Genomic DNA, 144179 nt, shown 5'->3' with positions numbered 1-144179 from the left:
TTGCAGAACGAGCTGTAGAACAACGGCCAGTCCTGCGGATCGCCAGCGAAGTTTGGCAACTCCCGTGGCATCACTTGCCTCGCCGCCATTTGTTCACTAGATGGCCCATTTCGGACTGGAGTAACGGATTGTTGCTGAGTCCCAAACTGGGGAAAAGTTACACTGGATGTAGGTGGCATCGATACATTGGTGAGTCCTGGAACTTCGCCGACACTGTTCAGAATCAACCTTCCCTGCGATGAAACCGGAATGTGCTTCATGGGGTCCGACTCTATTCCACCGTTCGTCCCAGCGACGCTCGTACTGGTAATATTCGCGTTACTCCACGTTGGTTGACATCCGAAATTCAGCATAGATCGAGAAATTCCCATCGTTATTGATGAAGCAGGATTTTGTGAACTTACTGGATACCCGTTTGCCAAGCATCCAGCGCCCCCATTGAGAAACGACATTGTTGGATTAGTAGCGACGATGTTGTGGAAGTTTTGCATCAAACTGTTTGTGTTATAATTCTGACCCAGACTTGGATTGGAAGTTGAGAACATAGGGTTACAACTGGGCATAGGTATGTGACTGGGCCCATAGTAGAAGGGAAAAACTTCTGGTACACTTTTCTCTACTAATCTATCGTGTAACATTGGCCCTACACTAGTCGAAGACGCGATCACATTATCACATCCCGATGACCTCATATTTATTTGATTATTATTTTCTGGTAGACGATTGCGACCAGCTACAGAAGAAAAGTCGACAATCGAAGGTGGAGCACTTTTATTTAGTGGAGCCCTTTCTTCATCCATTGGCCCGCGGGAGTTGATCCCGATAGAAGAGAAGCATCTAGTCATCGACGGACTTACTTGCGATCGAGGGGTAGTTTCGATGTGTTGTCTTGACATCACCGGAGTTTGCACTTGAGGAACGATTGTTCCATCAGCACACTCGACGCTCCTGGAAACGTCCATCGAAATTGGCGTAGAATTTGACGCTGGGACAGAAGTTGCCGAAACAGGGATGTTCGACACGATGGGACTTGAAGTAGCAGGAACAGGAACGATAGACTGCTGAGCTGCTTCTGAGACTACGACCGTTGGCATGATGCTACTGGATGGCACTACTTCCACTTTATGTGTTGTGCCGACTTCCTGGTTGCTCAGCCACGATTGGACCCTCTCCCGACTAGCTCGACTGCTCAGTCTCGATCTCCTACTGGCTCCATCTTCCGAATCCTCCGTCTCTGCTAGAAGAATCTCATACTTCTTCTTGAGAAACTCCTCCTCCTCCACAGCTAACTTCTTCCTTGTAGCAGCCCGAGCTGCTTCTTCTTCCAGAATTCTCCTCATTCGCATGGCCTTTTGTTCCTCCATCATCCTCAGGTTGAGGTCTACCCTGGACGAGCGCTTGCTCGAGGTGGAACGAGTAACCGACCCTTGTGGTTGGATTATGGAATGCTCTGCACGACATTGATCGCATTTCCAACTGCGATTGACGATCGAATCGCTCACTTGTGCACATCCGAAGTGTACCCACGTCTCGCATGTATCGCACCCGACTAAGTTGTCGGCCGAGTCCGGTCGGTCACACTTAGCGCAATGACTCACGATCTGCATTTCTGGATTCATAGCACCAGAAAATCTTTGAAGAATGTTCGGATGGGGTAAGAAAAACGTCCAGATAGCAGCTAACTCGCAGCTTCAAAGCTGTAATGTATTCGTTTAAATTCATGGTTCACAATATACAAAGTTTTCACTTACATTTTCGTTTTGTTCTTCGTTTTATCCGAACACCTCTTTTATAAATCCTCTTGATTAGTGACTACTAAATGACCGTACTATTAGTTATAAGTCTAGCTAAGTTTATAAATTCATTTACCTTTAAGTTCACTCTTGATTATAGAAATAGGTTAAGATTTGTTGTAGGAATGTAAATGTAAATAGCGTAGGATATAGATATATTAGGAAAAGGTTTTTATTCTAGGATAACTAATTATTTTTCTTCTCAACTCGTTTGCCACTCTTTTGCCGTATCACGTGAGATTGTTTTGTTTTTGCTACTGTGTTTTGCTGTCTGACGTTTCTCGTTATTTATTTGTTGTTTTTACGTTGGCTGCTACGGACGGGCTGAGCTCACCCTCCTACTGCACGAAACTGCCCTGTGGTTTCGTAACATGTAATTTACTGAACAACATGTCACAAGCTGGATGGGAAGAAATTTTCCAACTGTGAAAGCTGTGGCGAGTGGCAAACGCAATAGCTAAACAGGAAGGTTTAACCGAACAAGATGGGAATATCGAGTGATAACAAAAACACAACACCAAAGGTTCTTTTCAGAACCATCAACATATTCATAAAGAGTAAACAGTAAACTAATCCATTTTTCAGGTAGATAGGTAGGTATTCACGTAGAAGAAGAAAATAAAACAATATATTTAAAATATATATTTAACAAAAGCTGTCCCCTTTGTATAGTCCTACGTCACTCCGGTTATGTCACCGACATTACCCTCCCGTCTTTTTTATAAAAGTCCCCTATTGATCCGCAGGGACCAACGTGAGTCAGACGAAAAGTTAATCTTTGGTCCCCTAACTCTGTCAGGGCTCAACGTGTTAAATAAGCCGGAATAACTAGTGTATACGGAACAGGAAGAGACAGGGTTGTTTGATGAAGTATCGTGAGTGAAACGCTTGGCGGCCTTACGGAAGTTGGCCGGAACCTCAACCATGGTCCATGAAAAGATGTATGTCAGCGTGTTCTTTTACCTTTTCGTGGCTTTGGTGGTAGGCTGTCTCTCCATTTTGTCCATTCGCCCAAAAGTTTTTTTAGTTATTTTTTTTCATCTCCTTCCGAAATTAGTCCATTTTTTTAATACATACGTTAACACTAAAATCGATGAAAAATAGATTGGAGTTTTCGAGCGTTCGATTCGATAATTGGAAGAAAATTGTAGAATTTCAATCGTGCTTGCCATACCTAAATGCTCTGATCGAGTGAGAGATTTTCAGGCGTAAACAAAATCTAAACCACCGAAAAATCACAACTGAGTGGTAAACTATGGTTTATGTTCACATAACGTATATACATAACGTTTTGTTTTTTGTGTCCCGCGTTAGATCTCTGACCATCTGGTCACTTTATCCATACACCACACATTGCATGCATAACGGATAGGGAGTGGATTAGATGGGATAAGGATAGGGATGGACATGGAATTCACATGGGAAATGGAAAATGGGACAATTGCTCATCATTCGCGCTGTCGGTCGCGAACATACTCCCCCCGGGCTTATTTGTGTTATTTGTGATAATGTTGAAAATTGGACGATGGTACAAATCGATTGATGATCATCTACTCTAATAGTGGATTCTATTCATGGACATACTTGAGCTTATGAGCTGCCTAGTATCCACAACGGGATCATGAAGGGAAATAGAACTCCAAGTAACCTCTCGTGGTGGATAGAAATCATTCAGAATGTTTCTCATTTCATCATCCGTTTTGGCAACGGATGTGGTAAAAACATCTCGCATTTCGAGCAGGTTGCTAACAGGTTGTAGCAGTCTCGTGTGTGGCACCAGAGCTGGTGTCCATTCTGAAAAATTATCATGTGGAATTTGATCAAGTGCAATCGATACTAGATGAGCTTGGAACGAATAATCTGAATAAGAACGGTCTGGCTGGAATTTAGTTTCATCGTTTAGAACATTAACGACAGTTGTCATTGGAAGGTTAAAATAAAGACAGGGAGTTTCGGTAACAGAGCAAATGATGGCAAGAGGGGAAATACGAATAACATCATAGGAAATGGAAAAAGGATTGGTAACAGGAATAGTTGGCAAGAAATTTGGGGATTTATCACAATGCAATTGACGAATTTACGTTGGATTTACAACCAGATGGCGCAGCGAGTAAAATGAGGATGTTTTGTTTTTTTGGTATGAAATTCGTTCAAATTTTCTAGACAAATCAGAATTTATCTTCAAATTTCCCGGTTCCATGTATTCTTTCCACGCTGAAAAGGTTAGAAAATCATCATTTTACAATGTGATATGTATATTACGAGGAATGGCTTGTTATAAGTATTGTGACTTTAATTTTTTTCAACTAAGTAAACGATGAATAGGATGTTTTGCGCTAAAAATCCTTCTCGTATCGACCACTACATAATCAATGATATCAGCCAATTTGTTATGATATCGATTTCATCGCAATTAACCTTAATATCAATAACCGGTATGCATCATCAAACTTAAAATTTTCGAAGATTATCTATGACTTTGGTCAAATCGCGTGTTGAAACCATCGTAAATATACAAAACTCCAACTTTCTTACCATATACTGACGACAAATGGCTGTAATGAATCTTAATTGAAATAAAATCAATAATCATCACCGAATCTTGCTTTTCAGTGCGTATAATAAACAAACACCCTCACTTTTGTGGTTCTGAGCTCTAATATAGATGTCGCATGAGCTGATTCAGCTTTGCGTAAATTCGTCAATTGGCGATCTATCGTACAAATCTACACCTAGGCGGCGCTGCGGTGAAAGTGATGATGGTTTTAAATTTTGCCATGTGAGCTTATGGAAGGTTTGTAGTTTGAGAACTACCTTGGAAAGCCCGGAAGTAAAATATACATGATTTGTTTTTGACTTTTAGGTTACATTAGCATCATTTTCTTAGTTCAAAAACAAAATCCAGATGTCTCACCGATCGGTAACGTTTTGCGTTAGATCGCCAATAGTGTGTGGTGCTTACTTTTAGTGATCCCCGATTTTTGAAATTAATCGTTCATCAGCTAATCGAATAGTTTTCAGCAGTTTGTTATTCGATACGATCAATCGCCCCAAATAATCGATTAATCGATTTATCGTCACACTGAGAGAAATAATTAGTTAGACTAATATTTCTCATTTGCTAGAAAGCCATATGGAATCAAAAAAGTGTTCGTTCCGCCTGAAAATCAATTATTATCTTTTACGCTCCCCTAAAGTCGTAAACGGAGCTTAATTCGCGTTAACGCCATTGAGTATCGTTATGAACTTAGGGGAGCATCAAAGATAAAGATTGATTTTCAGGATAAAACTTCAGCGGCCGTCCTTTTTTTTCTCTCTGGGTTTGGATCGATTAATCGACGTAAATTATTCGTTCGCTTCGATTATTAGTTGTGCAGTATTCGTTCGATTAATAATCGATTTCTGTAGGAAGTATTCGATTAATCGATTAATCGAACGATTATGGGGGATCACTACTTACTTTGGCAGAATCCGAATGAGTTGCAGCAGCTGCTATGATGTCTTTTGGGCTGGCAGTTGTGCCTAGTGATCCCCGATTTTTGAAATTAATCGTTCATCAACTAATCGAATACTTTTCAGCAGTTTGTTATTCGATACGATTAATCGCCCCAAATAATCGATTAATCGATTAATCGTCATACTGAAAGCAATAATAAGTTAGACTAATATTTCAAATTTGTTAGAAAGCCATCTGGAATCAAAAACGTATTCATTCCGCCTGAAAAACAATTATTATCTTTTACGCTCCCCTAAACTCGTAAAGGAAGGTCAATTCGCGTTGACGGCATTGAGCTTCGTTTACGAGTTAAGGGGAGCGCCGTCATTGGTTGATTTTCAGGATAAAACTGCAGTGGCCGTACTTTTTTTGACGTAGGACTACGTCTTTCATTTCTATACCGGGGTGTAAAATCAAAGTTTCGAAAACGAAAGCGTTACGCCGGAGACCGAGATTTTGAGCGTTAATAGCTCCTAAACAACTGAACGAAATGGTATGATAAACACTTCATTCGAAAGATAAAATGTCTACGCGTTCTATACTTGTTACTTTTTGATCCAAAAACTTGTTTCAATAGTCTTAAAATTGCTTTCAAAACAGGCTATTGAAATCACCAATCGGTATATAAGCGAGCGCCACTCGGAAATCCACTCAGTTCTAATTGAACAGCGATTGGAGCATGTTGTCGCTGTTGTGGTGAAACTCTTCGTTTATCATGAAAGCGCGGATGAACGGTGTCACCAAGAGCCTGTTTGTGCACCCTAGGCCAGAAGGGAATCCATCAGGAGGAGAGTGATGCCACAAACGGTTCCCCGGGAAGACATCGCTACACACACATACACGCGCAGAATTCTTTCCGTTTGGATGCCATTCAGCATCGAGAAAGTTCCAGAAAGATCTAATCATTTCTGGAAAATAATCTGCCAGTTCCTCTGGGAATTTAAAAATACATTCATGTGAAAGAGTTTATTTTAATGTTTTTTAACCATATAACACAGCGATGAAATACATTTGATTTTGTAATTTTTCAACCAAGTGTAATTCGCAGGAAAGCTTCTGAAGATTATTCTTCCCCATCAGTAGGATATTTCCGTATCCAATATTGTATGCGTACGCAATCGATTATTGCTCAGTCGCCGAAAGTTTCGAGCTCAGAGAGTTCATTCCCCTCTAGTTTGCCTTCCAAATTGCCATCGTAAACCACGCCTTCTCTCGATTCAATCACGCACAAAAAGCATACTTAAGCGATATTCTGGTGGTGAGACGCATTCATTTTTCGTGAGGACATCGACAAGACAACATTGTTGCTGAGGGTGCTGTACAGCGAAGGATCGAGATCTGCCCTGAAACGCAAACAGTTTGTTTGAAACTGTGAGGGAGCACAGAGAAGCCGATCCTTCAGGAGAAGAGAAGATGACCATCGAAGCAGCCGCTACACACACACATACACGCACGGAATTCTTTCCGTTTGGATGCTATTCAGCATCGAGAAAGATCCGGAAAATAATCGATCAGTTCCTCTGGGAATTTAAAAATACATTCATGTGAAAGGGTTTATTTGAATGTTTTCTATCCATGTAACACTGTGACCAAATATGTTTCAACCAAGTGCTATTAACAGGTGGTTATCGAATTAGCATTAACCACTGGTGGGCTTCCAGTATCGAGGAAAATTTGGAAATATCTAATCGTTGCTGGAAAATAATCTGCCAGTTCCCCTTGGAATTGAAAATTACATTCAAGCGAAAGAGTTTATTTTAATGTTTTCTATCCATAAAATATCCATATAATACATTTGGGTTTGTGATTTGTTAATCAAGTATAGTTAGCAGGAAAGCTGGTAAAGATTATTCTTCAGAACAAGGTTTTTCGTATCCTATATTGGATGCATAACACCTTGTGCCTCCAACGTAACGCTCTCGTTTTCTCATCCCCCAAATATTCATTTATTGATTCATTCAGAATGGATTTAGATTCAACTTCAAACAAATGATCTCTAAATCAACTATAGTCTAACGTCACCCTTGCGGTTATACCATAGATATAACCCACTTCCTGTTTTTTGCTCTGGGCTTGGATCGATTAATCGACGTAAACTATTCGTTCGCTTCGATTATTGGTTGTTCAGTATTCGTTCGATTAATAATCGATTTCTGTATGAAGTATTCGATTAATCGATTAATCGAACGATTATCGGGGATCACTAGTTGTGACAGCATCTCTGCTCTCGGACTTCGGATGTACGTTGATGAATGGATAACGCACGAAAATCATCATATTTAATGTTGGGGAGTGCACCAGCACATACTTCACGGGTTGGTCTTTTTTCTTCTGTGACAGTACACAACTCGGTATGTGCACTTTTCATCACTTTTCATGCTAATGAGTCTCCCGAATGGATCCGAGGTTTCTTCGTCGATGAGTTCTCGCAGCTCCGTTGGATTACTCGCGGGGTTATCGATTGGTGGCATTTTGACTCGTTGAGGATGAAAACGGTAGTTGAACACGACGATTGCATCATTCGCTCGACCAAGATACATGTCTCATTGTAATGGTCTTCATAATCCATGTACCATTGGCCTTGATCGTCGATATCTTCATCGAGGCACATAGCGATGACTTAGTGGTGTAAGCTCACACATTCTTGGTAGCAAGGCGCCTCTATATAAACCAGGTGAAACAATCATATGAAATGCATTTTCAACCATATTGGAGTTGCTTTCGGTATTGTTCACAACCAGCTGCCGGCGGCTCTTTACAAACTGCTATGACGCTTATTCGAACGATGCCTACTAAAGTCTTGTCCAGTTAGAATCCGTACGGAAGAAATCATTTATATCTCGGAGATAGAATGACATACAAAAAAGAGTGATCAACCAAAAGAAAGATATATTCTTGCACTTTTACAAAAAAATGTCCTTAAAATTATTTTTCTTCATTTCTGATGAAACTTCTCACTTTTCTGGTGATTCCTCCCATCAAACGTTGCACAGCGGCAGTGTCGACCTCTGTGGCCAGTTTTTTCCAGAATCTGGTCATCCCTGCAGCGTCCCGAGCCATTTTTCCGGTCTTCTTTAGCTTCCGCTTCATAATCGCCCAATATTTTTCAATTGGGCGGAATTGGGGGCAGTTTGGTGGGTTGAACTCCTTCTCGATAAAATCCACCCCGTTGTCGCGGTACCACTGGAGAACCTCCCGGCTATAGTGGCAACTCGCTAAGTCAGGCCAAAACTTAACGGGACCATTGTGTGCCTTTATGAAAGGCAACACACGCTCCTTCAGGCACTCTTCCTTGTACAATTTCGAATCCATGGTCTTTGTAGTGATGAAAACCGGCGTCTTCGCACCACAGGTGCATATACCCTGCCAGATCATCATCTTCTTGGCAAATTTGTCCATGAACATGAACTTGAATTTGGCGGGGACATCGCCTCGTGCCGTGGAAAGATAAAATTTTTGTCCCGGAAGTTGGCCGAAGTCCATTTTTACATAAGTTTCGTCATCCTGGAGCAGGCATCCATGGTACTTCGTTAGTACCTGATAATACAACTTACGAGCGCGAGTTTTCGTCACTAGACTCTGCTTCATCGTCCTATTTGGTTGCTTGATTGCTTTGTAGGAATGAAGTCCAGCTCGGTGAATGATTCGTCGAACGGTACTACGAGCGGCACCGTATTTCTGAGCGATATCATGTTCGGACAGTCCAGGGTTTGCTCTGACGGTTCTCAACACCTTCCAATTCAGCTGACGATCGTAGGTTCCGCTTCGACGCTTCTTTTGAACCGCCCGGTCCACGCTGTTCCGCTCGCGGAATCGTCTGAGCACATCACATACGGTAGTTTTAGCGATATCCAACTGTTTCGCGATCTTCGCACCCAACCACGTTGGATTGTCAACGTGGGTGTGCAAGATTAATTTTCTTCTTCTGTCTTCCATGTGGAATAACTCCGGACTTACGGCACGAAAAAATTTGAAACTTTTACCACCAGAAGAGGAAACATTTGTAAACAAACCGCTGTAAAAACTTTCTTGCAGCGGCCACTGACTGTGCCGCTGTAAAATGTGCAACGCGTACGGATTCTAACTGGACAAGACTTTATGTTCGGCTTTCGCGAATTTATTTGAAAAAGAAGGGATGATTTTGTAGAATTTCATTCTCATCCAGTTCATCCACTACTCTCGCATGTGAAAATGCAAAAACGGCGTATCCTAGCAATAACAAAACAAACAACCCCCGCTCCACAAACCGTAATCCCCTTCTTATTGAAGTGATGATGTTACTCTCGCATGTGAAAATGCAAAAACGGCGTATCCTAGCAATAACAAAACAAACAACCCCCGCTCCACAAACCGTAATCCCCATCTTATTGAAGTGATGATGTTGCTTCACCTGTTATACATTTATATAAGCGCCTTGCTTGGTAGTGGTTTCTTAAATTTCTCGAATACATTTACAATCGCCGCCCCAGTGGCATCATCGATGGTTTTCCGTATACGTGTTACTTTTTGTTTCGCTCGCTCACGCAACAGGATTAGCGCTTCAAAGTTTGGTATCATTATTTCTGTTGCGAACTTTACTCTATCCCTTTTCAAACTTTATTTCGAGAATCTATTCTCGCTCCCTGGTCTTTTTGTCGGACTAAATTGGCGATCTAACGCAAAACGTAAACGATCGGTGAGACATCTGGATTTTGTTTTTGAACTAAGAAAATGATGCTAATGTAACCTAAAACTCAAAAACAAATCACGTATATTTTACTTCCGGGCTTTCCAAGGTAGTTCTCACATGCAGGAATCGTACATTTTTCTACTTGTGTTTGATTTCCTTCTTTAATTCAACCATTGTCAACATTTTTACAGTTTTCACTACTGAAAGAGGTAAATAAATAACATGTTATATATACAATTGCGCAGAATTAAATTTCTTACAAACTCATCGCAATCAAATAATCTTTTATGATTATAACATTGTAATTTATGGAAAGAACTACAAACCTTCCATAAGCTCACATGGCAAAATTTAAAACCATCATCACTTTCACCGCAGCGCCGCCTAGGTGTAGATTTGTACGTTAGATCGCCAATAAAATTTACGATGTGTGTCGTACGAGAGTTTATTCCAATATGAGCAATGGTTTCTGGTTCATGGTTTTACAACAGCTTTTTACAATAACTTCAAGGGTATTTCAATACAAGGTAAGTTTAAAATTATGGTAATTTATAGGAGGGTGTGTATGTGAGTATGACTTTGAAAGGTAAGTATAAATTCATTTCTTTAATTCTTAATTTTCTTTTTTGTTTCTTTTCAGGTTTTATTCATCGCGAACATGCCGGCCACCGTTGAAACCGTTGTTTCAACCATCATCTAATTTGCATTCACGTTGTTCGCGTCACATTCAATTGGTAGAATTGCGATTTCGGTGATTGCTCTGCGATATTTCCCATTCGTTGTTTGCACGATCACTACTCGAACATGACCATCCTTTCCAGGAATCGTTTGTATGATGCGTGCCAATGGCCATTGGAGCGGTGGTACGTTGTCCTGCTTCATACGGACCAATTGACCATTTTGAACGTCTGTGAGGGTTGTTTTCCATTTGCTTCGCTGTTGGAGTTGACTGACGTAGTCTCTGGACCAGCAACGCCAGAGATCTTGGACCGATCTTCTTATTTCCTGGAAGCGGGATAGGCGATTAATATTTATATTGCCTAAATCGGGTTCGGGGATGGAAAATAGGGGTTCGCCAACAAAAAAATGACCCGGAGTTAATGCAGAGATGTCTTCAGGATTATCCGACATTGGACACAAAGGGCGTGAGTCAAGTATCGCTTCTATCTGAGCAACGACGGTGTGGAACTGATCCATGTTAAATGATCTGCAACCGATGATACGACGAAAGTGGTATTTAAAGGACTTAATCCCTGCCTCCCAAAGCCCACCAAAATGCGGAGAACGGGCTGGGATGAAACGAAATTGGATTCCTTCACTCAAACAGTAACTAGACCATTCAGTGGAACGAAACTGCTTCAAATAATCCCTTCTCAGAGTTTGAAATTCCCGATCAGCACCCACGAACGCAGTCGCATTGTCGCAATATATTTCGAACATGCGTCCCCGCCGCGAAACGAACCTTTTTACCGCGTTAATGCAAGCGACGGTCGACAAGTCGGCGACAATTTCGAGGTGCACGGCCTTTACTGCCAAGCAAACGAATAACGCGACGTATTTTTTGACCGAAGCTCCTCTTCTACTCAACGGACGAACGAGAAACGGCCCACAGTAGTCCAACCCAGATCGAGAAAACACTCTAGCAGGATTCAAACGAGCCGATGGTAATGGTGCCATTAATTGTTGCGTTGTTTTGGGATTTATCCTAAAGCACGTGATGCATTGGCGCACTATCTTGCGAGCTAACTGCCGTCCACGAAGCGGCCAGAATCGCTGTCGTACTGTCGCCAGAACGAGTGATGGTCCAGCGTGAAGAGTCCTTACATGGAAGGATCTCATAATTAACCAGCTAATTTTGTGGTTTGCCGGTAGAAGAAAACCGGAGGAACCTAGTGCTTTGTGGCTCGCTAATGACGAGTAGGCAAGGGCGTTGATCGGTTTGGCACTGGAAGACAGCCAGTTGATTCATGTTATGTAAACGACTACGTCGAAGGAGATGTGGGATGCTCTGAAAGGCTATCACGAGCGGTCATCTCTTTCTAGCAAAATCCACGTTATGCGGCAGATGTTTGCTACTCGAATGCCGGAGGGTGGTAATATAGGAGAACACCTGAAGCAGCTCACGTCATTACGGCTTCGATTAATTGCACTTGGTGAAGAAATGAAAGATACCTCATTTGTAGCTTTTATGTTGTCGAGTCTTCCTAAATCGTATGATGGGTTGATCGTAGCATTAGAGAGCCGGCCGGATGCAGATCTTACGGTTGATTTTGTGAAGGGGAAACTGCTGGATGAAAATCGGCGGCGACGAGTGCAAGAAATCGGTGAAGAAGAAAAAGTTCTGGTGTCTTGTGGAACAAGTGAAAAGTTCAGAAATAACTTTGAAAAGAAAAGTGACAAGAAGAAGGACAAGCAATGTCACTATTGTAAGAAAGTTGGCAATCTCGCCGGAAATGGGCGGCCGATAGAAAAGAGAAGGAAGCTAGTGAAAAAGCTAACGTCGCTGTCGAATCAGAAGATAGCATGGATCTGTGTTTGTTTTTTGGAAGAGCTGAAGAAGCCGGTTTGTGGTATTTTGACTCCGGTGCTACTTCTCACATGACGAACGATTTATCCATTCTTGAAAAACTAGACAAATCGAAGCAATCAACAATCTCTTTGGCCGACGGTAAATGCATCAAATCAGCTGGTGTTGGAAGTAGTAAACTTGTAGCTGTAAACAGCAATGGTGGTCGCATGAATGTGATGTTGGACAATGTGTGGCATGTGCCTTCTCTTCAAGCGAATCTACTATCGGTTAGCAAAATCACAGATTTGGGATTTGAAGTATCATTCGATAAGGATGGGTGTAGAGTCCTGAAAGACAAAAATGTTGTGCTTGTGGGCCAGCGTCAGGGTGGTCTGTATAATTTGAAACGTTTTAACGAGCAAGCTATGCTGACGGATTTAAAACACGGCGTTTCCTGTTTGCATTTGTGGCATCGTCGATTTGGTCATCGTGACACGCAAGCTGTAATGAAGATAGTACGTGAAAATTTCGGACACGGCATGAAGCTGAATCAGTGTGATTTGAAATCAATTTGCGGACCGTGTTGTGAAGGTAAGCAAACTCGTGAGTTTTTTCCGAAAGTGTCGGATTCAAAGACGACAGCCGTCGGTGATTTGGTACATACTGATCTATGTGGGCCAATGGAAGAGTCAACGGCGAGGGGGTTTCGGTTTTTCATGACATTGGTGGACGATTACAGCCACTATACCATCGTTTATTTGCTGTAGACGAAATCTGAGGCAGAGGTGCGCATTCGAGAGTACTGTAGCTTGGTGAAAAACCAGTTTGGGCGCTACCCCACCATCATTAGATCGGATGGAGGTGGTGAGTACTCCAGTGAAAGTTTGCGGAAGTTTTTCGTTGATTGTGGAATAGTGCATCAGCGTACGGTTCCATATTCCCCGCAACAAAACGGGGTTGCCGAACGGAAAAACTGTTATTTAGTTGAAATGACACGGTGCATGTTAGCAGATTCAGGGCTAGAAAAGCTATTCTGGGGTGAAGCGATTAGTACTGCAACGTACTTGCAGAATCGTTTGCCTTCGTCGTCGGTAATATCTACGCCATACGAACTTTGGTACAAAAAGAAACCTACGTATGGGCATCTACGCGTGTTTGGTTCGGAAGCTTTCGTTCATATCCCAAAAGAGAAACGTCAGAAGCTGGATAGAAAGGCTCAAAAATTAGTGTTTGTCGGTTACGCTGTGGGGCAGAAAGCCTATCGTTTCGTAAACTTGGAAACGAAAAGAATTACAATCAGCAGGGATGCAAAGTTCGAAGAACATTTTAATGTTGAGAATATTTCCAAACAGAAGACTGTGACTTCAGAAGGAGTGGTTACATTTCCACTTGCACCTTCTGCAGGGTCCGAAAATTTGTTAGGCGATGAGGATCTTGATGTAACGCAATACGACAGTGCGTCCGATGGGGAACCTTCGTTCCACGGTTTTTCACTGGACGAGACCGCGCGCAGATCAAAACGCAACAACAAAGGAATTGCACCAGTTCGGTTGGTTGAGGAGGCTTACGCTACTGTGGAAGCATGTGAACCCAAGAATTTGAGGGAAGCTTTTGACTGTGAAGAAAATGCAGAATGGAAAGAAGCAATGCTGGATGAGTTGGAATCACACTCGGAAAACGGTACATGGGAGTTAGTCGAGTTACCTGCAGGACGGAAGGTGATTGGTTGTCGCTGGGTTTATAAATTGAAGCGAAACGCAGCTGGAAAAGTCATCAAGTACAAGGCACGTCTGGTAGCTCAGGGCTATTCGCAACGGTTCGGAGAGCATTATGATGAAGTTTTCGCTCCCGTCACGAGTCATACAACTCTTCGTGTATTGCTTGCTCTTGCTTCGAAGAAAAACATGACACTTAAGCATTTCGACGTCAAGACAGCCTACTTGTACGGTGAGCTCGACCAAGAATTATTTATGAGACAGCCACCTGGATACGAAGAAAAAGGCAAAGAGCACTTTGTTTGCAGATTGAGGAAAAGTATATACGGACTCAAACAGTCCGCACGTTGCTGGAACCAAAAGCTACACGATGTACTTCTGAAAAATGATTTCAAACAAAGCAGTGCTGATAAGTGCTTGTACATGAAAGTGGAAAATGAGAAAAGAGTGTTTTTGCTAGTGTATGTGGATGATATAATGGTCAGCTGTGAGGATCAACGAATGATTGAATCAACGTATCAGTCATTGAAGAAATATTTTGAGATCACGGATCTCGGAGATTTGAATTATTTCTTGGGACTAGAGATAAAACGTGAAAATGGTTGTTACAGTGTTAGTCTCGAAGGTTATATACAAAAAGTCATCGATAAATTTGGATTGAGTGATGCGAAAAATGCGAAGACACCAATGGATGAAGGTTTCCTGAAAACAGAAGATGCAAGTCCTACTTTCACTGATGGAACATTGTATAGAAGTCTTGTTGGTGCTCTTCTCTATAATGCGGTATGTGCTAGACAGGATATTGCCGTTAGTGCGGCGATCCTTGGCAGAAAGGTGAGTGCACCTACGGAGGCGTGCTGGATGGCAGCAAAACGAGTGGTTCGCTTTCTGAACGCGACAAAACTGGTGAGGCTGGCGTACAACAGAAATGGTGATGGTCTGATAGGGTACACTGATGCAGATTGGGCTGAGGACATAAGCTCGAGAAAATCAACAACTGGGTTTGTTTTCTGCTACGCGAATGGAGCTGTTTCATGGACCAGTCGTAAACAGTCTTGTGTTACTTTGTCATCCATGGAATCGGAGTATGTTGCTTTAAGCGAGGCTACTCAGGAATTGGTATGGCTCCGAGGATTGCTGAACGAGATGGGCGAACATGACAATGAACCTACAAAGATGATGGAAGACAATCAAAGCTGTATTAGTTTTGTGAATTCTGAGAGGACCAATCGTCGATCCAAACATATAGAAACCAGAGAGCAATTCGTCAAACAGCTGTGTGAGCAAGGTCTCTTGAAGCTAGAGTACTGTCCCACTGAATATATGGCTTTCGATATGTTCGATGAAGCAACATGGGAAGCAGTGAGGCGTGGCTTTATGCTTTTCATTTCTGATTGGCTATTTGCAGTATGGGAGAGCTTGACTGTTTGTATTATTCGAGATCGTTTGTGAATAAATTCCAATAGTTGTTTATAAGATGGTCGATTTGTTTCGGATACATGCGTTTCCCATTCACGAAGCGAAATGCATCTAGACAACTGCTTAATTTTTCGACGAGGAACGAATTCCAGTGTTCATCGGTTCTCTCGAGTTTGTCTAGTAACTGAACGTGGCGATCGAAATCATCAGCCAGTTCAGCAAGTCCAGATGCGGACTCTTTACGAAGCAATGTTAGCTTTAACAAGCTGGATATATGTCTTTTTATTTGTAAATTTGGGTTTTCATAGCGATCTCTCAATAGATTCCATGCGACTTGGTAGTTGATACCAGAAATTTTAAGCGAGTCGATAATTCGAGCTGCTTCACCAGTGAGCGTTACTCGCAAATAATGCATCTTCTGCACTGTCGTAAGTTGTGGGTTAGAGTTTATGAGCGATAGGAAGAGATCTCGAAAAGATACCCATTCATCAATATTTCCAGAAAAAAATTTTAATTTAATTTCCGGAAGTCGTATATTTGATACAATCATACCAGATGTGAATGATGCTGGTCGATCCAGAACAGATGACGGAGTACTACGTGAAGGAATTTTAGCTTGTAGCGATGCTTTTAATTTATAATACATATCCTGAAAATCTCTCCTCTCTTCACTGAACTGCTCGTCTGCATCCTCCAACAATTCAATTTCATCTTGTATGACTTCGAAATCATGCCACAAGTCATCAAGACGTTGTACTCGAACCATAACTTGATCACTATGCGTCGGATCATACTCATCATTAAACAATTTGATTAAATTGGCTGATCCCAATACGTTTGTCCGCCGACGGTACAACGCTTTCAGTTTGGTCACTTTGCCTGCCTTCTTATGTGGAGCCATTTTGAACAATAGAGTACAATGAATGTGAAAGGGTTACCTGTTGTTTCAGCTTAAGACAAAGGGCCAACTTAACCTCACTGCCGATGCTTGCGTTGCGGATTGCTGTCTGCTGAGAATAAGAATATATTTTGAATACTGGACTCTTGCTGGATCCTTTCACCGCTCAGGATACTCTGATTTGCGCGTGGAATAAGATGATATCCTCAATATGAAGTTGAACACGTGGTGATGATACACAGGTTGAGCTTAACCTGTCCGATGTCGGTGTTGTAGAATGCTGGTTACTCACGAAAAATGCTGCTTGTAGTTCTGCTACGGCTGCAGGAAGATTCTCTCTTATGCTTGCATTCTTCGATTTCCGCTGGGGATGATGATGAATCCGGAAGAACGTTTCTCTGATCACGTGGTGATGTTGGAGTTTGGAGGTTATCTCCGATGAATAGAGGTGAACTCTTGAACCGTTGAAACCGGTTAACTGGAACCGTCGACGATATTTTTTGCAACACAAGTCCCGGGTTTCGGCACCAAAACTTATGTTGCGAACTTCACTCTATCCCTTTTCAAACTTTATTTCGAGAATCTATTCTCGCTCCCTGGTCTTTTTGTCGGACTAAATAAAACTTACGATGTGTGTCGTACGAGAGTTTATTCCAATATGAGCAATGGTTTCTGGTTCATGGTTTTACAACAGCTTTTTACAATAACTTCAAGGGTATTTCAATACAAGGTAAGTTTAACATTATGGTAAATTATAGGAGGGTGTGTATGTGGTAAGTATGACTTTGAAAGGTAAGTATAAATTCATTTCTTCAATTCTTAATTTTCTTTTTTGTTTCTTTTCAGGTTTTAATCATCACGAACAATTTCAGTATGCATTGTGTGTGTTGAAATGACAGTAAATCAAAACACATTCAGTTTTGACGTAGAACTACGTCTTTCATTAAGGGTGCCAAATCAGAAAACAGGTAACGTTTTCATGAAATAAAGAAATAAATATTTTGGCGAATTACATACTAAACGAATCGAAAATTCCGTAAGATTTGTTTAATATGCTATACATTAGAATCCCCTGGTTTGTAAATGGTAAAATTCATGAAAACTTTAAGCGTTTCCATTTTCCCATACATTTGTTCTGTCCATTTGTGTGCTTTCCCGAACAGAGCTGTCAATAACGAGCAACTTATCGACGACCAACGGAGGGGAAATCGTATGATTTAATGTCTCCATGAACAAAAGAAAAGGAGAAGAATGAAGGGGAATGCTTGCCTAGAGTATAAACAGTGGATCTCGCTGAGGCAAACTTTCCCATTCTATGTATGTCATTCGTACCGACAACACGTGATTTTTTACCGCTCTCGCTTTTAGCTATAGTCAGTTAGTTTTCTATTTTTGTTTTTTTTTCATTCTTTTTTTACCCGCGCTGGAAGTGGATTCGGCGTCACACGCTTCAGCGTGCTTGGTCCATATCGCCAAGGAATTCAACATGGGTCGTGGACGTACGACCGAACCAGCTACTGGTGCCCCGAAGAAGAAGGCCCGCACTCAAACCAACGCCCCAACGGATGAAACAATGAATCGTCTCCTCCAGGGCAACTTGTACTCGGTGCTGCCGGAAAACTCTGAAGGTGCTACAATCATGAAGAAGGAGCGGTACCTCCAGGAAAGATGTCAACAACCTCAAAACCGAGGTCACTCAACCGAACCACCAGCCACGTTTCAAACTGTGCATCGTAGGAACTAAAATCGTGTGCTCTAGCATGCAGGAGTACACTAAGGTCAGTTCCTTTTTAAAATCGGAAGGAGTTGAATTCTCCACGCACGATTTGCCGTCGGCTAAACCACTGAAGGTGGTACTACGAGGACTACCACCATCCGAAGCAACTGACGTTCAGTCTGAACTAATGCAGCGCGGACTGAAACCAATGGCCAATGACTAGACGAGAGTCAACCAATCAGAGCTGCCGGGATCAGCTGTTTCTGGTCCATTTCGTTAAGGGTTCCACTACCATTGGTGCTCTAAAGGAAATCCAGGATATGTTCCAAGTCATCATCACTTGGGAGCGTTATCGACCGCAGCATCGTGACGTGACACAGTGCCTGAACTGCCTTTGGTTTGGTCATGGTACAAAAATCTGCCATATGAAACTGCGCTGCGATCTAGTGCGCGCTCTGGTGGTCATCTCACTGGGTCCTGTGGTCAAGCAGATGACATCGATCTGAAATGCGCGAACTGTGGCGAGAATCACCGTGCCACAACCCGCACCTGTTCCAAGCGAGCAGAATTCATCGACATCCGTCACAAGTCAACGATAGGAAATCAGCCTGGTCGTCAACGCAGTGCTCGTCTTCCTCCAGCGAACACTGAATCACACTATCCAGCGCTTCAGCCCCGTCGAGTGGTTCCGAACTTGGAACCGCTTCCTTTAAATAATCATCAAGCTTCCGCTCAGATCTCTTCAAACAAGCAAGCGGTTAATCCTGGCCACTCAGCTCAAATTCGCCTCAGCATAGCAGCAACTCAACCAAACCAAGGATCGGCCCGTGTTCCAGGATTGTCGTATGCTGGTGCGGCTGCCAGTGCGCTTAATGACGATTCACCGTTTACAGCAGAGGAACTGGTCGAAATCATGTCTGAGGTGATGACTATCATGCGCACCTGTCGTACCAGAACACAACAGCTTCAAGCCGTTACATCGTTCATCAACAAATATGGACCGTGAATTTATCAAAGTCGCCAACTGGAACGCTTGTTCGATTTCCGAACGAAAATTATCGAAGCCATTGGAGTAGAAGTAGAGTCATCTGTCGGTCCTATCAACATCTTTGCTGCCTACTGTCCTAAGCAGATCAATCAACGGGATGGTTCAGCAAATGACTATCGAAACGACATTATCAAGCTGACACGGCGGCAGACGAGGTACATTATCGGCTGTGACCTTAATGCTAAACACGAAGCTTGGGGCAACAGCAGACGTAACCGGAACGGGATCATCTTGGGAAACGATCTTCAGGAGGGTCACTACAATATCTTGAGCCCTGACTCCCCAACTCGGCTGTCGCGATCTGGGACCCATGTGACCATCGATTATTTCATCACCAACATGGGAAGCAACGTCTCTCAACCGGAGGTTTTCCAAGAGTTGAACTCTGACCATTTTTCGGTGGTCCTAGAGATCGGTTTCGGCGTGAGCAGACACCAAAACACTCGAAGGGATTATCACCGAGTAAACTGGGATAGATTTAAACGGTGTGTGGACGAGAACATCGACTTCAATCGAGTCCCTGACGACTGAAGACATCGACCGATCGCTGGAAGAGATCGAATCGGCAATTGCACAGGCACAGCACGTTCGGATCATTCCCCAGGTGAGCAACCCCTTAATCATTGATTCTACTACCAAATACAATATTAAAATTCGTAACACCGAAGGTGCAGTATCAGAGGACTGGTTTTCGGTTCTTCAGAACAAATTCAAACAATCTTTCCAAAATTATTCAAGCCAGGCTCGTGGAGCTCCGTAATAGTAACTTCTCAAGCTTGCTTCAGTCTCTTCCAGATTGTTCTCGTCCATTTTGGAAACTAGCCAAAGTTTTGAAAAGCAAACCTAGACCAATTCCTCCGTTTACCCCTTTTATTTCGGTTAGCAGCACAACAGATCGTTTGGTAACACCTGCAGAGAAGGCCAATGAGATAGGACAGCTCTTCGTCAACTCCCACAATCTTGGGCTGAACATCATTAGTCCCTTTGAGATTTCCGTTTCAGATACAAATCACTTCATTGATCAAAGTCAATTTATTGTTCCAATCAATCAAGATATCACAGCTGACGAACTGTTGGCCTCTCTGAAAAATTCGAAGAATATGAAGGCCCCAGGTTTCGACAATACTTTCAATCTGGAAGTCAAAAAACAGAGTGACAGATTCTACCATCATTTAGCATTTTTATTTAATCAATGTCTCCGACTTGGTTACTTTCCCTCGAGCTGGAAGATAGCCAAAGTCATACCAATCCTTAAACCTGGGAAGGATCCTTCTAGGCTTTCTAGCTATCGTCCCATAAGTCTACTGTCAGCTATTTCTAAACTTTTTGAAAAAGCTATTCTTTCTAGACTGCTCACCATAGCTGAGGAGAACAATGTTTCTCTTGAAGAACAATTTGAATTCCGGAAGGGACGATCCACTGTTCACCAACTGACAAGAGTTTGTAACATTATCAGACGAAACAAGTCGGTTGCAAAAACATCTGCTATGGCATTGTTGGACGTTGAAAAAGCTTTCGACAATGTCTGGCATTAAGGCCTGATGTACAAGCTGCACAGATACAATTTTCCGATTTTCCTAGTGAAAATAATCAAAAATTATCTTTCCAACAGAATATTCCGGGTCTTTCTGAATGGCACGAACTTAGATTCATTTAACATTAACGACGGAGTACCCCAAGGAAGTATTCTTGGGCCAATACTCTTCAACATCTTCACATCAGACCTTCCTCCCCTTCCGGATGATGGTGTTCAGTCGCTGTTCGCAGATGACACCGCAATCATTTACAAGGGTAGAGTGACTAGAGCTCTCGCTGCCAAACTTCAGAGAGGCTTGGACGTCCTTTCAGAATATTTCAACAAATGGAAAATTTGTATCAACGCGGCGAAGACCCAGATCATACATTTCCCATCCCCGACTTGTGCCGGCTGATGATGTCAAAGTTAGACTAAGTGGTACTGCGGTGGAATGGTCCAGTGAGGTCACTTACCTCGGCCTCACCATGGACAGCAAGCTGCTCTTTGGCACGCATGTTGATAAAATTAACACCAAGTGCAATGCACTGATAAGATCATTGTACCCCTTAATAAAGTCTGCTTCATTTAATATTGGAACAAATTCTTTTGCTCATTGTGGCGCTCCTAGTGGACGGATTTGGAAACTTTTTTCACCCACGTGTCGGAAAATTCATTACCTTTCACCATGTATTTATGTCATAACACCAAACGATAGCATTTTGTAAACAACCGCCATGGAAGCCGAACGGAGAGATAAAATTGTGCACACTTTTCTTGAAAATCCATTGTTGTCGGCATCTAAGCTAGCTAAACAGCTTATAATGCCCAGAAATACCGTATGGCGTGTTATCAAGCAGTACAAGGAAACATTGACGACGGCTCGGAAGCCGCATTCGAAGCGTCGGAGTGGAACTGTCGACCGGAAACTGCGTGGGAAAGTCATCAAGGCCGTCAAGAGGAATCCCAATCTTTCAGACCGCGATTTGGCCAATAAGTTCCAGGCCGCTCACAGTACGGTGCGACGAATTCGTCTCCGGGAAGGAATAAGGTCATTCCGAGCCAGCAAACAGCCAAATCGGACGCTGAAGCAGAACAATGTGGCCAGAATCCGTGCTCGAAAGCTGTACGACCAAGTGCTGACCAAGTTCGACGGATGTATTCTGATGGACGATGAGACCTACGTGAAGGCGGACTTTGGGCAAATCCCAGGTCAAAAATTTTATTTGGCGACGGCTCGGGGGGATGTACCTGCAAAATTTAAGTTCGTGTTTGCGGATAAATTCGCCCGCAAGTACATGATTTGGCAGGGGATATGCAGTTGTGGACAGAAAACCAAAGTCTTTCTCACTGACAAGACAATGACATCAGAAGTCTACAAAAAAGAGTGCCTACAGAAACGGATTCTGCCGTTTATTCGTGCCCACGACCGTCCAGTAATGTTTTGGCCGGACCTCGCAAGCTGCCATTACAGCAAAACGGTTATGGAATGGTACGCAACGAACGGGGTCAGCGTAATACCGAAGGACCTCAACCCCCCAAACTGCCCCCAGTTCCGGCCGATAGAGAAATACTGGGCAATCACGAAGCGGAGGCTTAAGGCAAAGGGAAAACTTGTTAGGAACATGACTCAAATGAAGAACTGGTGGAGTCAAATCGCCAAAACGGTGGACGAAAAGGGTGTGCGCCGCCTAATGTGCCGTATTACGGGAAAAGTACGAGAATTTCTTCGAAACAGCAATGAATAATTTTTTTAATTTTTTTTTTATGAAAGAGTAAAGAAAATGCTACATTTGTATGAAAAACAAATTATGAATTCGTTAATAAATGACTGAACTACACGCAATTGTTTGTGTTCCAATATTAAATGAAGCAGACTTTAAATCGCAACTCGACTCTGTCACTGAAGAACAAGCTTGCTTGCTAAGTGTCCCAAACTTGCATATGCTGACGATTTTAAATTGTTCTACACTATGAATAGTGTCGATGATGCGATATTCCTACAGCAACAACTCGATATTTTCTCTGATTGGTACGAAACCAATAGAATGGTTTTAAATCCAGCAAAGTGTTCAGTCATATCGTTCACGCGGAAACGATTGCCTGTAACATTTTCGTATAAAATACGCAATATCTCTTTGAAACGTGTTGTAACTATCAAGGATCTTGGTATCGTCTTAGACTCAAAGCTAACGTTCAGCGACCATATCTCATACATCACCACCAAGGCATCTAGGATGTTAGGTTTCTTTTTTCGCATCACAAATCAATGCAAAGACCCACATTGTATCAAAGCTCTTTATTGTGCTTTAGTGCGCTCTCATCTTGCATATGCGTGCATAGTACGGTGTCCCTACTACCAAAATAGTGTCCAGCGAATTGAGGTGATCCAGCGGAAATTCGTCCGTTTTGTCCTACGCAACTTGCCCTGGAGCAATCCTTCGAACTTACCCAGCTATGAGGATCGTTGTAAATTGATCGGACTCGATTTGTTGAGCTTACGTAGAGTTGTAGCGAAGGCAACTTTTATATCCGATCTAATTTCCTCGAAAATCGATTGTGCTGATCTTCTTCAGTCGATCGATTTTAATATACGCCCTCGTAACCTGCGTTCACATACATTTCTCTGCCTTCCTCACTCTCGCACAAACTACGGTTACAACGAACCCGTATCGAGTATGTCTCGTGTATTTAACCGCTGTTACTTATTCGATGGCTTTCACTTATCTCGCGCCTGTTTAAGAAAGGCATTCTTGACCGCTCTTTCCAGTTAGGCATATTTTTAAATAGATTAAGTATTTTAAGTTATTAATTTATTATGTATCATTAGGGCACTCATGTTCAGGCCTGTTGATAGTAATGAAGAAACAAATATAAACAAATATCTACAAACAAATCATCTTTTCAGTGATTGTATATGGTGTGCCAACCTGGAAGAGCTGTGCAAAAAGTCATAAACTAAGATTACAGAGAATTTAAAACAAGATCCTTCGTATGATCTTAAAGAGTCCACCTAGGACACGAAACACTGAGATACACGAGTTGGCTCATATCCTGCCGTTGGGATGAAAAAATTGAACTGTTGGTAGAAAGATTCAGAGGTTGCTGTTAAGCCTCCAACAATCAAATAATACGAAATCTGTACAGCTAGATTATGGTTTAGGTTAAAATTAGTTTAAGTAGGTAGGATTATATTTTAATAATTAAAATATACAAAACGTATTGAAACGTTAAAAATAAAAATAGGATGAGTCAAAACTCATCATTAACAATAATAAATATATAAAAAAAATAAATTAAATCAAAATCCATGGAAAAAAAGGCAAACTTTCCCCACCAGTGGTAATCCAACTTGGATATCGTCGTTTGGTTTTTCTGTTCGTTTTTCGCATTATTCGTATCGTGTGTTTTTCTTTCCGCGTCATAAACTGAATACTTCGCGTAGTGTGTGATAAGTGAGAAGAAAAGGAAGGCAGGCTCGAGTCCTGCAAAAAACGAACGCATTGCCACGGCAATAAAATTTCGAGACAAGCGTCGTCTAATGATGCACGCGATGTTGGTGCAGTGAAAAGCGCTCGCACTGAACCGAGCCTTTGCGAGTGTGACACCGCATCGAACAACAGCGAAGTAGGTGATTTCGGCGCGTCGGTCGAAAATGTAAACGCCGTTACCCAGACAGCAACCAAAATCAAGCTACCCCGCTGGTGGTGAAGGCGGTCGCTCTTGACAAACTCATCAGCGAATTCGCATCGATGGGTGTTACAGCAGAGAACAAGCTGTGTGGCATAATTCAGTCTTTTTCCAAGCAGTTAACATTGTTTGTTTTCCGTCATCATAAGGGCTTCGTTGGTGCCTTTGAGAATGCATTAATGCATTAAACTGACGTTATGGCGAAGCAGGCGTTAAGGTTGTGCGCCAAAAAATTATTTGGGAGATACCAAGTATCCTGAATGACTCACTGGAATGTTATAAGTTATCTGGGTTCGCATGCCAGTCGCAAAACTGCCTTCAACTAGTATTGCATTTGCGCTAATATTGATCATAATGAAGCATTGCTACTGTTTTCTAGGTTGTTATTAACAAAAAGAGTTTATTTCGCTGCTGTGGAGTCGATCTGGCGTAGTGGTCCATGCCTCTCACGCTAAAGGTCACGAGTTCAATTCTCACTCCCGACATTCTTCCAAAAATGGAAGTAAAATGTGACGAACCAGCCAAATGAGTTGAAAATCACTATTTTTTTTTTTTATCCAAAATATATATTTTTATTAAGGCTCATATGGCGTCAACCTGACGGGGCCGGAGTTCAATATTTCGACAATGTTTGCCTTATAACTATGTTAGTAATATGTAACCGATTACTCGCGGTTGGCTCGAGGTTAGTATTACAAGTGTTTTCGTAATTGTGATGTTGCTGTCTCCAATGCTCTGTACCTGTGCCCGACACGGGATACTTCCTTTTGGGATGCAGCTGACCATTAATCAGCAACGCCCCCTAGTCTGTACCCCATATCTAGCGTGGTGCGTCTTCTCGACTCGAGGAATCCAGGATAGGATGGTCACTAGCCGGCGCAAACATCAGCTCGTGTAGAGTTGTCATGAGCGATACAACCTTTGGCTCTTGTTGAATGATCAGTGGACTGCACAACCTTTGGCCCGTGTATCTGTAAAGAGTGTGTGTATGTATTGCCGCGACTAAGTAAAAGTTTATAGATCGGATAGGAGGGATATGAAACAGGGACACAACGAAGGAAACATCATTAAACGTTGACATCGGCGTTTCTGAGGAACAGGTATAGCTGAAGCAGAAGATCAGGATCACGGCTACCTAAGATATCCCGGACGGGGATAGCCGATTGTCTGCCTTTTGCTCTCAGTGCTCTAGAGAGCTGAGAGCGAGCAGCCTGGAACCGGATACACGACCAGACAACATGCTCGATGTCGTGGTAGCCATCGCCACAATCACAAAGATTGTTTGCTGCGAGCCCAATGCGATAGAGATGCGCGTTTAGGTTGTAGTGATTGGACATAAGCCGAGATATCACGCGAATGAAATCACGACCTACATTCAATCCCTTAAACCAAGCTTTCGTCGAAACCTTAGGAATAATCGTGTGTAACCAGCGACCGAACTCATCTTCACTCCACATGCGCTGCCAACTAACGAGTGTGTCCTGACGAGGAATGTGAAAAAATTCATTATAGGCAATTTGCCTTTCAAAAAGTGTGCCTTCTGAAGCGCCCACCTTAGCTAGCGAGTCCGCTTTCTCATTCCCCGGAATCGAGCAATGAGAGGGAACCCATGCTAAGGTAATCTTGAATAATTTTTCGACCAAAACACTCAATAGATGTCTTATTCTTGTTAGGAAATAAGATGAGCGTTTATCAACTTTCATTGAACGAATTGCCTCTATTGAGCTGAGACTGTCTGAAAAAATAAAATAATGGTCGATGGGCAGTGTTTCAATGATCCCTAGTGCGTAGTATATCGCACCCAGTTCAGCGACATACACGGAACAAGGATCTTTGAGTTTGAAAGAGGCACTGGAATTTTCATTGAAGATGCCGAAGCCAGTGGACCCGTTTATGAATGAACCGTCAGTAAAGAACATTTTATCAGATCTAACTTTCCCATATTCTGCCGAAAATATCGGCGGAATAGAATCGGAGCGTAGATGATCTGGGATTCCATGGATTTTTTGTCGCATAGACAGATCAAAATTGACAGAGGAATTGCAAAAGTATGGGAAGCAAACTTGGTTGGAGATGCCCGGTGAAGGGTGCACTTCATGGGTAAGGAAATCATGGTACAAAGACATAAAACTTGACTGAGGAGTCAGTTGGAGTAGATTTTCGAAGTTATCAATCACCAATGGATTCATGATCTTGCAACGGATGAGAAATCTGTAGGATAATTCTGTGAATCGAAAAGTAAGCGGGGGTACTCCTGCCAAAACTTCGAGACTCATCGTATGTGTCGAATGCAAACACCCCATGGCTATACGCAAGCAACGATATTGTATTCTCTCCAGCTTGAGAATATGAATCCTGGCAGCTGATCGGAAGCAAAAACTGCCATATTCTAACACTGATAATATCGTTGTTTTGTACAACTGAATGAGGTCTCCTGGATGGGCACCCCACCATGTTCCGGTTATTGTTTGGAGAAAATTGATTCTTTGCTGGCATTTCTGTTTCAAATACGCAATGTGTATTCCCCAGGTACATTTAAAGTCAAAATATACTCCAAGGTATTTGAAAAACATCGAGTGCTTGATCGTTTTGCCGGATAGGTGAAGCTGGAATTGGGCGGGTTCGTGCTTCCTAGAAAAAACGACCATTTCGGTTTTCTCCGTAGAGAATTCGATACCCAGCTTGAGAGCCCACGTGAACAGGTTGTTCAGGGTATCTTGCAAGGATTTTTGCAGAACGGCGGGATTAGTACCGGTGATGGAAATAACTCCATCGTCTGCAAGTTGTCTCAGCGTGCAATCTCTAGTTAGACAATCATCTATATCATTGACGTAAAAACTATACAAGAGGGGGCTTAGGCAGGAGCCTTGTGGTAGGCCCATAAAACTGTATCGAGAAGATTTCAAGCTGCCATGATTGAAAAACATGTGCTTTTCGGAGAGTAAATTGTACAGGAAATTATTCAGAATTGGCGAAAGTCCACGATTATGAAGTTTCTCTGAGAGAATTTCCATGGAAACTGAATCAAATGCCCCTTTGATATCGAGAAAAACGGAAGCCATTTGTTCTTTACGAGCAAATGCGATTTGGATTTCAGAAGATAGCAGCGCGAGACAATCGTTCGTCCCTTTACCTCGGCGGAAGCCAAACTGCGTATTTGACAGCAAATTGTTCGCTTCAACCCACTTGTCCAAACGAAGTAGAATCATTTTCTCTAACAATTTACGAATACAGGATAACATTGCAATCGGCCTATACGAGTTGTGATCGCAAGCCGGCTTGTTGGGTTTTCGTATGGCTATCACTCTCACTTGTCTCCAGTCATGCGGGACAATATTCAGCTCCAGAAACTTGTTGAACAAGTTCAGCAAACGATGTTTCGCCAAGTCGGGAAGATTCTTCAATAAGTTGAATTTAATCTTGTCCGACCCCGGAGCTGAATTGTTACATGAGAGGAGGGCAATTGAGAATTCTACCATCGAAAAATTCTCATAGTCGCATTGGAGCGGAATGTCGCGTACGACGTTTTGTGCAGGAACGGAATCGGGACAAACCTTTCTTGCAAATTTGAAAATCCAACGGTCAGAGTATTCCTCACTTTCATTTGTATGGTTCCAGCCACGCATTCTCCTAGCCGTATTCCAAAGAGTGCTCATAGCTGTCTCCCTTGACAAACCATTGACGAATTTCTGCCAATATCCACGCTTTTTTGCTTTAATCAGACCTTTTAGTTTGGCTTCTAGAGCTTGGTACTTTCGAAACCATTCCACTAATCCAGTTTTCCTGAATTTTTTGAAAGCGGATGATTTTTCAAGGTAGACCTTTGAACACTCCTTGTCCCACCAAAGTGATGGAGGACGACGTCGGAAAGTGGTAGCAGGAACACGTTTCTTTTGAGCTTGAAGTGCGCTTTCGTAAATCAAACTCGATATAAAGTTATACTCTTCGAGTGGAGGAAGTTCATGCATTGAAACAAGTGCTTCAGATATTGTTTCTGTAAATTTTATCCAGTCAATATTTTTCGTGAGGTCATACGCAATATCGACTGACTCACGAGAACCTGATTCATTGGCGATCGATAAAATTATTGGCAGGTGATCACTACCGTGGGGATCTTGGATTACCTTCCACGTGCAATCCAGGGATAATGAAGAAGAGCAAAGTGATATGTCTAGCATACTTGCCCGTGCAGGAGGGTTGGCTATCCTAGTTGCTTCCCCTGTATTTAAAACTGTCATGTTGAAGTTGTCGCACAGATCATAAATCAACGTGGCACGGCTGTCATCATAGTGTGACCCCCATGCTGTTCCATGGGAGTTGAGGTCACCTAAGATTAGCCGCGGCTCCGGCAATGCCTCGATGATATCAAAAAACTGATGGCGGCCGACCATGGTTCTTGGAGGAATATATATCGAGGCAATGCAGAAGTCTTTGCCTTTGATTTGTGTCTGGCAAGCGACAACTGCAATGCCTGTCATCGATGGGAGAGTGACTCTATAGAAGGAGTGACATTTTTTGATCCCCAATAGTACGCCACCAAACGAGTCATTTCGATCGAGGCGAATAATGTTGAAATCGTGGAAATTCAGCTCGTCGGCTGAAGAAAGCCATGTTTCACAGAGGGAAAATACATCACAGTTAGAACTATGAACTAAAAATTTAAATTGATCTAGTTTAGGGATGATGCTTCTGCAATTCCACTGTATTACAGTGGTCAAATCCTTGACCTCTTGCACTGAATCAGGCATCGAGGGAAATGAACGCTGCCAAAAAACCACATTTTTCTTTCAAAAATGTTCTTACAATCGGAAGCAAACATAATACTATGCTTTTAAGAGGGTCATTTATATTTAAAGCATTTAAAATGTTGTCCACCAGGTCAGAAAGCGCAAGCAAACCAGATTGTGGCTGTTGCCTCGACCGCGAAAATGGAACAGACGGGGTGGGTGCTGTTCCGGGAAGTGCTGAGGACCCCTGGTGCGTAGAAGAACCGCTTAAACCAGGAGGTACTTGCTTCGGTCTATTCTCAGCACGTTCAATTCGAGTTTTCATTCCAACTTGGGAAGTTTCGGTCGTCTTTCTGGGGAGTGATGGAAAAGAAGTAATTTTTCTTTTCCTGACGGCACCCTGCGATGTACCGGAACTTCCTGCATTGGGAGCGTCAGCAACAGGCTCGTCGTTCTGCAGAATGGAGTAGGGATTGTCCTGATTCGTTGGTACGGAATTCTTAAGCATTTCTGCATAAGTCCGCTTGGAACGTTCCTTTAAGGAACGCTTGATTTTCTCCCCTCGTTGTTTGTACACCGGGCATTGGATAAGATCATGAGGGGTCCCGCCGCAATGAAGACACTTGTGCTCTTTCGCGCAAGGATTCTCATCATGGCTGTCTCCACAATCTGCGCAACATTTTTTATTGCAACAATAGGCGGCCGTGTGACCGAGTTGCCTACATTTGTTGCATTTCATTACCCGGGGTACAAACAACCGAACAGGTAAACGAAGTGCACCTATTGCAACGTAGTTTGGAAGGGCGGAACCCTCAAAAGTCACACGAAAAGAGTTTGTCCGATTGAGAACCCTTTTGTCATTTTTGTCATTTTGTGACACAGATTTCAGTCGATCGCATGCAAGAATCTTCACAGTTTTTAGTGAAGAGTTCTTGAAGCGACCGACACCATCGATAATCTCTTTTCGAGTCAAACCCTTTTCGGTTATTACGCCGTCTATTTCGACGTTGCAACAGGGCACGTATACGCGATACTCAATCGCAAAGAGGTCGCAGCGCGTGATTTCGTTCGCTTGGGTCCTGCTTGAGACGACAACTCGTAGTTTGTCTGGCCCCATCCGTGTAATCTCGGTAACTGCAGAAAACTTCTGAGTAAGTTCCTTCGAGATACGAATGACATTGAGAGGTTTGGATTTTCGTCTAAAGTATACAATGAATGGGCCTTTGGAGCCTTCATGGTATTCTTTTGGACGAAAATCCTGTTTTTCGTCAATGTCCTCATCTTCGGAACTTCCAACTTCATATACAGAAGTTACTTCTGCTTCATCTTCCTGCTCTTCAGGAGGAGGATCGGTATCGGAAATATTCAATGGCGTCGATGGGGGATCCTTCCCGCCCTCAGCCATATAAAAAAAAATAGGTCAACTGTTCGATATGAACAGAATATAATGATTCAAAATAAATAAATGAGTGAAAAAAAAAAATATTTTTTTATAAGGTTATGATTTATTTTATGTCAAATAAAATGCTAAAATGAAAAAAAGTTCCAATAAAAATTCAACGGTATATAAGAAATAATGATCACCCCTAATGCCAACGTTTGCCGATTTGGTTAACACAAAGTTGAACAATGGTGTATATCGTGCACAGAAGGAAGAAGGAATGATAGGGAAACAAAAGAAAAATAAATTTCTACTTGCCGCGGCTGTGTGGCGTGTGTGATGAATGTGTCTGATTTGGATCCTCAGCGCGCACCACTTTAAGTTTCGCTACACTCGCAAGCGCAACCGATGAAAAAGCACACTATTATTCGATGTGAAAAAAACACCTTTGTTGGATCGATTAATAACTTGTCCGATCTGCTTGCGAGTTGTCGAACCAATCATAATACACTATAATACAGATATAAAAAAAAAAAAGTTTATTTCGCTTGTTTAGTCACCAAAAAAATGAATGTCATTCTGGAATTTTCTATGTGATTAGGTATGGCTTGCCAAGAGCAAAACTTCCTCCACTAAAGGTGACAGCTGCGCTTCTCTCGAGCGTGAGAAAGTAATGCAACTTTTTTCGAGGCCAGTAATATTAACAGAAGCGTTTCTTTTGAGAATAGCGCAAAATGATGAGAAGTGTTTATATTCCTAGTAGTTTCAAGCCACCAATGTATGGCTCTGTATGCATGCTTTGGCGAATGCTTGTTTGGTGCTTGGTTTTTGTTGTACGAACGATGCCTAGAGGTGCGATTCCTTTGAGGCAATACTAAATAACATGTAGCATGATATTTGATACTTGCAAGTGTTGTCATTGTTGTTGTTTCCATGCGGTGCCTGTGTGGGATACGACATAACTACGGTATGTCACCCTGCATTATATACTGCATATGCCGATGTGTAGTAGGAGATTGCACACAGCTCCGCAGTGAGAGTCTAACAGCCAAACTTACACATTTGGCGACCGTTGCAGGTTTTGCTTCGGATAACTTGCAGCATTTAAATTAAGCACATATATTGGATATTCATGAAATCCCCCATTGCGAATCGATTTGATGTGCCTTGTGAAAACAAAAAACTAGAAGTGGGTTATATCTTTGATATAACCGCAAGGTGGACGTAGAACTAACGTTGACTTAGCAATCAATAAGTAACAAGCATATAAATCTTAGACGTTTCATCTTTCGAATAAAGTGATAATCATATCACTTCGTTTAGCTGGAAAAGAATTATTAACGTTCAAAGGGGGAATCGATTCCTCCTCGGAAATACCCAGTGCTAATAGTACCCACTCTCCAAACCCCGACAACTGGATTCATCGTTGATCCGGAGCAGGATTATTAACGCTTGAGAAGGAATGGATTCCTCCTCGGAATTATCCGCTGCTTGCATCTAATTTGCTATGCCAATTTCCCCAGGCTCCATGATTTTAAAGTCTGTGTTAGGGAAACATCCATCCAATCCAGCGATCGTACTTCAATCGTTGCGCAATTATAACTGAGTGGATTTCCGAGCAGCACTCGCTTATACACCGATTGGTGTGATTTCAGTAGCCTGTTTTGAAAGCATTTTTAGAGCTATTGAAACAAATTTTTGGGTCAAAAAGTAACAATCATATAACGCGTAGACATTTTATCTTTCGAATGAAGTGTTTATCATACTATTTCGTTCAGTTGTTTAGGAGATATTGACGCTCAAAATCTCGTTCTCCGGTGTAACGCTTTCGTTTTCAAAAGATTGAACTTACACCCCAGTATAGAAATGAAAGACATAGTTCTACGTCAAAAGTGAGGGAGAGAAAAGGTTGCGCGTTGAGAGAACCGCAGAGGAAAGAAATAGTTTGTCTCGAATCAGGGTTATGCGCGTTGAGAGGACAGCATAGAAAAAAGGTAAAAAAAATGTGTGCATGAGGAAAGCTCACAAAGCGTGTTGAGAGGACCGCATGCCCTAAATTTCTGTAAATGCGCGTTAAGAGTACCGCATAACAAAATGTTAGAGAGATGTGTGCTTGAGAAGAACACAAAAAGCGTGTTGAGAGGACCGCATAAAAATTACCTTAAATTTCTGTAAATGCGCGTTGAGAGTACTGCATAACAAAAGGTTAGATGTGTGCTTGAGAAGAAAAACAAAGCGTGTTGGGAGAACCGCAAAGATAACAAAATTTGGCTGAAATTTTGTAAATGCGTGTTGAGAGAACCGCATAACAAAAGGTTAGAAAAATTTGTGCGCGAGGAGAGCCCACAAAGCGCGTTGAGAGAACCACATACCAAAGTATTAGGAAAATGAACTGTGTGCGTGAGAAGAGCCCAACGTAAACACATGGCAAGTTGAGAGTACCGCTGAAGTGATGTACTATCTGCAGTAGGAAGAAAAGAACAGCAAGCACGGAGTCATTAGACGATCCATTTGGTTCATTTGTTAGTGTTTGTGTAATGTAATGTTCATGAAGGCATGTTGCATATCATTAGAAGGGATATGGAACTGATACAAATGAACTACGGCCGTTTGTAATGGTGTTGAATAAGATATACATATACGTATTGCGGTTGCCTTGTAACAGTTTGTGTAATGGCTTAATGATACAAGCATAATGTGTAAATTATTTTCAGCGAGTCCCCATTACACAGAGCCATGAACAGGGCTAGGTGGAGCAGATGGAAGAGTTTGCGAACGTAGGGTGCGTGATAGCACGCGCTGCCATAGCTACTTTTTACATCGTGACGTCAATTATTATATTTCTTGTTAGCTCATGCTTAAGTTGATTCGGCGTGATAGCATATAGAACAGTAGGAAATAGACTATCACTGAAAAAAAACAAATTTATTTTCTATTACTCGGAACGTCACATCCGAACGAAAAAATCAACATGTCCAGTGCGGAAAAGTATGCCCAAAACCAGCGGGAGGCTTTGGACACAGTGTGGGCAGAATTACCCTTACTTTTTTAATAAATCGCGTAAAGAGCTGAAACGAGCATTGACAAGAGCTGATGGATGGGCTCTACGCCTCAGCCTCAACTATGACATTGAGTACATAAAAGGGATAGACAATATAGTGGACCCTTCGTCGCGGAGATGATGACGCATTCAATGAAGAGGCCAGTCCATGGGAAATTTGTCACTTAGAACCGTTTGAGAGTGAATTCCTCACTGAGGAGGAAATCCGTGAGTACACAGAGCAAGACGAAACTGTGACAGATGTAATCCGTGCCACGTGTCAGAGACGAACGATCTTGTCTTTTTCGGAGGATTCATAACGAAGGGTGTGCTGTTATTCCTTCAGCATTTCATGAAAAAGCACTGAAGGCAGCTCATGTGGGACATCCACTTGAAGCTAAGATGAAAAGCATTCTTCGTAAGCGTGTATGGTGGCCTAGGATGAGTGCTGATGGGGAAAAATGGGGAAAATCTTGCGCCATTTGCTATGTAAACGGACGATCAATGCGACTACCTCCCATGCAAAGAACATTTGCCCCAAAAGTCGTATAGAGAACTGCTGCTCTTGATTTCAACAGACCATACATAAAACTAGGGGAATATCCATTTAGGTTATCATAGATCTCAGATCCAGGTACGCAATAGAGCGACCTGTGTTGTCAGTAAAATTTGAGCATACGAGAGTAGTGTTGCATTAAATTTTGACGTAGGACTACGTCTTTCATTTCTATACCGGGGTGTAAAATCAAAGTTTCGAAGACGAAAGCGTTACACCGGAGACCGAGATTTTGAGCGTTAATAGCTTCTAAACAACTGAACGAAATGGTATGATAAACAATTCATTTGAAAGATGAAATGTCTACGCGTTATATACTTGTTACTCCTTGATCCAAAAACTTGTTTCAATAGCCTTAAAATTGCTTTCAAAACAGGCTAATGATATCACCAATCGGTATATAAGCGAGCGCCGCTCGGAAATCCACTCAGTTATAATCGAACAACGATTGGAGCATGTTGTCGCTGTTGTGGTGAAGCTAACTTCGTTCATCATGAAAGCACTGATGAACGGTGTCACCGAGAGCCTGTTCGTGCATCTTAGGCCAGAAGGGAATCCATCAGGAGGAGAGTGATGCCACTGAAAAGGCGACCAAGAGAGTATCAGCATCGAAAAACGGTTCCGCTTGAGGCATCGGAGCAGTCGCCACACACACACATACACGTGCGGAATTTTCATTTGGTTGCTATCCAGCATCGAAAAGATTCCGGAAAGATGTAATCGATGCTGAAAAATAATCTGCCAGTTCCCCTTGGAATTGAAAAATACATTCAAGCGAAAGAGTTTATTTTGAAGTTTTCTATCCATAAAACACTGCGACCAAATACATTTAGTTTTGTGATTTTTCAATCAAGTGCGATCAACGTAAGACCAAGTCTTTCGGCAATTTATTAGAGGTGCAATGAATCTTAAAAAGGAATTCCCGCTCTACGCGCACTAGCAAACGATGTTTACTCAACAAATTTCTCAAACGAGAAATGGGTGTTGTGAGAAAGGATAAGGGAACGCAAAAACTATGTAGACTGATTTGATGCAATGTCTATTGGAAATGGAATACAAATCATATCACAATACAAACAATGTATTATATATTATACAACTTTTGTGTGATTGTTCCTTTTGCCTCCAACTTAACGCTCTCGTTTTCGAAGTCCCCCAAATATTCATTTATTTATTCATTCCGAATTGATTCAGATGCAACCAGAAACAAATGCTCACTAAATCAACGATAGTCCTACGTCCCCCTTGCAGTTATACCACAGATATAACCCACTTCCTGTTTTTTGACAGGGAGGGTTTCCCAAGGGCGATGAAGTCGAATAACGAACCGCAATTCAATGGCGAAGATTACGTTAAATATTGCTCGGAGCGTGACGTTTAAACCATATTTTCGACACAATTCTCCCTCCAGCAGAATGGGTTGGTAGAAATGTTTACCGTATTTCCAACAAAAAAAAACTATCAGAAAGAATTGCAAGCTGCCGTTCAGTCTTATAATGCGGCAGATCACAGTGTAACCAAAATATCTCCGGAAATATTAAGTGGTCGCAAAACCAAGCGTTGGTTGCCACTTTTAAGTTATGGTAAATCGGAACACGATGAACGGCTACTGGATGCAAGAGATCGTGAGACTAAACTCATTTTGAAACAACGGGAGGATATTCGCCGTGGTGTGAAGGCGAGTAAGGTTAAACCAGGAGACCTAGGTTGGACCCCCTTTCCGAGATAAAGGTGCAAGTAGGTTCAGTGCGATGTATTTTACTATGATGCATGAACGAAACGGCAGCTTGATCCTTTGTAATTCTGGGGGTCATCACGTGAGGCGCCATGCTACGCAGACCAAGAAGGTCCATGTCCAGAATGTTCTAATTCCTTAGGTTCAGCCAGGGATGGTTTCCTTGAGCGCCAAAATTTTTCATCAGGGTGGAAACTATCGGTTTGTATCGTCAGCATAAATTTTCAATACAGACTTTGATTTCTCCTAATGATTTCACTTTGCAATGTAATATGCATAACGATTTTTTTTTCTTTCACATTGTTCTATTTTTTCTAGAGAAAAGGGGGATGTGTGGGATACGACATAACTACGGTATGTCACCCTGCATTATATACTGCACATGCCGATGTGTAGTAGGAGATTGCACACAGCTCCGCAGTGAGAGTCTAACAGCCAAACTGGTGAGACATGTGGATTCCAGAAAGTGAATGGCGTAATGGGGGATTTCCTAATGGAGTTTGATGTTACACAGTACCAAAGATATATTGATGTAGTTATCTAATATATATATATATAAGCGACCGTAGCCGAGTCTATGTCAATTGCGAAAAAGGCCACCGAAATAGCGTTCGAGGTAAATTTTCAATGCATTGACATGAAATAAATTGCGACATACGATCAGATAGTGTATTGTTTTGCGAGGACAAGAAAGAATCATCAATCAATTATCGTAAACTGATTCTACAATGAAAAAACCATTCCAGAGATTATTCTACTAAGCAGTTGCTTCTAAAATTTCACAGTATTATAGAATAATATCCGAAGGTATAAATAAGCGACTTATATAAAATAACAGCGTAGTTCTACGTCAACAATGCGGTCGTATCTTGGACACAACCTCCTGTGATTTTTTTTTTTGGCTTTCGGAGTGTTTTTAACATAATTCACAAACTAGATGCTGTCCTTCTGAATAAATAAAAGAACTGTGTATATATTAAATATACCACTCTTTGTAGTCTTATTGTGATCACTAGTGTGTTGGTAAAAGGTTTTAATTTAAAATAAACACATACAAAACACTTACAAAATAGAATAATGAAAATTTGGTACCATCTTGCAACAAACTAGATTGGTTTCAGATTAGTTTTTGTTTTCTTTCAGTTTTATTGTTTTTAAATTAAACATTTGTGGGAGCATCCATTGCACATATGATTGTTTTCATAACAGCTGCAGCGGCAAGTGATGCATAATTCTGCCATTTTTTAGAAGTGGTCCCATCCTTGTAGTCAGATACGCCTTTGACCAAAATGAAACTGTCCCTACAGTTGCCAACTATACTATCGAGTACCGAGTTCATTTCTACGTCGGTTGCCACCAATCCATACTCTTTAGAGAACTGACTCCTCAGGCTATCAGATTTGATGATGTCATACCCCGAGCCAATCGGACCGAAATGCAAACGAGTTTGAGGAGCTGCGTCAACTTCATCGTCCTGTGATAGAGGGTGGGCAACCTCGATGACGTCTTTGTTACCAATGTTCATATACAACTTGTCCGTATTGGGTGCCGGTCGCGTGAAATCAGTATCACTTTTGGATCTTAGACTCAACAAACCTTCCTTGATATACATTTCCCATGGCTTTTTGCCGTCATCGTTCAGTTGGAGTGCCTTCCCGATTGCCTGCAATCCATCATTCACCGGGTAGTAGGTTTTAGTCTCTCCCTGATTGCTGTAAACGTAGCAGAACGGTTTGGTGGCGCCTTCCATTCGTCTGGCGAATGAAGCAACAGCTACATCACCGAGGCGAACGTGTTTCTTGTAGTCGGTGTAATGAGGAATACCTCCGGCAAGTCCCACGATGAAAACGTAATCCACCTTCTGGAAGGTTCCCAGCAAACGGGTGGTTGTATTCCCCGCGGCTGTCATAGCTTCCCGGGAGCTACCAATGGAGGGTAGTTTCGTGCTCACGATACGATGCGCTCCAATGTTGCCAAGGGTGTACACATTCGATTCGCCTGGTAAATTGGAATTGAATTGGAGAGTTGAATAGATGTGCAATTTTAAGTAATACACAATTTAGTGAATAGAGTAATTAAATGTTATGGTACAAATGAGTGATACACATCGCTTTATAGATGGTGTTGCATTTGATCAAAATAGGAGAATGAATGTTTCAGGACAATTTTAAAATTCATTGAAGAACACCATCACCACATGTGTCTCGTTGTTCAAGTTACAGTATCAGCTAATCCAATACGGATAAACGACCGGACTAAACGAGCCATCGGTACTTAGCGAACCGCCAGGCATAAAACAGACCCCATCGTGGTCCTTAGCTTCTTGTCCAGTGACTCCTCTCCCTATCACCCCGCGGTCCCGACTGTAGTACGAGTAACCCTAGTGGAAATCGGGTAACCAACCCCCGTGGGATCTCGGGCATATGCTGACAGCGAAGGGGCGACTTGAAACAGCGTATGTTCCCCATGTGAAGGGCGGCTGATCATTGTCCTCGTGCCAGCGTGGGACTCTTAACAGAGCTATGCACGATGATTCTCCAGCGAGACAGGGGTTTGGTGCAGGCTCTGCAAGCCATCCGTGAAAAGAAACGCAGAGAAAAATTCTCAAAAAAAGAGACAAGACAATCGGACTAGATCCACGCAAAGAACACGGATGAGAGATTGGAAACTCGGAATATGGAACTGCAAGTCTCTCAACTTTCTTGCGAGTACCCGAATTCGGAAATATTGAGAGCCTGCAATTTATATATCGTAACGCTGCAGGAGGTGTGCAGGAAAATGTATATAACGACAACGAAAACGGCATCGATGGTTTGAACGCTCAGGCCGGCCAAGAGGAGGAGTTCAAGAGGGTAATTGGTAGGTTCAGCGCTCATCCGCGAACCGACGAAAACGGCCTAAGACTTATCGACTTCGCTGCCTCCAACAACATGGTTATACGTAGCACCTTTTTCCAACACAGCCTCCAATACCGTCACATTTGGAGTTCACCTCAGCAAACGGAAACACAAATTGACCACGTTTTGATCGATGGTCGACACATCTCTGATATCATCGACGTTAAAACCTATCGAGGCGCTAACATTGATTCACTACCTGGTGATGGTCAAACTGCGTTCTAAACTGTCAGTCGTCAATAACATAAAGCATCAGCGCTCACCTTTCTCCAAACAAAACAAAATTGTGTGAAGTTTACTTCAGTGCTTTCTCATTCATGGCTGTAGATTATACACGATGGAATGCAAAAAGCACACAACAAAACCCCCTTAAAATCAGCGCTCACCACGGTACCATCTACGACTATATCGTTTTCCCGACTCGCGGAAGTTCTTCAAAGAACTAAACCCCACGCACAAAGCAATCGTACCGCGGGCCGAAATGTGCAGGAACAGAGAAGGAGGCATCTTGACGAACAAACGCGAAGTGATCGGAAGGTAAACAAATTTGTGCGGCAGATCCTCGAAAAGTGCCGCGAGTATTTTCGTCGACTTCAAAGCCGTATATGATACAATCGAACGACGACAGCTATATAGAATCATAGACGAACACGGCTTCGCTTGAGACTCACAGGGGACTTCGACAAGGCGGTAGACTCTCCTTTCTAGCTTTTAACAAGGCGCTGGAAGGTGCTATGCGGGGCGCAATTTTCAACAAGTCTATTCAGTTTATCTGCTTCGCCGACGACGTGGACATAATCGGAAGAACAGATGCGACAGTAGCGGACTTGCATACCCCACTGGAACATGACGCAGGGCTGATTTTGTTTGTGATCAATGTGTCTAAGACTGAATACATGCTAGCAGGAGGGACTGATCGAAGCAGGATTCTTCTTGATATTAATGTTGTGATCGACGGTGACGAGCTCGAGGTTATTGAGAAATTTGTCTACCTTGGCTCGTTGATAACAACTGACAACAACAACATTCATTAAATTTGAAGACGCATAGTCAATAGAAGTCGGGTTCCTCAAAACATTAAGGTCCAACAAACTCCGACCCCGTACAAAGTGTGCCAAGTACAAATCATTGATTCGACCGGTTGTTCTCTGTGGGCACGAAGCATGGAGGATGCACTTGGTGTTTTCGGAAACCGAGTGCTCAGAACAATATAAGGCGGTGTACAGGAAAATGGATTATGGAGAAGGAAGTTGAACCACTGAGCTGGCGCAAGACGTCAAGACTGGACGAGTGCGGTGGGCAGGGCATGTTGCAAGATTGCCGGACAGCAGCCCTGCAAGGATAATGTTTGCATCAAATCCAGTAGGAATAAGATGAAGATGAGCTCACCGGGCGAGATGATTGCATCAGATGAAACAGAACTTGGTAAGAATCAGTGCGGCCGGGAAATGGAGAACTGCAGCTATGAACCGAGTTCATTGGTGCAACAATGTTGCGAATAAGATTCAATCTCTTCTTGGGATGTAGCATCGTTTAAAATAAATGAATGATCTTTATGATGTTCTCTGCAAAACGGCCTGCAAAGACTGTATGACGAATATCTGGTCTAGGCCAACTTTAAAATCGTAGATGTTACCATTGGAAATCTTTTAGACAAGTGTTGGTTTTATATATACTATCAAAAGCCATGAATATGGGAGGGTATTTTAGGATTTTTTTCAAGTTTATAAATCGCTCGTAGAAGATCTTGAGAGAGTGGAATGTTGTGCACCCATCTATAACACGATTCTCTAATTGAACCGCCTATCTTTTGGGCAATTCCAAATGAAACCGACAAATGACAATGCCGTACAAATGAAACACAAATTTCTGCATTACTCGAGAATTATTCAAGCAAATGAAATTATATTAGGCATTTGAAGGTTTAAGGGTGCAATAAATGTTTCTATGGTGGTTAGACACTCCGCAGAACGCAGAACGCGTTGTGTCCTGTCACGTTCCGCGTGTTGTGTGTGAACTTTTCCAAATACATCATAAAAATTCGATGAAAAAATAAAAAAAAATTAAAAAATATGTATTTAAATATTGCAAATTAAAGGTTTTTTTTTGTAAATAAAAAAAAGAGTACTATTTTTTTCTCAGTGTATATTTTTTTCACGTGTAAACATTAATACTCTATAACTCTTTCTAAGACACTATTTCGATACGACTCATAGTTTTTGAGATAAAAATTAATAAAGATTTCTCTTACTAAAATCGATACGCTCTTTTCAAAAGTTACACTGCCGTTCTACGCATAGTTGCCCCATGTTACTTTTTGGCGATTTTCACTTTTCTTCATAAAACGTTGTTTTTAAGCAAATCTTACGGAAAAACACAAAAAACCATATAGTTTATTCCAACTTTCAAAAAAACAACATCAAGCTCAATTAACCCATGTTGATATTCTATTCATAACTGTCCCACCATGTTTTTTTGTAGATCCATATCGAATAAGTCGGTACAAGTACAAGAATTTCATGTCACACTTTCAGCAGGCCTAATGCACTCTTTTCTGGTTTGGAAGAACGAACTAATTCTCAAACAAATAAGAAAAAGTTTAACAGAACACGTGTACACCTTGTTAGCCAATGCCTAAGAACAATGAGATTTATATTCTGCGAAGGTGTTGCAGATCACTCATTTCTTCATAAAACGATGTTTCTATGCATAATCTTTCGGAAAAACACAAAAAAATGTATATCAAAAAACAACATCAAGTTCATGTTGTTCCATGTTGATATTCTAGGCATAACAGTCCCACCATGAATTTTTGAACCCGTAATCAATCTTGATTGATTCAGTGAGGGGATCTCATCACATTTCATTAAACAATAGTATAGTGCTCATAAAAAACCCGGTGTATTGCTAAATTGAAATGCTTAAAGCTTTTGGTGCTGGGGGTCTCCGTAGCCACATTGGTTGCGCGTTCGCTTAGTAAGCGATCGATCGTGAGTTCAAAACTCAGGACCCTCATTGACCATCTTTGTGTTGTTACAGAATAGCTACGTCCACGCAACAATCATCAGCGATGGAGATCGATCCACGGTCGAAATTAGATCGATTCATCCATACAACTGCTCTGCTTTGCAAGACACATCGGGCTGCTGTTCTATAAATAGCTCAACAATGATCAATCAACTTTCTCCGCTGTCCGGTGGTCTAACTGGATAATGGAAGAAAAATACAATACAGAATACTCTTACGCCTAAATGGCTACTGTGTAAATGTACCATATGCAATGGTATAGAAGGAATACTGGCGAATGGCAACTGTGTAATGTAATGTGCTATAATTATAGATATGATAACCATGTGACATGTACACGATTAAAATTCGGCTCTGTTACAGCTGAAATGCTAATGAGCCTGAAATAAATAAATGGGATAAAAAAAAAGCTTTTGGTGCTTTAAAGCTTTTTGTGCTCCCTTGGCCGAGTGGTTAGCGTCATAACTAACATGCCGGGTGTTCGGGTTCGATTCCCGTTCTGGTCGGGGGAATTTTTCGTCAAAGAAATTTCCTCCGACTTGCACGCGTATTCTAGAGCTTGCCACTCAGAATGCATTCAAGGCGTGTTATTTCGCATAGAAATCTCAACTAAGTACTAATAAAAATGACGCAAGTAATACTACGTTGAGACGGCGAAGTTCCTCTAGGAACGTTAGTGCCATTGAAGAAGAAAAAGAAGAAAGCTTTTGGTAGACGAATATGCGAGAAAACTGTGATTGCGTTTTTCTCAGTTGCTGATTTTGAAACATGGGACAACTATGCGTAGAACGGCAGTACACTTGAGTCAACAATTTCATTGGGTGATTAAAACTACTGTAAATCATGAAAAATACATTTATATGTATGTTTTATAACACTTGAATACTTGTTTTGACACAGGTGCGCTGAATTCTGAAATGTGGACAAACCATGATTATATTTTCGACTGGACAAACAAACATCATTCACCATACCATACGAAGAATCCGTATGCGAAAAGGTTATCGAAATTGCCGTGCCTGCAAGCAATCAAACAGGATGCTGAAGCAAAATATGGTAGCCAAAAGACGCTAATGCATGCTGATGATAGATGACGTACGTGAAGATACATTTTGGACAGCTCCCGGGCCTGAAATTTTATAAGGCCACTGCCAAAAGAGATGTCACCGGCAAATTTAAGTTCATTCTCACTGATAAATTTGTCTGGAGGTTCTCGATTTGGCAAGGGATTTTCAGCTGTGAACAGAAAACCAAAATTCTCGTCACAAACAAAACAATGGACTCGAAAATGTATAGCGAAGAGTGCCTACCGAAACATCTCCTTCCGTTTATGAGGGCTCACAAAGGTCCGGTGAAGTTTTGATCTGATTTGGCAAGCTGCCACCTGCGGTCAAGTAGTGCTTCAGTGGTACCGTGACAATGGAGTCTATTACATTGAAAAGGACCTCAATGTTCCCAATTGTCCCGAATTCTGCCCAATCGAAAAATATTGGGCAATTGTTAAGCGAAAACTGAAGAAAGGTGCCAAAATGACTCGGGATGCTGCAGACATGGAGAGATCGTGGAATAAAATGGCCGCTGAGATTGACCAACAGAGAGTCCAAGTTTTGATGGAGGGTATCCAAAGAAAAGTTCGAATCAAACTGTACGGAATGTTTTTTTCAATATTTTTTTTTTTTTGAAAAGAACAATGAGTTATCTGCATTTTAAATTTTCAATGTATAAAAGTATTTTTTGTACCTTTAACCAATCCCGATATAAAAATGTGATTCCGGATTCTAAATGATTTAAGCTTTATTTGCTGTACAATCTAATGAATGTAAAATCTGTAGAAAAGTCTCCTAAAAATGGTTCTTGGACCGTTCTTGTACGATCTAATTCCCTACTAAATGGTGAATTCCATGTTTCCTCTCTATCTGTTTTTTGGAAAAAAAAATTTAACATTGTCCCTAACAACTCCAGGTCGCATCAGATAAGCCGAAATTGTTCCGATTTGCTTCATTAGACACATGACATCGCCCACGTTACTCTAAATACAAACCGAGTTTGTTTGTTATCGTAAGTTAATAAACTTGTGTAATTTTGATTATTGGCGTTACAGAACCCCAATCTTCAAGAATTATTTTTTTCGTTCTTCCGTTTTCCGGAAAATGACAAAAAATCAAAGAAGCGCCAAACAAAAACATTGGCCAAAACCTACATTTTTGTTCTTGTAGGAGGTTCAATACAAAGGTTTTTTTCCAAATTTGGATGAAATCAATAGTATGGTTGCTTTTCAAGGCCATGAAAATTTATTGCAGTTGCTGTTCGATTTTTCGAACACTTGGCATAAAACGGGTTAACTGTTGATTGATTAACTATTGATTGATTTAGTGCCGAGATGGAATGTTTTCAGGTTATCTAGCAAATGTGATGGAATTGGGTTGATGGTTTATCCTGTGTGTGAATTATGTACAGCATAGAATTGATCGGATGTTTGTTATTTTGAATAAATATAAAGTTGTTTAACATGAACTTGTTTGCCTCAAATAACTTCAACCCGAGCGGTGTACTGATAGAGTTAAAGATGGTGCATTGATGAATACGTTAGATACGTTAGAATGGAGTTACACTACCAAAAAATTAGCTGATACAGTTTGCTCAAAGCTCTTACCAAAACGACTCCTATTCTTTCTACTCCTTTGCAAGGTATTAGCCGGTGATTCTGGATTTGTTCCTGTGTCAGTATTAATGGGTTAGTGTTACTATCGCTCTCACGATATTTTACCATACAATCTATTTAATTACCACAACATGATCTACTGTAACATGCTGTTATCTTGAATCGCTAAGAAATTGAATATTAACAAAAAAAAACATTATCTCACCTACGGTAGTATACCGAACAAAAGTTTCTTTGTTTTCCAACATCGCGTCCACAGCTAGTTTTTCGCAATACTGTGCAGTAATAATGGCAATCGTTGGCTGCTTGTTTGATGCAATTGTTGGCATTTGCTTGACGATCTTTATCTCGTTGTCATCATGGTGGAGCCGAGTAAAGGAGTTGAACTCCATCGATTTTATGAGGCCACGTTCCTTCAGCAGTAACATGATTTGAAGCACTTCCTCTTCCTCCCAACCATTGTCCCTGAAAGGTTGAATAATTGTTAATTATTGATATTACTCTATGGGAATGAAAACCCTAATTTGCTCACTTGGCCAAGTCTTCGGGTGTTATTGGGTTGGGATATGCTTGTTCGATCATTTCCAAGATTTTCTCCGGTGTTAGTGGAATTATTTCAAATTGCGAGTCCTCAAACGACACTGAAATCAAAATGAAACATTTAAATGTTGAAGTTTTTTTCAATGAAGCAATTCTCTAGTAGGGCTCGAGCATCCTTGCTTGACACATAACCTCATGCATATTGACATAACTTTGGGGGTATCAAAATGGTGGTGCAGAAAGGGGGCAACCGAATTGCTGCATTCGAAGGGAAGAAATATGCTTTCTACGTGTTTTAGTAAAGCCGAATAACTGCTGTGCTTAGGGAATAACAAGTAATGTAATCGGCAAGATAAATTTAGGGATTTTCGAAACTAAGAAATGAGGATGATTTTTCATTTGTTCCTTTCCTTTTTTAATTTTTGATTTATTCATTTGAGTTGTCCCTGACCGTGAGAGTGAATTTGTGAGGCCCCGGTTTAACGGGCACTCCTCTTCTGTTACTCAGTCGATAGTGACAGAGTTTCAAGATGGTGATGTGACTTTAGGGTTAAAATCACAGACAGCCAGATCCGGTGTATACGGCTGCTCCAGACTGGAATGTCGTTTTGCTTTGCTTTTTCGTGTGCTGAAGGTTGAAATGCACAAATAAAAGCACCAAATGCGTGGGAATATTACACCACATAAAATAGATGGATTTAACCCACAGCAAATTCACCCGAAAATAGATGTAAACGGGTGAGGATATATACAATACACTTCTTCAAGGTATATATTTATAGAGTGTATAGAACACATTCAGGCATATGTAAACGCTGGTCAATTTCTCACTGGTTAGAAATCACTAAAGTTGGATGCAGTTCTACTTCAGGTGAATAAATTCACCGAAAATTAATATATTCATAATATTGGGTTGGGGAAAAAGAAATGTCGTATTTTGTCAATATATGGCAACACTTAAACATATCTTGTGTTGTACTTATCGCATCGGGTCATACTATACGGCTATTTGAAGACGACAATCTGTGCTAAAAGTGTCTTTTTGACAGTGTTGTGATTGTCCTTTTCAGTCTCTAGTTATAGCGCGTCAAAGATGGAGTCCACCAAGCAAGAAATTCGCCATATTTTACGTTTTTACTACCTGCGAGGTAAAACTGCAACGAAGGCAGCCGAAAAAATTCGTGTAGTTTATGGACCCGATACTGTAACGATTCGCACAGCACAGCGTTGGTTTAATCGACTTCGTTCTGGTGTAGTGGCTGTCAAAGATACACCCCGTACTGGTAGGCCAATCATCGTGGAAACCGACAAAATCGTTGAAATCATCCAAGTAGACCGGCATGTCAGCACTCGCTCGATTGTCCAGGAACTGGGTATAGACCATAAAACCGTTTGGAACCATTTGCAGAAGATTGGATTCCAAAAAACAGGAAGTGGGTTAAATCTATGGTATAACCGCAAGGGTGACGTAGGACTATCGTCAATTTAGAGATCATTTGTTTGAAGTTGAATCTAAATCCATCCTGAATGAATGAATAAATAAATATTTGGGTGACTTCAAAAACGAGAGTGTTACTTTGAAGACTCAAGGTTTTATGCATCCAATATTGGATACAAAAAATCTTGTTCTGAAGAATAATATTCAGAAGCTTTCCTGTTAACTGCACTTGATTGACAAATCACAAAACCAAATGTATGTGGTCGCAGTATTATATGGATAGAAAACATTAAAATAAACTCGCTTGAATGTAATTTTCAATTCCAAGGGGAACTGGCAGATTATTTTCCAGCAACGATCATTTCTTTCTATGTTTCCTCTCCAGCAAACGAAAAGAGTTGCGCGCGTGTATGTGTGTGTGTGTGTGGCGGCTGCTTCTATGTCTTCCCGAGGAACCGTATTTCGATGCTGATACTCTCTTGGTCACCTTCTCTTCTCCTTCTGATCGATCGGCTTTTCTGCGCTTCCTCACAGTTAAAACAAACTGATTGCATTTCAGGTCAGGTCAAGCCAGGTAATGAATACCTCGATCCCTCGCCGTTCAGCTCGTTCAGTAACGATGTTGTCTTGTCGATGTCCTCAGGCGTCGTGCACAAATTACGTAACGCAAAAATCCGAATTTTGAACCTCCCCCCCCTTTCGTAACGCAATTTCCTATCTAAAATAAACAGAAAGTAACGCAACATCTAACCCCTCCCCCCTTATCGCGTTACGTAATTTGTGCACGACGCCTCACGAAAAATGAATGGGTTTCACCACCAGAATATCATTTCAGTATGCTTTTCGTGCGTGATTGAATCGAGAGAAGGTGTGGTTTACGATGGCAATTTGGAAGGCAAACTAGAGGAGAATGAACTTTCTGAGTATGAAAATTTCGGCGACTGAGCAATAATCGATTGAAAATTATATAATTTTGGCGATACGAAACATTTTCCGTTTTTCATGTTATACATCCATTATTGGATACGAAAATATCCTACTAATGGGAAAGAATAATCTTCAGAAGCCTTCCAGCTAATTACACTTGATTGAAAAATTACGAAATCAAATGTATTTGGTCGCTGTGTTCGCCATATAATTAAAAAACATTAAAATAAACTCTTTCGCATGGATGTATTCTTCAATTCCCAGGGAACTGACAGATTATTTTTCAGCAACGATTAGATCTTTCCGGAATTTTCTCGATGCTGTATGGCATCCAAACGAAAATTCTCGTTTCAGTTTGGCCTGCAAAAAACTTTTCTGAACTCTAATCCATCAAATTTGGAGCCCTGAAAAGGGCCGTTGATTATATGCTAAGCTAATATAGCACCCTCTTCTTGGATTCGACGGGCCAGCTGAATGTCCTTGGGCATGATGTGACGCGTTTTACGTGGATAGCACACAAATTTGTATCTTCGAATAAGTCTCCTGCAGCGTCATAACCGCGGAACTTTGGAAGCGCAAGTCGGTTTTGAAGTCCTGAGCAATTCCACGATCCAAAAGCTGCAAAGGTAGCTTGCGGATCAGCAATTCGGTCGACTTCCGATAGTGATGAATTTCACGCAAAGTTCCCGGTCGATAGCGATGTGGCTTCTCCACCTATCCTGCGGCTGGTGCGCTTATCCGAGCTGCTTTCGTGTGCCTTATCACTGAAAGACTAACCTGCTATCTGCTTGGTCCCAAACAAACGAGTCGTCACGGTGCGAGAGTAGAGTAAGAAATGAACGAAAGCAAAGGAAGCGTCATTTTATAACCTGTTTTCGAAGCTATCATTAAGCTATTGAAACAATTTTCCGACTCAATAAATAGCAATCATATAACTCTTGGACATTTTATCTTTTGTATGAAATGATTATCACTGTTCCGTTGATCCGAAGCAGAATGAATCACGCTTAAAGAAGGAATGGATTTTTTCTTGGAATTTACTCAGCAAAAATAATGCCCTTTCCCAACACTTAAAAACGACAAACGGTAAACAGTTTCATTAAAGTGATTTCTTCGATATGGGGATATATTCACAACATCATGTCATGTATTTCATATTCTTCATTATGAAATCCATATCCACGGCACCTATCGGTATCGAATTATCATCGACACCACGATTTTCGCTAAATGCTCCTTTCAGTTCGGCCTGTAAAAAACTTTTCTGAACTCTAATCCATCAAATTTGGAGCCCTGAAAAGGGCTGTTGATTATATGCTAAACTAATATAGCACGCTCTTCTCGGATACGATGGGCCAGCTGGATGTCCTTGGGCATGATGTGACGCGTTTTGCATGGATAGCACACAAATTGGTATCTTCGAATAAGCCTCCTGCAGCGTCATAACCGCGGAACTTTGGAAGCGCAAGTTGGTTTTGAAGTCCTGAGCAATTCCACGAACCAAATGCTGCAAAGTTAGCTTGCGGATCAGCAATTCGGTCGACTTCTGATAGCGACGAATTTCATGCGAAGTTCCCGGTCGATAGCGATGTGGCTTCTTCACGCTTCCTGCGGCTGGTGCGCTTATCCGATCTGCTTTCGTGGTGCCTTACCACCGAAGGACTAACGAGCTGTCTGCTTAGTCCCGATGAAACGAGTCCTCACGGTGCGAGAGTAGAGTAAGAAATGAACGAAAGGGAAGTGTCATTTTATAAAACATAAAAGAATCGAATGTAAACCCCACCCTCTTTATTATATAAGCTTACTGTATACTCACGAATATAATAAGGGTGGGATTTAGATTCTATACTTTTATGGTTTATAAAATGACGCTTCCTTTGCTTTCGTTCATTTCTTACTCTACTCTCGCACCGTGAGGACTCGAGCTCGTTAGTCTTTCGCAGACAGCTCGTTAGTCATTCGGTGGTAAGGCACACGAAGTCAGCTCGGATAAGCGCACCAGTAGCAGGATAGGTGGAAAAGCCACATCGCTATCGACCGGGAACTTTGCGTGAAATTCATCGCTATCAGAAGTCGACCGAATTGCTAATCCGCAGCTACCTTTGCAGCATTTGGATCGTGGAATTGCTCAGGACTTCAAAACCGACTTGCGCTTCCAAAGTTCCGCGGCTATGACGCTGCAGGAGGCTTATTCGAAGATACCAATTTGTGTGCTATCCATGCAAAACGCGTCACATCATGCCCAAGGACATCCAGCTGGCCCATCGTATCGGAGGAGAGCGTGCTATATTAGCTTAGCATATAATCAACGGCCCTTTTCAGGGCTCCAAATTTGATGGATTAGAGTACAGAAAGGTTTTTTACAGGCCGAACTGAAAGGAGCATTTAGCGAAAATCGTGGTTTCGATAATAATTCGTTACCGATAGGTGCCATGGATATGGATTTCTTAATGAAGAATATGAAATACATGACATGATGTAGTGAATATATCCGAAGAAATCACTTTGGTGAAACTGCATTATAAAATTATTTGTGTACGAATGCCGCAATCGATAGTCGACTCTAATTTGCGCTGGGTAATTTCCTCGGAGGACTCGATTCCTCCTTTGAACATTAATAATCTCTTTCTGGCAAAACGATGTGGTATGAATCACATTATTTGAATGATAGAATGAAGAAGTTTTCTGCCAATTTCCTTCAACCTCCAAACGTATCTTTCTCCCGTTTGTCGTTTTCGCGTTCGCTAATCCTTTCTCACAACACCCATTTCTCGTTTGAGAAATTGTTGAGTAAACATTGTTTGCCAGTGCGCGTAGAGCGGGAATTCCTAAAGATTCATTGCACCTCTAATAAATTGCTGAAAGACGTGGTCTTACGTTGATCGCACTTGATTGAAAAAATCCAAAACGAAATGTATTTGGTCGCAGCATTATATGAGTAGAAAGCAAATAATCGCTCGAAAATGACTTGATTTTCGCGATGTGAAACATTTTCCGTTTTTCATGTTATGCATCCAATATTGGATACGAAAATTTCCACTGATGGGGAAAAAAATATTCAGAAGCTTTCCTGTTAATTGCGATTGATTGAAAAATAACAAAACCAAATGTATTTGGTTGCAGTGTTATATGGATAGAAAACATTAAAATAAACTCTTTCGCATGAATGTATGTTTCAATTCCCAGGGGAACTGGCAGATTATTTTTCAGCAACGATGATAGCAACGAGAATTCCACGCGTGTATGTGTGTGTGTGTGTGTGTGTGTGTGGCGGCTGCTCCGATGTTTCAAGCGGAACCGTGGCATCACTCTCCTCCTGATGAATTCCCTTTTGGCCTTAGGTGTACAAACAGGCTCTTGGTGACACCGTTCATCAGCGTTTTCATGATAAACGAAATTAGCTTCACAACAATAGCGACAACATGCTCCAATCGCTGTTCAATCATAACTGAGTGGGTTTACGAGCCGCGCTCGCTTATATACCGATTGGTGATTTCAATAGCCTGTTTTGAAAGCAATTTTAAGACTATTGAAACAAGTTTTTGGATGAAAAAGTAACAAGTATATGACGCGTAGACATTTTATCTTTCAAATGAAGTGTTTATCATACCATTTCGTTCAGTTGTTTAAGAGCTATTAACGCTCAAAATCTCGGTCTCCAGCGTAACGCTTTCGTTCTCGAAACTTTGGTTTTACACCCCGGTATAGAAATGAAAGACGTAGTCCTACGTCAAAAAGCTGGATGTATGGGTGCCACACGAGTTGACGCAAAAAATTTTTTAGACCAAATCAACGCCTGCGATGCACTGCTGAAACGGAACGAACTCGACCCATTTTTGAAGAAGATGGTGACTGGTGATGAAAAGTGGATCACGTACGACAACCTAAAGCGAAAAAAGTCGTGGGCGAAGCGAGGTGAGCCGGCCCAAACCATCGCCAAGCCCGGATTGACGGCAAGGAAGGTTTTGCCGTGTGTTTGGTGGGATTGGAAGGGAATCATCCACTATGAGCTACTCAACTATGGCCAGACCCTCAACTCGGTTCTCTACTGTGAGCAGCTTGAACGTTTGAAGCAGGCAATTGACCAGAAGCGGCCAGAAATGATCAAATGAATCAAATGAATGGTGTTGTTTTCCACCAGGACAACGCTCGGCCTCACACATCTTTTATGACCCGCCAGAAGCTACGGGAGCTCGGATGGGATGTCCTATTGCACCCACCGTATAGTCCGGACCTGGCTCCAAGTGATTATCATCTCTTCCGGTCCATGCAAAACGCTCTTGGTGATACTAAGTTGGCCTCAAAAGAGGCTTGCGAAAACTGGCTGTTTGAGTTTTTTTGCAAATAAGGAGGGGGGTTTTATAAGGGGGGGATAATGAAATTGCCTTCTAAATGGCAACAAGTTTGTGAACAAAACGGCGCATATTTAACTTAAATTTGATAATTTTAAGTATGTTAAATAAAGCGTCAAATTTCGATCAGAAATACGACATTTCTTTTTCCCCAATCCTATATAAGTTCGCGCTAGTGTAAACGGTTGATGCGATTTCTATAAATCTCATCATATTTCTTCACACGAATATATCACTAGTCTAAACCCACCCTTATATTGTTATGGCGTCTAGAAGTATATCCTAAGGTGAGCCCGTTTCGTCACTAAGTTGGTTAGGGGAGCGGTATTTGAAAACAGTACGGAAGAAAGCAGAAGGGGAATTATTCGCTTGAAGCGTGAAAGAGACAAACTGAAGATTGTTTACAAACAAGACACAGTAGACTTCCAAGATGGCTGAAGAGTGCTTTTAGCAAGTTGGCCCACCTTAGGATATACTTCTTGGCGCCTTGGCATATATATTATAACAACTCGCCCCTCGGTATATACATATATATTATAACAACTCGCCCCTCGGTATATATATTATAACAACTCGCCCCTCGGTAATGCGGTACCAGTATGGGAGGGTAGCACAATTTTGTTATTTTCACGCTAATCAGGATGTCAAAAGATGTGCTAAAAATTAATTTTGGTTAAAAAAAATTAAATTTGGGTAAAAAAGCAGTAATAATCAATATAAAGGCACAACATTATTGTTCGTAAGAATAATCGAACAAGCTTTCTCAACATCGGTGAAAAAAAATTGAAAAATTGAGTATCATGGTAGAACAGCCTCGGGCAAGCAAGAAATAGAAAACGACCATAGAAAATAATTGTTTTTATATTTATTTCACGTCGCCCTTCCTGGTCGCTTCTGGTAATGACTGTAATGCCTGTGCGAACCACATAATCAGTTTGTTTTCAGAAGTTTGGACGTTTAACTGCAAGCCCCGCGGCAATAGTAGCGTTTTACTCCAGGACCAGGATGTGGAAACAAAAAAAAATGAAGAAAGTCTCTTCAACCAAAAACGATACGATTATTTACTTCTTCCTGAGAACTCTAATTAACAATAGAGAATAGTTGCCCCAATTCAGATCAGTAATCAGTCCCCTATAACCGTGCGGTGACTGACGTGAGATTGCAAAGTTTACTGTTTTATTCTGGAAGCCACCTAACTTTTTAGCTCCTATTTGACGCTCGAGTCGATAATAAATGAGGACACGACTTCAAATCTCACCTAGTCACGCCATTCGCCTACGGGAATGCAGTCACTTGAGCCATCTCACTTCATTCGCCGCGTGGAATAAGGGGGAGTAATCAGGATTGGCTCGACACACAGTATTCCCGTAGGCGAGTAGCGTGACTGCAGTTTGTCATTAGACTAGATTTGCAGGCAACTTTCTGAATATAGCATTGTCATCTCAAGTCAGTCACGGTACAGAATAAGGAAGAATGTTACGTGACAAAAACGCGACAGTCCTAATAGAGACTTAATAGGGGCGAATGAACTGCAAAGTTTAAAGACTCTTAAAAACAAAGAACCTCAACCTCAGCTTAACACCCGACGACACCAACAATATTTGCTCCAGCCAAATTGCTTCTCAACCAAAGATTATTGCTTCTCACCAAAGATTAGTTAGTGACCCTTCGAACATTAATTCGCCATGTTGAAAGAGATTATCAATATTATTCTTGTTTTCGGACGAATAGAAAACGTTAGAAAGTATGCCCTATTTGTATTCTTATTTTCGTACGAATCGAATCCATCCATTATTTCGAAAAATTTCGGAAATTAAACAATTCGAACGAAACGCCTATTCTAGTTTTTGTACGAATGTGTTTTTTCACATGCCTACCAAACGTTACTTATTTCTTGCGAATCCCATTCGTTTGTTAAATTAGTGTTCACGTTTGTCGGATAATTCGAGCTTAAGTCGTACTGGTTCTAATGCTCAATATAATATAGAAAGAATTGAGTTATTGAAAATTATGAATATGAGCCATGAAGATAATTAACACTTCATTTCGTTTCATTTTATTGATGCGATGTAATGCCAGTAATGCTCAGTAAGTCTTCGCATGATAGTCGCTGCCAGCCTCCTAGTATTGATTTCATTTTTCGTTGTACAATTGCCCATGTTGCCGCAATCCGGAAGACACTTGCTTAACAAATACGTCGCAAAGCAAAGCAGTTATGCATCAATAATAAACGTCATCTTTAATTTGAATTCTTGCTTTTTCTGATTTTCAGTCCAGTTAGCGAGTAAAATCCAATAATTGGGTTGATTTTACGTCCTAATTAACAAACAATCACTGTACTGCCGTGATTTCGAAAAGTGACGCAAGCGTAGTTTTACAGAAATGTGAAAAAATGACCCCATAAAAGCTTTAAAACGGAGTGGCGTAAGCACCATTTCCGGATTGGGTAATCGTAAGATATAATTATCAAACAATTCTTAGAGGATTTCCAATTCGTTTGGTTCGCAGCAAAAGTAGTTATTAATTTTATTTTGCTTACATCAGCCTATTTTTGATCGTCATCTTTTCGAGCTTCTACAGGTTTGGAATAGTTCCATCGAAAATGTCCCATTCGTCAATAGTCTTCTTCTTCATTTCCTGCTTTTCGAAATTCACCATAACAATTTTTATTCGCGTCCAAATCCTCAACGCGCCACTAAAATAAACCTCTAGTATTTTCGGTTTTCAGGTTGTAGACTCCTTGATCAGGCGAACAAATGTTCCAACGGTTCCATTTCGGTAATTGTTATGTTGCCCGATCAGTTATCGAATGTGTCGATGAAATGAAAAAATCCGTCGAGTGCAACCGCACGTTCCGATTGCCCAGCAGCTTAATATTGTACAAAAAAAAAGTTTGAACAGGGTCGAATACAAGAAGAAATTTATGGATTATATGACAAAATGCAAATTCTGCGGATCCGCTGGCACAAGAAGAAGAAAATTCCTGTCAAGTAAACTGCAACTTGAGAAAAGCGAAATGTTGATGGGGGCTAGTGATAGAGCAAAAAAAAAATTGCAATCAAATTTATAGGTAGTATTCTACCTAGAATCAAGAAATTAGACTTCATTTCACCGGTATTGGACAAAACATCTCTCGTCTAATTTAAATTCTAGTTTACATTAATTTTTTTTTCGATCGATGCGTGCGCGAAAAAAATACATTAGTTTCGAGCAAATCGTGTGAAAAAAAATCACATAAAAAAAGTCGCGTAAAATCGCGAATCTAGTATATTCAGAAAACCAATCTACAGTGATTAGCAAAAAAGTACCCAATTTTTTTTCATTTCTCTCATATTTCTGGTTAAAATATAAAGTAAACACATCGTACATTTTATTTATTATGTTCTTTCGTTCAGTGAATATAAAATACCCAGTGAAGACGAAAAAAGGGAGAAGGCAGTTTAAAAAAAAGGATTATCGGTCGAGATGTCGAGAACGACGAATCGCACCGGGCGGTTGCCAAGAAGTACATCAAGTACATCAGCAAGGCAGCGGTCGGAAAGTTCTTAAGAAGTTGAAATCTTTCGCATCGGCGGTTGTGGATCGCCCAGGCAGAGGAAGGCAACCCAAAAAAGATGCCAGAACAGACAAGAAGATCATCCGGAAAGTGAGGAAAATCCGAAAACTACCACCTGGGCCAGATTCAGAAAGAGCTCCAGCTTTCGGTTTCGTATCGGACTGTCCGGCGTCACATAGAAGCGGTTCAGCAGCGGATGGATTTGGATTCGCCAAAAATCACGCCGATAATCCGTTGAAATACTGGAAAACGGTGCTGTGGACAGATGAATCCAAATTCGAGCTTTTCAATCGAAAGAGTTCGGGTGTGGCGAAGGTCGGTAAAGAGTTGCAGGAGCGTCACTTCCAAGGGACGGTCAAGCACGGAGTGGGCAACGTGATGATGTGGGGGTACTTTTCATTGGGTGAGGTAAGCAGCATGATGTAGATTGGCGGAATCATGACGACAGAGTCGTACTGCAACATCCCGCGTGAAAATCTCAAGGTTTCCCTCATCAAAAAGAGCTTTGAAAAGCGTTTCGTTTTTCAGCAGGATAACGATCCGAAGCACACGGTCAAGGTAACAACGCCATTCTTCCGGTCGTGTCGTATCAAACCCCTTGAATGCCCCCACATAGCTCGGGTCTTAAGCCTATTGAAAACCTATGGGCCATCCTCGACTCTAGGATCACCAATAAAAACAATAATTTTGAAACTCTGGAGCGCGCGTGGAAGTACTCGACCCACAACACCTGAAAAACTTTGTGGTGAGCATGCCGAAACGTTTACAGAATTTTTTTTCAGTGAAACATGAATGAAATTCATAACATCTATATATATCAAAATGGATTTTTGGCTGTCTGTCTGATTCTTATGGACTCGGAGACTACTGAACCGATCGACATGAAAATTGGTATGTAGGGGTCTTTGGGGTCGGGGAAGGTTCTAATGATGCTGCCATACAAATGAAACACAAATTTCTGCAAACTCAAAAACTAATCAAGCAAATGTAACCAAATTTGGCATGTGAAGGTTTTTATGGGGCAAGAAACGTTTGTATGGTGAAAAGACACTCCTCACCCTCTCTAAGACGGGGGGGGGGGGGGGTGTTGCTGCCATACAAATGAAGCATAAATTTCTGCATAAATCAAGAACTAATCCAGAAAATGGGATCAAACTTGGGTAAAGAGATTTTAGGGATCGATAAACGATTCTATGGTGGTTCGACACTCCTCCCCCCCTCTCTTAGGGGAGGCTGCCATACAAATGAAAAACAAATCTGCATAACTCGAGAACTAATCAAGCAAATCGAGCCAAATTTGGCATGTGGAGGATTCTATGAATTAACAATCCTCCCCTCTCTCTAAGGGGGAAGGGGGCTACCATACAGATGAAGCACAAGTTTCTGAATAACTCAATAACTAATCAAGCTAATGGGACCGATTTCGGAATATGGAGGTTGTAGGGGGCAATAAATATTTCTATGGTGGTTTGACACTCCTCCCCCTCCCTAATAGGGGGACTGCATTACTCGAGAATCAATCAAGCAAATGTAACCAAATTTGGGATTTGAGGGTTTTTGGGTACGAGAAATGTTTCTATGATGGTATGATACCCCTCCCTCCTCTGGAGTTTCCTATAAAAATAATACACATATTTCAATAAAACATATTCCAACCAAACATAGGGGGTCTCCGTAGCCACATTGGTTGCGCGTTCGCTTAGTAAGCGATCGGTCGTGAGTTCAAAACTCAGGGCCCTCATTGACCATCTTTGTGTTGTTACAGAATAACTACGTCCACGCAACAATCATCAGCGATGGAGATCGATCCACGGTCGAAATATGATCGGTTCATCCATACAACTGCTCTGCTCTGCAAGACACATCGGTCTGCTGTTCTAAAAATAACTCAACAATGATCAATCAACTGTCTCCGCTGTCCGGTCTAACTGGATAATGGAAGAACAGAAAGAAAACTCCTACGCCTAAATGGCTACTGTGTGAATATGTACCATATGGTACAGAATGGGAATACTCTAAAGTCGAGAAATGGCAACTGTGTAATGTGCTAATTATAGATATGATAAACATGTGACATGTACACGATTAAAATTCGGCTCTGTTACAGCTAAAATGCTAATGAGCCTAAAATAAACAAAAGGGATAAAAAACCAAACATGACAATTTAAAATTTTCGGAAAACTCTAAGAAAATGGGAAAGTTTGCGAAAATTCAATTCCCATATGTTCTACAATTTCATAGTGACAAGCGTCGTTAGTTCATTTGATGTTTGTCCAAATTGATCTTTGTTCGGAAGTGGGAATGTTTTTTAATGTGATAAAACTCACTCCTATAGCTTCTTCTATCTACATAAATGAAAAAGGATTGCCGAATGTGTTGATAAGAGCAAAACTCGAGAAAGGAATTGTCCGATTTAGGGCTGTCTTTTTTCTATCATATTTTCTGTATCAAACATTTATTCCATGTACCGGAGAAACATGTTATTCGCAAGTGGTTGAAAAATCTTGAACGAAAATTGTGTCTTAAAATAATCTAATATTATAATGAGTTTTGGTAGAAGTACTAGGAATTTTATAGTAAAAGGTAATTTTGAAGGGTAGATTAGAAGATCAATCAATGAACAGTTCTGCGATTGGACCCATGAACGTGCGCTTAGTAAGAAAACCTGAATGTGATAACGAAAAATAAATTTTAGGAATAATTACCATTGAATGACCATTTATTTTGCCAATCACTGTATATGTTGGTTGACGAAAAACAAAAAGAAAAAGCTCGAGAACCATAAGGTAAAATTACACCGAAAATAACTTTTAACTGTTAATCATAACTAACAGGATTTGTGGAATAAAATAATAATGCTAAGCTTGATCGATCAGAAAGAACAAAAATGAATATTAAAAAATATTCAATAAAATAATGAAAAAAATATATTCCAAGAAATTTGGGTTCGAGTTTTGAATGAAAGCCACCATTAACGTTCATTTATTTGTATTTTCGTTTCGTTTACAGGGTTCTCATTACAATTTGTGACTCATAAAAAATCACTATTGTTTTTCGGTAATCCCATCCGAACAAAAGACTAAACTCCAATGCTTTCTGAGCCTCTCTGTCGTTTCCGGAAAGTGATAACACGACTCTTGACGCTGTGGGTCATTAGCTGTAAACCATGTTTCACGCGGATGTTAAACAAACAAACAAACAAAACACGGACCACAAATGGGATTAGTTTGTCGGATCGTGAAACAATCAATGATGGTAGGATTTCGTTAGGATCGCACACAAACAATATCACGCTAGACGTTGGTTAAATCATTGTTATACATCTCTAACCAAAGGTTCTTCATCATAACCTCACCAGTTGGGACAATCGGTTCGACTGCTGGGGGCTGTTGGATCGGAGAGGGATGTAAGCTACCCGTGCGGTTAACACCACCACCGCCACCACCACCATCATCAGCAGCGTTACAAACCATCGTTTTACTATTTTGATTATTATTATTGGAATCGAGATTTGTGTTACAATTTCCGTAGCAATATATAACGTGGCCGGAACGAGCTTAATTTTTGGAAAATTTAGATTTTAGAAAGAATTGATAGAATGAATACTAAATGAGCATTATTGAGGAAAATAAAATCTTACGTGGTCGAGATGGAGGGGCTGAAGTTTTCTCTAGTATCCGAAGTTCCACTTCGATGGCTTGTATTTCATTGTATCCTTTCTGAAGCTGCTTCATTATTTTCTTGATAAATCCAACATAATCTGCACAGATTTGATTAGAGATTATTATTCTCTCTTTTTTTTTTTCATATTCTGAGTTGCAATGTACCTCGGGGAAACTCCTTTGGGCTGACAAGTTCTCGGAAGAAATCCTGGGCCACATGGGCTTGTGTGTCTCCGTCTTGGAGCCATTCACGGAACCAGAAACGGAGTTTTCGCGACTCTTGTGAATGCTGACCTGTATTGGCGCTGACTAGGAACACACGAAACTCAAGACTCAGCTGTGGTATACTACGCTCAGGTTTTTGATCTAGAAAAATATAATTGATTAAACAATATTCATCGATTGATCCAGTGTTAGGTAATTCACGAATTCTCACCCGTAACAGTATCCTTGTTGATAATAATACCACGATGATCTCCTCCGGCCACGTGTGTTCTCTCGCCAACGTGGTCCACCAGCTTACGCTCGATGAGAAGCACTGTAGAGTTGGCCGTTTTTCCGCGCGGTGTCATCACTACTTGTTCATCCTCGGGTAGCAGCGAAGGATTACTGGCACTGGGGGACGTTGTGTGACTTCTTTTACCGTCGTTCTCGTACAATACATTGTTGTTGTTGTAGTTGATATGTCCTCTGTCAGTTCCATTCAGTATCGGCGACTTGTGTGGTTTTGGTGGGGGCGGAGGTGGCATGTTCCTTGCAGTCATAGTAGAATCCATTGCATGTGATGGGTGACTCCGAGGGGTGATGTTTAATCTATATATCTGCAAAGAAGTTGGGGAAAAGGGATATTAAAAATGAATTACATGCTTAGTTCGGAAGTTTGCTCGTTAAGCACGAATGGTTTTGGTGGATAGGTAAACTGCTTGCTATCGAATGACAATCTAGGAGCGAGCGATGCAAGCCAGACACCGAAAATGCTATACACGAACAAGATCTTTCATTCATAGTAGGATGGGGAAAATCGATGCCTTTTGGTAGAATTTCGTGATTTTCATCCATAAATTTTCTGTTTCACGTCAGGGAAAGGTATGTTATGAATGGAGATAACCTTCAATTTCCTCGGAAGATTATTTTGGTGTTGAAAAGCGGTGCATGTTGTTTCACAGCACGCCATTGGAAGGAAAAAAAAATGGGTAACAAGCGTTCGAATCGAATTCGCTGTTAATCTATTTGTTTTACATATGTCAGATCCAGTGAGAAAGTGAATGGTTTGTAGCGTGGAATGTGGAATGAAACATTTCGTTAGACTTGTTAATACATCAATAGTTTTGTCAGCTGTGACGAAACTGTGATGAGTGAATTACTATTCGATTTCTATCTCAATAAGTAACCAATAAATGAATATAAGAAGTTCAAACCCGACAACAAAAAATAACTGAAAATTGGTATAAAATATGTTTCCATCATATGGTCGGTATTCAGTCATACCGGTCTACTTAGACCAAATGATCCAAACCAAATTATGATTTCGAGTGCACTCAAAGTTTGAAGCTGTGTAATTTTAGAAGCTTTCCATCAATTCTCCCCAATTGTTTTTATACAGCTCTTAGTTACTCAGAGTTACTGCCATAGAAATGAAACACAATTTTCTGCACAACTCGAGAACGAATCAAGCAAAAGGGACCAAATTTGGTATATGGAGGTTTTAGGAGGCAATAAATGTTTCTATGGTGGTTCGACACACCTACCCCGTCTCTAAGGGCATGGATCAATCAATGAATGTGATAACGAAAATTAAATTTGGGCGGGACGAAGTTTGCCGGGTCAGCTAGTAAAAATATAAAACATGAGTAGTTGCTTCTGTCCGTACATGAAACCAATAACCTCTCTTTGATTTTCGCAAAATTGGAACACCCAACATCACATTACACTAATACCCCTTTGGTTTTTCCGCTACGGATGCCTGGGCGCCCCATCATGCTATGCGATGTTATACATTCATTGCTTGAACTGCATTATAAGAACGCATACTTCCATATAATGTCTGTGTAAATGATATCCCGAAAAAACTGAAGTAAGTTGCATTAAAAATAGCTGACTGTCGTTGTTATTTCAGTTCCAATATTTCAGCAGTCCAACTACACGTTGGAGTGTACTTGTTGAGTCTTTGGGAGTTTCGTTGAAAGGGCATTCCAATACAAGATGGCCATCAAAATGGCAAGCGGTATTTTAGCGTTGAAAAGGTCCATTTGTTCCGTCTTTTTCGTTCTCACTGATTTAAGGGAGTATTCTGGTGTAGAGGCACGAATTCGAACGTTTCTTCGAGCTCCGAAATAAAATAAAACAAAGGAAACCGTAATCCACTGTTATTCTGGTTGCTCCTTTTGTTTGGTACTATTTGAGAAGCACAAATTAGAAATCAAATGCTTGATATTTCACAATAATTCAATTGTTTATCTCAAGAAAGTAAAATGTAATCCATAATAGATGTGATAGATGCGTAAAAATATTACCCATCAGTTGATGCAAACATCATTGCAATCTATTAAAAAATGCTCGATTTATAAACATTCAAAATCTGTCATTTTCCCTTACATGTTCAGTGTTTAGGTTTTTTTTCAATTTGCCCTCAATGGGAGAGTCACTATCCAATTCTATAAAATTTTGTGATACACGAAAGTTGAACTCAATCTTATAATGAAACTGTAATATTTCAATTCTTCTTCTTCTTCATGGATGGCACTAACGTTCCCAGTAGACCTTTTGCCTTCTCAGCGTAGGTATTACTTGCGTCATTTTCATTAGTAGTACTTAGTACTTAGTGGTCCCCATGGCCTAGTGGTAAGTGTTGCGCTTGCCAAGATGAGGGCTTCGGGTTCGATTCCCGTTCGGGTCAGAAATTCTATCGTCATAGATCGTTTTTCTGGCTTGCACTGGTAAAGGGGAACTGTCTAGGGTCTGGTGGGATGAGCATTGGGCATTGCCAGTCCCCAAGAAAAGCAACAAAAACCCGGAAACAGCTCCTCTAAGCGAATGGACGCCGCTATAAACGTTTTCGCCCAGTCCTGGCGGTACTCGGGACGTAAAGCAGCAGTATCACGATGGTCCTCCTGCGAGATAGTGGGGTTGGTCGCAGGCTTTGTAAGCCGCACCATTAAAACACGAAGTAACGAACGATACACAAGAAAAATTGTGAATCAAGCCATGTTGTAAAGACATTAAGCCAAAATAAATAAATAAACTTGGAAAAAGTTGAAATAATCTAGGATACGCGTGGCCACAGTGCTCTGACGCGTGACCACGGTGCAGTGAAATACTCTAGGATACGCGTGGCCACTTGCCGAAAAATCTCCCGGCCAGAGCGGGAATCGAACCTGAACCCCTGGCATGATAATGTGGGACGCTAACTACTCGGCCACGGGAGCACTAAAATATTCCAATTACGTTCATCAAATATTTCATAAAAATGATAAAAAAAGACGCAAGTAATACTACGTTGTGGCGACGAAGTTAGGAACGTTAGTCCCATTTAATAAGAAGAAGTTCTTCCTAGAAAGTACAAGATTCTCCAGAAAAATATTCAATTTAGAGGTCGGAATCACCACTACTACATTTTGAAAATGTTTGTTTTCCGTAATTTGCATAGAAGATTAACAATTTTCAATAATGTGTTTAGTCAGAATGAGCAGAGTACAATTCTTGATTTTTTAAAGAAAAATATATTTCAACGTTAGGTTAGAGTGATTTTGAAATAGAGTACTTGTAGTCAATGAAGGACCACGTTTGAATTTGAAATCGATCAGTTTAGTATCGTCGATGGGGGTGAGAATGGATCATGGGGGTGGGAATGGACGGTACTGTAAACCGGGGGCAAATTGATCACGATTTTCAGAAAAATGTAAATATTCTTGAAATGATTAAAAATTATTAATTTAGACACAATTATTTAGCTTGGAAAATTTTTAGCGTAAATTTCAAAACATACGTTTAGGATGAAATTGATCAATCTATTTTTTCTTCTATATTTCCTGGTGTAATATGCACGAAAATGTATGAAAACATGGTAACATAAATAAAAATCAAGGGTTGAGAATACCAAATCTGATTTCATCCACCTAAGGGGGTAGTCGTGCCTTTCTAATACCCCGATTTAAAGTTTTATCCGGGTTACATCAATGAGGTCGGATTCATCACAGCTAGTTTAAAAAACTAGTTTTTAAAAATCATGAAGTTTGCTACTCCAAAGGCAGGTTTGTTTTCATTAGAACGTTTAATCAATTTCACCTCGGTGTTCAATTTGCCCCCGGATGACGGTAATTTGTAACGAATTGTCTGAAAAGCACATACATTGTGTTTCAAAACGAGTTACTCTTCCGTGGTTCTTGGAGGACGAAGAGAAGAACCTTCTGTTGTGGAGAAATCCAACATTTCAGTTGAAAATCCTTCCATTTTCTGGTTGTCGGAAAAACGTGGCTCAAGTCGGTATGATCTAATGTACTTGATCCACTCAAACTGCATACTATTATTAGTTTTTGCTGATCATTCAAAAAAAAATGCCATAAATCTTGCTATCTGATAAAAGTAGAATGTGGGCAAAGAAATTATCGATTGTTTGCTACTATTAACTTATTTTTTTTTATTTGTTACTTAGTCCGGTCTGACTTAACACCGACCATATGCAGAGTTATAAAATATGTTCTTAATTTTGAACAAATTCAGAACAAAAATCAACATTCAGGCATAGCAGCCATATAATTAATAATGTTTGATATTAATTTTTCAAAATAATAATAATATAATTAATTTTTTTTTCCATTATAATGTTAATTTGACGTGTAGCTGTAAAAATCGTTGAAAATGAAGTAGAATTAATTATAAAACGTCTGAATCCGGAATTTGAGCTGATCAACCTCTGGATTGGCGTGCAATCCCTCCACATTACCAAATGGATACGAATGTTCCCATCGAGAGATATAACTGTCTCCTGACACCTGCGGCTTCTGGAACATGTGGTCAATTGCAAGAACATGTTAAATATATCATGCACAAATCTCATGTGTATATCGCTGCTTATATTAATAGCATACTATCAAATCTTGTGAAGTTCAACCACAAACTTTGCTGTGAAATATACGGTGGTTACATGTCTGACAATACACCAATCGTGACTGATTTTATTTCCCGCCCCAACTAGTGGGATGCGGTTGCGCACCAACTGGCACACAATGCGTTCAAAAGCACAGCGCCTCACTCATTTCCAGCGGAAAATCAACTCAGGGCCTTATGGATTGTTTTAAAAATAGAAAAACCAACTTCTACATCACGGGTGTTGTTTTGACACAACAATGTACGTGAGAAATCTGCTGAAATTTGATTTACTGCAGTGGCGATTTACTTCTAATAAAACATTTTATCGTTATTTCATTGGGTTTCAGATTTTCAGCACCAAACAATAACTATTGTGACCCTGAATATATTCTCGCTGGTTTTCCACCAGATGACATTACGTGAATTTCGTGCGTGAACGAAGAGTTTTGTAGTAGGATTCATAGTCTCTACCAATCGTAGTCATAAAATTTCAATTACTTCTGCATAGGAAGAAATTAAATATTTGAGGCAGAATTTGAATAAATAAATGCTGATTTTCTTAGCCACATGTTATTCAGACGCGTGGCACGATTTACTGGCAGTGCCACAGTGACATCGTCGGTATGCAAACCTCACATCCGTAGCACTGACCCTATAATAGACACTAATCATGTTCTGTGCCATCATAAATTGCTAGTTATTTTTTCATTACAAGGTGGTTTCAATTTTTCTATGCCTTCGTTTCATCCCGCATGATGAAACTACATAGAACGAGTGTACTTTACGTCATCGTCTCCAGAGTTCATCACACTTTGAAATGAATAGTTGCAAAGTGTGATTTACCGTGGCGCGTACACTTCTTTATCTAGACTACAGTCTCCATTCACAAGCTACTAGCCGCTTCGGACCGAAGAACCTTTATTTGCCCTACTTTTGTGTGATATTCCTACTAAATTATACACACCGCAGATGGAAAAGTAATGAAACAGAGGCTTAATTTTATGGCATACGAAATTTCATGTGAAGGGAGCGTTTCTTGAATTTTTCCAGAACGATTGTTTACATTTTCACACGTTTATGAAATTATTAGGTGTTCAATAAGTTTTGTCGTTCAATAAGAGACGCGCAATTGGCGTTGACGACATTGACGGTTCGTCTTTCAATTAGTGAGGCAAAAATGGTAAAGGCTTTTCGTATGGAAAGAATAAACATTCAATATAAATAATATGAATGGATTTTTTCTTTGTATCAAATATGTATTTTTCTGTTAACCTATCATTAACAGTTTTTTTTTGCAATTATTGAAAAATATTGAATGAAAATTGTGTCTGAAATTTTGTTGTTGTTTGTTTTATTGCTGTATTATAGTGAGCCTTTTGGCTGGTGTAGGATCAACGGTTTTATTCCGTTGGAACAATGTCGGGAGTGATAATTGAACTCGTGACCTTTAGGGTGAGAGGTATGAATGTTAACCATTACGCCAGATCGCATCTCATGTGTCTGATAATGATTTTATATTATCGTGAAGAGTTTTGAGTAAAAATATCGGAAAACGTATAAATAAATATTTAAATAGGAGTCAGGAATATGGGATTTTCATTCAAGCATGAACATAACTATCATCAAGCCTTCTAATCTGATAGAGATTAATCTTTCGAGTTTGGGATCCAAATTATGGTTCCGAACTTGAAAGTCGCCACCATCTATCCATCGTTCCATTTTGTTAAGAATGGTAAGGTACACCGGGGCAAGTTGAAACAATTTTTTTTCGAAATTCAACTTGAAAGTTATTTCAAAAAATCACAAAATTACTAAATTTAAATTTGTTTGCAGCAAATACAAGATATGACAAATAACTTTCGATGAAAAAAAAGAGATTCGCACTGGATGTTCGGAAAATTATCAATAATTAAAATTTTTAGTTCTCATATGCACAGAACTATCATGCGTTTAAGGTACGGTTTTGCTTCTGAAACTGTTTACAGCTGATTTATGGAACACTAAATTGAAGGAACTACATAAAACTATTAGAAAAAGGGGTTTTGGTACTCATGAGATTTGAGGGAGGACTCTGATACACACAAAATGGACACTACATACATACTTGGAATTAATTAACTCAGAAAGGGGTTGCCTTGTGGAATCCGGTTTAAAATTAAATCCAAATAAGTCAAAAACAGTTTCATGCAAATGACCACTTGCTAGGTCTTAAGTAAGGAAGAGCGAGTATTGGCGTTACAAAAACTCCAATTTTCAAGAATTATTTGTTTCGTTCTTCCGTTTTTCGGAAAATGACAAAAAAACGATAAATCGCCAAACAAAAACATTGGCCGAAACCTAGATTTTTGTTCCTGTGGGAGGTTCAATCCAAGGGTTTTTTCCTACATCACAATGTGTGATCTTTTATCGAAGTAATACTATGGAAAAGTTAACATATTTGAGTTTTATAAGGTTATGTTTTTTATTAGCTAATGTGAGGTTTTATGTACTTTCAGCACATAGTTGCTTTAAATCGAATTTATTGCCCAATAATGAATAAATTGATAATAAGTCGTAGTTAATAGACTAAGCTATCATTTGATGCTAAAACCTTACCGTATGGTTGCTTTCCATAGCCATAAAAAATATTAAAATTAAAGTTGCTGTTCGAAGTTGCTTGGCATAAAATGGGTTAAAGTAGCTTGCTAAAATTAAAAACGATCACACAGGTTTTGAATACACCCAAACCAGCGTTGGCTGAAAACATTTCATCTTTGGCAGAAATGATGCCATTTCGAGTGCTGGATGGTCAAATGTGCAAATAATGAGCTGTTTTAAAAGCTTCAAAATGGTTTGTATCTATTCGAGCAGACATCTCTTTCCGTTTTCTTTTCTCATTTTATTTGGAATTGTGCCAAAAAAAAGTCCATACGACGTTGATGGGGATCGAACCAAGGCCGGCTGGAATGTAAAGCTATTTCACACAACCACGCTATCCATATAGCTGCCAGCGCTGTTATATAGAAGCGTGATAATATTACACCTAATCATAAAATAAAGTTGGAAAGTGTTTTCTAAAAGGATAAAGAAGAACATGAACGAGAATATATCTTTCTCTGTCAGTATTTGGCAAACTATACGAAAAGCTTTTATATGCTTTCATTTAAGTGTGACAGTAGAAAAACTAAACCACAAAGGATGAGAGCTGAGCTAATCTAGACCGACAATATTAACAGAAAATGTGTCTGTTGAGAAGAGCGCAAAACGGAGATAAGTGCGTGTACATTTAGTTGCTTCAAGCCATCGATATATGGACATTCGCGTGCGTACGTGCGTGCTTCATAACCCGTACGTAAAAATAGTGCATTTTCGCTACGCTGAAACCCCATTTGTATCTGCTCCCGTGTGCATTGGCACAATGCAATAATCGACTAATTTTGTTGTTGCTATGATTGACGATTGTTGCAAATGTGATGCAAATTATGCTGCCGTAATGATAAATATAAACTAGGGAGGAGATAGGGGAGATTTCATTTGCGCTAATCTTTATCATAATGAAGTAATGCTACTCTTTTCGTGGTTGTTGAGACTAACAGAAAGAGTTTATTTCGTTTATTCAGTCACCAAGGAAGTAAATGTTCTGGAATTTTATATGTGATTTGGTTTCGCTTGCCAGTTGTAAGGGGGATCCTGCTCGGGTCTGCGAAATCTCCGACTTTCGCGCCAGAGGACGAAGGCCCTCTGTCGGGATTCAAATATATAGTTGCTCGGACTAGCGCCTTTGCTTGGTCACGCGACAGTATCCACCTTCAATTGACCCTCTCCACCAACTTATCGGAACCGATCCGAAGTTTCCGATTTCCGACCAAAACCAAACCCAACTACCAAATTATTTGAATTAAATTAATAACTAAGAAAAAATTAAAACTGAAAAATCAAACTAATTCAGAAACTTTCTTTCAAATCGTCTATTTTTCCAACAAATTCTACCTCCTAACAATAACGTCACTCTTAACCCTACTCAATGTGTATCCTACTGTATAAATGTTTTCCCTACTTTGGAGGGGTTTGTGTGCACACAAGTTTCAGGGTACTCACGAATCGATGACGTTGCAGCTCCGGTAATAGAACGGTGGAGCAGCCTGATGGTCGATGAAGCGCTCACACACCGTTCTTTTCACCGACGTGAGTTCTTCGGGAATCTCGCTGGCGTTGGCGGACTTTTCCCTTGACTGAGGCAAACCACGGTGGAGTATTGCCGCTTATAGCGTACGGCAGCCGTGGGACCGAACTTGACCAACGCACTCCAGAATGACCTATAATGGTACGCAACCACGAGGCGATAGGCCACTCCGGGGGATTCACCCGATGCACTGACTTCAACTTGCGGATTGGAATGTAATCCGGACGCGGAGTCACAAGGCTACACTAATTAATGATGTCATTAATGCCATGTTTTTCTTCTACAAAAATATGTATATTTTTGCGTTTAAATTTACCTCCGTTTTCTTGGTGCACAAATAACTGCTGCAACCTATGCTTTGTACGAACTAGCAAGAACTATCCTATTGTCAAAATTAAAAAAAAAACAATTACACAAAAGCTTTTTGTTTTCAATTAAAATAAACTCACTTTAATTGTTCTTTAACTTTCGCACCAACTCACGAGTTTTATTTTTTTTTAAACTTCGTAAATTTCTGGAAAAGACAATTTAGTTAATTCACTACAAAGCTTTTCTTGTGCCCTTATCGTCTCAGCAAAACAACTATTGAAATATTACACCAAAATCAACTGATTCGCTCGGCGCCTCAGAAGGATCATATCGAGTCGGTTTTGTTTCGTGAATTCGAAACCTATCGAATATTCTAGAACTGTTTGTCCTTTTTTTCCTACTTCCGGACGACCATATTCGTGACTTAATCCCCGCCGCGTTATATTTGAAATATGGTGTCTTCGTCGATTTATTGCTTAAGTCTCCATATAGGTTGTCTACTACTAGGCGTTAAATCTACTTAAATCTATTTGATACGACTATGCTCGTTTCACAGTAGCAAAACTTTCTCCACTGAGGATGACAGCTGCGGAGCAATTTTTTTCAAGGCAGTACTATTAACAGAAGCGTTTCTTTCGAGAATAGTGCAAAATGATGAATAGTGTTTATATTCCTAGTAGCTTCAAGCCACCAATGTATAGCACTGTATGCATGCTATAGAGAACGCTTGTTTGGCGCTTGGTTTACGTTGTACGAACCAGTGCGATTCCACTGAGGCAATACTAAATAACATGTAGCATTGGACACAACCTTCTATACTTTTTTCAGTTTCAGACACCAGCGCTCATCACGGTACCACCTACGACGATTGCAGGAGCCGAACGTTGCTGCAACATACCTTCAGCGTATTGATGCTGCGTTACCGGGGGTAGACAAACTGGATGCTGCCCCCCTCGATAAATGCTAGACCATCCTAAAAGCAGCAATCAGCAGCACAGGACCGCAGCTGTGCTGCATCAAACGATTCGACAAAACGTGAAACGACACAGACTGAAGCGAAGGCAGCAAACACATCTCTTTCAGTAAGAGAAAAAGTGTGAGGAGATGAAGCTGCCTTATCGTTCTCGAGAATCGCGAAAGTTCTTCAAGAAACTAAACACCTCGCACAAAGGCTTTGTGCCGCGAGCCGAAATGTGCAGAAACAAGAAAGGAGGCATCGAACGAACGCGAGATGATCGCAAGGTGGAGGCAGCACTATGATGAACACCTGAACAGTGAGGACAGAAGACCAAGACGGCGTTGATGAGGACTACACCGGTGCAGTGAACAACGACGACGTACCATCCCCGACGATGAGTGAAGTTAAGCAGGCTGGGAAATTTTAGAAACAACTGCTTAGTAGAATAATCTCTGAAATGTTTTTTTCATTGTAGAATCAGTTGACGATAATTGATTGATGATTCATTCTTGCCCTCGCAAAACAATACACTAGCTGATCGTATGTCGCAATTTATTTCATGTCAATGTATTGAAAATTTACCTCGAACGCTATTCCGGTGGTCTTTTTCGCAATTGAAATAGACTCGGCTACAGTCGATTATATACATATTGCATAACTACATCAATATATCTTTGGCACCGCATGGAAACAACAACAATGACAACACTTGCAAGTATCAAATTGCCTCAAAAGAATCGCACCTCTAGGCATCGTTCGTACAACATAAACCAAGCACCAAACAAGCGTTCGCCATAGCATGCATACAGAGCCATACATTGGTGGCTTGAAACTACTAGGAATATAAACACTTCTCATCATATTGCGCTATTCTCAAAAGAAACGCTTCTGTTAATATTACTGGCCTCGAAAAAAGTTGCATTACTTTCTCATGCTCGAGAGAAGCGCAGCTGTCACCCTTAGTGGAGGAAGTTTTGCTATTGGCAAGCGAAACCTAATCACATACAAAATTCCAGAACGACATTTACTTTCTTGGTGACTAAACAAGCGAAATAAACTCTTTTTGTTAATAACAACCTCGAAAACAGTAGCAATGCTTCATTATGATCAATATTAGCGCAAATGCAGTTTTGCAACTGGCACGCGAACCCAAATAACTTAAAAAACTTATAACATTCCACTAAGACATTCAAGATGCTTGGTATTCCCCTAATTTTTTGGCGCACAACCTCAACGTCTGCTTCGTCATAACGTCAGTTCAATGCATTCCCAAAGGCACCAACGAAGCCCTTATGATGACGGAAAGCAAACAATGTTCTCTAAGATATGATATACATTAGAATTCCCTAGTCCCTAGACAATCTACAGATTGTTTAAATTGTTGAAAATTAGAAGCATTCTCATTTGTGTACTTTCCTACTCGTACGTCAATAAGGAGCAACTAGTCAAATGCAAATTGGCCGCTCAAGATGCAGAAATCGTTAGCTTCTTTTATAAAGTATTTAAACTTCTGCAGTTCACTCGCATCTAGCCTTGAAAAAGGCGCTTTCGGAAAACTAGTGCTAAACTCTAGCGGCTTTGAGAATGGCCATTTGGGAGCTTCGTCACCACCGTCCGGTCGCTAGCTGGATGACTGATGAATCTTGAATGCTGAACCCGATGGCAACTTGTTCACACAGCCAGAGTATGAAAGCAAGGAATTTGTAATTTCGATTCACCAGTCTTGCTCATGGCAGCGAGCGTATTGACAAAGAAATCGTAGTGCGATTTGGTTCGCAACATCAAATGTGGTACTTGATGAAATAATACTGTTAAGGAATCAGATTAATATTGTACCTCATTGTGAACATATAACAAGAGTAGAATATCTCAGTTCATTTAAAGCAACCTATGAACCACTGAAAATAGCATAATCACAGCAAACGCTGATTGAAAATTGTAACGAGAAAAAAATGTTAAACTATACCCAGTCGTTAATATAGAGTTGATGAAGACGGTCAAATAAATGTTCAGTAGCCGTTCAAACCCCTGTTTCACCGCGTAGTGATAGTCGCAAATTCGAACATAAAAATTGGTCCTTCGAACCGGATCACTTACGCGCGTGAATATTTCGTGAACGGTTTAAAAGAACAGTTAAATCGTGATCGTGAAAGCGTGAAAAAAAAAATCACTCGAATCAATCGTAAAATTGATCCGAAATATAAACTCGAACTGTTTTTGAGTGGAAAACTCACAGTGCTACGAATGAAAGTTCTCGAAAGACGTGAAAATTTAAAAGTGATTCCGCATAGTTCGGAAAAAATGTAAATTTTTACGAGATAGAATTGGCAGTTTTCTACGTGAAAATTAGATTCGTACGAGCCCTTCGCACACCGTCCATTTCGTTGGCTTGGAAACGCTATTGTTGACTTGAGTTGGCTTGGAAACACTATTGTTGACTTGAGTTGGCTTGGAAACGCTATTGATGACTTGAGTTGGGTCATCGTTCTTCTGGCTTGCTTAGGTTGCTTTTGACGGGCTGGACAAAGGAGGTAGGAACAACTAAATCGAGACTCTAGACGCACTGTAAGTACGCATGCATGATAGCAGCATGGATGCTGTGGATTTTTACTGATCAAATAAAATTGAAATATCGAGTGACGACTTCCATACTGTAAATTGAGCAGTGAGTTTATAACACCGGTTTGGGCTCAGTCTCGGCGTATTGGAATAAATTTGTTCATCGTAGGCGAAGTGGTGGTGGTGCAACATTTTGACGAGAATTTCGTTTGCGAGTTAGTTTCGTCGGTCGATTCTGAGGATTTTCGTAATATTTCATATCCATCAAGATGGCACCAAATTTGCGTACTCTGTCTCGTCAAGAACGTTTTTGCTTTGATACGATGAACAACCTTCTAACCATGATTACTAACTACGATGAACGAAGAGATAAATTATTTCTTGATGGATGGATGCAGCGTTTGGAGAGAAACTTTGCTGATTTCCAGTCGAATCGATTGCAGATGGAGTTGCTCGAGGACCAGGAGGAAGATGCTGCCGCAGCTGTATGTGATGAGGAAGGGTATAGAAGAATCCGAAGTGAATTCGAGAGAAATTACATGACGGTGTATGGGTTTATCGCATCTAAACTTAAACCAGAACCTACTGCATCTTCTTCAGGTCAAATCTGCGTGGAACCCAAATTTACAGTAACTGATTCATCATTCGCTCGAATAAGGTTACCAGAAGTGAAGCTTCCCACATTTGATGGTACTCTAGCAAATTGGCTTACCTTTCGTGATTCATTTGTGAGCCTGATCGATTCCAACCCTCAACTGAAACCGATTGATAAATTTTCTTACCTGGTCTCCTCTCTCTCTAAGGAAGCAAAACGGGTGATTGAATCCATTGAAATCACCGCAGTGAATTACTCAGTAGCTTGGGGGCTACTTGAGAAGAGGTTTGACAACAAAAAACTTATTGTGCGGACATACATTGAGTCTTTGCTTTCGATCGAACAAATGCGTAAGGAAAGTTATGAATCATTAGCGCATATCATCGATGAATTTGAAAGAAATTTGAACATGATTCAGAAGATGGATGTGAAAACCGAAGGGTGGAGTGTTTTACTCGCGCATATGCTTGCGCGCGCTTGGATAGCGCAACGCTGAAACAGTGGGAACAATATCACAACTCTACCGAAGTACCAAAATACGAGATTGTTATCGAGTTTTTACGCGGACACTGTTCTATTCTGCAGTCTTTGTCGTCGTCGAAGCCCCGTACCGTAGACCAACCCAAATCAGAACCAGTTCGGTCTCCGAAGCCGAAGTTTATCCATGCGGTCATCACTAATTCCTCATCGAAAAGTTGTCCGTTCTGCTCACAGTCGCCGCATTCGCCTTTCCACTGCGAGACTTTCCGAAAACTTCCCGTTTCCCAACGATTCGAAATTGTGAAGAAAAATTCGCTTTGCATAAATTGCTTCTCGTCCTCCCACCTCGTTAGACAATGCCAGTCCAGTTGCTGTAGAGTGTGTGGACAAAAACATCATACTATGTTGCACCAAAATGCCACACTTCGTTCGTCGGATGCCACTCCGAATCTGAAATCACCAACAACACCCAACCAATATCGTCCACTCGCAATAGTACAAGTGCTCCGCTCCAGTCCGCCCCGCCCCAATCTTTGCAACCACCAAACGTTGTGATTTCGCCAAATTGTAACCCATCAACCAGCCATGTGTCGACTACTCTCCTCGGTAGCGTTCGTACTGTTCCGCTGACTGTTCTACTGCAAACCGCAATGGTGGAGATCGCTGATAGCAACGGCTATGCTGTGTGGGCTCGTGCTTTATTAGATCCTGCGTCGCAGCTGAACTTAATGACAGCAGAGCAGCTGTCGCAGAAACGACGTATCAAAACATATCAAGAAATCGGAGGTGTGGGAAATGCCACTGTCGTTTCTTCGTACCCTGTTGACGCTCGCATAAAATCACATTGTTCTAATTTCCTCACGGATATCTCATTCAACGTACTACCGGGCATAACTCGCGAACTTCCTGCGAATGCATTGTGTACCCAAGCGTGGAATATACCAGTCAACGTCGTTCTCGCAGATCCTACCTTCCATCAACCTGGACCTATCGATATGATTCTAGGGATGGAAGTCTACTACGAACTCGTCGAATAAGGTTTGATTCGTCTTGGTCCGAATCTACCGGTGCTGCAAAAAAACCGTACTCGGATGGGTTGTTTCCGGCAAGGTTGGCGCATCATCTTCACCCACAATTAGTTTCTTCCACGTCTGCAGTATCAATTCACTTGAAGAGCAGTTGTTACGCTTTTGGGAACTAGAGTCGTGTCAATCTCATAGCACTTTATCGGTAGAAGAAACGCTTTGCGAAGCACATTTTGCTGCGACAACTACTCGGAATGATTCGGGACGATTTATAACCCAGCTTCCAAAAAGGTCGACCGTCCTCTCGAAACTCGGAAATTCTAAGGAAATCGCCAAACGACGTTTCCTCGCTTTAGAGCGACGTCTTAACGCTAATCCACAATTGAAGAAAGCCTATTCAGACTTCATCGAGGAGTATTATCTGCAAGGTCATATGGAGGAGATAGCCGAATCGGAAGACCTGGACCCCGAAGTTCCATCGTATTATATGCCGCATCACTGTGTCGTCAGACCTGACAGCTTGACTACCAAACTACGGGTAGTATTCGATGCTTCATGTGCTACAGACAGCGGAGTATCCCTCAACGACGGATTGATGATTGGTCCCGTCATCCAAGACGATCTGGTATCCCTTACTCTACGTTTTAGGATCCCCAGATACGCGATTGTGTCGGACATTGAGAAGATGTACCGGCAAAGCCACATACCCAGAAGCATCCAAAGTCATATCCAGAGATTTTTATATGGACGACCTACTAACCGGCATTGATGACATCCAGGAAGGCCAGCAGCTGTGTTCCCAGTTGTTGTATTTGCTTCAGTCTGCGGGATTCTGTCTCCGAAAATGGTCTTCGAACTGTCCACAAGTTCTCGAACACTTCCCAGCAGATTTACGTGACGAACGAACAGTTTTCAACTTGGATTCCTCCTCCGCTCCGATAAAAACGCTAGGATTGAAATGGCAGACTACCACTGATGAATTCCTCTTCGACGTACCCAAATGGAACGATACAGCTTTAATCACAAAACGGATCGCGCTGTCGGATGCTGCCAAATTATTCGATCCGCTTGGGCTTGTCGGTCCGGTAATCGTACAGGCAAAAATCTACCTCCAGGACTTGTGGCGAAGTCAGAAGCAATGGGACGAACCTCTTGACAACGAACTACAACAGCGATGGCTCGAATTCCGGAAAAATCTCGACGCTCTCCGAAACCTTTCTGTTCCTCGATGGGTTGTACCAGTCGCCAAACCGGTGTCGATCGAAATGCATGGATTCTGCGATGCATCGGAAAAGGCATACGGTGCGTGCATCTACCTCCGTGTCCTAGCTGAAGATGGATCAGTCTACGTAAACCTTCTCACTGCAAAATCTAAAATAGCTCCTCTGGGAGACTCGCGGAAGCAGAAACGTGTCTGCTTACCTCGGTTGGAGCTTTCGGCAGCACTGCTCCTCGCACACTTGTATCAAAAAGTGCAGAATGCAATCACAATCGTGACGAAGGCATTCTTCTGGTCGGACTCAACAATTGTCCTTCATTGGTTGTCAGGTACTCCGTCCCGCTGGAAAACCTTCATCGCAAACCGGGTCTCGGAGATACAGCACGCAACGGCAGGTGGCTTATGGGCTCATGTTTCAGGCTCTGAGAATCCTGCAGATATCAACACAGAATTGGTGGCACGGACCCGACTGGCTAATTAATCCTTCTCGCTTTTGGCCTGCTTTCATACGTACATCGGACGCAGACTTCGTTTCAGAAGACCTCGAAGAAAGATCTGTTGCTCTGGCCGTCCAAACAATTCCACCAAATCCCATATTCGCTCTACGTTCATCGTACACAGCCCTCCACCGTTTAGTTGCGTGGGTTCGAAGATGTACATTCAATGCGAAGCCTACTAACCGTACACATCGTCGATTAGAGCTTCTCAACGCAGCAGAACTCGAAGAAGCGTGCAAGTGTCTAGTTCGAATTGCACAACAAGAAGACTTTCGAGAAGAATTCACTTCGTTGGAAAACACGGGCGAGGTGAAACCAACGTCCAAACTGAATGCGCTTACACCGTTTATCGAAGAAGGTATCCTGCGAGTTGGTGGCCGGCTGCGGCACGCAAGAGTTTCTCCAGCCCGCAAACATCCTATGATTCTGCCATCAAAACACCCGTTTTCAGAACTAGTTGCTCGATACTACCACCAGGAAATGCTGCATGCAGGACCGCAATTACTAATCGCATGTCTCAGGGAGAAATTCTGGCCTTTGCGTGCTCGGAATCTCGCGCGCAGGATTGTACATTCCTGTATCAACTGCTTTCGCTGTCGTCCAAAGCACCAACAGCAAATCATGGGCGATCTTCCGACTGAACGTGTTTCTCCCACGTTGCCATTCCTGCGCACAGGTGTCGATTTGTGTGGGCCTATATATTTCCGCTATCCTCAACGGAATTCGCGTCCCATCAAAGGTTATGTGGCAGTATTCGTCTGCCTTTCTATCAAGGCAGTTCATATCGAACTCGTTGGAGACCTTTCAACGGCATCGTTCCTTGCTGCTCTCAGACGATTTATCGCACGTCGAGGAAAACCAAGGCTTATCGAGTGCGACAATGCACGAAATTTCCGAGGTGCTTCTCGGGAGGTGGCAGAATTGGTCAAGAAGCTCATTGACCAGCAGTTGCAGAATGAAGTCATCCGTTCGTGTTCCGACGACGGCATCGATTTTAAGTTTATTCCTCCTCGTTCCCCGAACTTTGGTGGACTGTGGGAAGCAGCCATCAAGTCATTCAAAACCCACCTTAAATCCACCCTCGGAAACACTATCCTGACGGCCGAACAGCTGACGACGCTACTAGCTCAAATCGAGAGCTGCATGAACTCTCGACCCCTCACCCAGTTATCGGCTGACCCTGATGACCTCGAAGTCCTGACCCCAGGACACTTCCTAATCCATCGTCCACTCGCAGCGCTTGCTGAACCGTCATATGAAGAGCTACCTTTCGAAAGATTGGACCGCTGGCAGCAAGTTCAAGAGTTCTTCGTCGACTTTGGAAGCGCTGGGCGACGGAATATCTTTCCGGACTCCAGCCAAAAACGAAATGGACCCGCAAGAAGGACAACATCAGCATCGGAACCTTAGTTCTGGTGAAGGACGACGGATTACCACCGCTCAAATGGCGTTATGGCAGAGTAACCCATATATTCCTGGGTGACGACGGCAACATCCGTGTCGTCGTAGTGAAGACCAAAAACGGAGAGTATAGGCGCGCAATCTCCAAAATTTGTGTGCTGCCCATCGACCAGTCAACACCACCTGCCGCGAACGAAGCTGCGGGTGACCTCTGAAGCTCATCGTATTTTCCATCGCAGTGTTTCCACTGCGCACCGACCGGAGGCCCACGGGCCTCCGGATGTTGTAAGTAAGTTTGTTAATGAATTTTCAAAAAACTCAAGAATTTTTTTTTCTCCCACCATGACTGACTGACGGATCCGTGCTCAAACGCGGGAGCACAAGCGCTACGACCCACAACCACTGCGCAGGCGATTCGATCGACAGATGACGTAACAGGCATGATCGATCGGGATCGTCAACTACCACAGCCCAGATGAACCACCTCGGGCGTAAACAAGAGAGCGAAGGGTCACGTGGTTGGAGACAAAGTAGTCTGAAAGAATTTACTTATCGTTAGTAATGAAATAGAGTAGATAGGTTAAAAACGAAGTTTTTAACGGCGGCCGGCATATGTTAAGGAATCAGATTAATATTGTACCTCACTGTGAACATATAACAAGAGTAGAATATCTCAGTTCATTTAAAGCAACCTATGAACCACTGAAAATAGCATAATCACAGCAAACGCTGATTGAAAATTGTAACGAGAAAAAAATGTTAAACTATACCCAGTCGTTAATATAGAGTTGATGAAGACGGTCAAATAAATGTTCAGTAGCCGTTCAAACCCCTGTTTCACCGCGTAGTGATAGTCGCAAATTCGAACAAATACCAAACTTCGATTTTCATGGCATCTGGCGGAGAGATTACTGCATCTTATGTTGTCAAATGTAAATTCAAATAATTACAATTGACCGGTTTTAACGTATTCTTTATCAGAAATGTGGAATAATTGTAGTGTTGGATCAAACATAGAATCAACTGGGAACTGACAACCGCTGCTGCAATTGTTATAGCTATAACACCAAGAAGAAAAAAATAACGCCTGTGATATATGATCATTGCTTCACCAACTCGTCTATTATTCTCGCGAGGGAAAGAATGAACAATGAATCAACCTTCTTTGGTTGATCCTACAAAACCACGTCCACAGACTGGTCAGCATAGACCGGATTCATTGAAAGATCTGGCTCAGGTGTTTCCAACATATCCGTTCTTGGTGGTCTGTGTTGCACTTTAAAGCTCCGCCTGTGTGTTCTTTTTCAGTATCACTGTCTGGCTTCTGGAATCAGTTGCATGAGAGTAAAAGTTTAAAGCCTATCTGACCGTTTCACTTCGAACAGCATGCAAGAGTATAAATTAAATAGCATTTCCAATTTTTTTCCGAAATTCCATTGCGTATTACCAAATTATTATTCTTCTGAAGGGAAACATAACTGCATCACACAGTAAACGAAAAATTATTATTTCAGTGTAAACAAATATTAAAACGTGAGTGAAAAACCAACAGCTACTTGCTATTTAGGGTTTTTCTTAGTTTACACTAGCGTTCCCACCTGGTAAAGTTTATTACGATTTGATGCCATAAGTTGACAAGTCAGGAAGAGGAGAATGGGACTACAAGAAAACTCAAGGAACTTTTCTAGATAAAACACCTGTCCAAATCACAACAAACTACCCTAACATGTATATATATTTCTATTCCGCAAGCCCACTAAATACATGGCATAATCTTGTGTAATGAAATAGTCCAGTTTCAACTCACCCATGCTTTTTTGCGTTTCGGATTTTCGGTTTGTATATTGTAATATTGTCATATTGTATTTCAAACAATAAATTGTCATTTATTGAAAATGATAAACAATAAATTTATCATTTTCATTTCCAGTGAATTATTATTGTGTAAATTTGAAGCAGCATTTCGCTGATAGCGGGCCTGATTCTCGAATACATTTCACGGTGGAAACGAAATGAAATATATCCGCAATGACAACGGTAAGGTGTCGACATCTGGATACGAAATTAGTTTCCCACACAAACTTATCACAATAATATCAAATTATCTTCAGACAAAATTTTTGTATGAGATTATTTTATCACATGAAGGAAACAAAGTTTCCCATTCACATTGAATACTAATTTGATACGGAGAAGTTAATTTTCATTGATGATTTTTATTGGAAAAGCGCTCATTCTGCCTGAAAACCCATTATTATCTTTGACACTTCACTAACTCGTCAAACGTAGTCCAGTGGCGTGCCGTTCGTTTCGTTTCCATCGTGAAGTGTATTCGAGAATCAGGCCCAGCGTTTCTGATTTTCATCCATGTGGAACTCAAGTGCTTGCAATTGCTCGAAAAAATTTTGCGGCATTCAAAAATTGCTGTTGATTCTGATTGTGTTTGGCCACAATCTTCAGTCAATAATTGTTATCATTCTTCTTCTTCCAAATTTCTGGCTGGTCATACAACTCATTAATGTTTTTGTCATTTATAAACCGTCGAAAGTAGCACTCTTTACAAGTTGTGTTTGATGAATGTATGTAAATCGTATATATCTACAACAAATGATATTCACTACCCACAAACATATTTTGAATACAACTCGACAATTTCAATGCGTCACATGTCACACAATGTATTTGACCGCAAAACACAAAACACCAACGAATTTGAGTTTGTATGTTTCTTATTCCGTTATTCTTATCAGTTCTTATCGATTATCTAGCAGTAACATGCGGAATGGCATACAAAATGACCCAATCGCCCATTGATTTAATAAACGATGCAACACACCAACCGCCGTCAAGTGAGCCATCACTATCAAAATGGTCCAACATGGTTGGATGCGGTGGTAATTGGCGGAATCAAATCAACTCTAATTGCTCGCTGTGCAAAAGAACAAAAAAAACTAGCCGCCACGAAGAAAAATAATTTGTAATTTATATCAGCTCTGATTACAGTATCTCGGACCGACCCACCTCGGGGACTGATACGGTATTATTGAAATTGAGTGTGCGACACTTCAGAGGAACTGCAATCAGGTTACCGATTTCGAATACTGGCGTGATGATGTCATCCTGAACGAAATGAAAATCAGAACAAAAGGTGGGGCAACTGGTGCACAAAACATCGTCTGCGATGGAATTAATTCTATTGTCAACTAATAGTAGTCCAACCCAAGGCTACAAAAGATAATTAAACATTCACAATCTAGCACATATGGCAATACCAGCATACCGAGGTGCGTAAAATAACCCGATCCAACGAGAAATAATAGCTAAAATTATATAATTCATCCATCCAGCCATTGTCGCGACACAGTTTACGTTCTCTGCTTATTCATTCAACCAATTCCACCCGATGGTTATTCCATGAAGCGTGATTTACATTTAATCGTGGTGCCTATATAAAGAGAATTCGTCATCAACCTGTTCATGAAATACTGACATCACCGTTCGCATAAAATACCGACTGACTTCGTAACTGCCCGTAGTAAACAAACGGAGAATAAACGATATCAAATGTTCGAGTTTCAGGAAGCTGCCTTCACTGTTTCTTTTTTTTTATTGTTCAAATGAGTCACCTGCTCGTGGTGGACCAACTTTATATTATGCATGATCGGATCCAACACAATAAAATGTAATGATGCATTCAGTAGAGCCCGATCAGTTTACTCGCTGCCATATTGAACGCGAACGCTGAGGCGTATGCTAAAGTGCGCGAAAAAGTAGACGAAGGGCAACCGGTATTGAGATAGAAGTTCAGGGTTGCTCATTGCTACGAGATTGCATTTCCATAGCAACATGATGAGTTGAGCGGTGATTGTCATCAGAGTCGTATTGAATTTATTCAACATCTTAATTCAATTTTCAAATTTTGAGGACCACTAGGAAATTATGCTGATAATCTTAAAACTACTCGTGCATAATTGAATTACTTCCAAATTGCTTAGAAAACAAACCAGTGTTTTTCCTTATTTAGAATTACTAGTAATGTAAAAACAATTCATCTTCCATTGACAGCTGGTGGCACACGACTTTACAAAAAAAAATTTATTGACATTCCGAAGAATATAATATAATACGTTCAACTATAGAGAATATACCATTTATACCAATGGTTGACTATTGGTTTTATCCATTATTTCAAATCGCCCTAAAATAAATTTCCATATTCAGTCAGCTACTACGTATGAGCATCAATTCGATTTTGGCAACAAGTCCAAAATTCACACAATTGAACTATGCCAAAAACTTTTTTTTATTATTTTATTAATATTAATATTGAACGGTAACCTAATATAACAAAAGAGCACCAGTCGCTTCTAAAGCATGACAGGATGTTTCCATCACGTGTCGTCTTATAGTATCTATCTTCCGAAACTAGACTTTTATAATGATTTATAATGATAATGGGGAAGGTGGCTCGGCTCGACCTCCTAAATTGCAACGGACATTCATCACATAAAAATCTCGTTTTCTGGAGGCTTCGGCGTTGAAATGAATATGAATATGAATAATGTGTTTTTTTACTTGTCGGCGTGGTTCATGAGTGCTAAAAAGGGTGAAAAAGGGGAAATCGGAAGTCCCTTTATTCGACACCTTCAAAAATGGTGGTCCTTAACCAAACCTTTGAACGCTCAACGCTCAATACTCAACGCTAAATGCTCAACGTTCACCGCTCAACGCTCAATTCTAAACGCTAAACGCTCAATGCTCAACGCACAACGCTCAACGCTCAAAACTTAACGCTGAACGCTTATCGCTCAATTCTAAACGCTCACCACTAAATGTTCAACGCTCAATTTCAAACATTCATCGCTCTAGACAAAACACTCAAAGCTCAAAGCTCAACGCGCAAACACAAACGCCCACACACAGAGCAATAACAAAGGATCGATTCAGGACCACCCTGACTTTTTTCAATTACCGGTATGTTAACAGGTATATTTAATTTATAGGGGAAATCAGGGAAAAAACCGACACCCTTTGATTTTTTCAGTTAGAAGCAATTTTATGAAAATTTTGCGATGTCCCCTGTACATACTTGTCATTTCTTACGTTTCGAGTCACCCCACAGGAAGCCGCTTTGCTGTCAAAACAAACAACAAAACAGAACCGGTTAGCAAAAAGGAAACAGTCCATGTAAAATTTCGCTCGTGGAATTTAAGTGTTTAAGCCGGAAAATTTTGAAAAATCGATACTTTTATAAGTATCGTAGATTATTGTTCAGTGTAGTTTGTGAGACGGTAGGTGGCGTTGTTGCTCATCAATGCTCGAAAACATTGTTTTGAAATTTGGAGCCATTCGGGGTAACCTTCAATCAGGGTAAAACCGACACCTGTTTCACAGACAGGAAAAATGTGTTCTTACTTGTTGTAGATGCCTCGTGTTCATATTCGAAAGACGAAACGGTTGAGCTGAACTGATAAAACAGCCAAAACCAATGTTAAATCGGGCATGTCAACAAAAAAGCCTGGAAGAGCGCATGGAATCATTTCGTTCAACGTTCATCGACACATTTCACGTGGATGTTCACCTAAGCTGGGATCTTAAAGTGTCCACATACACATGGTAGATCTTAGGATTATGTGGAAATCCTTAGGGTGTCAGTTTCACTCTGATTTTCCCTATAGCTTGTTTTGATGAACAGACCATAAGCGCTCGAATGAAGGGGGCAAGAAAAAGGTCACCATACAATCAAATTGTCGGTGTTGTGACACTTTTCATTTGACACTATTAAAAATTCGGTGGGTAGCGTCACTACCGAGATCCAAGGGGTGGTCGATTCATAGCCACCGCTCGGATTAGGGCAACCTTCCCTCGATGCGTTATTTGAACTTCGTGATCAAAAAAGGAGCCGGAGTGGATGCTCTGCCATTCTTTCTAGTGAAAAATATTGCTGCAAATTTAGTGGTTTATTGGACGATACTTCTTAACAGTTCTACAGATAAATACGGCAGTTTGAACAATGTTATCAACTATCGATTGATTTCGATTCTTTGTTGTTTGGGAAAGGTTCTGGAATTTCTAATGCATAATTTCACGGCATATATTGCGCTCGTAGGATATGTTCCGCATATGTTTATTGTTTATTGCGTCGTATCTCCCACAACCTGTTCGAGCCATTCAACGCACTGTGCTAGTCTCCGTAGGGTGCCATCTGAAGTGTTGTGGGGAACCGTTCTGACGCCCATCGCAACCTTCCCAATTTTTCATTGTTTACAACGGATGGTTCTCCAAAAAACTATTGTAGTTAAATATTCTAACGTTTTCTCCATACCCCGTTCGATGTCTAAACGCCAAGTGCTCGCTGGTACTTTACAAGTGTTGTCTACGTTTCGTACCCGTAGAGGACAATCGGTGTTATCAGCGTCTTGTACAGAGTCAGTTTACGGCGATGCGCTCGATTCGGTTGTAGGGTTCTGCGGAGTCCGAAGAAAATACGATTTCCTGCTAAGATGCGGGAATCATACTCATGTACCATTGCATGCATAACTGTTCTCGACCCACTGACAGCTGACAGTTTTGCAGTGTGTTGGAGCGTGAATATCTGATCCGTGGTCCGCGACCCCCATGAATCTTGCTTGACCAACGTCAAATAAGCGGCGGCAGAGGATCTGAGAGAGTACCTTCTAGGTGGGGTTGATAAGGGTGTAGTTGATGCAGTCGAATTTATCGCCATTTTTGAAGATCTGGCACACAATATCCTGCATCCAATGCACCTACCGGTAATATTCCACAGTTGCAATAGCTGGAGCAGAGTCCAGATAACGTTTATCAAGCCATGCTTTGGTTTGTACTGTATTTTTTCCATCAAAAAGCAATGCTTTATCAATACATGAAATTCGTATTTTTCCATTTTATTCACAATAACAAAAGTTGCTTCACTCCCAATGCTGTCAGTCACGAACCAATCGACCGATTGCTGTCATTTTTGACACGTATCCATTGAAAGATGATGCTTTGTGATAGTGAAGTAGATTTTTGCAAAAGGCGCCATCTAGACGTCATCCTTATGAACTTCTCAGCCGAACTGTTGATTGATTTTACATGCAGATATAGATAAACAATTAAAAAATTTTACATCACAAGAATATCAACACATTCAAACTTTGACCTCTTCACCCTGGTCGTTTGGCGATGGATGACGTTATTGTTGTTTCGACGAGTTTCTTGCTGGAAACTGAAAATGGAAGCACGTACCTCGAAATAAACTTCTTGCATGCCTTTGGAACCGTCCGTGTATGGAGTTTCATAATGGCGGAATTTTCCTGAGACAAGTTCGACAAAGATTTTTACAGGCCCACAAAAGCTCTCCTCAGCTCGGAAGTTGTTCCGTATGGTATTATTCACTCGGACTACCGACTAAGGTGTTTAGCTATCGGTGAGAGGTTGGAGTTTGATACGTCTCCTCACCTCCAAGTCCACTAAAATGTCAAACTAAGGTTCCCCTACTTCTGCGCACACCGCAGCTGCTGGTGTTGATGGTAGCAGGCCAGAGATGAATCCGCAGTGCATTGTTGTAGATCGGTGATAGAGTTTTAACACATTGCGGACCGCTCACGAGATTTCTCGTGTTTCGCGTTCCGTCTGTTACGGATGGATCACGAAATAACCCGTGTTTTCTACACTTGAAGGCTCAGTCCTTGGTTCGCCAAGAATCTAACAAGGCCTACCGATGGCTCGCCTTCTTCTCATCCACATCGGAGGAAACGGTCTCATTCATGGAATCCGAACAAATGGAACGTTCAAGTTTGTCCCAAAACGTGCGGTCCTTAATGTGTTAAGAGTTGGCCAAGCACGTCAATTCGAGACCGTATGTGAGGTTTGGAGATGGTTTTAAATATTTTATTTTTCTTTGTAATATCTCTTCAAATAATAAATGGATTTTGATTTCGGAACATACAGTTACTCAAACTCGTAATCGTACTCCACCATGCAGATCTCTTTTCCCTACTTTTGAAAGTCGAAAACAAGCGGACACAAAGTGTCTCAGGATGTCTAACTCCTTTGCTGTGGGGTGAAGCTGATAGTATGAAAAAAACATGAAGTTGCTTGACAGTGCTGCTGCTGCTTATCAACAGCCTTGAATAATTTTTGTTGTAGGCTTAATAAACGTAATATTTAAGGAAAATTTGTTCCATTAGATTATTTTTTGTAGTTTTTTTTTCATCGCCATACGAAAATAGTACAATTTTTTAATGCATACGTTAACACTAAACTGGATGAAAAATGGATTGAAATTTTCGAGTATTCCATTCGGTAATTTGAAGAAAATTGTTGAATTTGAATCGTGCTTGCCAGGCTTTAACGCTCTAACTGAACGAGTGATTTCCAGGCGTAAACAAAATCTAAACCACCGAAAAATCACAACTGAATGACGATACTTAGAAAGAAATAATACAGATCAGGTTTAATTGCAAGGACACATGTTAAGTGTTTCACGAATAAATGAGACTCGCTAAACTATAGTTTATTTTCACATAACGTATATACATAACGATTTGTTTTTTGTGTCCCGCGTTAGACCTTTGCCTATCTGGTCACTTTATATTTGGAAAAAGTCACAGTGTCATATGAGTTAAAAGGTTTGCTATCTGTTTTCAGAATAATGGTTTTTATTTCTCTAAAAATGGCGAATGTATGTGCTAATGTATGAAAATTGACTCAAACTCATATTCGTACGCGATGAACAATTTCCGAATTCCATCATTAGTACGGTATACCTTGTTCATTGCAACTGCAGACCCCGTTCGATTTTGGCACGGTTCGTATGCCGCCTTCAAACAATAAGGATCCGTGAATTCTCGGGAGATCCTCAAGATGAATCAAAGTTGACGGTAGGCCTTGGAAGCTAACGTCCAGCGATGTATGCTGAAAGTATGTTTCGGATCCAGTATCACACCGAGGACGTTCACCTGGTTGACACGGGCCAGCACATAGTTTTCCAGAGAGTAGTCAAAGGATATTGGTTCCTTCTTGCGATGAAATGTCATGATCACACATTTGGCAATGCTTACTGTCATTTTGTTCAATTGACACCACTCTCAGAAGCTGTTGAGCAAGCTTTGTAACTGACGGCAATCCTCAATGCATTTTACAGTGAGAAAAATTTACAAATCATCTGCGTAGATGAGAGCACATCCTGGTTTCAAAAATGTGGTGACGTCATTGTAAAAAATGGCAAATAATAGAGGTCCCAAGTTACTGCCTTGAGGAAATCCGGAAGCGGCGGTGAACGGTGTTGAAAAATAGCTTCCAAGCTTCACTCGAAGTGATCTCCCGGAAAGATACGACGACAACCACGAAACAAAACGGCCTGAAGCACCCAGGTGACACATTTTTCCAAGTAGAATCTGATGGTCGATGCAATCAAATGCGGCTTTTATGTCAGTGTACACTGCATCAACCTGAACCTTGTTCTCCAACTGATTGATGCACGTAGAGGTAAATTCCAACAAGTTTGTTGTAACAGAGCGCCCGGGAATAAAGCCGTGCTGTGCTGGCGATATGTAATGTTTAACGTGGAAGAATACTGCATCCTTTACGATCATCTCAAAAATTTTCGAAGCTGCAGATAGGCTAGTTATTTCACGATAGTTAGTTACATTGCGGTTGTCTCCTTTCTTGTATACGGAAACATAAATGAATGTTTCCAGTTCACTGGAAAGGCACCGTTTCCCAGCGAAGTGGTAAATATTCGCGATAGCGGTACTGCAAAACTAGTCGCACAACGGCGAAACACTAGCGCCGGAATCAGGACCAGGAGAAGTGGAGCATTTGAAATTGGTAATTGCGTTTTCGACCATCAGCGGGCTGACAACAAAGGTGCGCAGATCAATCAAATCCTGAGGAACGTGTGCCAATATAAATGGCTGGAATCGGTCAACTGGTTCCGAAACATATTCCGATAATATAATGGACATGATCAAAGTAGTACTTAGAATCGTACTATGCCCATCATGTGACACCTTTAATTATTCGGGATTTAAAAACTAGCCTATTGGTGGTCATATCTAGTGTCTAGGTCGTCATGGGCCAGATGCGGACCCGTTCCTGTTGCGTTCCAAATACTCCCGGGTGGCTAATCTATATTAAAACTCTAACAACTTGGAATCCAATTGGTGAACATAACAGGTGCATACGACATTTCTGGCCTCAACTGTATGTGCCCCCAACCCCTTGGAAATCCGTTGTTTCCCCCCTTGGTATCATTGGAATGTTTCTTTCTTAAGGTTAAGGTCGATGGAAACCACAAAGGGCTGGTTCTGCAGTTTTTCATCCTGCCACCCCGCATTTATCGAGGTACACATCTCAACAAATACGAACGTCTCGTACCTGAAATTGTTAATCTAAAGGATGTGTCACATCAAATTGCATCACGGAAAAAACGCTGTAGAAATTAAATTTTTAGGAATTATATCTTCAGCTTTCGCTTATAATCAGATAAGAGTGTATAGATCACGTTGGCCATGCTTCACTGTCAATTTTTCGTAAATTTGGAAAAATGTCGTCGAACGAAAAAGAACGTCGTGAATTAATCCTGTGCACTCATTTCGAGAATCCGGAGTTGTCACATCGGGACATCGGTAAGATGCTGGGAATCGTCCAATCCACGGTCAGCAGAGTACTAAAACGTTACTTCGAGAACCTAACCATCGACCGGAAGGTGAAGAACGGCAAAAATGGATGCTCCGTCAGTGAAAAAGATCACAAGCGCGTAGTTAATCAGTTTAGACGTGATCCGAGAAGTTCGGTCCGGGATGTCGCCAATAAGCTGAATTTGTCAAGTTCATTCGTCCAGCGGACCAAGCAGCGGGAGGGCCTGCGTACATACAAGGTTCAGAAGGCTCCTAACAGCGACGAAAGGCAAAACATGGTGGGGAAGACGTGAGCCCGGAAGCTGTACACCGAAATGCTGACGAAGCCGCATTGCCTGGTAATGGACGACGAAACCTACGTCAAAGCGGACTTTCGTCAGCTGCCGGGCCTGTTGTTCTTCTCCGCAGAAATTCAGCGTTCCGGAGGAGATTCGCAAGCAGAAACTATCCAAGTTTGCCAAAAAGTACATGGTGTGGCAAGCGATCTGCTCTTGCGAAAAGCGGAGCGCCCCCTTCGTGATGACCGGCACGGTAAACGGGCAGGTTTACCTGAAGGAGTGCCTACAGAAGCGCTTACTACCACTATTGAAGCAGCACGAGGGCCCGACCATCTTTTGGCCGGATCTCGCTTCGTGCCACTATTCAAAGGACGTGTTGGAGTGGTACGAAGCCAACGGAGTCACCTTCGTGCCAAAGGAAATGAACCCGCCCAACGCGCCGGAGCTTTGCCCAATAGAGAAATATGGGGGGATTATGAAGCAGGCCCTCCGGAAGAACCCAAAAGTTGTCAAATCGGAGGCGGACTTCAAGAGAAAATGGACTTCTGTTCAAAAAAAACTACAACCTGACGTTGTACAGAACCTTATGGACAGGGTAAAGAGGAAGGTGCGAGCATACGGGCTTGGGCTCGAAGTATGAATAAAAAGAAAATGCCAAAAGTTGTTTAATAGTTTTTATTTTACTGTCTAAAATTTTCAAAAAGATCGGTCTACTGGGCGAATTTCTACAGCGTTTTTTCCGTGATGCAATTTGATGTGACACACCCTTCATGTATGCAGCACTGCAGCAAGATATGAGAAGTACGAGTTCGTTAAAAATCAAATCTTCGTCTTCTTGTTTATCCAAAAAAAATGTTCGTAATCTCCTTGTTCCTTCATGCCGTCGCAGCCTTTGTAGTCCTTATTCAGTACCAGAGCGATAATTTTCGCGTCTGAGTATTCATGAACGAAAAATTCTTCCTCGGGGTATTCCGTTGTTTCAAATTTTCAATGTCCATCTGGGAATTGAACAATATACGCAAAGGAACGTCGTCTTCGTGCAGCAGTTTCAACTATCCATCCTATATTATTAAGATCGTTGAATCATTGAAATCATGCTTAATGCAGGCAAAAAGAAACGTCTTTAAGATTGATTTTCTTAATCCGTTGCTTAAAGTCAAACTCATTGGCGATTTCAAGATGTAATTTGTATCAGTATCTTGTTTTGGTAATTTTGAATGACCTGTTGGTCCATGGGATGTAGTAAAGGGTCATGTTTGGCGGTAGAAACTTTACCTCTATCAAGCCGTCATCTGAAATCAGCTCATGTTGGAAATGATGAGCCGTATAATTGTCAAGAAGGAGAACGTCCATTTGTTCGATTCCCACTCGACAGGAAAATTTTCGAATATTTGGTACGAAAGACTCGTGAAACGTCGTCCATGCATTTTTCGAAGTGGCATCTTCAACAAAAATTATAACGTTTTTGAAAACCCTATGGGTTCTTAGTGTTTCCAATTATAAACATCGACAATTTGTATTTGCGCATGGCATGAAGGTTATTCTATATTTTGCCATTTTCAACCCCGGAGCAGTAGACTCTTCAGTGTATACCATAGTGTACCCGAGGAGAGCAAAAATTGAAATATTCGGGTAATGGAATTGTTCATTGATTCCTAAATATTTTTAATCACTAAAAATTTAAAAAAAAAAGGTATGAAAAAAACCGTTCTTTTTTTGGCAACACAAAATATTCGGGCGTGTTGCCAAAATCGAACGGGGTTCGTATCTTTAGCTGTCTTTAGCCTACGATTTTTTTTGGTATATTCGGAAGGAATATTTATCAATTTTTTCATCAAGTGGTTTTTATGATCGATATTTTTAGAAATTTTCTAAATTTTCTACAAATAAAACTTCCTTAGTTTTTCTACTGGGATTGTTGTCGGGAAATTGTGGAGGAATATCAATAATTTTTGAGCAATTGTGATGTAACCATGTGCGAACTTTATATGTCTTGAGCTATAGGTCATTGTCTTGGCAAAGCTTGAATCTTCGATTCCATCCCATTTTGTGGACATTTTGCTTCATATTTTCCTTGTGAACACTTTTAAAATGCCCAAGAAAAGGCAATATTCTGAAGAAAGCCTAAGTTATGAATAGATCAATATGATGACAGTAAACTCAAACAATGATAAATGCAAAATCTACTTGAAAATTCGAATTCAAAAATACATACGTGTCCCGTTTTTATTCCTAAACTTGTTGGTCAGCCAAACATTTAGACAACTCATTTCCTATCTGTTGTTATTTACGTTAATATTTGTGTATGCTGACTAAATGTTATTAAGAAAATTCGAAAAAGGAATCAATGGCTAGAACTGCTTACTATCAAACGCGTGTGGGCGGATAGTCCTAATATTATGCAACTATCTACGTGTTACGTTTAAATACATTCGCAATATCAATAAGTTATATCGTATAAAATTTCCATAACAATGAAATATGAGTTTTGCTTGAGAATTTCGCATAATGTATGAGCAAATACTCACCGATTGTTATTAAATGTTCAGAATATTTACGTTGTCAGCGCTCAAATTGCACACACTTATCGAACGCATGAATATAAATACCGAAACGACAAAAAAACACCGTTGTATATATTTCGCACTTTCTTTATCACAATTCAAACAGCATGCTTCACACAAACTGCGGAAGGATCACTGATAGCAACTTTCAAGCGCCAGTGGTCTGAATTGAACCAACGATTCCTATGCAGAACTTTGTGCGCGATTCAAACCACACACAATCACCGTATTCACTTGGCTCAGATTAAGTTTCCAAAGAACTAACACCGCACACTTTGTTAAAAATAAACTTCCTCTAGCCTACATATACCCGCCGTTCAAACGCAAACCTCTAAAACGGGCAAAATCCAATCGAAACGCTTGTTGATTTCGGAGGGTGACACAATCATCAGTCTTGCAAACGATAACAATAACAGTTTTTGCTCCCTAAATTCGAGAGAGAGATATATTGTTTCGTTGTGTTGTTTCCGGGAAGCAATAATGGAAAGCCGGGAAACAAGTTGCAATGTTTTCACTGGTAGTAAAATGGGCTCAATAATTACTAGCAAGCGAGGATTAATTATTGGCGAAACGAACTTCAACCGCGTACGTACCACGCGACGTTTCTCGATTAACTAATGCCCGAGTTTCAGCTGTGCAACGGTGAGCGCGGCATTCAAAAACATGGACTCGAGGGAACGTTACTTGCGCTTTATACGTTTGTGCATCGAAAAGTATCGCATTCAGTCAGTTTTGTTTAACAACTCGTATCGAAAATATGGAACTTACCGCGGAGTTCTAACAATTCATCTGAAGAAAAATGATATACTGATTTCATCTAACTCATATTTTCATGTTTTGTTTTTATTCATTGAACTGTTCAAGCGTTAGTAGGAAGATCGATCAGAGGAAAGTCCTACACATACATCCACCAGCCGATGGCGATTTCGCGTATGCTAACGATGACGCATCTTTCTTTCCGTCAATGAAATACGTTCATACGATTTAAATAAAACCATTACGTCATGACGCTGAGCATCACTCACTTGTACGGTATTGGTTGTAACTATCGTTAGTTTCGTCATGAAACAGTGTTTGTTAAGCGAACAACGTAGAATGTCTAGAGAAGTGGCGTAATATCATTAACGGGCGAGACGGGATTTGTAACCCCTCCGATTGTGTGTAAAAAACCCCTGGGATTAAATTAAATTTGATACGATTTTTTCTCCGTCGCGCTAATGTTTATCAACACTTCGTCCGTCCACGAGTTAGTGCAGACGTTGTACAAGCGTATAGCGTAACTTGCTTGTTTCATTGGTATACACTGATGGTAAAATGCATGCAGTTGATAGTGCTTGACTTGATGCTGATTGATTGACTCGACTTGAACAGTAAAGATTTTTTAATCGATGTTTTTAGAAACTTGCAGGATAGTATGACATTCTAGAGGAATTTTTCCGGGTCAACGAAGAGATACTTATGAAAGTTTTGAGTGTCAAGTCCCGGAATACGGTAAACAAACTCTAAGTTTTCAGTATGATACGACTTATGTATACGATTATTGGTCAATTATATTTTCCTTTGATGGAACTAACATTCCTAGAGGAATGTAGTCTTCTCAGTGGCGTAGGATGACCGGGTAACACCCGGGGTGGATGTCTTGGGTGTCCAACCGAGAAACTTATTACTTATTTATTATTATTGAACTAAGATGCCATAGAAACGCTAACGTATATTAATTTATTTTGCAAACCCATTTATCCAATGCAGTCCAATGATTGGCATCATCCAGAATAATTTCAGCAGCCTTCAAATGTCTACCGAAACTTAGTATCTGGGATATCCTGCAATCTCCAATTCATCTCACTCCAACCCTATTCACCAAAAACAAATCCTCTTTGAAGTTCACTATCCTTTTCGCTTGTTTACACACTCCATGTAATATACGCAGAACTGGATAAATACTCTGAACAGGATGCCACATCCTCCCCCAAACAAATTAAATAAAACTTTATATGTGTCAAGGCACTCGGCCAAGGGGTGCTCTCTTGGCCGAGTGGTTAGCGTCATAACTAACATGCCGGGTGTTCTGGTTCGATTCCCTTTGTGGTCGGGGGAATTTTTCGTCGAAGAAATTTCCTCCGACTTGCACTGTGATCACGCGTATTCTAGAGCTTGCCACTCAGAATGCATTCAAGGCGTGTTATTTGGCATAGAAATCTCAACTAAGTACTAATAAAAATGACGCAAGTAATACTACGTTGAGACGGCGAAGTTCCTCTAGGAACGTTAGTGCCATTGAAGAAGAAGATGTGTCAAGGCAATTGAGGAAGATTATAAGTTTTCTGCATGGTTACGGTCTTTCAATTCTTCTTGCTGTTCGCCTATTCGAGATTTGTTCACCATAATTTTGATCTTGGGCTTCAACCGTTTAATCTTAAACTCTAATTTTTGTTTGAATCTGCAGTCCACACCCTAACAAGCTCGTCAATTTACCCTCTGATAGCTGTTCTCCTGCTCCTCTACCAACCAAAATATACACAATAGTCTTCTTAGAAATATCTATTTATGGACATCTTCGAGTGTTGTGAGAATACATTTCATTCTGTATATTACGCTATCAATTTTAAGGCCGGAAAAACTTATTCATAACTATCAAACCCATATTAAATTTATCTTCCTTCATAGTTTCATAATGATAATCTATAATTTATTCTGGCAATATAAAAATCTCACTATAAATAAAATCGCTGAAAAATAAAGCGCGGTCATCGTTGAGAATTGAGAGCAGAGAGTTGGTAGCCGCTCGAATTTGGTTTGTTGCATACAAGCTTGCATCGGGTTTTTGGCATACAATTGAGTTACATGGTATTTCTTTCTTTGTGTTATGGCGGGTTTACATTAGGGAGATCTATAGCTATAGAGGGATTTATTCACGTGAAAATAGATATAAACGGGTGAGAATAAATATGATACACTTATTCGATATATAACTTAAATAAATTCAGCATATGTAAACGCTTGTGAATTTCTCACTGGTGAGAAATCACTAAAGTTGGATGCAGTTCTACTTTAGGTGAATAAATTCACCGAAAATATGAATATATTCATTATAGATGTTCACACTAGTGTAAACGGTTGATGCGATTTCTATAAATCTCATCATATTTCTTCACATGAATATATCACTAGTCTAAACCCACCCTTAGAGAACCGGGTCACTTTTGAACTTGCATGCATTTCTGCACATCGGAATGTGATTCCATAACATGGACTACAATTCGGAAGGCCTGACGAAATCATCGAATCATAAGATTTGAAGTCTCCGTAAACGAACGAAAAGAAATGACGAGCTTAAAGGGAAGTTGGGGTAAGTAACAGGATCGATTCTATCTTCATCGACTCCCTCTTTTGGTCAAAACTTAGGCTGGTGCTACACGATGATACAAACACCCCCGAATGTTGGACGCTCGATGGTTCGACACATCGTGTAGTCGATGGACTAGCTAAGACCCTCTAACGTCGAGCGTCAAATACTCGCGTTGGAAGGTAATCCGTCCGTTGTAGGTTTTTTGGCACGAGTCAAGGTATTTTTATCATTTGCTCGATTGGACACTCGATGACATTCGATACACTGCTACATAATTCGTCCGAATCTATCTTTGACAGATTGATTTGTTTACAAGTTGTAGATGAAAGAACTATGAAATTGAAATGAGTTTCTGAAGTAACATTAACCGTCAAATTTCTATCAGAATTGTAGGACTGCTATAAACAATCAAGTTCCACGTAGGTTCACCACATATGGCAGTTTTGACGTAGGACTACGTCTTTCATTTCTATACCGAGGTGTAAAATCAAAGTTTCGAAAACGAAAGCGTTACGCCGGAGACCGAGATTTTGAGTGTTAATAGCTCCTCAACAACTGAACGAAATGGTATGATAAACACTTCATTCGAAAGATAAAATGTCTACGCGTCATATACTTGTTACTTTTTGATCCAAAAACTTGTTTCAATAGTCTTAAATTTGCTTTCAAAACAGGCTATTGAAATCACCAATCGGTATATAAGCGAGCGCCGCTCGGAAATCCACTCAGTTCTAATTGAACAGCGATTGGAGCATGTTGTCGCTGTTGTGGTGAAGCTCTTCATTTATCATAAGCGCGGATGAACGGTGTCACCAAGAGCCTGTTTGTGCACCTTAGGCCAGAAGAGAATCCATCAGGAGGAGAGTGATGCCACAAACGGTTCCCCGGGAAGATCTCGAAGCAGCAGCTACACACACACACACACACATATACACGCGCGGAATTCTTTCCGTTTGGATGCCATTCAGCATCGAGAAAGATCCGGAAAATAATTTGCCAGTTCCTCTAGGAATTTAAAAATACATTCATGTGAAAGAGTTTATTTGAATGTTTTCTATCCATGTAACACTGTGACCAAATATGTTTCAATCAAGTGCTATTAACAGGTGGTTATCGAGTTAGCATAAACCACTGGTGGGCTTCCAGTATCTAGGAAAATGTGGAAATATCCAATCGTTACTGAAAATAATCTGCCAGTTCCTCTGGGAATTTAAAATTACATTCATGTGAAAGAGTTTATTTTAATGTTTTCTATCCATGTAACACTGTGACCAAATACATTTGGTTTTATGATTTTTCAATCAAGCGCAATCAACAGAATAGCTTCTGAAGATTATTCTTCCCCATCAGTAGGATATTTCCGTATCCAATATTGGATGCATAAAACCTTGTGCCTCCAACGTAACGCTCTCGTTTTCGAAGTTCTCCAAATAGACAAATGATCTCTGAATCAACGATAGTCCTACGTCACCCTTGCGGTTATACCATAGATATAACCCACTTCCTGTTTTTGCGTTTTCGATTTTGGGCCGATATCTCTCTACCAATAAATTAAAGCTCAAAGTTTCGGACTCCGATCATGCCTCAGGGGTGTACATATACATCGAGCCGAACACAGTGATGGACAATGAAAATCAAGTGATTGACTGGGTGTTTGACGGTGACACACTCCACAATACGTCCTGTTGGTAGATGCTGTTCTGTTGACGGCACAGAACAAACGTACAATGGAGCTCAACTAAATTATTATGAATAAGTGGTCATGAGCACGTGAACCCGGTTTTTGCTGTGTCGCAGCCAGAACACATGGCTCATTGATTACCTAACGGGTTTCTTCCCACAAAGCTGATTATCAAAAAATGGCCGGTCGCTGCGGATGCTGCTAAGAAATTTGGATGTTACCAACGGGCTATGCAACGGTATCCGGTTACTATTTAAAGAAGTTCCTCTTACGATGCGGACGCATCAGTCAAGTGTTTGATTCAGATGAAGACGTATTGATTCTTCAAATTGATTTTAGCTATGAGAATGAAGACGGTCTGGAGTCATTTAAACGGCGTCAGTTTCCTGTGAGTCTGGCTTTCAGCATGACTATGAATAAGTCGCAAGGGCAAACATTCCGGAAAGTTGACTTTGTTCTGTACGAGCCTGTGTTTTCTCCTGGCCAACTATATGTGACTTAATCGCGCGTGCAAAACTTAAACTCATTGCGTATTGCCACTCCTGGTTTCAAAGCTTTTGAACACATCCAATCACGCACACATGAACTGGACCACGTGAACAAACGGGGACGGGGACGCTAGTATTTGAAAAAAATCACCCGAACTTTTTGTATCTTGAAGCATCTATATGCTATAAAATTTTTATAGCATCCTCTTTTATAGCGACTGAAATAAACTGAATCCCATCTTTGTTTATTTTTACAGTTCGTTATTAAATCCTCTGTTTGTTTCGATCCAATCGAAGCAACAATGATATACAGTGCATTCATCCTTTGCTGCTTTTGCAATTTCGCAAAAACTGGGCTTTTCCTGGCTCAAACTTTTCCAACGGCCCAATTTTCAACATTTTTTGTCATGGTCTTTCACCTGTTAAACCTTTTTTTCATCGTTGGCCATGGTCTTTCACCGACTCAACTTATGTTTAAATTGTTGGCCATAGTCTTCCACCGGCTCATATTTTTGTTTACATTGTTGGCCATGGTCTTCCATCAGCTCAATTTTAATATTGTTGGCCATGGTCTTTCACCTGCTCAACTTTTCATTTTAGTCCCGAGTATAGCCCGACTTTATTTCTCTCAACTTCTATCTCACTTCGCACAATGAAATCAAAACAAATGTATGTTCCTTACCTCAAGCATCTCCGATATCTGGCAGGATCGACAATTTGATATGCTGCAATCTACAATTCAACTCACTCCAAAACTATTTACCAAAACAAACCCTCTTTGACGTTCACTATCCTTCACTAACAAGCGAATAGTTTACACTCCTTGTACTCCTTGTAATATACGCAGAACTGGAGAAATACTCTGATCAGGATGCCACAGTATCTACAGAGTACTCAATAAGTTCGAATACAACTTTTCATCGTTGTGCGCACCATGTGTATCCTGTGTATTAGTGTTGGAGTCAACTTTAGCCTCGTATAGGGCTCTTGCTACACATACATGCAGAGCATGTGTTGGGCACACTATCGTTTGTTTCCATTCGTAGTTTCTATGCAGCAGAAGCGGATTCATTGGCCCCTATTATAGAAATCGAGGCGATAAGAATTTTGCTCGTTAGCTTTGTTTTACTATTATAGAAATCGAGCAATTCGATAGCACCGAGCGAGTGATAGCTATCGATGCAAGTGTCAGAACTTTTCGAGTTGTTTGGTTCGCTTGTTGTATATCTTCAGAGAATTATTTTGTTTTGGTTTGCGTCCCTGATATTTCCCTTTGGGAAACATTTCAGAAATGCTTAGATATATGCAATTTCTAACACATGTTCGTTTGTTTTGATCAGTATTTGTTTTACGGTGCTGCCAGAATAGTCTATACAAGGTAAGTGTACAATCCAGTATTATTTATATGAATCTTGTCACAATTTACAATGCAGAACTTACTTCCAGCGTATATTTCAGTGGCTGAAAATGAATGGACAGACAAATCACCAGCAGTTTGAAGGACTCGTTGAACCAATAAAAGCGAATGTAATCATTGCTCGAGGTTTTTGTGAAGGCAGTTCAAATAGAATCCCGGTTAAGGAAAAGTGGGAGAACTTCAGTGAGGAGCTTAATGCATTGAGACTATCAATGCGTCTTGGTTCAGAATGGCAGAAAGTAAGCGTTTCTTATACGATACATATGATTTCGTGAGTAAATTTAATCATATTTGTCGTGTTTCCGTTTTGGAATCGTTAAAATTAAGCGACCGTTTCTTTTAACTTTACTCTAGAGACTGACGTTCAATCGAACTAGTGATACGCATCAGCCAAAGAGATATCCGGTTATTGCTCATTCTTCGTATACTCTTTCGGACCAATGGTGCCAATGTTTCCCAATTTTCTTATTTATACTTCTCATGCATCTGGATTATTGTAAAAGACATTTGGCAACGCTGGTTCTTTTCACTCTTATATTATTTTCCTCTCCTTGTTTGTGGAGGAATATTCTCACGTCTTGCTCGTGTGTATGCGTAGTCCATGATTTAACTTTCACACAGAGCCAAAACTTTACCATAGACCATGAGCAGATGAAACACAAGGATTTTATAATCGATTTATATTTACATATACATATACCTATTTTAATTATTTAAGAATTTCTTCTCTTATCCTTATCTCATCTCGTACAATATTCTTTGAATTACTATCAACCGAATTTCCTACCTAAAAATTGCTTATTCCTGCTAGTGTACATTATTACGTGTTACTCCTGTCAGAAATTTTCTTTTTTATTGCTATACTATACCAAACTTTCTATACCATATGCTAAAGCTGAAATGTCTTGCAAAACAATGATTTTTTTTAAATTACAGATTTGGATTGACATGATGTGAAGGGTAAAGGGAACACTAGCACACAATAAGCGAGAATTTAGTGCCACAGGTGAGAGAGAATTACATGCAAATAAATAGTTTTGCTAAAAAAGTGGAATTCATGTGTGACTCCTTATGAAATTCCATAGATTGCAGTTGTGAGAATACATGAAAAAAATCATTTTCTAATAATTGTATTTTTTGTAAAGAAAATTGTTCCATGATGTCGTTTTTATTACACATCCATGTATGCATTACGCCTAGTAAGCTTCATTCGTTAAGGGAATATCAGTTTTCGACAAAACATAACCATATTAACACTTTTGGAAATATAGATATTTACAATTTTCATAGCAGATGTCACAAAAAATGATTTGGAATCCTTTCTATAGTGCTTTGTGAAACATTTCAAACTCGTTTCGAAATATTTCACCGGCACTGACATTCGAGCAGAGTAACGAATCGAGCTGTTTTCCTCGATTTCTATAGTTCCAGATTTTACTCGGTATGAATCGAGGATTCGATACAATCACTAGCACGATTGTATCGAATCCTCGATTCGATTTCTATAATAGGGTCCATTACCAATCGGCGTTCTTATAGATAATTTAAATATAGTTGCGGTCTCTCTACTAGCGCGAAATTTTTCATAGAACTAACATGAATTTTGTGAAACAGTTAGGCAAGCTGTTTCATGAACAAGAGTTTTTGTGTGACGAATATTATTTAATTTACTAGCACCTATTTCGCGATGTTCATTGAGCGAATTCCCCACTAGATTTGAATCGAAAAATTGGCAGAGAAGGATTATCAACATTTTCACACCTAGATCAAAATCACAGAGGCGCTCGAGCTCACGTTCGAATGCTTCCTTGTATTTTCCATGAATTGGCTAAGCGATGGATTTTCTCCGTTCCGAATCAATTTTCTTATAAACATATTGAACTTCTCCGCAGAGCATTCAGGTACCCGGAAATCTTATCTGAAAGTTGGTTGATCTTTCTGGCAAAATATGTCCTTCATTTCAACATAATCAACTGCTTTTTTTTTGTACAGCGCGGTTCGCGCTCAAACGAAACCCATCCCAGATTCCACTATTCGTCGAAGGCCTTCCAATCCATGGTGGGATAGCCAATGTTCCAAGCTTTATCAGGATAAATCAAATGCATTTAAAGCTTTTCGAAAACGTGGAACCCCTGAAAATTTTCAGAATCAGTTAAAAAATTTGATCAAAAGGAAAAAACGTGCTAATTGGCGAAATTTCGTGGGAGGTTTGTCACGAGAAACGTCAATGAAAAAATTATGGAAAGTGGCTCGAAACATGAGAAATCGCTCTTCAACGAATGAAAGCGAGGAATATTCACATCTATGGATTTTGAATTTTGCATGGAAGGTTTGTCCCGATTCCGTTCCCGTACAAAAAAATGTTCGAGATATTTCACAAGCTAGGTGCGATCTTGATTCCGAGTTTTCGATGGTAGAATTCTCTCTTGCCCTCCTTTCATGTAACAATTCTGCTCCGGGATCGGATAGAATTAAGTTCAACTTGCTGAAAAACCTCCCTGATGTGGCGAAACATCGCTTGTTGGATTTATTCAATCGGTTCCTGGAACATAATATTGTTCCAGATGATTGGAGACAAGTACGAGTTATAGCTATTCAAAAACCCGGAAAACCCGCGTCCGACTTCAATTCGTACCGCCCAATAGCAATGCTGTCTTGTATACGGAAATTATTGGAGAAAATGATCTTGTTTCGCCTTGATCGATGGGTTGAAACGAATGGCCTACTCTCAGATACACAATATGGGTCCCGCAGGGGCAAGGGGACGAATGATTGTCTTGCGTTGCTTTCTTCAGAAATTCAAATGGCTTACGCCGAAAAAAAACAAATGGCTTCAGTATTCTTGGACATAAAGGGGGCCTTTGATTCTGTTTCAATAGAGGTTTTGTCAGACAAATTACACTCTCGGGGTCTGCCGCCTCTATTGAATAATATGTTATATAACTTGCTTTGTGAGAAACATTTGAACTTTTCTCACGGAGATTCGGCAGTAAGTCGGTTCTCTTACATGGGCCTCCCCCAGGGCTCATGTTTAAGCCCCCTTTTGTACAACTTCTATGTAAGCGACATCGACAATTGCCTTACACAAAATTGCAGCCTAAGACAACTTGCAGATGATGGAGTGGTGTCTGTCGTAGGATCTAACGAATCCGACCTTCAAGGACCCTTACAAGATACTTTGAACAATTTTTCAACCTGGGCCATTGGGCTAGGGATCGAATTCTCCACGGAGAAAACAGAGATGGTGGTTTTTTCTAGGAAGCATAGACCAGCAAAACCAAAGCTTCAACTTTTGGGTAAACCGATCACTCATGCTATGTCATTCAAGTATCTTGGGGTCTGGTTCGACTCCAAATGTACTTCTTCTTCTTCTTCAATGGCACTAACGTTCCTAGAGGAACTTCGCCGTCTCAACGTAGTATTACTTGCGTCATTTTTATTAGTACTTAGTTGAGATTTATATGCCAAATAACACGCCTTGAATGCATTATGAGTGGCAAGCTCTAGAATACGCGTGATCACAGTGCAAGTCGGAGGAAATTTCTTTGACGAAAAATTCTCCCGACCAGACCGGGAATCGAACCCGAACACCCGGCATATTAGTTATGACGCTAACCACTCGGCCAAGGGAGCACCATTTTTTACTCAGATACCTAATATGGGCCCTCCAAATGTACTTGGGGGCCCATATTAGGTATCTGAGTAAAAAATGCCAACAAAGAATAAACTTTCTCCGTACAATTACCGGCACCTGGTGGGGAGCCCATCCCGAGAATCTTATAATGTTGTATCGAACAACTATTCTCTCAGTGATGGAGTATGGCAGTTTCTGTTTTCAATCTGCTGCCAAAACACACCTCATTAAACTCGAGCGAATTCAGTATCTTTGTCTCCGTATCGCGTTGGGATGTATGCCCTCAACGCATACCATGAGTCTCGAGGTTTTGGCAGGCCTACTCCCACTAAAAGATCACTTCAATTTATTATCTCTTCTGTTCTTCATCCGGTGTAAGGTCATGAACCCGTTGGTGATCGGAAATTTTGAGCAGCTGATCGAACTAAATTTTCACTCCGGATTCATGAGTTCATATCATGAATTCATCTCCATGCAGGTTGATCCTTCTTCGTATATTCCCAACCGTGTGTTTCCCTGACTACATCAATTCCTCTGTGCATTTTGATCTGTCCATGAAGCAAGATATCCATAGATATTCAGATTACCAACGATCGAGGATCGCTCCAACGATCTTCGATGAAAAGTATGGGGGTATCAATTGTGATAATATGTACTTTACTGATGGGTCCACTGTAAACGAGTCCACAGGATTTGGAGTGTTCAACGAATTTTTTAGCACCTCACACAGTCTTCAGAATCCTTGCTCAGTGTATATTGCTGAATTGGCAGCAATTCATTGGGCGCTGGACAGCGTCACCTCACGACATGTTGAACACTATTACATTGTAACGGATAGTCTTAGCTCTGTCGAAGCTATCCGTTCAGTGAGGCCGGAAAAGCACTCGCCGTACTTCCTTGAGAGAATACGAGAAATTTTGAGTGCTTTATCCAGACGCTGTTATGTCATTACCTTTGTCTGGGTCCCTTCACATTGCTCAATTCCGGGTAATGAGAGGGCTGACTCATTAGCAAAGGTAGGTGCGATTGAGGGCGACATTTATCAGCGTCAAATCGCCTTCAGTGAATTTTATTCTTTAGTCCGTAAAAATACCATCGCTAGTTGGCAACGCAAATGGAATGAAGATGAATTGGGCCGGTGGTTTCACTCAATTGACCCTAAGGTTAGCCTCAAACCGTGGTTCAAAAGTCTGGACTTGAGTCGGGACTTTATTCGCACCTTCTCCCGACTAATGTCCAATCACTGTTCGTTAGATGCGCTACTCTTTCGTTTCAATCTTGCCAGTAGCAATCTGTGTTTGTGGCCAAGGTTACCACGACATCGAGCACGTTGTTTGGTCGTGCGAGGTATATCTTGTTGCCAGATCGAATTTAGAAAACTCCCTTCGGACCCGAGGTAGACAGCCCAATGTACCGGTGAGAGATGTGTTGGCTCGGTTAGACCTCGATTACATGTCCCTAATATATGTTTTCCTTAAAACTATCGATCTTCGTGTGTGATTGTCCGTACACCCTTATCCTCTCCTTTTTTTTTCCTTCGCGAGCGACTGTTTCCCTTCTGACTAGCTATAGAATAAGCTGAAATGTATATACATAATAGATATAATAATAGATTTAAGAATTGAGTATGATGAGCGTGAGTGTGAATGCGAGTGTGAACATTGTACAATATCCTTATATCCCCTCCTTTTCCAAAAGAAACTATGTCACCCTTCTAATCTCGAGTCGACCGCGAGTAATCGGTTTCCTACTTTATTAACCCTAGATTTAAGGAAACATGTTGATATACACTAATAAAAGTATAGCTAAGAGTTCGGCTCCTTTAAACCTATGTAACTGAGCCTGTAAAAATAAATGACTTAAATTTAAAAAAAACTGCTTTTTTGGCGGAACTAACCACCGATTAAGGATATCTGCACACGAATGTTCCTTATAGGCATTCCAGGGCAAAAAGCACAAAGCCTAAATGGGAACACACTTCACCTAGTCCGGCTATACAATCGTCATGTGTAGTTTGCACTGTTTCTGTGAAACTCATAGCCATAACAGAAATTGCTATTTTTCACCGTGTATATAGCTTTGACGCAAAAAGTAAATATTTTCATGTAAAGAACCATATATTCGCATGTTATCAATATAGAGTAGCGTGTAATTTTTGTAACTATTTCGCTAAAATAATTATTTAAACAAAGCTCAATCTTGTCGATCCATATAAATCCTATGCAGCGATCTCTTTTGCCTGCCCAACAGATCACTAATACATATGCACGCTGCAAGCGCCCTATATGGGCTAACCGATGGGCTGTCATTTGTTGTTTGTTTATTATGAAGGAGTACCGCGACGTCGTAGTAAAGTTGTTTGCGAGAGGTGAGCGACCCGGCGACATATTCCGGCTTTTGAAATCCAACGAAGTGAAGCGGAATTTAATCTATACCATCATCCGAGCGTCTGATCCCCATGTTAGGGGCGGCTGATCACTGTCTTCGTGCCAGCGGGGACTATAAAAACGGTCCTCCGGCGAGACAGGGGGTTGGTGCAGGCCCTGCAAGCCATCCGTAAAAATAAAACGCACAGGAAAATTCACAAAGAAATTCGAGACAGGACAATCGGTCTAGACCCACGCAAAGAACACGGACTAGAGATTGGAAACTCGGAACATGGAACTGCAAGTCTCTCAATTTTCTTGCGAGTACCCGAATTCTTTCGGAAATATTGAGAGCCCGCAATTTCAACATCGTAGCGCTGCAGGAGGTGTGCTGGAAAGGTTCGATGGTGCGATCGTTCCATGATGGGTATACCATTTATCAGAACTGCGGCAACACACATGAGCTGGGTACAGCTTTCATCGTGATGTGGGAGATACAAAAACGGGTGATTGGTTGGTGGCCGATCAATGAAAGAATGTGCAGATTGAGAATGAGAGGCCACTTCTTCAATATCAGCATTATCAACGTCCACAGCTCCCATCTAGCTAGCACCGATGACGATAAAGAAGAATTCTACGCGCAGCTAGAGCGTGAATACGATCGCTGCCCAAAACACGACATCAAAATCGTCATCGGTGATTTGAACGCTCAGGTCGGCCAAGAGGAGGAGTTCAGACCGGTAATTGGTAGGTTCAGCGGCCATCAGCGAACCAACGAAAACGGCCTAAGACTTATCGACTTCGCTGCCTCCAAGAACATGGCCATACGTAGCACCTTCTTCCAGCACAGCCTCCAATACCGTTACACCTGGAGATCACCACAGCAAACAGAAACACAAATTGACCACGTTTTGATCGACGGTCGGCACTTTTCAGATATCATCGACGTCAGAACCTATCGTGGCGCTAACATCGATTCAGACCACTACCTGGTGATGGTCAAAGTGCGTTCTAAACTGTCGGTCGTCAATAATATAAGACACCAGCGCTCACCACGGTATCACCTACGACGACTATAGGAGCCGAACATTGCTGCAACATACTCGCAGCGTCTTGAAGCTGCGTTACCGTGGGTAGACGAGCTGGATGCTGTTCCTCTCGATGAATGCTGGAACACCTTAAAAGCAGCACAGCAGAGACCGTCATCGGGTATGAACAACGAGGACAACGGAACGAATGGTTTGACGACGAGTGCCGAGCGCTCCTGAACGAGAAGGATGCAACACGCGCAGCCATGCTGCAACGAGCGACTCGACAAAACGTGGAACGATACAAACTGAAGCGAAGGCAGCAAACACATCTCTTTCGGGGAAAAAAGCGCCGCCTGGAAGAGAAAGAGTGTGAGGAGATGGAGCTGCTTTATCGTTCTAGAGAATCGCGGAAGTTTTTTAAGAAACTAAACGCCTCGCACAAAGACTTTGTGCCGCGGGTCGAAATGTGCAGAAACAAGGAAGGAGGTATCTTGACGAACGAACGCGAGGTGATCGAAAGGTGGAGGCAGCACTACGATGAACACCTGAACAGCGCGCAGTCAGGAGACCAAGACGGCGTTGAGGAGAACTACACCGGTGCAATGAACGACGACGTACCACCCCCGACGATGGGTGAAGTTAAGGGGGGCATTAATCAGCTCAAGAACCACAAAGCAGCTGGTAAGGATGGCCTCGTAGCGGAGCTCTTCAAGGGAGGTCCGAGAAAACTTGTAGAGTGTATGCACCGGTTGATAGTCAGGATCTAGGACACAGAACAGCTACCGGAGGAGTGGAAGGACGGGGTAATCTGCCCCATCTATAAAAAAGGCGACAAGTTGGATTGTGGGAACTATTGTGCCATCACAATCCTGAATGGTGCCTACAAAATTTTGTCTCAGATCCTCTTCCGCCGTCTATCGCCAAAAGTAAGTACATTTGTGGGAAGTTATCAGGCCGGATTCATGCCCGGTTGCTCGACGACGGACCAGATTTTTACATTGCGGCAGATCCTCCAAAAGTACCGCGAGTATCAGGTCCCTACACACCACATCTTCGTCGACCTCAAGGCCGCATATGATACAATCGACCGATGACAGCTATGGAGGATCATGGACGAACACGGCTTTCCCCGAAAGCTGACAAGACTGATTCAGGCAACGATGAACGGTGTGCGGTGCAGTGTGTGGATCTCAGGTGAGCTGTCGGAATCATTTGAGACTCACAGGGGACTTCGACAAGGCGATGAACTCTCCTGTCTGCTCTTCAACGTGGCGCTGGAAGGTGTTATGCGGAGAGCGGGCTTCAACATGCGGGGCCCTATTTTTAACAAGTCTAGTCAGTTTATCTGCTTCGCCGACGACGTGGACATAATCGGAAGAACACATGCGACGGTAGCCGACTTGTATACCCGACTGAAACACGAAGCAGGGCTGATTAGGCTTGGGATCAATGCGTCTAAGACTAAATACATGCTAGCTGGAGGGACTGATCGCAACAGAGTTTTTCTTGGTAGTAGTGTTGTGGTCGACGGCAACGAGCTCGAGGTGGTGGAGGAATTAGTCTACCTTGGCTCGTTAATAACAACTGACAACAACAACAGCCGTCAGTCGGTAACCCAACAAGCCGGCTTGCGATCACAACTCGTATAGGCCGATTGCAATGTTATCCTGTATTCGTAAATTGTTAGAGAAAATGATTCTACTTCGTTTGGACAAGTGGGTCGAAACGAACAATTTGCTGTCAAATACGCAGTTTGGCTTCCGCCGAGGTAGAGGGACAAATGATTGTCTCGCGCTGAACAAATGGCTTCCGTTTTTCTCAATATCAAAGGGGCATTTGATTCAGTTTCCATGGAAATTCTCTCAGAGAAGCTTCATAATCGTGGACTTTCACCAATTCTTAACAATTTCCTGTACAATTTACTGTCAGAAAAGCACATGATTTTCTCTCATGGCAGCTCGAAATCTTCTCGTTACAGTTTTATGGGCCTACCACAAGGCTCCTGCCTAAGCCCCCTCTTGTACAGTTTTTACGTCAATGATATGGATGATTGTCTAACTAGAGACTGCACGTTGAGACAACTTGCAGACGATGGAGTTATTTCCATCACGGGTACTAATCCCGTCGTTCTGCAAAAGTCGTTGCAAGATACCCTGAACAATCTGTTCACGTGGGCCCTCAAGCTGGGTATCGAATTCTCTACGGAGAAAACTGAAATGGTCGTTTTTTCTAGGAAGCCCGAACCCGCCCAATTCCAGCTTCACCTATCCGGCAAAACGATCCAACACTCTATGTTTTTCAAATACCTGGGTGTATATTTTGATTCTAAGTGTACCTGGGGGAGACACATTGCGTATTTGAAACAGAAATGCCAGCAAAGAATCAATTTTCTCCAAACAATTACCGGAACATGGTGGGGTGCCCATCCAGGAGACCTCATTCAGTTATACAAAACAACGATATTATCAGTGTTAGAATATGGCAGTTTTTGCTTCCGATCAGCTGCCAGGATTCATATTCTCAAGCTGGAGAGAATACAATATCGTTGCTTGCGTATAGCCATGGGGTGTTTGCATTCGACTTACTCTTCGGTTCACAGAATTATCCTACAGATTTCTCATCCGTTGCAAGATCATGAATCCATTGGTAATTGTTAACTTCGAAAATCTACTCCAACTGACTCCTCAGTCAAGTTTTATGTCTTTATACCATGAGTACCTTACCCACGACGTGCACCCTTCACCAGGCATCTCCAACCAAGTTTGCTTCTCATACTTCTGCAATTCCTCTGTCATTTTTGATCTGACCATGCGACAAAAAATCCATGGAATCCCAGATCACCTACGCTCCGATTCTATTCCGCCGATATTTTCGGCAGAATATGGGAAAGTTAGATCTGATAAAATGTTCTTTACTGACGGTTCATTCATAAACGGGTCCACTGGCTTCGGCATCTTCAATGAAAATTCCAGTGCCTCTTTCAAACTCAAAGATCCGTGTATGTCGCTGAACTGGGTGCGATATATTACGCATTAGGGATCATTGAAACATCGACCACTATTTTATTTTTTCAGACAGTCTCAGCTCAATAGAGGCAATCCGCTCAATGAAAGTTGATAAACGCTCATCTTATTTCCTAACAAGAATAAGACAACTATTGAGTGTTTTGGTCGAAAAATTATTCAAGATTACCTTAGCATGGGTTCCCTCTCATTGCTCGATTCCGGGGAATGAGAAAGCGGACTCGCTAGCTAAGGTGAGCGCTTTAGAAGGCACACTTTTTGAAAGGCAAATTGCTTATAATAAGTTTTTCCACATTCCTCGTCAGTATACGCTCGTAAGTTGGCAACGCATGTGGAGTGGTGATGAGTTCGGTCGTTGGTTACACACGATTATCCCTAAGGTCTCGACGAGTGCATGGTTCAAGGGATTGAATGTAGGTCGTGATTTCATTCGCGTGATATCTCGGCTTATGTCCAATCACTACAACCTAAACGCGCATCTCTATCGCATTGGGCTCGCAGCAAACAATCTTTGTGACTGTGGCGATGGCTACCACGACATCGAGCATGTTGTGTGGTCGTGTATCCGGTTCCATGCTGCTCGCTACCAGCTCTCTAGAGCACTGAGAGCACAAGGCAGACAATCGGATATCCCCGTCCGGGATATCTTAAGTAGCCGTGATCCTGATCTTCTGCTTCATCTATACCTGTTCCTCAGAAACGCCGATGTCAACGTTTAATGATGTTTCCTTCGTTGTGTCCCCGTTTCATATCCCTCCTATCCGATCGATAAACTTTTACTTAGTCGCGGCAATACATACACACACTCTTTACAGATGCACGGGCCGAAGGTTGTGCAGTCCACTGATTATTCAACAAGAGCCAAAGGTTGTACCGCTCATGACAACTCTACACGAGCTGATGATTGCGCCAGCTAGTGACCATTCTATCCTGGATTCCTCGAGTCGAGAAAGACGCACCACGCTAGATATGGGGTACAGACTAGGGGGGCGTTGCTGATTAATGGTCAGCTGCATCCCAATAGGAAGTATCCCGTGTCGGGCACACGTACAGAGCATCGAAGACTACGACATACCAATTATGAGAACACTTGTAATACTAACCTCGAGTCAACCGCGAGTAATCGGTTACATATTACCAACATAGTCTAAGCAAACATTGTCAAAATATTGAACTCCCGGCCCCGTTAGGCTGACGCCATATGAGCCTTAATAAAATATATATTTTGGATAAAAAACAGGAAGTGGGTTATATCTATGGTATAACCGCAAGGGTGACGTAGGACTATCGTTGATTTAGAGATCATTTGTTTGAAGTTGAATCTAAATCCATCCTGAATGAATGAATAAATAAATATTTGGGTGACTTCAAAAACGAGAGTGTTACGTTGGAGACTCAAGGTTTTATGCATCCAATATTGGATACAAAAAACCTTGTTCTGAAGAATAATCTTCAGAAGCTTTCCTGCTAACTGCACTTGATTGACAAATCACAAAACCAAATGTATGTGGTCGCAGTATTATATGGATAGAAAACATTAAAATAAACTCGCTTGAATGTAATTTTCAATTCCAAGGGGAACTGGTAGATTATTTTTCAGTAACGATCATTTCTTTCCAGGTTTCCTCTCGATAACCAGCAAACGAAAAGAGTTGCGCGCGTGTATGTGTGTGTGTGTGGCGGCTGCTTCTATGTCTTCCCGAGGAACCGTATTTCGATGCTGATACTCTCTTGGTCACGAGAGTATCAGCATCGGCTTTTCTGCGCTCCCTCACAGTTAAAACAAACTGATTGTATTTCAGGTCAGGTCAAGCCAGGTAATGAATACCTCGATCCCTCGCCGTTCAGCTCGTTCAGTAACGATGTTGTCTTGTCGATGTCCTCAGGCGTCGTGCACAAATTACGTAACGCTAAAAATCCGAATTTAGAACCAACTCTCCCCCCCCCCTTTCGTAACGCAATTTCCTATCTCTAATAAACAGAAAGTAACGCAACATCTACCCCCTCCCCCCTTATCGCGTTACGTAATTTGTGCACGACGCCTCACGAAAAATGAATCGGTTTCACCACCAGAATATCATTTCAGTATGCTTTTCGTGCGTGATTAAATCGAGAGAAGGTGTGGTTTACGATGGCAATTTGGAAGGCAAACTAGAGGAGAATGAACTCTCTGAGTATGAAAATTTCGGCGACTGAGCAATAATCGATTGAAAATTATATAATTTTCGCGATACGAAACATTTTCCGTTTTTCATGTTATGCATCCAATATTGGATACGAAAATATCCTACGCTGTGTTCGCCATATAATTAGAAAACATTATAATAAACTCTTTCGCATGGATGTATTCTTCAATTCCCAGGGAACTGGCAGATTATTTTTCAGCAACGATTAGATCTTTCCGGAATTTTCTCGATGCTGTATGGCATCCAAACGAAAATTCTCGTTTCAGTTTGGCCTGCAAAAAACTTTTCTAAACTCTAATCCATCAAATTTGGAGCCCTGAAAAGGGCCGTTGATTATATGCTAAGCTAATATAGCACCCTCTCCTTGGATTCGATGGGCCAGCTGAATGTCCTTGGGCATGATGTGACGCGTTTTGCGTGGATAGCACACAAATTTGTATCTTCGAATAAGCCTCCTGCAGCGTCATAACCGCGGAACTTTGGAAGCGCAAGTCGGTTTTGAAGTCCTGAGCAATTCCACGATCCAAAAGCTGCAAAGGTAGCTTGCGGATCAGCAATTCGGTCGACTTCTGATAGCGATGAATTTCACGCAAAGTTCCCGGTCGATAGCGATGTGGCTTCTTCACCTATCCTGCGGCTGGTGCGCTTATCCGAGCTGCTTTCGTGTGCCTTACCACTGAAAGACTAACTAGCTATCTGCTTGGTCCCAAACAAACGAGTCGTCACGGTGCGAGAGTAGAGTAAGAAATGAACGAAAGCAAAGGAAGCGTCATTTTATAAACCATAAAAGTATAGAATCTAAACCCCACCCTTATTATATCCGTTGCTTATCCTGAGAGAGAAACGAATAACATCGAAGTAAGTATACAGTAATGTATTTGAATCCGGACACTTTGCGTTACATTTATCACCATACCGCAGCCACAACATTTTCTGCATGTTGAATTAATGCGATTGATTAGTAACTATCAAGAAACTATCAGTAACTATATTAGCAACTATTAATCGCATAAATTCAACATGAAAAAAATGTTATGGCTGTGGTATGATATTGAATGTAATGCAAAGTGTTCGGATTCAAAAGCATTACTGTAAAAAAGAGTTAACTCGACTGAAATTTTTTCGGTTCGGCCTGCAAAAACGAAATTAAGAGCCCCCGCCGACTGCAGACTGACTTGTCGACCGATAGTTCGGTCGGCTTCTTAATCAGTACGGAGAAAAAAAGTCTGTAGTGTACAGCATAATGCATAGACGTAAGTATGAGCTTCCCCATCTCACATTCCAACAAGATTAATGGGTTTCCAAGTGGGCGCGCTACATACGGATACGAATGATTTCAATAACCTGTTTTCGAAACTATCATTAAGCTATTGAAACAATTTTTCGACTCAATAAATAGCAATCATATAACTCTTGGACATTTTATCTTTTGTATGAAATGATTATCATACTGTTCCGTTGATCCGAAGCAGAATGAATCACGCTTAAAGAAGGAATGGATTTTTTCTTGGAATTTAGTCAGCAGAAATAATGCCCTTTCCCAACAATTAAAAACGACAAACGGTAAACAGTTTCATCAAAGTGATTTCTTCGATATGGGGATATATTCACTACATCATGTCATATATTTCATATTTTTCATTATGAAATCCATATCCATGGCACCTGTCGGTATCGAATTATCATCGACACCACGATTTTCGCTAAATGCTCCTTTCAGTTCGGCCTGTAAAAAACTTTTCTGAACTCTAATCCATCAAATTTGGAGCCCTGAAAAGGGCTGTTGATTATATGCTAAGCTAATATAGCACGCTCTCCTCGGATACGATGGGCCAGCTGGATGTCCTTGGGCATGATGTGACGCGTTTTGCATGGATAGCACACAAATTGGTATCTTCGAATAAGCCTCCTGCAGCGTCATAACCGCGGAACTTTGGAAGCGCAAGTCGGTTTTGAAGTCCTGAGCAATTCCACTTGCGGATCAGCAATTCGGTCGACTTCTGATAGCGACGAATTTCATGCGAAGTTCCCCGTCGATAGCGATGTGGCTTCTTCACGCTTCCTGCGGCTGATGCGCTTATCCGAGCTGCTTTCGTGGTGCCTTACCACCGAAAGTCTAACGAGCTGTCTGCTTAGTCCCGATGAAACGAGTCCTCACGGTGCGAGAGTAGAGTAAGGAATGAACGAAAGCAAGGGAAGTGTCATTTTATAAAACATAAAAGAATCGAATGTAAACCCCACCCTCTTTATTGTATAAGCTTACTGTATACTCACGAATATAATAAGGGTGGGATTTAGATTCTATACTTTTATGGTTTATAAAATGGCGCTTCCTTTGCTTTCGTTCATCATTCTTTGTGTGGACACTGACTGGACAACATCGTTGCTGGACGGGCTGGACGGCGAGGGATCGAGTGCCTTTCTCAAGGCAAGAGGGCGGAGGTGGTAGCGCTGGAGTAAAATAGAGTAGTGTTTTCAAAGGGCCTTTCTCAAGGCTAGAGACGAATGAACTGAAAAAGTTTAAAGTCTCTATAATACAATACCATTACCATTTCGTTCATTTCTTACTCTACTCTCGCACCGTGAGGACTCGAGCTCGTTAGTCTTTCGCAGACAGCTCGTTAGTCATTCGGTGGTAAGGCACACGAAGTCAGCTCGGATAAGCGCACTAGTAGCAGGATAGGTGGAGAAGCCACATCGCTATCGACCGGGAACTTTGCGTGAAATTCATCGCTATCGGAAGTCGACCGAATTGCTGATCCGCTGATTTTTTACAGGCCGAACTGAAAGGAGCATTTAGCGAAAATCGTGGTTTCGATAATAATTCGTTACCGATAATCTCTTTCTGGCAAAACGATGTGGTATGAATCACATTACTTGAATGATAGAATGAAGAAGTTTTCTGCCAATTTCCTTCAACCTCCAAACGTATCTTTCTCCCGTTTGTCGTTTTCGCGTTCGCTAATCCTTTCTCACAACACCCATTTCTAGTTTGAGAAATTGTTGAGTAAACATTGTTTGCCAGTGCGCGTAGAGCGGGAATTCCTAAAGATTCATTGCACCTCTAATAAATTGCCGAAAGACGTGGTCTTACGTTGATCGCACTTGATTGAAAAAATCCAAAACGAAATGTATTTGGTCGCAGCATTATATGAGTAGAAAGCAAATAATCGCTCGAAAATGACTTGATTTTCGCGATGTGAAACATTTTCCGTTTTTCATGTTATGCATCCAATATTGGATACGAAAATTTCCACTGATGGGGAAAAAAATATTCAGAAGCTTTCCTGTTAATTGCGATTGATTGAAAAATAACAAAACCAAATGTATTTGGTCACAGTGTTTTTTTTTTTTTTTTTATCTTCGCTTATTTTTCGTCGGCCTATTTCCGCCACTTTTAGTGCCAATCACCGACATCAGGGAGGCGACTCCACCTGTTCCTACCTATCAGACTCAACAACTCATGAGCCGGGCCAACTTCTTTTACTTCCGCTCCGAAGGAAGACGTAACCAGAGATTTTTCGCCTCAGAAAATCCCAACGACGCCAGCTGGGATTGAACCCAGGCCGATCGGATTGTGAGGCTGTTACGCTAACCATACAACCACTGGCGCCGTCATATGGTCACAGTGTTATATGGATAGAAAAAATTAAAATAAACTATTTCGCATGAATGTATTTTTCAATTCCCAGGGGAACTGGCAGATTATTTTTCAGCAACGATGATAGCAACGAGAATTCCGCGCGTGTATGTGTGTGTATGTGTGGCGGCTGCTCCGATGTTTCAAGCGGAACCGTGGCATCACTCTCCTCCTGATGGATTCCCTTCTGGCCTTAGGTGCACAAACAGGCTGACACCGTTCATCAGCGCTTTCATGATAAACGAAATTAGCTTCACAACAACAGCGACAACATGCTCCAATCGCTGTTCAATCATAACTGAGTGGGTTTACGAGCGGCGCTCGCTTATATACCGATTTTTGATTTCAATAGCCTGTTTTGAAAGCAATTTTAAGACTATTGAAACAAGTTTTTGGATGAAAAAGTAACAAGTATATGACGCGTAGACATTTTATCTTTCAAATGAAGTGTTTATCATACCATTTCGTTCAGTTGTTTAAGAGCTATTAACGCTCAAAATCTCGGTCTCCGGCGTAACGCTTTCGTTCTCGAAACTTTGGTTTTACACCCCGGTATAGAAATGAAAGACGTAGTCCTACGTCAAAAAAAAACAACAGCCGTGAAATTCAAAGACGCATTGTCAATGGAAGTCGTGCCTACTATGGGCTCCGCAAATCCTTGAGGTCCAACAAGCTCCGACCCCGTACGAAGTGTACCATGTACAAATCCCTAATTCGACCGGTTGTTCTCTATGGGCACGAAGCGTGGACGATGCTTGAAGAGGACTTACAAGCGCTCGGAGTTTTCGAACACCGAGTGCTCAGAACAATATACGGTGGTGTACAGGAAAACGGAGTATGGAGAAGGAGAATGAACCACGAACTGGCGCAACTCTACGGCGAACCCAGCATCCAGAAAGTCGCCAAGGCTGGACGAGTGCGATGGGCAGGGCATGTTGCAAGATTGCCGGACAGCAGCCCTGCAAAGATGGTGTTCGCATCTAATCCGGTAGGAACAAGAAGGAGAGGAGCCCAGCGAGCGAGGTGGTTGGACCAGGTGGAGCAGGACTTGGCAAGAATCGGTGCAGCCGGGAGTTGGAGAACTGCAGCAATGGACCGGGTTTATTGGAGAAGAGTAGTGAATCAGATCTAATCTCAATGGGATGTAGAGTCATAGTAAATAAATAAAAATCATCCGACGGGCCAAGGATCGGACGAGATCCGGGCGCCCGCGTTCGACGAGGGCGCCAGCAGTCATCAAAGTGGTGAGGGACCGGATTTGCCGAAAAATGAACCGCTCGATCTGGAAGACAGCAGCTGACCTGAGTGTGTCGTTCGGGACTGCCCACACCATCATGACGAAGGACCTGGGATACAAGCCGTACAAGAAACGCAACACGGATTCCTTGAATCGGGTTTGTCAATTTCGGATAAAACGAGAGACTGATCCTCTAAATGTCCTCTTTTTGTGGTTGTAGTGTGGTTACATTTTGACGGTATTTCTTTCCGTTCGTGTTTTCGGAGGATATAATTTACAAACCCTTCGGTGTTGTTAGTTAGGTTAGGTGTTGAAGAAGAAATTATCGGACAGACTAAAATTCAATTATTGAATCCTTATAACAAACACATTTCTGGACATATCGAATTCAAACAAATAATACACTTCATTGAACCGTTGGCAACAAACATCTAAGGGATTATTCTGTCCGTATAGAGTACGATGTGCTACTTACCGAAACAAAACAGATTGTCTGGTTGCTCTACCTGGAGCGTTGATTCGAAGCTTGCCCAAAACTTCAGCACTGTCAATATTGTTGTTAAGAAGGTCGAAAATCAGCAGTTTCTGAAGAAATTCTCGTCGTTTTTGCAGTGTCGGTAAGTGAATCAGTGCGCAGCGTTCATCATATGCGGTCAGATGTTGGTCGTTGCGCCAGGGGAGATGACGAAGAGCATATCGGATGAAACTTTTCTGCACACGTTCCAAGCGAGCGATGTAAACAGCGTGGTATGGGGCCCAAACAGTAACACCGTATTCCAATATACTGCGTATGAGAGACACATACAACGATTTGAGGCAATAGACATATCTAAATGCCTGAGTGTGGCGTCTAATGAACTCGAGAACGGTGAAACCCTTAGCGGTGACTGTTGCAATATACTGCGTAAATTTTAGCTTGTTGCCGAGCACGATACCCAGGTCGTTGACGGCTGCAACTCTTTCCACTTCGGTTGACCCCATCGTATATCCAAATCACCGCAAAGCCACGAAAATTTTATCGCATGACATTTCCTAATATTCACCTCCATGCCATTTATTGAGCACCATTCCAGCAGAGTATCTACAGCCATTTGAAGAGCACAGCAGTCCATACGTGATGTTACTACACGAAACAATTTCAGATCTTCTGCATACATCAACTTAGGCGATTTGAGAACAGCGCAAATATCGTGAATAAAGAGTACGAAGAGCAGAGGACCCAAGTGACTGCCCTGCGGCACGCCAGAGGTGACAGAAAAGGGCGATGAAACTGACGAGCCAATCCGTACGTGTGCACTACGATCAGCCTTTTCTCAATTTTGTCAATCAGCAGAGAAACGTAGCTCATGAGATTTGTTGTAGTAGTTTTTTGACAAACCCATGTTGTTCGTTTGCGATGATGTGGCGGACAGATGGGTATATGAGATCCAGCAGCAGCACTTTCAAAAACTTTCGGCATGCAGCTCAGAATCAATATTCCTCTGTAATTTTGCATATCGTGGACGTCACCTGATTTATGAATAGGGATTATTGATGCAGTTATCCATAATGCGGGAAACTGCCCTTCTCTCAGCGAACGGTTGAAAGTAGACGGCAAAGCCAACGAGGAGCTGCATGCCTTGATGAAAGAAGGTTGCAACTTATCCGGTCCGGCTCCCTTCAAGGCTTCGAGACTGCTCAGCTTCCTGTAGACGTCCTCTTCGGTGAATGAAATAAGCCGTATGTTCTTACATTTTAAGAATGAAACTCGATTTCGGTCATTTGACCACCACGGGACCGTTCTCCGCGTTTGATCCGTTGGATCCAATTTTCCGCTACCCGGTCACACATTTTGACCTGAATATTGCGAATTTGGCGTTGAATGTTGTCTCTGAGCCCTTCTAAAGTCGCTGGCTTGTCGTATTGCACACAAATGCTGACAATAGTCATGCGGCTGCAGCTAACACCGACCAATTGTAGAATCTGCTTCGCGGAGAGTAAACAAAATAGTTATGTTCTTTCTAATATCTATTGAAAACTCCCTGAAATTTTTTTTGTAACTGTCGCGAATTTATCTCAATTTTTTTTGTAACTGTCGCGAATTTTCTCAACGCGAATTTATCTTCTCGCTCCAAAAACAAATATCTTCGGCGGTGCTGTCGGTCTGCACTGGGAAGCCGCTATGTCTGATAATATAAATACATGATGCATTTGTCGACCTGTGCCGGTTACGCTACGAGCTGGATAATATAAAACCATCTTTATTCATATATTCTCTCCTGGTGTGAAATTATAGGGTACACAGAGAATAGATGCCTAGATCTTGACTCTACAGCTGGATCAAAGAATGTTTCCAGATGTGTGAAAGCACTCCTTTGTGTTTTTCGTCTTCAAAAAGGAGATAAATGTACCCAGGTCAATCAAATTATCTGCCGCATCTAAGCTGTTTGAGAAGATCGTAAACGATGCTGTCTTCTTGGAAGTTAAGAGCTATATCTCATCAGTACAACATGGTTTAATGCCAGGACGCTCGGTCAACACAAATCTTCTCGATTTCTAAAAGTTTTGTGTCAACCGCCTAGAAGAACGTGCTCAAGTTGATGCTATTTATACCGACATAAAGGCCGCTTTCGATCAAATTGACCACCGTATTCTGTTGAGAGAGCATCCCGTCTTGGTGCTTCTGAAGGATTCATCAACTGGCTGAGGTCATACTTTTCATGAAAAACTCTCCGTGTTAAGCTCCAGCCTCAACTCCGTTTGCTGTTTGTTCGGGAGTACCACAAGGCAGCAATCTAGGGGCACTGCTATTCGTAATATTCTACAACGATGTGTGGCTTATTCTAGCATCCGGTTGTGTGTTGATGTAAGCAGACGAATGAAGATCTATGTTTTTTCTCAATGATAAAAACGAACAATTTATCACTTTGTATTCAGTTTAAGGAATATTTCCATCGGATAAGTTTATTTACGATTAGGATAACATGAATTAATGTTCATTTCTTGCGCATGGTATTAGACTGAATTAACTCTAATGTTTTCAAAAGTAGTTTAAAATTTTAAGTTTTGATTATTTTACAATATTAGCACAATAAGCTGCCTATTATATTATATGTCTGTATTGTGTTAAATATAACTCAACTGACAGCACTCTGAGCTTTTCTACCTGTTCATACGTTTGGTTCCCTTTTAGAAAATTATTTTCCAGACTTTATCCTCATACTCCTCTCTCTCTCAACAAGCATTATTCTTTTAAATAATATCAACATCTCGCTCATGCAACTTAAGCACGCATATATAAGGTTGTTATTTAGTCCCCATCGTACTTTCAATAGGGCCGTATTGAATTTCATATAAGCGGTGACGATGTCAGAGACGTCAATGATGGATTCTGTGGAATAGGTGACTTCTTATCGATATCATCAAACTCGTCGTTCTGATTCATTTTGAGCTCGTATAATACTGAGTTAAGCTTATTCCACTCATCCATCCGAGGGCTGGCTAAATTGTCCGCCACATCGTACACATAGATTCGACCAGCTTCGTCACCAACAGTTACATGCAAACCAGACGGTGTCCAGGAAACTCGATTCAATGCCGGCTGACCGTCGACAACAACGGACGCGGTTGGTACCTCGGTATCCTGGTTTAGATTCCACAAATCTAATCGACCACTTCCGTCTACTCCCGCAAACAGCGCCGGATGAATTGGTGACCAAGCCACATCCATCACGTAGTCAGAGTTATCTTCGAACGAGTAAATAGGTTTATTGTCCTTCAGACTCCATAATTTAATGGTCCAATCAATGGAAGAAGTAAGGAACAGATGGCCAAAATCTGGCGACGATTGATTGTGATGTGCTGAGATACCTGTCACTGGACCCAGATGTTTTTCGTATGTTTCCCCGATACCGGATCGATTGCCGTGACGACACGCCGAGTAAACGTAACCGTCTTCACTTCCCAGCACGAAGTTATTGACCTCGTTGTGTGGGAAGGCCATGCACGTCACTGAAATAGCCTTCGACTGTCGCTGCTGCAGCTCGAGAACGTCCTGTGGCTGTGACAACATATCCAAACTCCACGAGCACAGTTTACCGTCCGAACTGATCGAGATAACGTTGTGAGCATTTTGGGTGCCAACCATCGACAGACAGTATACGGGTTGCTGAAAAAAAGGACACATATGAATATTACTGTGAAATAGTATAATATGAGCTGTAACCAACAGTATGCGCGTTTGTGCTGAGTGGTGTCCGTTGAATCGGAGTTCGTTTCTGGACCCGGTTATCCCACAGCACTATCTGGCCGGAGTAAGTTCCGCCCAAGATTAAATTAGGATGAAATTTTGCAAAGCAAGTAGACATTACGGCACTTTGACAATGGAAAACATCTTCCGGGGTATGCTTCTTGAATTTTGTGTTCCATACTATCACTACCCCGTCGGGCTCATTGGGAGATTCTTCATTGTTGTGGTACGAAGCAACCAGAAGTTCTGGAAAGTGTGTTGACCAATCGAACGATGTTACACAACGATTTTTCGACCAGCGATCACAATAGAATGTCCGATTCAAAGACAATCGAGCCAATGAACGTTCATCGCTGGAAAAAGAAGATGAATTGAAATACGCTGTGGCGCTTTTTGCTTCAAAAGCCTTACTTGATGTCATCGGTATCGCCACCGCCGATGTAATCGGTGTATATGTCTACCATTTCCGATAGAGCACGTTCCATAACCTTTCCTGCCTTCAGGATGAAACGTTGGAAATCTTCTGATAATATTATCATCTGTTTTTGCTCGGCGGATAGTTCTTTAACTAAAATCAAGAGGACAAATGAAAAAATCTGGAATGTCAACAACTAATTTTCGCCTGCGTTACCTTCCTTAACTTCTTCCTTCTTCTGTTCTTGTGGTGTGATGGCGGGTGCCACCTCCTTGACCGTGGGCAGTCCATGTGGAAGTATACCCGGTGGTAGTTTCGAGTGGAAACCATGATCGATATGAGTAAGGGAGCTTTCTTCATCGTCACCTTGACCGTCGCCAAAAGTAAGCACTGTATGAGTAAAACTAATCTTGCTCTAGACATCATGTATTGTCAACACACAACAACGCGTTACGCTACATATTTACATTGGGGTGTTATGAATCTAAATTATGTTAAAAGAAAGACATTTTTTCTGCCAGCCCGTTTGCAGAGCAATGAAATGAACCATCCACTTTGACTCATTATGCTCATCGTTGTCTCCTACAAACTAATTGAAGTGAAACTTTTTTGACAGTAAATCAACACATAAAACAATTACAATTGGATAAAAATGTGCCGTACAAGAAGATTTTTCATTCATCTGCAGCGGGTAAAATGGGGTATGACAAGAGCCTAATGCGTGTTAAGTAAAAACAGGGTCTATTTACAAACAATTTCATATACTTCTTAATCTAAAAACGCGAATAAAAATTGTACTCGAAAAAAATGCAACACTTTCTTTTGTGTAAAACTTTTTATTGCATGGGTAAAAAATGATGAAATTTTGGGTAGAATTAGTTTATAGTGTAATGTTTACATGTGCAAAATTTCGTCACAATCTGTCAAGTGGTTATCAAAATGGCTTCCAAGCAAAAAGTGCTTCGATAACAAAAGTATGGGTGCTGTCCTGAAAAATTCAGGCTAGTTTCACAGGTGGATCGCGAAACAGTTGGGAATCAACCATTCGACCGTGTCCCGTATGTTAAAATTGTTCAAGGAGACCCAGACGACTTAGCTACAATTTGACAGCGGAAGAAAAGCGACGACGACCGATCCCGAGAAGGCAAGGAAGGTGAGGGATTACTTTAAGCGGCATCCGAACCATTCGATTCGGGTGTGGGTGTAAAGACATTAGTCATTTAAGCTTGCATGCCTGAAATCTTCGAAAAAGAATTGGACTACTTTTTAAAAAGAGCGAAATAATTTTTCTTTATTTTTTTATTTTTTCAACTTTTTACTCAAAAACTACAATATCTACAAAATTATAATCAAGGAGTGAAATGTAGGAAACATGGATATGAATAGCCCTGGAAATTGTAAGGGCTCTTCGAATATTTTTTTTGAAAATAAAAAAAAAACCTTTTTGAGAAAAAGGAATCTTAATTTTAATTTTTTTTCAGTGTAATTTTTATTCAAAATTATTTTGGTATTTGTTATGAAGATTTAAAAAAATCTATCTTTCATTTTTTTTGTAGAATTTTGTAGATATTGTAGTTTTTGAGTTATGAGTTTTTGTAAAAAAACAATGTTGTCCCCTTTTGCAAAAAAAATAGTCTAATTCTTTTTCGGAGATTTCAAGAATACAAAGTTGCTTAAAGGACCAATGTCTTTACACCCACAACGTTTCACTGCAATCTGAGATGTTGCTGCCAATGGCCAGTCGAGTTGGCATGAAATTCGTCCATTTCTTCCGCCTGCTTCGTTTAGTAGACAATGAAGCGGGCCGGACTTTATGACTTCAAGGTGAGGAAGGCACCTAACTGAAGCGATAAACATAATACGATGACCAAGTAGAGTGTGCGAACAGGATGAATCAAGGACTGGACGAAATTGACCGGAGAGTAACCCACTACAATTGGTGACGAGAATAAATCTACGAAATCTGTTTCATACATACAAACAGAGTATGAAAGAATTAATTTCGTCCCCGGTGCTACGACATGAATTTTTTCCCGTATGTTTGTTGACAATTGATTGAGATTAGAAGTCGAGGTATAGGATAGGAGAGAGAATAAAAAAAAGGCAGGACGAAATCGACCGGAGGTTAATCCACTACACCCGACCTGAAGTTTTTCGTCGACAAGTCCGGCCTGAATGTTCCGGAAGAAGAATGTCTGGTCGATTATTATGGTCAAGCTCCGAAAAACAAAATGACCAGGATTTGCAGAAAGAGTGGAAAGAAGTGTGTGAGAAAGATGGCGCACATGTTGCGCAGGATTTGAGGAGTAGCGTTAAGTCCAAAGTGCGAGCATCTAGCTTAGGAGAGGAGGTTGAATAAACCAGCTTTGCAAAAACATAGCTAATATGTGTTTATTTATTTCCCGAGAGTTTCAGAAATATCCGACCTCAAATGAATTTTTGGTGATCATTTTTGTTTGTTGCATTTTTTTTCGAGTACGGTCTTTAATTATTAACGCGCTGGCATCCTGAATGGTGAAACCTAGATTCTAAGTGAACATTGTTTCACCACTATTCAATGTGCCAACGTGTAACAACTTTCCAATTTTGTAATGTACGATATTAATGGATAGTATAGTTACTGTTTATAGATTGTAGATTTTGCTAGAGAATCAAGCCAAATATGTTTAGTGATATATGGGTAGAGAGAAATATACATATGGATAACATTTGGTGTTTGAACATATTAGAGCAGTAGCAGTGAGAACATGATGCGGGTTATTTACAGATGGTTTCGCTAGGTTGCTAGTACTGAGCCTCTTTTTCTCTGAATGGACAATTAACGAGGTTTAGTCCTCTCGTAGGTCCACTGAACAACCCGTGATGGAAATTATGTACAAATACTCTAATTTCTCCACCCATTTGATTGGCTTTGATTCGGTTTTGAGACCGCTTCTGGAAACGCGAGGTTTATTATTATACCTGTGGTATTCTATTATCACGCTCTTCAAATGAATTTTATTTTTGACGTTACGCGTTAGTACATTATTTGTGTTTGTGTATGTAGGCTGTATGATACTTATTGCATAATGTGGACTCCAACATTTATTAAATACCGTAGCAGCAGATAAGCCAAAGGCCAAAGACTAAAAACATGGAGAAGGAAGGGGTCTCAGCAGTGTGTATTACTTATAGGGGTTATAAGGGGGACGGAAATCATGTCCGAAGTTTAGATAATTTCTACGACAGGAAGATGCTGGATTGAAACAAACATATAATAGCAAAGGTGAAAGATACAGATGAGATAGCAAGAGAAAAGTGAAAGACAAATAAAAAAAAACATTCGCGAAACAGTCATTCATTCAAAAATAAGGCTTCAAAACTGCAACCTTTAAATGTTGCGTTAAAATTAAAAGTGAAAAAATACACAATTTTGTACAAATATATAAAGTGCTATGGCAAACTAAAGCAAACGTTCTAAAAAAAACTTTTTGGTTCAATTCGTTCTAGTAAAAAAGAAGGCATTCTCTATTTGTATTATAGAATATAAACAGATTCAAAGGAATTCTACTAAGCCGTTTTTAGATAGACTAATATTGATTAGTCATGTTAGGAAGAACCTACCTGTAAACTCATCCTCCCACTCTAAACCGGGATTTAGATTGTATTCATCTTGAAACAGAAAGAAAGTTCAACTTTAACTGTTTGTCGTTAACTATGAACTGGAGGCTAGTTATTTGAAATTATTGATAGGAAAAAGACGAAATGTTAAGAGGGGAAAAGCAGCATAGAAATTGCTAGAAAGAGATTCTAAACTAAACAATAACGATAGAGTATCGTTTCGAAATTTCCTAATCAGTTCAAATAAATTTAAGCACACTACTTAGCAGCTACACAATTTTACGTTTATGGAATATCTTACTACTTAATATCTTTTTGTTTGTTTTTGAATGAATGGATAAACAACATGAAAATGAGATGAGCAGAACACAGAAGAGAATGGGTAGAATTGATTCCATTTTTATTTTTGTGTATTTTGATTGTGTGAATCGATCGAGAAGCATGAGAACACAGCCAATGAAGACAACCGTAGAAATGGAAAAAGTTATGGTTCTGCTATATCATGAATAAAAATGATAATAACCATCATACTCCAATTTGAATAGTCTGATAAACAGTGAATGAAAAATCGTATGCCTAACTCAACATCATAATCTGTTATAGTTACCATAACTCCTCGTAACATTCATGGACCTAACTAGAGGTATGGGTGTTATTACTGTTCAGTTATTATTTCAAAGTTGAATGTTGAAACATGGCATATAACTCAAACTCGAAAAAAACGGACACAATAAAAACGCTGTCATTATGACACAGTAGACTTCAGTTGTCAAAGAATCGCAGTAGGCATTGGTTGTCAGAATGAAGTCATTTGTTTATACCATGACTTCAACAGAGCAAGCGCGTCCAGATTTGATTCTGCACGCTCGAAACGGAAATTCCGATCTATCCGTTCGAGTCATCGAATCTTTCGAAATTTCCGAAATCTATGCAAGCCGTGAGCAGCGGTCATAGTAAGCGTATCTGAAACATTTTTTTCGTTTGGAAAACCTGTATCGTTCGACGGTAAAAATCTCACGTTGATCCGTCTTTTTTTGAAGAAATTTGTACAGAATTGAACCCGACAGAGTAAATTTGATTTTGGACACTCACATTAACAATCTGGCGTGGTCAGGTGTATGATGTGCTGGAACGTTTTCGTGAACGTACAACTGTTGTTCGAATTGATCAGAAGGCGTCGTAGTGGAACATACGATCGGAAGCTGAGGTTGAAGTTATTGAGAACAACCCGGAACTCTCAGACTACGACATCGCTAAAAACTACAGCTACCAGTACCTACCAGTACTCCGTGTCTCAAGCGGACCTTACACGGTCAAATTTATTGACAATATGATGACATTTGAGAGCATAATGACAGCTGAACATGGCCGACAACGCAGAAATCCGGATTTTCTGATTTTCAGGCATCAATATCGTGACATTTCATATGGATGCATGATAATGACGTTTTACCTCACGGACTTCCAGACTGAGTTGCCAGATTTGCAAGCGGACATTTAATGTTTGTTAGTCTTTATTGCGATTGCAATTAAAATTTATAAACTTCTGAAATTGTAGGAATCATAAATGAAAGCTTTTGGTTTGGAAAACTGATACAGTAATTTACATTTAATGCGACATGCCGAGGAACCACTCAGTGTCGCATTGGAGGCGATTTGACCTGTAATTGGATATTGAAGATGAGAGTGGTACAGCGTCGACGTCTGGCGGCGAATTTCAATGTGGGGCCATAATTTGGGCCCGAACTCGATGTTTACAAAAAAGTCTAACTAAACGTGTCGCATACAGGTCTGTCCAATTATAAAATTTAATTAAATGTCGCATTAAATGTAAATTACTGTACCTAAAATAGCAAAATACAGTACTTTTCGCGATACAAATCAAAACCTCAAAGTAAACTGACAATGTGATGGTGAGAGAGTGAATGAAAATTAACAACGTCTTAGAAATTTTTTAACATTGAACCCGTTCAGTCTTTGCGCTAGCCAGCGGGGCAGCCACTTTAGTCTAAGTTGTGTGTTTCTTCACACTCCGCTATAAAATTTGGAGAATGAGAAGATCTGGGAAAATCACAGGTGAAAAAACATCACGTGTTAATTCAAGTTACAGTAGAATCCCGATTATTCGCGAAAAGTCGGGATGATGTTTAAACATAGAAACTATGTTTTATCAATACAGAAATAGATGCAGATACAGATAATCGGGGTACAGATACAGATACAGATAATCGGGGTTCTACTGTCATAGTCTTATTTATCGAATAAAAACATTTGTTTGCAGATAATATAATTTGCATATATTTTCGCAATCTAAAATAATCTGGCATCCCTGAAACTGAAAGGATCAGTCTGTGTTTGTGAAGCGAGTATTATGATGTGTTTTTGAGAAGGAAAAACGAGTTTTAAAGTGTAAATTATGAATGAAAATTAACTTTTCCAAATCAAATTAGTATTTTATGTGAATGCAAATCACTTTTTTTTCTGCAAGTGGTGAGAAAATCCCATACAAAAATTGTATCTGAAACTAACGTTATATAATAATAATAAATTTTAGTAGGAATATCTGAAAATTCATAGAAAATGGGTTAAGTTAGAATTAGGACTACGCGCTTCAACTAATTAAATAATACCAAGTAGATATTTTCATTCAAATTTTACCAATTGAAAATTGCCTTTTAGCCTTCTAATCTGATGGAGAATAGTTTGAATCCCAAACTCGTATGTCGCCACTAGCCATCGCGGATATTTTCGTTGTCTCGGGTTGACCGTGTAAGGTGGCAAAATATTGATTGAGGTTAGATCGGATGTCGAAAGCCTAGCTGTCACGATATTGAAGACACTTATTGTCAATCAGTTTGATCGTGTAAGGTGCCCATTAGAGCCACCAAACAGGATGCTGAAGTAAAATATGGTTGCCAAAAAAAACGACTCGAAAGTTGTACAAGGTTTTGACGAAATATGAGGATACATGCTTATGGATGACGGAACGTACGTAAAGATGGATTTTGGACAGATCCCAGGCTTGAAATAAAAAAAGACCACTGCCAGAGGAGATATCCCCATCAGTTCGTTTTCGTTTATAAATTTGCCAAGAAGTTCTTGATTTGGCAAGGGATTCGCGGTTGTGGCAAGAAAACCAAAATTCTCGTCACAAAGAAGACAATGGTCTCCAAAATGTATATGGAAGAGTGTCTGCAGAAACGTCTTTTTTTAATAAGGCTCACAAAAGTTCGGTTTTGGCCAGATTTGGTAAGCTGCCACTACGGTCGACAAGTGCTTCAGTAGTATCGTGATAATTGGGTCGATAACATTAACGAAGACCTCAATTCTCCGAATTGCTCCCAATTTCGCCCAATCGAAAAATATTGGGCAATTGGGAAGCAGAAATTGAAGAAGGGTAACAAAGCTGAGGTTGACCAACAGAGAATCCAAATTTTGATGGGGGATATCCGAAGAAAAGTACTAAAAAATCATCAAATATTCAACGGAATAACTTTTTCAATATTTTTTTACGATACATTACCTGCATTATGATAAAAAAAAAACCTTTGTTGTACCTTTAATCAATCCCGAAATACATAGCGCCCTAATATCGATAAAAATAATTATAAAACAATTTTTTTCGAAATTACATTTTTTATAACATTATTTGAAACTCGTAAAATGTCTTCTATTAAAAAAATCCAGACATAAAAACTTTTTAGAGCATATCGGGCAGTGATAAATTGTAATTGGTAGAATAATACAAGCAGTGATGCCGAACTATGAAATCGAAGTGTCCTAGTATGTATTGAGGTCAGTAAAACGAAAAACACATTAGTTTTAACGTAAAACGTGTGCTGTAGCGCACATGTTTGAAACTTTGGAAGGTTTCGCGTGTGTGGTGGTGCACTCATAGCACTAGCGGAATAATTTTCGAGTGCAGTACGGCACTCATGGCCGTCAAAGTGTTAATGTGAATCACGGAAGACTGGTGCAAGTCGATTTCGATATGCGCGAAACGTCATGAATAATAGCTGTTATCCATGGTTATTATGAAAAGAGAGAAATGGATCGCTATAGAGGCCACCCTTCTGACCTTCGGGCGGCGAATATCATACTCACATTCCTTCCCTTCCCCTGGTGACTGTAAGAACGTGGCCGGCATCGTTATTGACTATACAAAGTTCGAATCACCGAAACTTGTACAATGAGAATGGTTTGCTACTCCCAAGCTTCATTCGGTGTGTTCTTTATGCAATTTCGCTGGTTCAGATCAATCACGGAGAGTAACTACGAAGTGTACAGTCTACAGTTATAAGTGAAGAACGTGCCGCAGTTGATTTCGTCGCTTCACGAAAGGTGATTTCGATGGTGGCGGCTGGTTATTGCCCCAGGAATGATATCATAGCTTCCATAGTCTTGTATGGAAGATTTTTTTTCCAAATCCAAAAATTTTGAAGACATTCTTGAAACAAGATGTCGATTCCGAACAGTGAACCAGCAGGACTGGACTGGAAAATGGAAGGATTTGCTGATGCCAAGCGGCAGGAAACCTCTATGCTAAAAGTGGGTCCATAAAAAAAAAAGAATGCGAATGGACCTGAAGCGATACAAAGACCTGAAGCGATCAAGAGCTTCTCGCAGGTCATAGATCACAGGTCATAGGCTACGATGAAAACTTCACGCCCGGTACGCTCGGTACCTCGGTACCTGATGTCGATGGGCGCCAAAATAATTCTCACGATTAATTAGCTGGATGTGGTGACGGCGTTTCTACACGGAGATTTAGACGATGAATACATTTACATCGATCAACCGGAACGATTCGTGGATTTCTCGGTTCGGTCGTAAAGCACACTATGGCCTCAAGCGAGTTAGTAGGATGTGGAACCAGAAGTTAAATGTTGAACTGAAGCGTATCGGTTTGAAGCGATCTGCTTATGACACGTGTATGCACACTACAAGATTCAACGATGTAGGAAAGAATTGATGACGAATGATTTCTTTTGTAGCGTTCAACGCAATGTTCTACTCGTGTTTTCGAATCATCTGTAATCCTTTGAAGGTGTGAACACACTTAATTTCATTATTTCAGCGAAATTTCACACAGGCACGTTGTTAAATTCTATTATTTATTGCAGAAATTGACGTTTTTTTAAATGTTTTGGTTAAAATTTAAATGTTTGGTTAATTTCAGGTTATGATCAATGAGTTACATATCGAGGTGAAGCAGTAGGCGAAGTATGCATACAAAATTTCGTGTCGTAATTATTTGCGTTCTCTATGAAGTGTGTATGGAAGAAACAAAACAATGATCAGAATACTCACGGTTTCATGATGATTTGAGTCAAATTTCTCATGAAAACTTGAAACGGTTTGTACTGTGACTTATTTCCGGTATTGATATGGTAAAAAGGTCCAGAAAGCGGTCGTACTCTTAGTTCTCGAAAGCAGTAAAATTTTCGGTGAAATGCTGCCTAATTGAACACTATTTTCCCACATCACGCACACACCGAGCCACAGTAATATAGAAATATAGATATGGTATGGTTATGGTTAACCCTTTTCCGTGCAACATCGAGTCTCACTCGTGGTGTACTTGCATAACATAGGGTGCTAGAACGCTCAGCAGAGTAGTGAAATCACTTGATGTGTGACGTATTAAATAATACGGGAAGAGGTTAAACAAAAGAAAGTTCGTTTGTTTCTATGGCCGTGGGAAGTGACAATGTCGTACTAAAATTTAACTTTTATTCGTCTTTTTCATATATATCTACTGCACGCTGTCACCTTATATTCACAATTAGCGGGAACTTCAATAAAATGTATTTTTCATTGATAAAACTCTTGCTGAAAATAGCATGTCCAAATGGATTTAGTAGGAAATTCAAAATAAATACAAATATTGTCCTCACGATTAGAAACATAGTTATGACAGCGTATGCTTTGTCGCTCGTAACTCCACCATCTACATTATCTTCATTTCCAGGACATTGGATCATGATAGAATTTGTTACTTACGATCCAGTCATATGATTTTATCCCGAGAATATAATTCACAGAAGATCAGTATTAAGCACAACTCTAATATTTTTAGTAACACAGCCTTAAAATCATAACAAAAATTCGATGGATTGCAGTAGTGGTTATCAGAAAATGGCTTGTAATCGAAATGTGAATTTTATATTGGACAATTCACGTAGCAGTATGACCACTTGACCCTTAATGTGTTAGTTAATTAAGAAACGATTGACTTTTTTGAACATTTGTTTGGTAATATTTTTAAAGGCAAATTCATCCTCTGAAATGGCAAATGGTGAACATTCAAAATATTCCCTGCTTATTCCACATTGAATATATTCGCCTTCCGACTGATACCATATTGAAACTATATACAAACAATTATTTAGTTTTCTGAAAAATATTGGCTGCGTTCCTAGCTTTCTCAACGGGTGACTTATTCCAAAAATAAGAGTTTTAAGTGACGTGTTTAGTTAAAATCATGCGAATGAATGTACTCTCGGTAACAACTAATTCCATTCTAGTAAAATAAGAAATGAATAACAGGGGCAAAGCTTTTCCCCACACTGAGAAACAAAGACAAACTAAAACGAATAGGAAGAATGGGTGGAGAAATTAAATTTTACGTCGTATTTCGAACAGAGGCTGTTTGGTGTTTTTTTTTTGTTATTTTCGATAACTAAATACTAATCCTAATAACGTATGGGGTAGTCGAAAAAAAATAAAACAAAAGCTATCCTTCGGCAAGAATCTCTAAAATAATGGTTAGTGAAAAATGATGGAAAGATGTAATACATTGCTTGATTGAAAGAACTTCTTGATTATGTAAAACAATTCTTCCAATCATTTTTTTTTTGTTTTTCTAAACAACACGAACAAAGTAATAGAATCTAACACTTACCGTAATAGTCCGTAGCATGAGCTAAAAGTAAGTCGGATGGAGATATGGAAAAAATAAAACAGCTATTAGATTCGGTAGTGGATTATCAAACATGTTGCTAACATTAACATTTCCGTATACGAGATGCAAATGTACATGGGACAGCTTTTGCTTTTGTTTTTTTAATTCCCAGTAAACCTTAACTTTATCGATCATTTACTAGAAGCTCCTTGAAAAAATAAATAAATAAATAGCACGATAAGCATGAAAGCAACAAGCCTGTCGGCAATCTCGTTTGATGATAACATAACGTAAACAGAAGTAAAATGGTGCTTGCCATATTACAACGGAAGGAAAATAGAAAATGCTCCATCGCTACCGGAAGACCCGCCCCTCGATCATAAAGCAATTGTTATTAGGATACGATTCGATATATAGATTCTAGATAAGATAACTATATGCAACACACGGTATATATGGGCTTTGGGAAAACGATAGTAGTTATACAGGGAAACATTGTTGATTTGTTTACCTTTACGCGGCCTCCACCAATCCTCCATATATCCTGATAGAGGTGAGGAATGGCAAGAAAAAACTGTATTTGTTATTTTATTTCAATCAATAGCACTTGAACGAAAATATATTATACGATTCGAGTTCATTATTCTCAGCATAGAGAGTGGCAAGAGGATAGTATGTGTGTGGATGCTTTCTAACTAAAAATATTTTATTTTTCAACGAACTAATAAACATGTTATTTCTGGTTATTACTGTTATTACTGGGATAATATTGGGGTCAATTGCGGGCGGGACGAAGTTCGCCGGGTTAGCTAGTTTAAGATAAGTGACCAACCCAGTAGCCAAGACTGGCGCATACAAATAAGACGACACACTTTAGCCAGGTATGATGAGGAAAAACATTTGGTGACTCAACTCTGACGAAAACACGGGAGCATGAATGATATAAGGCATTCAAAGGTGGCCACGAATTGACGAATTATTTGTCAGACGATCTTTCACCTCTTCAAATGATGACAAAATAAAAGGAATGGTACTCGAAAATCGTCATTTAAGTTTGAGAGAGTTAGCCCGAGAATTCGAGTGAATGGAAACTTGCCAGAACGACTAAATTCTGATCCCACGTTCAGACATGGGTGTACGAGTATGACATGCAAACGAGTCAATAATCATCAGCATGGACCGCTGCAATCGAGTCGACACCGAAAAAAAACACATCAAAGACGATCAAAAGTGAAGGTAATGCTGACTGTTTTCTTGGTTATTGGTGGTGTTGTCCATTCGGAATTCCTTCCGGAGTCAATAAAGAGTATTAACTCAGTGTTATGAGGCGTTTGAAAGAGAAAATTTGTCGCTTCGAGCACTTTTGTTCATTTTATTTGTTAATGACGTTTGCGTTTTTCTTAACATTGTTGAGGCACTTATGATATGAAGCTGTATACGAAAATAAAGAATGAAGAAGACTCTCAAACATTCAAAAATGAAGTTAACATCTTTTATAATTCGTGCACTGAGTGTTTATTACAGCTCAATGTTAGGAAATACACTTTAATGACTTTTACAAGAAGAACACCATTGAATAATGGTGTTAAGCTGGGAAATCAACCCATAAACAGATATCAACGAGTAAGAGACTTAGGTAGACTTAGGCCTCAGATTCGAAACTAACTTTCGTTGATCATTACAAAACAATCATCAATAGAGCAAATAGTATGTTGAGCTTCATCAAACGCTTTAGCTACCATTTCCAGGATCCGTACACAATAAAAACATTGTATATCACATACGTCAGATCAAGAAGAAGAGGAGCCCAGCGAGCGAGGTGGTTGGACCAGGTGGAACAGGACTTGGCAAGAATCGGTGCAGCCATGGATCGGGTTTATCGGCGAACACGAGGGGCGATTGGAGAATGAAATGCGGTGTATTACCTGCTATAAGGCCAGAGTGGAAGTTCCACTAACCCCGTCACTAAGCAAAAGTTGAGCAAGATGCAGAGACTCGTGTCATAAAGTGGAAGGCGATCAACGACGGAATGGATTTGTTGAAAATGAAGAAACGGTACTGCAACTAAAGCCTGGTTTAGAGTTCCCGTGAACGTGAACTTGAACAGGTGGTGGAATAGTACGATCATTTCACGGTGAACTATATTGCGATCAAACAACTAAAAAAATCGTGGTGAATAGAATGATTTTGTTCACGTTCATATTACAAGTTCGGCAGTAAACGTGAAGTAAATAAACACCGATCTTCAATAAAGTTATTCGGATAAAATATACAGTTGTTCATGAATCAACTCGAAGCAACGAAGGTTTTCAACCCGCGCAGAGATCCGATTGAATGAAATTGCATCCATATCAAAATTTTCATTGAAAACTTGAAAATTTCTAAACATATCCTTTTACAGCTCACGGTGAAATAATTTTCAGAATGCCTTGGGACATTCGAACGTGAACATGAACGGGGAAATATTTTGACGTCTATATTCACCACTGTTTTCACGTTCACGTTCACCGAAGTCGGTGAACTATGGTGAGTTCACCAACATCTCGATTCCACGGTGGAAATTCAGAATCGTTGTGAAATATTGAATTAATCCACTTTTATCAATATACATTATGTTTAAACATGTTTTTCAACTAGAAAATGTTCATTCCTATCGTTTTAAGATGTTTTCCGCTCGTTTTATATATGGACTGATGAATTGTTAATAAAAAGTAATTAAGTAATAAAATACAGGTCAAAATCGCTTCCAATGCGACAATGAGTGGTGCCACGGCATGTCGTATTATAAGTAACTTACTGTACTTTTATGTTGGCAATCTCTCAGTTCTAAATTTCGGAGTGAAAATAATTCGGGACTGTCGTAACCAATTATTTCTTTTCTTCCGAAAATCAACCACTCGAACCAACAAGAATCCAGAGAATGAATTGAGTTTGTTGTTCATGCATCTAACATAAAAGATTCGCTCTCGTTTATAACTCTCAGTTTCCTATAGCTATGTAACAGATAGTTCGATTCAACGAAATTCTAACGAATTCCGAATACTCGACTTTCCACTATATTTTATATTCTTTAAAATTGCATCATTAATACTATCTCCCACCTTACTCCCCTTCTCTATCCTATAAATAAATCATGTGGAAAATTATGTCATTAAATTTTCAAGGCGACACCATAAACTTCGATCAATCTTCGTTTTTCAAAACCAGCCAAGAGCGATTCAAAAATATTCTTTCTGAGAATTCAAACCAATTATACTCCCGTTCTACGAATTCCAACAACTATCTGAGCCAGAAGGTCCACAAGCGAAATCTTTATTGCTTCCGCAACAACTAAGTTGGTCGACGACGATGGTTTGCTTCAATCAAATCTGGCTAATTTGTTCTGTCCTCGATTTTAATAAGAAATTCTCCAGAACAAACTAGAAAATCTTTTAATCACTCATGTTTTATTCGTAATTATCTGTTTTTTTTTCATTGATTTGTGAAATTGTGTCCACATGTTCAGTAAATTTTATATTTAAATCAATTGAATGTTTCATACCCAATTTATACATTCGAACTTTCTCCAAGAAAAACACGATTGATTACCAATATATAAAATAATTTTCGCATTTCCAACTGTCATTGCTAACAAAAAAAATGTCTCAATTGAAAACAGAAATAAATATATTCCGAAGAAGTTCATTCTTAATACGCGTTCCATGAATGTTCTTTTCTATTATTCTATTTCATTTTTTTCTAGCTACCGCCTTTATTTGATGTATTCATAACATCATGCACATATTTTCCATACATCGCAACTAGTTAACGTTAATCTTGATATTTGCCCTTTTAACAGTTGTCATTTCATTTCAACAAATCATCATCGTATTCAAAAAATTACATACACTACTTCAACTTTTATGGTTTACATCTCCTTTATCCAACATTATCACACTGATTCACGGAATCATACATTTTCGACCATTCACCGTACGAATCGCTACTTCGCGGAACCTGGCAAAATTGTATGCTTCAGAGCCAAATTATACATTATTCTATGTATGTTCAACAAATAACCAGTTCGCCCGACGAGTTAAAGAAACATAGCTTCGAGAAAAAAATCTTCATTTTGTCACTTTTTCCAGCGGAGGCATATTTTAATACACTTTAAATGTTTTTTTCCCATTTCCAACGACAAAAATCGTTCCACACATCGTAAAATGTTATTTAGGAAAACAAATCGTGTAACTTTCGTAATTAACAATCGATTTTTAGATTTCCTAGCTTTGAAATTAAATTATTCCGTTTCTTTGTTACTTCCGTAACCTGTTTGTCCCATGAATGGCCGACATTTCTCTACCCATAACTGCTAAATCTAAACATATTCAATAAATGTTATAGCCAACGAAATTTACTTCGTCCTATAAAACGGCAAATATATCATCACTCTTCCATCTGCTTCATGTACGCTATTTCCTTATGTTCTCTTTGCATGACTGATAAGCCTCAACATATCTTACGACTTCCATTGCCTACGAAAACTAATTCATCCCTTTTCGTCTCTTGATTTGTCCCATGACTGACATTCCAATTTCCTCTGCATGGCCGATAAGCTTTAGCTTATCCCATATCTCTCATGGCTGACGAAATCATCTTCTTCCCACATTTTCTTTGTCCCATGAATAGTCATGGCCGACAATCAATTTTTCTTTGCATGGCCGATAAGCATTAGCTCATCCCACGTCTTTCATGGCCGACGAAATCACCTTCGTTCCACGTTTCTGTTTTTGTCCCACGAATAGTCATGGCCGACAATCAATTTTTCTTTGTATGGCCATTAAGCGTTAGCTCATCCCACGTCTTTCATGGCCGACGAAATCACCTTCGTCCCACGTTTCTGTTTTTGTCCCACGAATACTCATGGCCAACAATCATCTTTTCTTCGCATGGCCGATAAGCGTTAACTTATCCCACGTCTTTCATGGCCGACGAAATAATCTTCGTCCCACGTTTCAGTTTTTATTGTCCCACGAATAGTCATGGCCAACAATCAATTTTTCTTTGCATGGCCGATAAGCCTTAGCTCATCCCACGTCTTTCATGGCCGACGAAATAATCTTCGTCCCACATTTCTGTTTTTGTCCCACGAATAAACATGGCCGACAATTATTTTTTCTTCCATAAGTTCAGCTTATCCCATGTCCGTCATGGATGACGGAATCACCTCCATCCCACGAATATAAATTCTTGTAACAATTACACTATGTTTGCCCCACGCATATACATGGCCGACACAAGAACACATTTTTTCCACGAATCTACATGACCGAAAAATTGGAAAAATTACACATCCACATATTATGCACCACACCTTTCTTTTCACGTTTGATTCCTTCGAAAATACACCTATAATGCACTACCAACTGCGCCATTGTCGTAACCAATTATTTCTTTTCTTCCGAAAATCAACTACTCGAGCCAACAATAATCCAGAGAATGAATTGAGTTTGTTGTTCATGCATCTAACATAAAAGATTCGCTCTCGTTTATAACTCTCAGTTTCCTATAGCTATGTAACAGATAGTTCGATTCAACGAAATTCTAACGAATTCCGAATACTCGACTTTCCACTATATTTTATATTCTTTAAAATTGCATCATTAATACTATCTCCCACCGGGACTAGCTGAGAGAAATAGTATATATATTAATTTTGTTGAATAAGGGTCGGGTAGAGGCAAATGAACTGCAAAGTTTAAAGCCTCTTAAAAACAAAGAAAGAAAGAAGGGTCGGGACTACGGGGTATAAGCACTTAAATAATTGAATTTAATGATTTTAACTGATTCTAGGCATACTGATTCGAAAGGGGGCATTGCATTTTAAAATTGTTGTAGGTGGCGACACCATAAATAACATTAAATAAATCATTCGTTTGACATTTGACGTGACGGTGCTGGTGCAAGCATTGACTGCATGTGTAAATTGGTGGAGACGTTGACGGAACGTAAACGTTCTTCTCCGTAACGTTCTATGTGAATCGCACATAATACGTTTATGACTAACCGTCACCGTTAACCAGGAGTTTTATAAGCTAGTACTATGATGGATCAAATGTTTTCAATCCGAAAGATTGATTCTCATTGACTTTGAGACAACGTATGATACGGTTGATCGGGCATATCATGCATATAGGACATCTAGGACTAGGAAATCTTCCCAGATAAACTTTCTCGACTGATCAGAGCTGTTATGAATCGTGTGATATATTACGTGCGTCTTTCGAGGAAATGGATATCTTAAAAAACAATTTTTAGCCCACACTTATGACTTCGATATTTTAGCATGCAACTAGCAATCTGGCGTCTTATCATAACTCAACACGTCCGATTGTTCTGGCTTCGTGTAAAATTGACATTTATGGACACTCGATCGATAGCTTGAATTAAATGACGTGCCTTCAGTTACGCATTTGAAGTAAAAGTACCAACACTTTTTCCGTTCAACTAGTGGCACATGATGGAAACTCATTTTATTGTTTAATGGCACAAACGTTCCTAGAAGAACTCGCAGATGGTTCAGATTTCTATCCTGAATAATTAATTACATTCTAAGTGGCAAGTTCGATTCAGTCACGGATAGCTCATCTGGGAGTTTTGTATGAGATGGATTTATCATCATCATCCTCGTATTGAGCAACTGTTCTGACTATTTTAAATTTTGTTATTGCCCATTGCAATCAGATTAAAGATTATTTTTTTTTAAGGTGGGGCTTCAAATGGGAGCATTTGCTACGTAGAGCACCAATTTCCCGCGGAGCACCATTTCAAAACCCCTGCTTTAGAGTTATCCCTTGGTTTCACTATAATATTTCTATGAGAATAACTTTTGAATTATAACATAGTAGGCGAGAATCTAACAGCACTACTCATTATCGTTTGTGTTTGACGTTCGCTAAGCGTGAGCATGTAGAGTTTAACCGTTCATTAACACTTTGGCGTCCGGCGACACCACAATGGTTACGTACGAAAACTAGCGTCTGAATGCCGGCAACACCACAGTGGTTACGTGCGCATAGTATCTCAGTGGCCGGCGATAGCACTTTAGTATTGTTTGCATTCTGTTAGGGCAGGGGTTTTCAAATGGTGCTCCGCCGGAAATTTGTGCTCCGCTAAGTTATAGCAAATGCTCCACTTGAAAACCCACCTTGGAATAAAACAATCTTTAATTCGATTTCACAGCGCATACAGTGCTTTATTTTGTTTACTTCGGGTAAAATGCCGTGTAACTGCGGCACGCAACCGAAATATAGTTGTTCCCAGTTAGGTAATGTCAATGCAAGTAGGATTTGTTTTGTTGATGGAAAAATGTAGGTGCTCCATCTATTTTTTTTTTGCTATAAAAAGTGCTCTGCCATAAAAAAAATCTGAAAACCCCTGTGTTAGGGTATTGTTTAGGTAACAATAACTTACACACGCCCAACAAGTTTTATATTTTTATAAATAGGGGAGGTGGGGAAATACGGACATATAAGGAGGAACTTCAATTATATCTTTCGAAACTCATGTTTCTCCAAACTTAAATTTAGTTTCTTGCATTTCAATATACTGTTTTTCGAATTAATCGACCGACTGTGTTTCAATGTTTTCACTACAATAAAAACAGACCGAAAAGTAGAACATTTTTTCGATGATTACCCGCATGGACATATAGTGGGGGGAATATGGACAGGTTTGTAATATTTACGTATGTATATCATCGAAATGTCATGAAAGTAGGGGAACAGGGTTGAGAACATATGAAAACTATCGATGAGATTAGTAAAACTTAACAATTTATAATTTCCCGATAATGTCAAGAACGGCCGGCGACAAACCAAGTAATCCCAATTAGCGCTGCCGGCGCCAAGCGAAGATTTTTTTCACGAATCGTGCGGACGTCAAAGTGTTAATATTTCAATTTTTCCCGTGTTTCATCAGTTATCTTCATCGTTATTCCTTTACTGTTATTGCTTGGTAAGTGTTTCGCAGTTGACTATAAAATATAATCAAGTATAATGTAATTTTTCTTCAAAAAATTACAAAATTTAAATGTCCGAAATTTGAATCGAATTTTTTCCCTACAAGCTTTGAGTGCCATACGAGCAGAATATGGTATAGGGTTAAGAACGAGGATTACTGATGAACTATTCTAGCAAATGGTTATTCTAGTTGACGAGACGAATGAAAACAAATCTGCCTCTTCATTCAACCTGGCATCAATTCACCACCACTACTCCGCCCAATCTTATTTTAACGTCCATAATGGCGGGTTTACATTAGGGAGATCTATAGCTATAGATGGATTTATTCACGTGAAAATAGGTGTAAACGGGTGAGAATAAATATGATACACTTATTCGAGGTATATATAACTTGAATAAATTCAGCATATGTAAACGCTTGTGAATTTCTCACTGGTGAGAAATCACTAAAGTTGGATGCAGTTCTACTTCAGGTGAATAAATTCACCGAAGATATGAATATATTCATTATAGAAGTTCACGCTAGTGTAAACGGTTGATGCGAATTCTATAAATCTCATCATATTTCTTCACATGAATATATCCCTAGTCTAAACCCACCCTAAGAAATGAAACGAAAACTTGATATCTGCAAAGAAGTACTTACACCATTAACCCTTGCACGTACAACATCGAGTCTCACTCGATGTGAAATGATTGTGTCAAAACGTACAACATCGAGTCTCTCTCGCGGTGCACTTGCATACCACAAGGCATAGAGACGCTGAGCAGGGAAGTGAAATTACTCAATGTGTGATCCATCGAAGCGTTTGCATTTGGTTCGCTCTTTCGAAAATCAAATCGTACGGGAAGGGGTTAAGGGAGTATTCTAGTGTATCCTTTATATCATTATTTGTTCATCTGTCTTTTATCAAAAAAAAACGAAAATTGAACGGAGAAAAAATATTCGTAGCTAGAATAGTTAAGAGCTTAAGAAGTGAGAGGGTTAAAAAAAGTTGTGCCTTGGCGTACACCATTCCAACCCTTCTGGTTATCTGAAACAAAAAAATCGAACAGATTCTGAATCAGTAAAGATGTCGCTATCGGCCGTTTGAAAAACAAAATGCGGTTTGAAATGTTTTTTCTGACGTTTCCCGATAAAAATAGTAAAATTTTAAAGATATCATTTTTAGAGGTTCATGCGATAGAGAGATGCCTGCAGATTGTATCCAAATAAATTCGACATGAATCGGTTCAGTAGAACTTGAGATATCGTGTACTGGTTTCGAGAAAAATGCGTTTGAAGTTCATTGTTATGGCCGCACCAGGTTAGATATCGCATCACTAAAATAGCTCTAACTCGGTAAATAATAGGATTTTCAATAAGTCCTTTCTACGGTATATTCTTGAATGCCTAAACTACCGAAAAATGAAGGAAAAAAAATGTTTTTTTTAAATTTCTAGACTAGAATACTGCCTCAATGGACAGCACCATTTTTATCCACCTAGAACTCAAACATCGATATATTATTTTGAAACTACGCCTTCTATGACTGGTTTCTTTTAAATAATGCTTCCGAATATTCATCAAAAATTCATGCTTCTGCACTAGAATACCCACTTAGTATTATAAAAACAATTGTTACAGTAAATTGTAAGCTCTGAACACGTTGTTTAGTAATGTTTACATCGATGAATCATACACATGGCTCTTAGAGCATGATTTTTAGACTCTTCTAAAATCTAATTTTTACTAAGGATATCAAGTTTTGGCGTTTGAAGCCTGCTTCGTGATACCGAAATAATGAAACATCCATGATACTATGCTCAGAATATTTCGTACCTAAATGTCGATTCTATTTCGACCACTTCAACGCCTATCAGCTCCATTAACGATTAGTATCTTAAGGTGAAGGTGGAAGCTAGCCATTGTAGTAGTATAGGTAAAACCACGTGTAAAAATGGGGTAATAGTGTTTGTGAGAGAAGAGCAAAGCACATCCAAATAGATCAATTCACTTATCAGACTGTGTGGCGCTTCATTGACACGAGTCTTTGAATACATTTGAAAAAAAAAATAACAATTCAATACTGAAGTTAAATGTATGAACGATATGTTCCGATGAACCATGCCAATTGCAAACATAAATATATAGAAGGGGTATTTTTGCATATGAAGTAAAATTCTGATTATACGCGAGCGTAACATGTGCAAATTTATAACACATGCGAATTGGGGCTCTTTTGATATTAACAAGTTCTACCGCATAGTAACTCGATGCTGATAATTCCTCAATATTTTCCTTCGTTGATCGTATCGTTTTCACATATTCACGTTGGAGAACCTTAACCCTTCTCTTCGTTGGCTGAGACATTTTGATTGAATGTAATACTTTTCCGTTTATTGTTTTTGAAAGCATAGGCAGCCGTGACAGTGTTCCGAGCTCTGCAATACAATTTTCTTACCCAATATTAAAGTTGCTAAAACTTACATTATAGACCCATTAAACGTAAAAATAATGATTGTATTGATATCAACACTATTTTATTCTATTGATTTTCATGACATGAAAGGCTATGACTCAGGAATAACATTTTATTGAGTGGTTTTGATAGCTGTTTCGATGATGTTGTCTGGCATCAGTGTCGAAAAAATAACGATGCTTTCACCAATACAAACAAAACCATTGCCGAAAATTGAAAAATGAAAATTTAACTTTCAGAGCACTTGCTCGAGTTTTCCGACGTTTTTCACTATACAGTGCGACAGCAGATGAAAATTTAATATCTTGTGAGTAATCGATTAGATTTTGGTTGATATTACTTCATGGGAAGTGTGCGAAAACGATCATTTTCTTCACATAGTTTCGCGCAATTATAGATTTTCGAGCGAGAGGTGAGCAACGGAGATGAAAGAAATGAGCGCCATTGTGGCAGCCATTTGTGGCTAGCTTCCACCTTCACCTTAAAATCGTTTTATACATGTATGCGCAAAATTTTGTACCAAGATTTATACTAATCACATAAAAATATTGAATTATATTTGGACAATGTTCTGAAAGAAACGAGTATTGTAGTGCTGCTCGAATATCGGACAATTAAAAAAATTTAAACATGGGAAAAACATTCGTCTTTTTCGTTATCTAGTTAGATGATGGATAATACAGGATATACAGGAAAACCGACAAGGGACACTTACCATCACGCTCATGACCACCAGTACTCGTAGTTTGCGTCTGCTTGGAGTAGACGACCGTTTCTTTCGGTGGAATGTTCGTTGCCTGCACAGAAACTAGGCTCAGACTGATTTGCTTCTTGCGATAGCTGTAAAACATTGTATCTCATCAATTTCTTATTCATAAAATGAGTGAGCCGCACTAACTTTTGTCCGTTAATACTTGGCTGTAAACTGGCATCTGGGGTGTGATTTGCCGAATGGTCTGATGTGGCCGAGTTAACAGAAGATAAAGATGAAAGCACTTCAGAAACTGGTGCTACTCCTAGCGAAGAAAGCATCTCGTCCAAGTCCCTTCAAAACAAAAAAAAAATCAATTCATTCGTATGTTACGTATCCTAAAATGACAGCCACTTACTTTCTGGTATTATTTTCCGGGTGGCCTAATTTACCGGCTGCCTCTTCGAGGTCTTTCATCTCCTTCTCCTTTCGACGGCGGTCTTTCTCCTCGCGGAGGGCCTGTAGTTTGGCCTTCTTCCGCTCCAACTCTGCCTTTCTATCCATCTTTGATAGCTTCGTAAATTGCTCTAACTTCTCCAGCTTTTCTCTGTGACGATGAGAGAGTTGGGCAATGTTGACAAACAGCGAATGGAAATCGTTTTCCAAGGTTTGTTGTTGTCATTGTAGTCACAGAAGAGAAAAAGAAAGGAGATGACGTCATTTCACGATTTGTACATATCGATTTTTCAGTATGCAAACCCCCTGGTTTGAGACCCATTTTGCACAATTACTTCTTGTATCAGTGAGACAAATTATAACTCAGCATAAATCTAGCGTTAGTAAGCAACAAGATAACACATTATGATGACGATAGCAAAATATTAGCAGGAGTGAGCAAACGGAAAGTAAAGCAGCGGACAGTAAAGTAGGTTGTGGCTAGAGAGCAAATTTTCACTCGTGATTTCTGGGTATTGTAATATGGGTTATTTACGTTTTCAAGCACACGGATTTACTGAAATATTAATTGGCTGCTTCCTAAACAGTTAGTTGGGTTCTAATGGAATGAAAAAAAAATCTGCTACTATATTACCGAAGCCGAGAAAATTTGGAGCACAAGTACGGTACACTACTATTCTGATCACGAAAAAGACGAGACCCATCAGTTGCCAAGATGTTTGTATCAGGTGGCATACATCGCGCTGTTGAATAAAATTCTAGGGATGCCCGTATATCAACGGATTTATGTCTGAAATCAAAATTCAAATACATTTATTAACATTTGTTCAAAACTTTGATTTGTTGAATGCGTTTCAAAGAGTAATCTGATTTCTTTATTATTCGTGGATGAAAATGTAACAATAAATGAGACGCCGAATAAAACGAGTTTTCTGAAAGGGCATTAGTTTATACACCTAGTGCAGGATTCGCCTCTAGTTTAAAGAATGTATATTTTTGCATAATGTCCAGTTTAAAATAACACTTGTTACATTACGAAAATATTTTATTTATAAGTATTTCTAATTTAATACTAACAATCGTTACTCACCGCTGCAACAGTATGATAGTTTCAAGTTCTTTTTCGGTTATGCTACTATAGAGATCCGTCATTCGCAGGCGGAGTGATAAATATTGTAATTTCTTGGTGCGTACTGCCCCCGGGTGCACGATTTTAGGGGTGCAGAAGGAACCGAATAAATATGAACAAATTGAATAAATATGTTTGATTTTTCTTTTCTGGCGGGGGAGGTGGGATGCAAATCAACTCTTCCGCTCCGGGTGCGAAAGCTTCGCTCGACGACGTTGACAGTTACACATGAGATTTTCGGTTTTTCATCTCGTTGGGTGGTCGATTGTTCGTGTTTACATAATCACACCACTCAACTGATTCTTACCGCACCTCACTAATAACTAGCCCTTGGGGTCTATGTCACTTTTCCACGGGTCGACACAAACGAAAACTGATTTTGGTGATCGACTAGATAAAAAAACGACCCTTATTAATTTGCACAATTTTGACGTAGAACTACGTCTTTCATTAAGGGTGTCAAATCAGAAAACAGGTGACGTTTTTATGAAATAAAGTTAACGTTAATAACTATTTTTGCCGCGAACGGATTTTGGCGATTTACATACTAAACGAATCGGAAATTCCGTAAGATTTGTTTAATATGCCATACATTAGAATCCCCTTGTTTTTTTCCAAAATATATATTTTTATCAAGGCTCATATGGCGTTAGCCTGACTGGGCCGGAGTTCAATACTTTGACAGTTTTTCTTATTATCTATGTTAGTAATATGTAACCGATTACTCGCGGTCGGCTCGAGGTTAGTATTACAAGTGTTCTCGTAATTGGGATGTTGCTGTCTCCAATGCTCTGTACCTGTGCCCGACACGGGATACTTCCTATTGGGATGCAGCTGACCATTAATCAGCAACGCCCCCCTAGTCTGTAACCCATATCTAGCGTGGTGAATCTTTCTCGACACGAGGAATCCAGGATAGAATGGTCACTAGCCGGCGCAATCATCAGTTCGTGTAGAGTTGTCATAAGCGGTACAACCTTTAGCTCTTGTTGAATGATCAGTGGACTGCACAACCTTTGGCCCGTGTATCTGTAAAGAGTGTGTGTGTGTATTGCCGCGACTAGGTAAAAGTTTATAGATCGGATAGGAGGGATATGAAACAGGGACACAACGAAAGAAACATCATTAAACGTTGACATCGGCGTTTCTGAGGAACAGGTATAGATGAAGCAGATGATCAAGATCACGGCTACCTAAGATATCCCGGACGGGGATATCCGATTGTCTGCCTTGTGCTCTCAGTGCTCTAGAGAGCTGAGAGCGAGCAGCATGGAACCGGATACACGACCAGACAACATGCTCGATGTCGTGGTAGCCATCGCCACAATCACAAAGATTGTTTGCTGCGAGCCCAATGCGATAGAGATGCGCGTTTAGGTTGTAGTGATTGGACATGAGCCGAGATATCACGCGCATGAAATCACGACCTACATTCAATCCCTTAAACCAAGCACTCGTCGAAACCTTAGGGATAATCGTGTGTAACCAACG

The 144179-nt window shown here is 40.6% G+C and overlaps 5 protein-coding genes and 1 long non-coding RNA gene across 20 annotated transcripts in view; 3 read left to right on the top strand and 3 right to left on the bottom strand.

Moving 5' to 3' along the window:
* The window catches only part of LOC129761335 (uncharacterized), a 6486-nt gene extending 4867 nt beyond the window's left edge, over positions 1 to 1619 (bottom strand). The window contains exon 1 of the mRNA XM_055759054.1: positions 1 to 1619. This exon is cut by the window's left edge and continues 4867 nt beyond it. Coding sequence (XP_055615029.1) covers positions 1 to 1619 — 1619 coding nt within the window.
* A 16812-nt stretch (positions 1620 to 18431) lies between these two features.
* Positions 18432 to 19222, top strand: LOC129761334 (uncharacterized). Its single transcript, XM_055759053.1, has 2 exons — positions 18432 to 18613; positions 18664 to 19222. The coding sequence occupies exons 1-2, from the start codon at positions 18432 to 18434 to the stop codon at positions 19220 to 19222; spliced, it is 741 nt and encodes a 246-aa protein (XP_055615028.1).
* Positions 19223 to 36849: 17627 nt separating this feature from the next.
* LOC129775981 (uncharacterized) lies at positions 36850 to 91380 on the bottom strand. 4 transcript variants are annotated; one of them, XM_055781297.1, is made up of 9 exons: positions 90713 to 91380; positions 59404 to 59788; positions 59133 to 59333; positions 58946 to 59065; positions 58661 to 58861; positions 45025 to 45133; positions 44698 to 44957; positions 44484 to 44546; positions 36850 to 37904 (listed from the first exon to the last, which is right to left on the bottom strand). In XM_055781297.1, the coding sequence occupies exons 2-9, from the start codon at positions 59741 to 59743 to the stop codon at positions 37066 to 37068; spliced, it is 2133 nt and encodes a 710-aa protein (XP_055637272.1). In that variant the 5' UTR covers positions 59744 to 59788; positions 90713 to 91380; the 3' UTR covers positions 36850 to 37065. The 4 variants fall into 4 exon arrangements, with proteins under 4 accessions (XP_055637272.1, XP_055637279.1, XP_055637290.1 ...); XM_055781304.1 differs by lacking the exon at positions 44484 to 44546 and having other exon boundaries at positions 90713 to 91379; XM_055781315.1 differs by lacking the exon at positions 58661 to 58861 and having other exon boundaries at positions 90713 to 91377.
* LOC129761333 (uncharacterized) lies at positions 74210 to 77475 on the top strand. Its single transcript, XM_055759052.1, has 5 exons — positions 74210 to 74228; positions 74293 to 74745; positions 74792 to 75757; positions 75984 to 77155; positions 77218 to 77475. Exons 1-5 carry the CDS (start codon positions 74210 to 74212, stop codon positions 77473 to 77475), a joined length of 2868 nt encoding a protein of 955 aa, XP_055615027.1.
* A 6339-nt stretch (positions 91381 to 97719) lies between the features above and the next one.
* Positions 97720 to 109428, top strand: LOC129778911 (uncharacterized). Its single transcript, XR_008743532.1, has 3 exons — positions 97720 to 97922; positions 98620 to 98689; positions 109358 to 109428. It is a non-coding gene; the product is annotated as an uncharacterized LOC129778911 (long non-coding RNA).
* Positions 109429 to 117708: 8280 nt separating this feature from the next.
* On the bottom strand, positions 117709 to 142322 carry LOC129778299 (cytoplasmic dynein 1 intermediate chain). 12 transcript variants are annotated; one of them, XM_055785153.1, is made up of 11 exons: positions 142194 to 142322; positions 141522 to 141710; positions 141311 to 141457; positions 141128 to 141252; positions 130459 to 130521; positions 129948 to 129968; positions 123047 to 123094; positions 119660 to 119809; positions 119440 to 119596; positions 119009 to 119381; positions 117709 to 118947 (listed from the first exon to the last, which is right to left on the bottom strand). In XM_055785153.1, exons 1-11 carry the CDS (start codon positions 142292 to 142294, stop codon positions 118129 to 118131), a joined length of 2193 nt encoding a protein of 730 aa, XP_055641128.1. In that variant the 5' UTR covers positions 142295 to 142322; the 3' UTR covers positions 117709 to 118128. The 12 variants fall into 12 exon arrangements, with proteins under 12 accessions (XP_055641128.1, XP_055641992.1, XP_055641287.1 ...); XM_055786017.1 differs by having other exon boundaries at positions 119660 to 119833; positions 130459 to 130491; XM_055785312.1 differs by having other exon boundaries at positions 130459 to 130491.
* Between the last annotated feature and the right edge of the window lie 1857 nt (positions 142323 to 144179).

Source organism: Toxorhynchites rutilus, chromosome 1 (genome assembly GCF_029784135.1).
Source record: "Toxorhynchites rutilus septentrionalis strain SRP chromosome 1, ASM2978413v1, whole genome shotgun sequence".
Taxonomy (NCBI): domain Eukaryota; kingdom Metazoa; phylum Arthropoda; class Insecta; order Diptera; family Culicidae; genus Toxorhynchites; species Toxorhynchites rutilus.
The sequence above is the reverse complement of the archived record's forward strand: the minus strand, read 5'-3'. Positions and strand labels throughout refer to the sequence as shown.

Bases quoted from the DNA above. Each gene is read 5' to 3' on its own strand.
- LOC129761334 (XM_055759053.1), top strand. From the start codon at position 18,432: ATGACTAGACGAGAGTCAACCAATCAGAGCTGCCGGGATCAGCTGTTT. The intron at 18,614-18,663 runs GTTTGGTCATGG...GCTGCGATCTAG, and splicing joins CAGTGCCTGAACTGCCTTTG to TGCGCGCTCTGGTGGTCATC.
- LOC129775981 (XM_055781297.1), bottom strand. From the start codon at position 59,743: ATGGATTCTACTATGACTGCAAGGAACATGCCACCTCCGCCCCCACCA. The intron at 59,066-59,132 runs GTACATTGCAAC...AAATCTGTGCAG, and splicing joins CCCAAAGGAGTTTCCCCGAG to ATTATGTTGGATTTATCAAG. The intron at 44,958-45,024 runs GTGAGCAAATTA...TCAACCTTTCAG, and splicing joins ACACCCGAAGACTTGGCCAA to GGACAATGGTTGGGAGGAAG.
- LOC129761333 (XM_055759052.1), top strand. The intron at 74,746-74,791 runs GTCCCGTCATCC...TCTACGTTTTAG, and splicing joins CAACGACGGATTGATGATTG to GATCCCCAGATACGCGATTG. The intron at 75,758-75,983 runs GTGGCTTATGGG...CATCGTACACAG, and splicing joins GATACAGCACGCAACGGCAG to CCCTCCACCGTTTAGTTGCG.
- LOC129778299 (XM_055785153.1), bottom strand. From the start codon at position 142,294: ATGCCACCTGATACAAACATCTTGGCAACTGATGGGTCTCGTCTTTTT. The intron at 123,095-129,947 runs GTAAGTGTTAGA...TTCTGTTTCAAG, and splicing joins TCATGCTACGGACTATTACG to ATGAATACAATCTAAATCCC. The intron at 119,382-119,439 runs GTAAGGCTTTTG...TTCTTTTTCCAG, and splicing joins GGCGATACCGATGACATCAA to CGATGAACGTTCATTGGCTC.